The 144,179-nt window shown below is 43.4% G+C and overlaps 3 protein-coding genes, 1 long non-coding RNA gene and 1 pseudogene across 11 annotated transcripts; 1 reads left to right on the top strand and 4 right to left on the bottom strand.

Moving 5' to 3' along the window:
* Nucleotides 1-17,670: 17,670 nt before the first annotated feature.
* On the bottom strand, nt 17,671-21,772 carry LOC139559582 (putative nuclease HARBI1). 7 transcript variants are annotated; one of them, XM_071375749.1, is made up of 11 exons: nt 21,002-21,399; nt 20,634-20,704; nt 20,370-20,546; nt 20,218-20,279; nt 20,049-20,135; nt 19,920-19,961; nt 19,678-19,851; nt 19,563-19,598; nt 18,910-19,464; nt 18,517-18,628; nt 17,671-18,422 (listed from the first exon to the last, which is right to left on the bottom strand). In XM_071375749.1, exons 1-8 carry the CDS (start codon nt 21,157-21,159, stop codon nt 19,563-19,565), a joined length of 807 nt encoding a protein of 268 aa, XP_071231850.1. In that variant the 5' UTR covers nt 21,160-21,399; the 3' UTR covers nt 17,671-18,422; nt 18,517-18,628; nt 18,910-19,464. The 7 variants fall into 7 exon arrangements, with proteins under 7 accessions (XP_071231850.1, XP_071231822.1, XP_071231841.1 ...); XM_071375721.1 differs by adding an exon at nt 18,725-18,840 and having other exon boundaries at nt 18,910-19,851; nt 21,002-21,772; XM_071375740.1 differs by having other exon boundaries at nt 19,563-19,851; nt 21,002-21,401.
* A 1,565-nt stretch (nt 21,773-23,337) lies between these two features.
* LOC139559612 (AMP deaminase 2-like) lies at nt 23,338-88,177 on the top strand (annotated as a pseudogene).
* Nucleotides 88,178-90,062: 1,885 nt separating this feature from the next.
* On the bottom strand, nt 90,063-110,787 carry LOC139559618 (epidermal growth factor receptor kinase substrate 8-like protein 3). The gene is made up of 20 exons (XM_071375770.1): nt 110,673-110,787; nt 101,092-101,188; nt 100,891-100,961; nt 100,693-100,757; nt 100,389-100,547; nt 94,288-94,437; nt 94,110-94,186; nt 93,877-94,007; nt 93,454-93,620; nt 92,848-92,959; nt 92,323-92,396; nt 92,129-92,203; nt 91,734-91,879; nt 91,437-91,605; nt 91,309-91,340; nt 91,111-91,207; nt 90,887-90,994; nt 90,669-90,754; nt 90,339-90,471; nt 90,063-90,210 (listed from the first exon to the last, which is right to left on the bottom strand). Exons 2-20 carry the CDS (start codon nt 101,163-101,165, stop codon nt 90,178-90,180), a joined length of 1,959 nt encoding a protein of 652 aa, XP_071231871.1. The 5' UTR covers nt 101,166-101,188; nt 110,673-110,787; the 3' UTR covers nt 90,063-90,177.
* A 10,406-nt stretch (nt 110,788-121,193) lies between these two features.
* LOC139559628 (interferon regulatory factor 6-like) lies at nt 121,194-129,097 on the bottom strand. 2 transcript variants are annotated; one of them, XM_071375794.1, is made up of 8 exons: nt 128,847-129,097; nt 128,047-128,235; nt 127,661-127,856; nt 126,498-126,590; nt 126,001-126,237; nt 125,443-125,835; nt 124,591-124,709; nt 121,194-124,440 (listed from the first exon to the last, which is right to left on the bottom strand). In XM_071375794.1, exons 2-8 carry the CDS (start codon nt 128,218-128,220, stop codon nt 124,204-124,206), a joined length of 1,449 nt encoding a protein of 482 aa, XP_071231895.1. In that variant the 5' UTR covers nt 128,221-128,235; nt 128,847-129,097; the 3' UTR covers nt 121,194-124,203. The 2 variants fall into 2 exon arrangements, with proteins under 2 accessions (XP_071231895.1, XP_071231884.1); XM_071375783.1 differs by having other exon boundaries at nt 128,047-128,238; nt 128,847-129,096.
* A 1,152-nt stretch (nt 129,098-130,249) lies between these two features.
* LOC139559638 (uncharacterized) lies at nt 130,250-140,948 on the bottom strand. The gene is made up of 5 exons (XR_011671800.1): nt 140,060-140,948; nt 139,460-139,564; nt 136,342-136,425; nt 131,144-136,186; nt 130,250-131,022 (listed from the first exon to the last, which is right to left on the bottom strand). It is a non-coding gene; the product is annotated as an uncharacterized lncRNA (long non-coding RNA).
* Nucleotides 140,949-144,179: the final 3,231 nt, after the last annotated feature.

Below are 144,179 nucleotides of genomic sequence, written 5' to 3' on the forward strand. Positions count from 1 at the left end.
TCCCTGTACCTTTTGCAGAATATCAGTCTGTCCCTGATGTTTTTTTCTGGAGAGAAGTGGCTTCTTTGCTGCCCTTCTTGACACCAGGCCATCCTCCAAAAGTCTTCGCCTCACTGTGCGTGCAGATGCACTCACACTTGCCTGCTGCCATTCCTGAGCAAGCTCTGTACTGGTGGTGCCCCGATCCTGCAGCTGAATGAACTTTAGGAGACGGTCCTGGTGCTTGCTGGACTTTCTTGGGCGCCCTGAAGTCTTCTTCACAACAATTGAACCGCTCTCCTTGAAGTTCTTGATGATCCGATAAATGGTTGATTTAGGTGCAATCTTACTGGCAGCAATATCTTGCCTGTGAAGCCTTTTTTGTGCAAAGCAATGATGACGGCATGTGTTTCCTTGCAGGTAACCATGTTTGACAGAGGAAGAACAATGATTCCAAGCACGACCCTCCTTTTGAAGCTTCCAGTCTGTTATTCGAACTCATTCAGCATGACAGAGTTATCTCCAGCCTTGTCCTCGTCAACACTCACACCTGTGTTACCAAGAGAATCACTGACATGATGTCAGCTGGTTCTTTTGTGGCAGGGCTGAAATGCAGTGGAAATGTTTTGGGGGGATTCAGTTCATTTGCATGGCAAAGAGGGACTTTGCAATTAATTGCAATTCATTTGATCACTTTTCATAACATTCTGGAGTATATGCAAATTGCCATCATACAAACTGAGGCAGCAGACTTTGTAAAAATGAATGTTTGTGTCATTCTCAAAACCTTTGGCCACGACTGTAGATCACACTATCTACCAAGAGAGTTCTCATCTATATTATTCGTAGCCGTCTATTTACCAGGATTAAGATTGTATCCTACTACACCGGCTCTGACGCTCGTCGAATGTGGCAGGGCTTGAAAACTATTACGGACTACAAAGGGAAACCCAGCCGCGAGCTGCCCAGTGACGTGAGCCTACCAGACAAGCTAAATGCCTTTTATGCTCGCTTTGAGGCAATCAACACTGAAGCATGTATGAGAGCACCAGCTGTTCCAGACGACTGTGTGATAATGCTGTCGGTAGCCAATGTGAGCAAGATCTTTAAACAGGTCAACATTCACAAAGCCATGGGGCCAGACGGATTACCAGGAAGTGTACTCAAAGCATGCGTGGACCAACTGGCAAGTGTCATTCTCAAAACCTTTGGCTACGACTGTATATACAGTGTATGTGGATACCCCTTCAAATGAGTGGATTTGGCTATTTCAGCCACACCCGTTGCTGACAGGTGTATACAATTGAGCACACAGCCATGCAATCTCCATAGACAAACATTGGCAGTGGAATGGCCTTACTGAAGAGCTCAGTTACTTTCAATGTGGCACCGCCATAGGATGCCAACTTTACAACAAGTCAGTTTGTCAAATTTCTTCCCAAATTTCTGCAATTGAAAGTGCTGTTATTGTGAAGTGGAAATATTTAGGAGCAACAACGGCTCAGCTGCGAAGTGGTAGGCCACACAAGCTCACAGAACGGAATTGACGAGTGCTGAAGCCCGTAGTGCGTAAAAATCGTCTGTCCTCAGTTGCAACACTACCGAGTTCCAAACTGCCTCTGGAAGCAACATCAGCAGAAGTACTGTTCGTCTGCTGCACACAAGCCTAAGATCACCATACCCAATGCCAAGCGTAGGCTGGAGTAGTGTAAAACTCGCCACCGTTGGACTCTGGAGCAGTGGAAACGCATTCTCTGGAGTGATGAATCACGCTTCACTATCTGGCAGTTTGACGGACAAATAATGGTCTGGGGCTGTTTTTCATAGTTCGGGCTAGGCCCCTTAGTTCCAGTGAAGGGAAATCTTAACGCTACAGCATACAATGACATTCTAGACTATTCTGTGCTTCCAACGTTTTGGCAACAGTTTGAGGAAGACACTTCCCAGTTTCTGCAAGACAATGCCCCTGTGCACAAAGCGAGGTACATACAGAAATAGTTTGTCTAGATCGGTGTAGAAGAACTTGACTGGCCTGCACAGATTCCTGACCTCAACTCCATTGAACACCTTTGGCATGAAATGGAACACCGACAGCGAGTCAGGCCAATCGCCCAACAACAGCGCCGACCTCACTAATGCTCTTGTGGCTGAATGTAAGCATGTCCCCGCAGCAATGCACTGACATCTAGTGGAAAGCCTTCCCAGAGGAGTGGAGGCTGTTATAGCAGCAAAGGTGGGGACCAACCTCATATTAATGCCCATGATTTTCAAATGTTATGTTCGACGTGCAGGTGTCCATATACTTTTAGTCGAATACTGTATCTTAAATATGTGTGGGTTTTTGGTAACGGAATTACAAAGCACAAGGCAATATTTCTTAAACTTACAGAAGGAAAATAATTAGATATTATTGGCACCGATCTTATCTTCAACGTTATTGTTTTTTTAATGTATTTCTAATACCTTTTAAGATTTTTTCTGGTAGATGTTGTCTAAGATTCCTTTTCTATCTGTTTGACCAGAAATCAAAGCCGTTGTTTATTCCTCATTTTTAGGATATAAAATGGTTGAAAGATTTATATTCAGTACCAGTCAAAGGTTTGGACTCATCTACTCATTCCAGGGGTTTTCTTTATTTTTTACTATTTTCTACATTGTAGAATAATAGTGAAGACATCAAAACTATGAAATAACACATTAATCCTGTGTTAAACAAATCAAAATGTTATATTTGAGATTCTTCAAAGTAGCCACCCTTTGCCTTGACGACATATTTGCACACTCTTGGCATTCTCTCAACCTTCTTCACCTGGAATGCTTTTCCAACAGTCTTGAAGGAGTTCCCACATATACTGAGCTCTTGTTGGCTGCTTTTCCTTCACTCTGCGGTCCAACTCATCCCAAACCATCTCAATTGGGTTGAGGTCGGGTGATTGTGGAGGCAGGTCATCTGATGCAGTACTCCATCACTCTCAATCTAGCCTGGAGGTGTGTTGGGCAATTGTCCTGTTGAAAAACAAATGATAGTCCCACTAAGCGCAAGGGGAACAACTACTCCAAGTCTCAGAGCGAGTCACGTTTGAAACGCTATTAGCGCGCACCCTGCTAACTAGCTAGCCATTTCACATCGGTTACAGCAGCCTAATCTCGGGAGTTGATAGGCTTGAAGTCATAAACAGCGCAATAGCTGCTGGCAAACGCACGAAAGTGCTGTTTGAATGAATGCTTACGAGCCTGCTGCTGCCTACCATCGCTCAGTCAGACTGCTCTATCAAATCATAGACTTAACTATAACATAATAACACACAGAAATACGAGCCTTTGGTCATTAAAATGGTCGAATCCGGAAATGAGGCGCATCGATTATATGCAACGCAAGACACGCTAGATAAACTAGTAATATCATCAACCATGTGTAGTTAACTAGTGATTATGTTAAGATTGATTGTTTTTATAAGATACGTTTAATGCTAGCTGGCAACTTACCTTGGCTTCTTGCTGCCCTCGCGTAACAGATAGTCAGCCTGCCACGCAGGCTCCTCGTGGAGTGCAATGTAAGGCAGGTGGTTAGAGCGTTGGACTAGTAACCGGAAGATGGCAAAAACGAATCCCCGAGCTGACAAGGTAAAAATCTGTCATTCTGCCCCTGAACAAGGCAGTTAACCCACCGTTCCTAGGCCGTCATTAAAAATAAGAATGTGTTCTTAACTTCTTTGGGACAGGGGGGCAGTATTGAGTAGCTTTGATAAAAAGGTGCCCAGAGTAAACTGCCTGCTACTCAGTCCTAAAAGCTAGAATATGCATATAATTAGTAGATTTGGATAGCAAACACTCTGAAGTTTCTAAAACTGTTTGAATGATGTCTGTGAGTATAACAGAACTCATATGGCAGGCAAAAACCTGATAAAAAATCCAACCAGGAAGTGGGAAATCTGAGGTTTGTAGTTTTTCAACTCTTTGCCTATCCAAGATACAGTGGAAATGAGGTCATATTGCACTTCCTAAGGCTTCCACTAGATGTCAATAGTCTTTAGAACCTTGTTTGATGCGTCTGCTATAAAGGAGGAGGGAATGAGAGGGGATTGAGTCAGAGGTCTGGCAGAGTGCCACGAGCTGGTCATGCGCATTCACATGAGAGGTAGCTTGCGTTCCATTGCATTTCTGAAGACAAAGGAATTCTCGGTTGGAACATTATTGAAGATGTATGATAAAAACATCCTAAAGATTGATTCTATACTTAGTTTGACATGTTTCTACGAACTGTAATTTAACTTTTCGTCTGAACTTTCGCCTGGACCTGCCAGCGCGTCGTCAGTTTGGATTGTGTACTAAACGCGCGAACAAAAGGAGGTATTTGGACATAAATGATGGACTTTATCGAACAAATCAAACATTTATTGTGGAACTGGGATTCCTGGGAGTGCATTCTGATGAAGATCATCAAAGGTAAGTGAATATTTATAATGCTATTTCTGACCTTGTTGACTCCACAACATGGTGGATATCTTTTTGGCTTGTTTGGGCTCTGAGCGCTGTACTCAGACTATTGCATGGTGTGCTTTTTCGGTAAAGCTTTTTTGAAATCTGACACAGCGGTTGCATTAAGGAGAAGTTTATCTAAAGTTCCATGCATAACACATGTATTTTCATCAACATTTGATTTATGATGAGTGTTGCTGGTCACCATAGCAACACCCACCCGTGGCACATGCTCCAGCAGGTATATTTCACTGGTCATCCCAAAGCCAACTCCTACTTTGGCTGCCTTTCCTTCCAGTTCTCTGCTGCCAATGACTGGAACGAATTGCAAAAATCACTGAAGCTGGAGACTTATATCTCCCTCACTAACTTTAAGCATCAGCTGTCAGAGCAGCTTACCGATCATTGCACCTTGTCACGATCGTCTTGATAAGAGAGAGAGGACCAAGGCGCAGCGCGTGAAAAATACATCTCCTTTTATTAAAGAGACAAAAATGAACGAAACAAAACAACAAACTGACGAACGTGAAGCTATCTTAACAAATAAGTGCTGACACTAAACACTTAGACATAGACAATTACCCACAAATGCATGATGCCCATGGCTGCCTTAAATATGGCTCCCAATCAGAGACAAATGAAAGACATCTGTCTCTGATTGAGAACCACTCAGGCAACCATAGACATACCTAGAAACATTCACTCAACCATAGACATACCTAGAAACATTCACTCAACACAAACTCATACACTAAACCCAACACCCCCTTTACCATATAACCACCCAAAACGACAAAACACAAACATTCCCCATGTCACACCCTGACCTAACTAAAATAATAAAGAAAACAAAGAATACTAAGGCCAGGGCGTGACACACCTGTACACAGCCCATCTGTAAATAGCCCACCCAACTACCTCATCCCTGTAACGACCTGGGTGTCGGGGGGTGCGAAGTCGGACGCAGGAACAGCAGAGCTTCAATATGTTGAGTCTTTAATGCCCAACTGGCAAACAAAATGTCCAACACGGACGTACTGGGTGTCATACACAACGGTCCAACGACACGAGAAACAAACCCAGTCCACAATCACAATATACACTCCCGAAATCCAAAAGCTACAATATAACAATCCCGCACAAAGAAGCGTACGGGCTGGCTGACTAATAAAGCCACACTAATTAACAACTAACTGAACACAGGTGATACAAATAAACACATAAGGAGGGGGAGAAAAAAGAGTCAGTGGCAGCTAGTAGGCCGGTGACGACGACCGCCGAGCGCCACCCGAACGGGAAGGAGAGCCTGCCTCGGTTGAAGTCGTGACAGTACCCCCCCTCTGACGTGCGGCTCCCGCAGCGTGCCGACACCGGCCTCGAGGTCGACCCGGAGGACGAGGCGCAGGGCGATCCGGATGGAGGCGATGAAAATCCCTTAACATAGATGGATCCAAAATGTCCTCCACCGGTACCCAGCACCTCTCCTCCGGACCGTACCCCTCCCAGTCCACGAGGTACTGCAGGCCCCTCACCCGGCGTCTCGAGTCCAGAATGGCCCGTATCGTGTACGCCGGGGATCCCTCGATGTCCAGAGGGGGGGGAGGGACCTCCGGCACCTCACCGTCCTGCAGGGGACCAGCTACCACCGGCCTGAGGAGAGACACATGAAACGAGGGGTTAATACGATAATAGGAAGGGAGTTTTAATCGATAACACACCTCGTTTATTCTCCTCAGGACTTTGAAGGGCCCTACACACTGCGGCCTCAGCTTCCGGCAGGGCAAGCGGAGGGGTAGGTTTCGGGTCGAGAGCCAGACCCTTTCCCCCGGTACAAACACGGGAGCCTCACTGCGGTGGCGGTCAGCGCTCCTCTTCTGCCTACTAGTAGCTTGTTGGAGGGACTCCTGGACGGCCCTCCAGGTCTCTTTGGAGCGCTGTACCCACTCCTCCACCACAGGAGCCTCGGTCTGGCTCGGATGCCATGGTGTCAGGACCGGCTGGTACCCCAACACACACTGAAAGGGGGACACATTAGTAGAAGAGTGGCGTAGTGAGTTCTGGGCCATCTCGGCCCAGGGAATGTATCTCGCCCACTCCCCTGGCCGGTCCTGGCAATACGACCGCAGAAACCTACCCACCTCCTGGTTCACTCTCTCCACCTGCCCATTACTCTCGGGGTGAAAACCGGAAGTCAAGCTGACCGTGACCCCCAGACGCTCCATGAACGCCCTCCATACTCGGGACGTGAACTGGGGGCCCCGATCAGCACTACGGCACCCCGTAGTGCCGGAAGACGTGGGTGAATAAGGCCTCCGCAGTCTGTAGGGCAGTAGGGATACCGGGCAACGGGAGGAGACGGCAGGACTTAGAAAACCGATCCACAATTACCAGAACCGTAGTGTTTCCCTGAGAAGGGGGGAGATCGGTCAGGAAGTCCACGGACAGATGAGACCATGGCCGTTGTGGAACGGGGAGGGGTTGCAACTTCCCTCTAGGAAGGTGCCTAGGAGCCTTACTCTGAGCGCATACCGAACAGGAGGAGACATAAACCCTAACGTCCCGAGCTAAGGTAGGCCACCAATACATTCCCCGAAGGCTCCCCACTGTCCTCGTCACCCCAGGGTGACCCGAGGAGGGTAGGACATGAGCCCACCGAATCAGTCAGTCCCGAACACCAAGCGGTACGTACTTACGGCCCGCCGGACACTGAGGAGGCGCGGGTTCCGCCCGTAGCGCCCGCTCGATGTCCGAGTCCAACTCCCATACCACTGGCGCTATCAGCCTCGAGGCGGGGATGATGGGAGTGGGTTCGGTGGTACTATCCTCCGTGTCGTAAAGGCGGGACAGTGCGTCAGCGTTTACGTTTTGGGAGCCGGGTCTGTAGGACAACGTGAACCTAAACCGGGTGAAAAACATGGCCCACCTTGCCTGACGCGGGTTCAGTCTCCGAGCTGCCCGAATATACTCCAGATTCTGGTGGTCGGTCCAGATGAGAAAGGGGTGCTTAGCCCCCTCAAGCCAGTGTCTCCACACCTTCAGAGCCCTGACCACCGCTAACAACTCCCGATCCCCCACATCATAGTTACGCTCCGCTGCACTGAGCTTACTAGAGAAGAAAGCGCAGGGGCGGAGTTTTGGTGGCGTACCCGAGCGCTGTGATAGCACGGCACCCACCCCAGCCTCGGACGCGTCCACCTCCACTATGAATGCTAAAGAGGGATCCGGATGCGCCAACACGGGAGCATCCGTGAACAGAGCCTTCAACCTGTTGAAAGCTCCGTCCGCCGCCGCTGACCACCGCAACCGCACCGGGCCCCCCTTTAGCAGTGAGGTAATGGGAGCCGCTACCTGACCAAAACCCCGGATAAATCTCCGGTAGTAGTTGGCAAAACCCAAAAACCGCTGCACCTCTTTCACCGTGGTTGGAGTCGGCCAATTACGCACGGCCTTTATGCGGTCACTCTCCACCACCACCCCCGAGGTGGAAATGCGATAACCCAGGAAGGAGACGGCTTGTTCGGAGAACACACACTTCTCAGCCTTGACGTATAGGTCATGCTCCAGCAGTCTGCCAAGCACTTTGCGCACCAGAGATACATGCGCGGCGTGAGTAGTTGAGTAGATCAGAATGTCATCGATATACACAACTACCCCCTGCACGTGCAGGTCCCGGAGAATGTCGTCTACAAAGGATTGGAAAACGGCTGGAGCATTCTTTAACCCACACGGCATGACGCAGTACTCATAGTGGCCCGATGTGGTACTAAATGCGGTTTTCCACTCGTCTCCTTTCCGAATACGCACCAGACTGTACGCGCTCCTGAGGTCCAGTTTTGTAAAGAACTGCGCTCCGTGAAATGATTCCACCGCCGAAGCGATGAGAGGTAGTGGGTAACTAAACCCCACTGTGATGGCATTTAGACCTCTATAATCAATACACGGACGCAAACCTCCCTCCTTCTTCTTCACAAAAAAGAAACTCGAGGAGACGGGTGAGATGGAGGGCCGAATGTACCCCTGTCCCAGAGACTCCGCGACATATGTCTCCATAGCCAACGTCTCCTCTTGGGACAAAGGGTACACGTGACTCTTTGGAAGCGCAGCGTTAACCTGGAGATCTATCGCACAATCCCTACCCGGTCGATGTGGTGGTAATTTCGTCGCTTTCTTTTTACAGAAAGCGATTGCCAAATCGGCATACTCGGGGGGAATGCGCACCGTGGAACCCTGGTCTGGACTCTCCACCGACGTGGCACCAATGGAAACTCCCAGACACCTTCCAGAACACTCCTCTGACCACCCCTGGAGAACCCCCTGTCTCCACGAAATATTGGGATTGTGCCGGGCCAACCAGGGAATACCCAGCACCACTGGAAACGCAGGCGAATCAATAATAAAGAGACTGATACGTTCCCTATGATTCCCCTGCGTCACCATGTCCAGGGGAACTGTGGCCTCCCTGACCACCCCTGACCCTAATGGCCGGCTATCTAGGGAGTGCACGGGAAAGGGAGAATCTATCGGCACAAGCGGAACGCCCAACTTACGGGCGAGTCCGCGATCCATAAAGGTCCCATCTGCACCTGAATCGACTAGTGCCCTATGCTGGGAAGAGGGGAAAAAATAAAGGAAAAAAATTGAGACAAACATGTGACCAACAGGGGGTTCTGAGTGAGTTTGGTGCTGACTCACCTGGGGTGATCGAGAAGCGTTCCGCCTGACATCTCGACTCCCAGACAGACCCCCCCAGCACCGATCGGCCGTGTGTCCTCTCCGACCACAGCTGGTGCAGGGGAGGCCTCCTCCTCCGATACCCCTAGGCGCGGCCCCTCCCAACTCCATCGGGATGGGAGCTGGGGCGCTGGGTGGTGGAACGCACAGGACCCTCTCCGAACGCCCGCGGGCAGCCAGCAGATTGTCCAGTCGGATGGACATGTCAATAAGCTCATCCAGAGAAAGAGCGATGTCCCGACACGCTAGCTCCCTGCGGACGTCCTCCCGGAGACTACACCGGTAGTGGTCAATAAGGGCCCTGTCGTTCCACCCTGATCCCGCGGCCAAGGTCCGGAACTCCAGCGCGAAATCCTGTGCGCTCCTCTTCTCCTGCCTGAGATGAAATAGTCTCTCACCCGCCGCTCGGCCCTCTGGGGGGTGGTCAAACACGGCACGAAAACGACGGGTAAACTCCGGGTAGTGCTCCTTCGCTGAGTCCGGGCCATTCCAGACTGCGTTGGCCCACTCCAGAGCACGACCCGTTAGGCAGGAGACGAGGACACTCACCCTCTCCGCTCCCGAGGGAGTGTGGCGAACAGTGGCCAGGTATAGCTCCAGTTGGAGTAAGAGCCCCTGACACCCTGCCGCCGCTCCATCATAATCCCTCGGGAGCGTAAGACGGAGCGCGCTGGAGCCGGGGGATGGAGAGTCCTGAGGGAGAGGAGCCGAAGGTGGAGAGAGGAGCCCACTCCTCTCCCATCGCTCCATTCTCTCCATCATCTGGTCCATGGCTGATCCGATCCGATGGAGGACGGTGGTGTGGTGGAGAACCCGTTCCTCCATCGATGGGAGAGGGTTGGCTGCTGCTCCTGCTGACTCCATTTAAGTGGTGCGGGATTCTGTAACGACCTGGGTGTCGGGGGGTGCGAAGTCAGACGCAGGAACAGCAGAGCTTCAATATGTTGAGTCTTTAATGCCCAACTGGCAAACAAAATGTCCAACACGGACGTACTGGGTGTCATACACAACGGTCCAACGACACGAGAAACAAACCCAGTCCACAATCACAATATACACTCCCGAAATCCAAAAGCTACAATATAACAATCCCGCACAAAGAAGCGTACGGGCTGGCTGACTAATAAAGCCACACTAATTAACAACTAACTGAACACAGGTGATACAAATAAACACATAAGGAGGGGGAGGAAAAAGAGTCAGTGGCAGCTAGTAGGCCGGTGACGACGACCGCCGAGCGCCACCCGAACGGGAAGGAGAGCCTGCCTCGGTTGAAGTTGTGACAATCCCCATATTGATATTTCTTTTTTTGCTCCTTTGCACCCCAGTATCTCTACTTGCACATCTATCACTCCAGTGTTAATGCTAAATTGTAATTATTTTGCCACAATGGCCTATTTATTGCCTTACTGTACCTCCCTAATCTTACTACATTTGCACACACTGTATGTAGATTTTTCTATTGTGTTATTGACTGTACGTTTGTTTATCCCATGTGTAACTCTGTGTTGCACTGCTTTGCTTTATCTTGGCCAGGTCGCAGTTGTATATGAGAACATGTTCTCAACTGGCCTACCTGGTTAAATAAAGGTATAATAAAATAAATAAATAAATGAACAGCTTGTCTTTCTCAATCCATACAAGACAAGCAAAATAGCAAATCCTTAAAATAGAACGGTAGGTTATCAAGGCTGCACTGCGATTCAAGTGAAATACAGTATGCATGAGTACATTTGCACCTAAAAGGACCCATGACCACCAACATGTGAAATTAATAGGAGCACATCAAATTGGGTGACAAACTGAATATACAGTACCAGTTAAAAGTTTGGGCACACCTACTCATTCCAGGGTTTTTCTTATTTAGTTTTTTACAGTTTTCTACATTGTAAAATAACAGTGAAGACATCAAAACTATGAAATAACACATATGGAATCACGCAGAAACCAAAAAAGTGTTAAACAAATCGAAGTAGCCAACCTTTGCCTTAATGACAACTTTGCACACGCTTGGCATTCTCTCAACCAGCTTCATGAGGTAGTCACCTGGAATGAATTTCAATTAACAGGTGTGCCTTGTTAAAAGTTCATTTGTAGCATTTCTTTCCTTCTTAATGCGTTTGAGCCAATCAGTTGTGTTGTGACAAGGTAGGGGTGGTAAACAGAAGATAGCCCTATTTGTTAAAAGACCAAGTCCATATTATGGAAAGAACAGCTCAAATAAGCAAAGAGTAACGACAGTCCATCATTACTTTAAGACATCAAGGTCAGTCAATACGGAACATTTCAAGGACTTTGAAAGTTTCTTAACGTGCAGTCGCATCAAGCGCTATGATGAAACTGGCTCTCATGAGGACCGCCACAGGAAAGGAAGACCCAGAGTTACCTCTGCTGCAGAGGATAAGTTCATTGGAGTTACCAGTCTTTGAAATTGCAGCCCAAATAAATGCTTCACAGAGTTCAAGTCACAGACATATCTCAACATTAACTGTTCAGAAGAGACTGCGTGAGTGAGGACTTCATGGTCAAACTGATTAGAGGTCGACCGATTAATTAGGGCCGATTTCAAGTTTTCATAACAATCGGAAACCGGTATTTTTGGACACCGATTAGGCCGTTTTTTTTTTTTTTTTTTTACACCTTTATTTAATCTTTCTTTAACTAGGCAAGTCAGTTAAGAACACATTCTTATTTTCAATGACGGCCTAGGAACGGTGGGTTAACTGCCTCGTTCAGGGGCAGAACGACAGATTTTTACCTTGTCAGCTCGGGGGATTCAATCTTGCAACCTTACAGTTAACTCTAGTCCAACGCTCTAACCACCAGATTACATTGCACTCCACGAGGAGCCTGCCTGTTACGCGAATGCAGTAGAAGCCAAGGTAAGTTGCTAGCTAGCATTAAACTTATCTTATAAAAAACAATCAATCAATCATAATCACTAGTTAACTACACATGGTTGATGATATTACTAGTTTATCTAGCGTGTCCTGCATTGCATATAATCGATGCGATGCGTATCGTTGCTCCAATGTGTACCTAACCATAAACATCAATGCCTTTCTTAAAATCAATACACAGAAGTATATATTTTTAAACCTGCATAATTAGCTAAAAGAAATCCAGGTTAGCAGGCAATATTAACCAGGTGAAATTGTGTCACTTCTCTTGCGTTCATTGCACGCAGAGTCAGTGTATATGCAACAGTTTGGGCCGCCTAATTTGCCAGAATTCTACGTAATTATGACATAACATTGAAGGTTGTGCAATGTAACAGGAATATTTAGACTTATGGATGCCACCCGTTAGATAAAATACGGAACGGTTCCGTATTTCACTGAAAGAATAAACGTCTTGTTTTCGAGATGATAGTTTCCGGATTCGACCATATTAATGACCAAAGGCTCGTATTTCTGTGTGTTATTATGCTATAACTAAGTCTATGATTTGATAGAGCAGTCTGACTGAGCGGTGGTAGGCAGCAGCAGGCTCGTAAGCATTCATTCAAACAGCAATTTCCTGCGTTTTGCCAGAAGCTCTTCGCTGTGCTTCAAGCCTATCATCTCCCGAGATTAGGTTGGTGTAACCGATGTGAAATGGCTAGCTAGTTAGCGGGGTGCGCGCTAATAGCGTTTCAAACGTCACTCGCTCTGAGACTTGGAGTAGTTGTTCCCCTTGCTCTGCATGGGTAACGCTGCTTCGAGGGTGGCTGTTGTCGTTGTGTTCCTGGTTCGAGCCCAGGTAGGAGCGAGGAGAGGGATGGAAGCTATACTGTTACACTGGCAATACTAAAGTGCCTATAAGAACATCCAATAGTCAAAGGTTAATGAAATACAAATGGTATAGAGAGAAATAGTCCTATAATTCCTATAATAACTACAACCTAAAACTTCCTACCTGGGAATATTGAAGACTCATGTTAAAAGGAACCACCAGCTTTCATATGTTCTCATGTTCTGAGCAAGGAACTTAAACGTTAGCTTTTTTACATGGCACATATTGCACTTTTACTTTCTTCTCCAACACTTTGTTTTTGTATTATTTAAACCAAATTGAACATGTTTCATTATTTATTTGAGGCTAAATAGATTTTATTGATGTATTATTTTAAGTTAAAATAAAAGTGTATTGTTGTAACTGTCATTCAGTATTGTTGTAACTGTCATTATTACAAATTTTAAAAAATGGCCGATTAATCGGTATCGGCTTTTTTTGGTCCTCCAATAATCGGTATCGGCGTTGAAAAATCATAATCGGTCGACCTCTAGTGTGTAATGTAAATTTTTATAGTTTCATTTTGTGTTTCTTACATCTGCAAACAGCTAGTTTTTATTTTCTTAGCAAGTTGGGCGTAAATCTTGTTAGCCGCTAAGTGTTAGCCGCTGGTGCTAAGCACTAATGAGGCTGCAATGAAAACTAATGGGACTGTAGCGACATCAAAATCTGGGATTCTATTCAAGCGTTGATTGACATGGTAATGGCCCGATAGTATTGGAGAAAGTTGAAAGTCGGACCCCGTTAAATTGTGACGTGTCATGACGTAACGTACAGTACGCATAATGCAACTCATTCTGTGTCATACAGCCTCTCTCCACCAGGTGTGCACTTCTCTCGCAGATTAAAAACAAGAAAGGGACAGGGACAGGGTAAGGGGGGATATCTAGTCAATTGTACAACTGAATGCGTTCATCACTGCAAGCCATCATGACTCAAAAGCCATGACAGCCGCTGTTTACTTTTGAAGATAACTTTAGCTTCGCCCTAAAAACCTGATTTAAAATCAACACAAACCTTCAAATAGGTATGTAATGACACATTATATAGACTCTATATATAACATTTTATATGTGATAAGTTGGACAGGTCGGGTGAAAATATTAGTTTCCCACATGGTTTATCTCCTTCTTTCTCTATCACGCAGTAGGTTTTGCTTCCCCACCCGCCATTTTTAAAAAGCCCAGACGGAGCTCATTGCCTTCTTGAATCATGCAGAGACGGGCAGCATGAAGGGCTTGTCAATGATTTTGCTGGAAAGGGGAGAAATTGTGCTTTACAATGGTATTCGTATTACGTTTTTTGGCCGCTAAAATAAGGTCAATTGTATGTTACAGCGCAATGTACAAAAGTGCGTTAGCTAACTATAGCTAGCTAATAAATGTACTGAGTCAGAGCAAACGTAATTAGCTATACAGCCTGATAATACCAGTGATGTAGTAGACCTAAATCAGCATGTTGTTTGTGCAATAGTATCTTCTAAATCAGTTTGTGAAGCAAGAATATGTTTGCTACATGAAGTAGTTAAGAGAAAACATTCAATGTAGCCAAAGATTATAGGGTCACCTAGGAAACCGTTATCAACACTTTGGTTCCTACACTTCCACAACTCCTCCCTGGCATTTTCATTCGTTGTCATGTCAAACAACAATGTACTCAAAGTGCCCACTATTATATTCTAACTATAGAATTAGAATAATAATTATATTTCCATGATTCCAACAGTTCACCCAAGTGTTTTGCTCTAAATCGCAAGTCAAATCGCAATTGCAACAGTTGGTTAAAGATAAGGCCTAGATTATTTGCCCATATCGTGCAGCCCAATGTGGAAGTGTGGAAATTATCTGAAATGGGTGCAGGGAATACAGAAATGAATAAAAATACTGAAAATTATTTTGGGTTGAATTGAACAATATAAAAATTCAGAATGGAGAAAGACTAATTGAAATCACTTAGAATGTACAGTGCATTAGGAAAGCATTCAGAGTCCTTTCATTTTTCCAAGTGTTGTTACTTTACAGCCTTATTCAAAAATGTAATAATTTTTTTTTTTTCCTCATCAATCTACACTCAATACCCAATGGTGATTATATTATATTTACATATGTATGCAGACCCTTCACACAGTACTTTGTTGAAGCACCTTTGGCAGCGATTACTGCCTTGAATCTTCTTCGGTATGACTCTACAAGCTTGGCACACATGTATTTGGGGAGTGTCTCCGATTCTTTTCTGCGGATCCTCTCAAGCTCTGTCAGGTTTGATGGGGAGCGTTGCTGTACAGCTATTTTCGGGTCTCTCCAGAAATGTTTGATCTGGTTCAAGTTCAGGCTCTGGCTGGGCCACTCAAGGACATTCAGAGACTTGTCCCAAAGCCACTCCTGCGTTGTCTTGGCTGTGTGCTTAAGGTCGTTGTCCTGTTGGAAGGTGAACCTTCCCCCCCCAGTCTGAGGTCCTGAGTGCTCTGGAGCAGGTTTTCATCAAGGATCTATCTGTACTTTGCACTGTTCATCTTTCCCTTGATTCTAACTAGTCTCCCCGTCCCTGCCGCTGAAAAACATCCCCACAACATGATGCTGCCAACACCATGCTTCACCGTAGGGATGGTGCCAGGTTCTCTCTAGACGTGACGCTTGGCATTCAGGCCAAAAAGTCCTTTAGGTGCCTTTTTAGCAAACTCCAAGCGGGCTATCATGTACCTTTTACTGAGAAGTGGCTTGCGTCTGGCCACTCTACCATAAATGCCTGATTGGTGGAGTGCTGCAGAGATGGTTGTCCTTCTGGAAAGTTCTCCCATCTCCCCAGAGGAACTCTGGAGCTCTGTCAGAGTGACCATCGGGTCCTTGGTCACCTCCCTGACCAAGGCCCTTCTCCCCCGATTGCTCAGTTTGGGCTGGCGGCAAATTCTAGGAAGAGTTTTGGTGGTTCCAGACCTCTTCCATTTAAGAATGATGGAGGCCACTGTGTTCTTGGGGACCTTCAATGCTGCAGACATTTTTTGGTACCCTTCCCCAGATCTGTGCCTCGACACAATCCTGTCTCAGAGCTCTACGGACGATTTTTTCCACCTCATGGCTTGGTTTTTGCTCTGACGTGCACTGTCAACTGTGGGACCTTATATAAACAGGTGTGTGCCTTTCCAAATCATATCCAATCAATTGAATTTACCACAGGTGGACTCCGATCAAGTTGTAGAAACATCTCAAGGATAATCAATGGAAACAGGATGTATCTGTGCTCAATTTTGAGTCTCATAGCAAAGGGTCTAAATACTTGTAAATAAGGTATTTCTGTTTTAAATTTGTAATAAATGTGCAAAGATTTCTAAAAACTTATTTTCGCTTCGTCATTATGGGATATTGTGTGCAGATTGAGGAAAAACATTTATTTAATCAATTTTAGAATAAGGCTGTAATGTAACAACATGTGGAAAAAGGGGAGGGGTCTGAATACTTTCTGAAATCACTGTTTGTGTTGCCACCCTAGAGTCCCACACTACTCATAAAGCAAATGTATAACTTTTTTTATTATTCAAAAACATAAAATACCGTCATACCGTCCAATTGTTTTAAAATACCCTGATGTGATTTTTTTGGACATATTTCCCAGCCCTAATAGAGACCTGTTAAGGGTTCATACACATTTTCCATTACTTTTCTATGACTTTTAACCACATTTTCATTACTATTATTATAGCCTACATGACAAGGTAAGCATTATTGACACTGCAAGGCTGCTGTCTGGTCCTATTTAGGCTGCTGTCTGGACCTACCATCTGCTGTTGTGCCCTTGACCCTCCACAAAGTAGACCTGCACTGTTAGTCACATGTTGTCAACATGTGGTCTACCCTCAATCTGGAGAGCTCCTGGGTGTCCAAGCTTGGCTTTTGAAGCACCCAAGTCTGCTTATAAATGTCCTGATGAGCACATGATGTTTAGGCTACAATGTGGTTAGACCAGGGGCCTGTTGCACAAAACTAGGATAAGGGATTAAGCGAGGATATCTTGGTGATCCTGGCTCAATTGATCCGTAATCCGGTTGCACTAAAGATGGATAGGGGGCAGGAGGATATGTTATGGTATAAATTACCATGGAGATTTATTCTGTGGAGCTAGCCTGCTCCAGACCAGGCTAAATTCCAGGATCTATTTAATCTCATCCCTAATGTCAGTCAGCAGTCACCACAAATGGAAACCAATAGTTATTTCACTGCTCACTATACATTGTTATCACATATAACTAGACCCACTGTTATTATTTAAACGTTTGTGATCATTAATTTCAATGATTTTGGATAAAAAATGATTTTTAGATGATGTTGCTATCATTAGATAATTTACAGTTTCCCATAGACTATAAGGCTATATATAAAATGATAGAATATTAGGGCCACAGAGGGGAAAAAAACACAAGTCATAATATTGTAACCAGTTGTTTTAAAGGAGGACAGTTGTTAAAATGACAGATGTGGGGCATTTCGTGAAATTGTACTTCAGTATGGTTTCATAAACAAAGACATGCTGATGTGCCAGAATATTAAGTATCACATTGTCATAAGTATCAAAACTGTAAAAACAATATGTAGCTTTTCTGCAGAAAGAACCAGCCTCATAAATTTATGACTTTATCCTTTTTCTTCAGTGTGGCCCTAGTACTCTGTCATATAAACAAATACACATTCCATATGAATATAAAAACACAATGTGTAACATTATGTTCCTTTATTGAATAAGGACAAAACAAAGCAGGTAAACCATCAGCTCCTTTCGAAACTGAAGTCACAGTGACTCTACAAGATGGAAAGCACAGAATCCAAGCATATTATACAAAATGATACATACACATTCAAAGGTCTGTATATAACACACCCTGCATGTCTGCACACTAAAATAAATGCAGGACAAATCCATACACATCAACTGAACAGACAAATGAATGGATGCAGTAGCCTCCCTGCAGCCTTGTATTACACACAGTATACCGCACAAACATCATAAGAGGCCAAATTCGTCAAAAAACGAACCCAAAAAACCCCAAATTCCTCTGCCACCGCAGGACATATTTAACCAAAATTGAAAGCACACATACTAACTAAAATAATTCAACACATATTGGTCCCTCAGCAGCCGACCACTGTCGTCATCAGGGAAGATTGCCGGATTGTCCCAGTCCATGGCTGGTGGCACTCTGGGGGCCCTCTCCTTCCTCAGGCAGGCCACATTGTGGAGGACAGCACAAGCCACAGTAATATCACATGCCCTAACAGGGCTGACCCTTAATTTGTGAAGGCAGTGAAAGCGTGCCTTCAGGAGGCCAAAGGTCATTTCAACTCTGGCCCTGGTCCTGGCATGGGCATGGTTGTAGGCCTGCTGTGCTTCCTGGGGGTCTGTGAAAGGTGTCAGGAGAAAAGGCTGGCAGCCATACCCCCTGTCTCCCAGCAACACACCAGAGAATTCACCTGTCAACACAAAATCTCATCATTACTACCTCATAAACACAGTGATATTCTTGACACAGCCATGATGGTTATAAATAGGGGTTGTGTGGCTTACCTTGTGATAGGCACTGATAGATTTCAGAGGCCCGAAAGATTCTGGAGTCATGGACTGAGCCAGGCCATTTTGCCACAACATTGCTGATCACACAGTCAGCATTGCAGACCATCTGAAATCATAAGATGAGGAATATTACACCAATCAATGCACATCACTGGCAATGCAGAGTGTTCGTCAATGGACAATATCAAAAAGTTATGTTCACCTGAACATTAATGCTGTGAAAGGATTTCCTATTCACAAAATCGGCCTCATGGGCACCTGAGGGGGCTTTTATCCTTATGTGTGTGCAGTCCACTGCACCAATGACATTGGGGAAACCTGTCACACAAAGTAATGAGTATCCTACTATGTGTTAACAGTTGTCCTGTAATTTGTAGATCCTCTTACCTGCAATCCTATAGAACTCCTCTTTGATGTCACAGAGTCTTCTGTGGCCAGGGAAGGAGATGAAGACATCTGCTAATGCTTTGATAGCCAGACACACACTCCTTATTGTGCGGCAAATTGTGGCCTTGTTCAGCTGTTCTGCATCCCCCACTGAGTACAGGAAGGCTCCACTAGCAAAAAAGCGCAAGGCCACACAAACCATTTGCTCCACACTCAGTGCATGGCTCCGTGCAGTGCGGTGCTTAATCCTGGGACCCAGTAGTCTGCATAGATACCTGATGCCATCTGCAGAAAACCTGTATCTTTCATATAGATGGTCATCAGGGAAGGCCAGTGGGTCCAACCGGTCCCTGAAGACCCTTTCTCGCCTGAAGGCTCTCCTCAGCACAAGTGCTTCTTCATCCACCACATCTCGCACGAATGGGCATGCCATTGTCAGAGCAGAAAGGAACACACAATTTTGGGCCTTCATATAGGCTAGCGGCCACACCTGGTGCTGGGGGGGTGGGCAAAAGAGGGCGATGCCTTATAACGATGACTTGGTTGTACTGATTGCTGGGAAAATAAAAAAAACCTTAGAAAGATGCCACCGTCCTGTGTGCTCACAATAAGAGCTCATATGTCATGGCTCACTTGACTTTACGAGAATATACCTAATTTTTATTTTGAGCTGTGTCATCTTCTTGGAGCTGGGGGAGGAAAGAAAAATAATGATTAATACATTTGTGTTACAGTTAGCATACAGTGTACATTGAAGGCATATCTCACCTCCCTCTCAAGTTTTTTTATTTCAAGGTCCAGTTTCCTAATTGTCCTCTTTTTTATTTCGGACTCCAGTGCAAGATTTTCCATCTTTTTCTTCTTGTACTGAATGTCTATGTCTGCCAGTTCTATTTGGCGCCGGAGGTGGTTGCCATACAACTTTCTGATAGCTTGTGAGCTCTGTGAACACAATACAATTAGCGCAGCTGGAATTTGGCAGGATGTGGTGTCCTTTTATTAATACGCACTATGTTGCCAGGCTGGTTTTCCCACTGTATAGCATCTGGGTCCTGTAAAAGAAATTAGATTTTTTGATTTTGATGAGGACTCCTCACCATTGTAGAGTAAATAGTACTTTCACAGTCTTAACATGATACCTCATGCCTTCTGGAATCCAGAGAGATGGTCTCCTCCTCATCATCGTCTCCATCATGTGCTGTTGCTGCTGCACTGGGGCCTTCACCCTATCACATTTAATCGGATTCATATTGAAGCTAGTAGACAAGACATGCCAGGCCTACAGTATGCCTTTGATGGAGTACTCACTGGATCAGCATCGTCTGGTGCTTGTGCTGGTGGCTCTAACAGGAACACAGTGCTGCCAGACACTGCAAGGCAATAGGTAAACCAAAGTCAGACAGTCCAAATTGATTCAATATGAATGTGGTTGTATCCCATGTAGAGATGGAAGGACATACCTTGAATGAAGCGGGTGGCATCTTGGGAGGAACCTATGCTCGTCTCTTTCCCCCCAGGGATCCCCTCTAAGACGGGCCTGCCTTTATTTAGCTCCAAGGCCATGTCCTCTGCTGGGGTAAGGTCAGCCTTTGGTGACCCACCACCCGTGCCTTGTCTGTGGGTATTCTTTTTCACTGCTAAAACAGTACAGACAATGTGTGAGCAGGCACCTTCTGGGTACAATATATGCTTGTGCTTTGTTAAATATTAGTCAGGGACCATACCATTCTGCAGAATGTTCTTGTATTTGATTTTGACCTGCTGCCATGTCCGTTTTGGCCCGTTCATGTTTAATCTACACACACACACACACACACACACACACACACATTTAATGGAGTCACACTGCAAAAAATTACTTGGTATTTTTGTCTTGTTTTCAGTAAAAATATCAAAAAATGTATCATAGCTTTATACAGTGTGATGGAGTTACTTTACACAATTTCACTCATATCTGCAGTGCATTTCAATTAAAAATTTAACCGTTTCATAATTACAGTACAACTGCATTTTTGGAGATGTGAATTAAATATTTGAATTGTAATTGTGATGTTTCAGCGGAGCGGTGAGTGTGTAATTGTGCACTACTTACGCATTCAGGCGGTCTGCAATACTTTGCCACGCTTTTTCTCTTTGCTTTATCACTGTGGCGGTGTTGCCTTTCTTCTTAATTATATCTTTTACCTCCTCGTATGCCTCCATGAGGATTTGTGCTTCCGACGGGGAAAAGTACGCGGCTCTAGTTGCCATGGTAAATCAGTTAATCTGTGATCTGTGGCGGGGTCTATTTGAGTGAGCCGTGAGCGCGCACCTATCCAGGATTGGTTTCACCTGGCTTAATGAATCCGTGTCTGCTCATCCTGGCTTGGTCTTTGTGCAACCAATTAAGCCTGGACGCACATGTTTTGGCTTCATTGAGCTCAGCTGAGTCATTTATCCCGGATGTCTTAATTCTACTTTTGTGCAACAGGCCCCAGGGCTTGAACAAAAGCCTGCACACCCTGTAGCTATCTTGGAGGATGGTTGCCAGACTTGATATAAAATCTTGCACAATTACAACCAATTACTTTTGGTTTTATGAAATGATTCCCTCTTTCAATGAATCAGGGATCAAATGGATAAGGTAGATAGGTTACTTCAAAGCAAGGTATCTAACCAGACATGTTTATATATAAGGCTCAAATAATCATATTTCAGGGGAGATCTATGCACAGGAAGTTATTTGTCGATTAGGCTATTCTTAGAATATTTTTTTACGTTGTCTCAAATGCATGGCTGCTGTTTAATAGAGGGTAATCCCAGTTTTCCAACGATGCATATGTATTTAGGCTATCTACAGTGCCGGTGAAAAGGCGACAACAACATTAATGCTTAGTTAGATAGTTAACTTGTGTCAGTTATCTCGCAAGTAGTGGTGTAAAGTACTTCAGTAAAAATACTTGAAAGTACTACTTAAGTAGTTTTTTGGGGTGTCTGTAATTTACTTTATTATGGGGCCTCCCGACTGGCGCACTGGTCTAAGGCACTGCATTGCCGTGCTAGCTGTGCCACTAGAGATTCTGGGTTTGAGCCCAGGATCTGTCGCAGCCAGCCACGACCGGGAGACCCATGGGCCGGCACACAATTGGCCCAGCGTTGTCCGGGTTAGGGGAGGGTTTGGCCGGCAGGGATGTCCTTGGCCCATCGCGCTCTAGCAACTCCTGTGGTAGGCCGGGCACAGTGCACGCTGACACGGTCACCAGGTGTACGGTGTTTCCTCCGACACATTGATGCGGCTGTCTTCCTGGTTAAGTGGGCATTGTGTCAAGAAGCAGTGCGGCTTGGTTGGGTTGTGTTTTGGAGGACGCACGGCTCTCGACCTTCGCCTCTCCCGAGTCCATACGGGAGTTGCAGCAATGAGACAAGTTTGTAACTACCAATCGGATACCACGAAATTGGGGAGAAAAAGGGGGTAAAAAAATTATATAATAATTTACTATAAATATTTTTGTTGTTGAAAATGATCAGGTCTTGTTTGCTTAATATAAGTATTTTTTTTATTGTTTATACTTGTACTTTTACTTTTGAAACTTAAGTATATTTTAGCAATAACATTTACTTATGATACTTAAGTATATTTAAAACCAAATGCTTTTAGACTTTTACTCAAGTAGAATTTTACTGGGTGACTTTCACTTTTACTTTAGTCATTTTCTATTAAGGTATCTTTACTTTTGCTCAAGTATGACAGTTGGGTACTTTTTCCACCACCGCTCGCAAGTTTTATTTTGAATTGGTGATCTAGTTAGTCTGTCTGTCATTATCTTATACCTGCTGCTGAAATGTCACGCGCTCTCCTCAGGCAACGGCACACTCGCACTGCCACACACGCAGCACACACCGACGCACACTGAAGTGTCATTCCGATGATCGCTGATATGTAGATTTTTAAGTGATTGATAATATTTAAGTGTGCCTTCATGAATTACATTGACAAAAAAATATGAAACTAATTTCCATAACTTTTCATGACCTTTACAAACCCTCATTTGACAACTTGGAACAGCGCATCATGCTTATTCAGGCTGATGAATGCCCACTCTTTATTGCTATTCAATGCAGATCCCGCCTTCATTCCGCTTTGATCAAACTTTATTATCTCGGTGTGTGAAAACTAGGACAGCGATAGGCTACTTTGTTTTATAGATGAGCCAGTACACAATTCCCCAAAAATTAGAAGTGCCTGAACTCCGCTTCGGCCCAAGTCGAGCACTGCCGATCTAAGATATTTGTCATCAATTTCTATTTTTAGAAGACCTGAAAAACATTCTGTCGTGTGCTCTCGTTGGTGCTGCTGTCCTGTACCATGTTTGCTGTGGTGTAGTTGTGTGTCTCACTCAGGGCCTCCTGCCTATCACACTTTTACTGCGCTGAAAACGCTGAACTGCAATGCCCTCCTCCACCGTTGTCTTTCTCTGCATTGGCTCTCGGCAGCTCGTTCAACCGAGGAGGATGGGGCCCAGCGTGGCAGGGCGAAGCCTTGGGCTGCGTTGTGTCCGGGCCCCGTGTTGCCTGACTGCTGACCTGGGGCTGGGGCTATGCGGGGGGAGGAGCCAGCCCTGCAGATGGGTTTCCACAGGCCCTGCATGGGCCCTGCCATCCAGCTGCAAACAAAAGTCCCCCTAATGTTAAAGCTAGCGCTAGCGTCACAGCTGCGCCTCTCTGCCTCTGCCGGCTGTTCTGCAGCTCTGCCTCACTCTGCTTCGGCTGTCACAGGAGCACAGGCAGCAAGATGTCATCCTCCTCCAGCGAGGGCCAAGGAAAGTCTAAATCCCCACTGCGCAAGAGGGGGAGTCTGCAGAGCACCACCAGCCCTGGTGAGTGGAGGGGTGCGGGTGCAGTGGGGTCCCAGAGAGGGGAGTAAGGGAAAGCGGGGGTTAAACGGGAGGAGTGGGGGGTGTTGATTCGCATTTGGAGTCGAACGGACATATGCTAGTGCAGTAGTGTGAAGGCACTCAATGTTACTACAGTAGAATGGGAAAGATAAAGAAAAACTGGAAATATGAATTTTCTTTCTCTGGTAGTCCAGTTTTTGGGGGGATTCATTTGTTGATTAGGCCTATGTTCTAATGGGAGCTTTGCATGCACTTTCAATTGTCCTTTATTTCACTGACTGTGTGAAGAGGATGTTGGACTGTAAAAGGGATTTTTTTCTTTCTACATTTTTCTCCCATTTGAAAGCAACCATGCTTAGTAAATGCATGGTTAATCATGGAATATGGTTTGTTTGATTGTTTCTAATTGTCTAATCAAGGTTGTTAATTCACCAATAGCTAAACATTTTGATCTATAGCAGGAGGTCAACAACATTTTCCTTTATCAGAGCTTTAAAGCCAGAATCCTTCTTGGTGAAACTGCCATGCAATATTACAACAACAAAGAAGTTACTGCAAACGACAAACTCTGTTTTTTTCCCTCGGATATCATTGCTTGCGCTATCGAACAGCAGAAAATGTACTGCACAGTGGAGGCTGCTGAGGGGAGAATGGCTCATAATACTGGCTAGAACGGAGTGAATGGAATGGCATCAAACACATGTATTTGATACAATTCCACTAATTCCGTTCCAGCCATTACCACGAGCCTGTTCTCCCTAACTAAGGAGCCACCAACGTCCTGCGGTACTGCAATTTGTTTTACCATGAAGCTCCTCACCTCTGCTTCTTCAACAAAACAAAAACAATATATTTGAGATATTTGACAAGCATGTGTCCACATGCTTTTGATCGTATAGTGTATTTTCCCCATTTCAGTTTTGGCCTTTGGAACTGTGAAAGATAGTATCAGCTGAAAACGTTTGTTATGACCTTGTAAGTGAGGAGCACAGATAAGTAAGCAATAGTCAAGTTTTGCATCTGTCAAAACTCATGTCAAATTGAATCACTCACTCCTCTCTGTGTGGCCAGTACGGTTTATTAGAGGACAGCCTGGCTGGAAATGGGATAGCACAACTTCCAGCCCCTCCATATCTCCCCCAGTGGGCTTGGATAGGGCACAGCAATAGGGCTAATTTATTTCCTATATTTCATCACAGCCCTCACCATGACAATGGCCCCTTTGGCTGTTTGGCCAAGCCATGCTATGTCACACACACAGGGGCATTTTTATGTAGAAGAACTGAGAAGCTCAGACATTCTACTCCAAAATGAATGAAAAATATAGCTGCAAGCAGCCATTCTGAGATTCAAGCTTTGGCCCCATAGCGCCACCATCAGGACAAATTCCACACATTGCCCTAGGATGAGCTACTTCTGTACTACTTACCATGCTTGCCAAATATCAGAACTCCACATCGAACAGATCATGCAATATGCTTTTAATGTATTTTGGACCAATTTTGACAGCGTTTGGAACATGTGTACCAAGTAGGGTTGGGTGATATTACGATAGTATTGGATATCGAAGATGATTGGCAGCCATCGTCGATGGTGACATCGTGATATGACAGACAATGCATAGCCTATTTCAACGAGCTTGGCACATTGCAGTAAAGAGCTGACTGGGCATCCCACAGCAGGGCCATGCCAAGTGGCCTATTCCTTTGCTATAGCCTGCATAACCTATTTCAATACATATGTTATAAACAGTTTGCAGAATGTGTGACAATGTAGACAGAGCTAAGATTTTCACCAAAGAAGCGCAAAATATCCTGTGAGAAAATATGTTCGATTTTTTTTCCTCTCAATGTCAAAAGAATCTGGGCCATATAGCCAAAGCCCATTTAGGATTTTTTTAGACTGGACACGCCGGTGTCTAATTTTGTATTTTCTCTCCATTTTATATGAATACGACTTCAGTTTTTATGCTGGCTTTCTCCCACCGCGCTACTTCCTGATCAAACAATGAAGTTCTCAGAATGTTTTAAGTTGTTTGTGAATAACCTAAAAACATGATAGGCCTAAGGTAATAATGACAAAGGTAGAACAAATCATAGCAAGATATGAAAATATAACGAGTAGTGAGATGTGAGCTTTCAAAGTTTGCATTTTCAATCACTTGTTATTGCCACCATATGGCCAATTGGCATGGCATTTGCTTGAAAGGGTGTGGCCACAGAGTTTGTGTGGCCACAGAGGGGCAACATCACAAGACTTCCAGGAACACTTGCGAAACAGACCAAGCAGACCAGTTTGGGGTTTGAGAAGTCAATGAGAGAAGTGAAAATAATTCCTTAGTTGTTCATTTTCTCAGAATCTGAAGGCACTACCTAGATTAAATTCGCTGGTCACCCCCAAAGCCTATTCCTCCTTTGGCTGCCTTTCCTTCCTGTTCTCTGCTGCCAATGACTGGAACGAATTGCAAAAATCACTGAAGCTGGAGACTCATATCTCTCTCACTAACTTTAAGCATCAGCTGTCAGAGCAGCTCACAGATCACTGCACCTGTACTTAGCCCATCTTTAAATAGCCCATCCAACTACCTCATCTCCATATCTTATATTTTTTCTCCTTTCCCCCCCAGTATCTCTACTTGCACATTACTCTTCTGCGCATCTATCACTCCAGTGTTTAATTGCTAAATCGTAATTACTTCGCCACTACGGCATATTTATTGCCTTACCTCCCTAATCTTACCTCATTTGCACTCACTGTATATAGATTTTTTCTATTGTGTTATTGACTGTACGTTTGTTTATTCCATGTGTAACTCTGTGTTGTTGTGTGTGTCGCACTGCTTTGCTTTATCTAGGCCAGGTCGCAGTTGTAAATGAGAACTTGTTCTCAACTGGCCTACCTGGTTAAATAAAGGTGAAGCAGCTTTGCTGCTTGAACGTCTAATAACATTAAGCTGGCGCCGTCTAAAATATAATTTTCACCTCCAGAAATGAGCCCAATAACATATTGGTCAAATTATTTGTAAAATGTATTTTAACATTTTGGACCATGCATATAGCCTATGCATGGTCCATATTATCAGGTACACTATTATCAATAAGCATTATCACTTGTAGCCCAACTGATGCAGCATAGTTGCTATAAATAAATACACTGAAGCATGGGGTTGTCTATCTGCATGTAGCCTATTGGGCTAATCATTATCTAGATCCCAAATGTGATCTTTTAACTAGTGAGCATCCTATTGGTACATTTTATGTTCCCCAAAAATTGCATAAACACAGTGAATATAATGTTGGCCGGCCTACCTTGGTGTAAACCGCCACCTGGGTAACACGCCCCCTGCCTGTACTTCTCACAGTAACCACTTCATGTCATCATTTTTTCCCCCAACACTTTGGTTGGCATTACTCTTGCTCATCTAAAAATTTCCAAAAAATGTAAGTCACTACCACAAAAAGATTCTGAAGTATGGTCGTGTTTTAACATAAGTTACCCTACAATTGACGTGTTAGATTTAGCTCCACTCTCCGCTATGCACTCACAGCGAATTGCAAAGCGGTAAAGTGCTTATTAACCATGCCACTGCTAAAAACTCAGGGTTTGAAAATGGTGCAGTTTACGCATATTTAGGAGTTTAAAAATAAATAATGGAAAGCTGGGATCCCGCTCTTTTTAACAAAGACCATTAAAACTGCTGTTGTCCCCATGAATGCAATAACTTCTGTGCATTAACTGCTTGTCAGAATGCATGTTTCCCTCCCTATGGCACTCTTTACTTGAATGCGCTTCGAGAGGAATATTTTAGATAAAGTATTCTACTATGGGGTTGTCTGATTTTTCTAGTCATTACTTGTTTTGTTTGCAGAGGAAAAGTAAATGTGGACTGTTGTAGCATCTTGAAAATGTGCCTCGGTTGAAATATTTGATAGTGTTCCATATTGTGGGTGCGTGGCGGCAATGATTTTGCCATAGCGCAGCGCCACATCTTAAATGACTGCAGCAGACACACTGCTTCATGGGCTCCTGAGTGGTGCAGCGGTCTAAGGCACTGCATCTCAGTGCAAGAGGTGTCACTACAGTCCCTGGTTCGAATCCAGGCTGTATCACATCCGGCCGGGATTGGGAGTCCCATAGGGCGGCACACAATTGGCCCAGTGTCGACCGGGTTTGGCCGGGGTAGGCCGTCATTGTAAATAAGAATTTGTTCTTAACTGACTTGCCTAGTTAAATAACGGTTAAATATAAATACCTTTCCTGTACTATACCGGAGTATATAGTATTTCCGGCAGTGTACACAAGGGGTGCTATTTTTTCACAAATATTTTTTTTAAAGGATTAAAAAAGTCTAATAATTGACGCACAAAACTAATTTAGGTAGAAGGGTTCTTGATCCAGGAGGGGATTGATTGTCTGCTGTAACCAAGAAGCTTAATCTTAAAAGCTATCCACTTAGTTAGCAAGTAATCAAACCAAATGCATTGCTGGAGCCCTGAGCTGGAGATAATTTATTTGGCACATCATAGATAGTTAACTAATCTAAGATAAGTTAGCTTTAGGGCGCCCCAAACTAAAAATGTATTGTTTTATTTTTTGTTGTTGACAGTATTGAAAATCATACCGTCGGTATTTCAAAATTCCCCGGGATACTGTATATGGTATACCGCCTAAGCCTACAGTACATGACACCAACTTCATTGTTATTGAGGGAAATTTCATATGTTAAGTTTCAAATTGATCAGTACTTGGTAGGCATTTTAAAGCAGTGAAGCCTGTTTAACTTCGCACAACATAAAGAGTGAAGTCAGCACTAAGCTAGCACTTACAGTAGCCTACACAGAAACTCTGTGCCAAGAACCCTGCCCAGTTAAACAACTAACAACTCATACTGCTGTGTGTGTGCTGTTGTCACCAGAGCATCTATTTTCAGCAGCCTCTGAATGTACCATCCTATTAGCCAGCATGAATGTTGAATGGCTGGAGAGATGCAGCCAGGCTAGTGGATCACAGAGGCAGTAACTCACAAGGAAACTCAGGCTGTGGTGTGTGTGTGTGCACACTGTGCTGAGGTAGCCTGTCTCTGCTGCAGTAATAAATAACTTAGAGCTCTCTCCTCCAGTGCAGTCATTTAAGTCCCCTCGATTAGCCGCTTGGCTGAGCCCTTTCCCACCCTCTGCCATAGGAGGCACATCCACCCATTTTAGAGCTTCACACACCAAATAACTGTCATGGTGAAGGGAGGCACACACAGCATCTAGTTAGGGAGATCTTAACTGCCAAATTACTACAATAAAGGATGCACTCATGCAGTTGGACGTGAAACAGTTTTAGGTGCCAATTGATTGTTGTGGAAAACACACAGAATGCTACTTTATAGGCCACACTCTGGCCCCCCTATTATGCTTTGCAAGATGGCATTATTTAAGTGCTTTTTTGTTTGATACAAATATTCACAGGCGTACACATGCTTTTTTTGTAGTTAGGCCTATATTATTGGATAAGATTTGTTCTGATGGTAAAGCCCTTCTTCTGTTTACATTTCGTTTTTCTGTCTCATGAATCCCTAGCCTACATACTGCCTGAATGCAGCTGCCTTCCAATGGGGCCTCATCAGACCACTGCAGCATATGACGCCAGCAGATTTCTGCATTCAACCAATAAATATACTGTATGAAGTGATTTACAGTGCATTCGGAAAGTATTCAGACCCTTTGACTTTTTCCACATATTGTTACGTTATAGCCTTATTCTAAAATTGATTAAATTGCTTTTTTCCTTAGCAATCTACACACAGTACCCCATAATGACAATGCAAATACAGGTTTTTAGAAATTATTGCAAATGTATTAAATATAAAACTGATATCACATTGACACAAGTATTCAGACACTTCACTCAGTACTTTGTTGAAGCACCTTTGGCAGCGATTACCACCTTGAGTCTTCTTGGGTATACCACTACAAGCTTGGCACACTTGTATTTGGGGTGTTTCTCTCATTCTTCTCTGCAGATCCTCTCAATCTCTGTCAGGTTGGATGGGGGTCTCTCAAGAGATGTTCGATCAGGTTCAAGTCCGGGCTCTGGCTTGGCCACTCAGGGACATTCACAGACTTGTCCCGAAGCCACTCCTGCGTTGTCTTGTTGGAAGGTGAACCTTCGCCCCAGAGTGCTCTGGAGCAGGTTTTCATTAAGGATCTAGCTGCACTTTGCTCTGTTCATCTTTCCCTTGATCCTGACTAGTCTCCCAGTCCCTGCCACTGAAGAATATCCCCACAGCATGATGCTGCCAACACCATGCTTCACCGTAGGGATGGTGCCAGGTTTCCTCCAGACATGACGCTTGGCATTCAGGCCAAAAAGTTACATCTTGGTTTCATCAGACCAGATCATCTTGTTTCTCATGGTCAGAGTAATTTAGGTGCCTTTTGGCAAACTCCAAGCGGGCTGTCATGTACCTTTTACTGAGGAGTGGCTAGATTGGTGGAGTGCTGCAGAGTTTGTTGTTATTCTGGAACGTTCTCCCATCTCCATAGAGGAACTCTGGAGCTCTGTCAGAGTGACCTTTGGGTTCTTGGTCACCTCTCTGACCAAGACCCTTCTCCCCCAATTGCTCAGTTTTGCCATCTTTAGGAAGAGTCTTGGTGGTTCCAAACTTCTTCCATTTAAGAATGATGGAGGCCACTGTGTTCTTGGGGACCTTCAATGCTGCATTCCCCAGATCTGTGCCTTGACACAATCCTGTCTAGGAGTGCTACGGACAATTCCTTCGACCTAATGGCTTGGTTTTTGCTCTGACATGCACTGTCAACTGTGGGACCTTATAAAGACAGGTGTGTACCTTTCCAAATCATATCCAATGAATTTAATTTACCACAGGTGGACTCCAATCAAGTTGTAGAAACTTCTCAAGGATGATCAATGGAAACAGGATGTACCTGAGCTCAATTTTGAGTCTCATAGCAAAGGGTCTGACTACTTATGTAAATAAGGTAATACATTTGCAAGGATTTCTAAAAACCTATTTTCGCTTTGTCATTATGGGGTATTGTGTGCAGATTGATGAGGAATAAGGCTGTAACGTAACAAAATGTAGAAAAATGGAAGGGGTCTGAATACTTTCCGAATAAGGTCCTACAGTATTTCCCCAGGGGGCTGGGGGAAAAACACTCCATCCAGCATATCATTACTCTCCCCCTGTTGTCATACACTTCCAGCTTTTTAAAAGCAGCTGTGGGATCAAATTAGGATTTTTATTTGGATGGTTTTTGCTTTTGTCATCTCTTGTTCCATTGTTTTAATGTTCACATTAAAAACACGCTAGCCTAATTCTCATAATACTATGGTTTTAAATATTCAAATTTGTTGTTGTTACATAACGTCCCAACACCTCATTTTTGTTAGGCTTATAGTGATGACCAGTTTATGGTCGGTGAGAATGATTAGTGTTAGCCTAACTAACAATCACTAAGCAAACCCTTGGTTATCAGTAGAGCTGTTGGTGTCCCTTTCTCCTCGCCCTGGCCCTCTGGTTTCCATACTGTAGTGTACCGTACAGTATAACAGCTTGTTTATCACCCCATGGACTTTGACCTACTACAAGGATGTGCCCCTCTCTCCTATCTCAGTAAGAAAGGAAGGATAAAAACGTGATTGGAGAATCAGGGAGTGACTCCCACTTTTAACTCCTCTGCATATATGCCAGTTTGTGTAACTGCACGCGTGTGTTTTCCACTCCTGTTGAAAAGTGACATAATAAGTGACAGTTTCTTATTGCCACGGAGAGGCACTGTAGCTCAGTTTTCGTTGTGACTTAACAGTTTAGTTTGTGCAGTTTCTTACCCTAGCTATCTAGAACTTTCTGTCTCTCACTGTTGGAGCAGTGCTGTTGTGACAAAGGGTCTTCCACAAAGAGATAAGGTAGGACAAACATTATTATATTTTTTTCCTAACAAAGCAACACATAGGCTATCTATGATACGTTCTTTTATGATTGAATCTTGAAGTGTAATATAGTTGGCCCTGGCTTGACATCATCCATGTGTTTGTTGTCATGGGACTGATCCTTTGTGCATGTTCAAATCATCTATAAGTGGCTTTGTTAAACTTCACAATCAATTGTATATACTTATGGATGATTTGGACATGATGTGCGAAAAATGCTTATCGGTCCAATGACTTGAATGGTATTGTGGCACAAATATTCATGAACCCCTTGAGTGATTGGTTGAGCCTTCTTTAGTGTGTGACGTCGCTCTGAGCCCTTACCAAAACACAAAACATGGCAAACAATTTCTCTCGCCTAGTCGGATCTGAAACCCCCTTTTGCCCTCAGAACAGCCTCAATTCGTCAGGGCATGGACTCTACAAGGTGTCGAAAGCGCTCCACAGGGATGCTGGCCCATGTTAACTCCAATGCTTCCCACAGTTGTGTCAAGTTGGCTGGATGTCCTTTGGGTGGTGGACCATTCTTGATCACACAGGAAACTGTTGAGCGTGAAAAACCCACCAGCAATGCAGTTCTTGACACAAACCGGTGTGCCTGGCACCTACTACCATACCCCATTTAAAGGCACATAAGTATTTTGTCTTGCCCAGTCACCCTCTGAATGGGACACATATACAATCCATGTCTCAATTGTCTCAAGGCTTAAAATACTTCTTTAACCTGTCTCCTCCCTTTCATCTACACTGATTTGAAGTGGATTAAACAAGTGACATCAATAAGGGGACATAGCTTTAAACCTGGAATCACCTGGTCAGTCTATGTCATGGAAAGAGCAGGTGTCCATAATGTTTTGTAATCTTCAGAAATGACTTTGTCAAAACAACAAAATAACTAGACCTTTACAATTATGGTGAAACTTCGAGGATTTATTTGAATAAGTTGGTTGAAATCTTCCTAGAGTTGACACAGTGTTGACGAAATGCTGAATTTTGGCACTTTAGCAAGCCTTTATTTATATAAAAAATCGGATTTATTGAATTCTCGATGTGGTATAAATTAAAAGGCACTTCATTTCATAAAAATTCAATATTGGTGCATAATTTCTACTTAAAATATCAAAGGGACACAAAAGACACCCTTTTCATGGAATGACCCATTTACCCCCTCACAATAGGAGTTTACAATAGAATTGGGACATTTGTCAACTGACAATGTCCTGTACATCAACTCACTTACTCAATCACTTTTCCACCTATTCACTCACTCGTGCACACTGACTCACACAGGGGTGGGATATCAAGTTTACTGCTCCTCACTCAGCTCACTGAGTAAACTGAACATTCCTGCAAGCCAAGGGCAGTTGTGGTCAGGGTCATATCAGATACCAACTCTGTGTGGAGAGTCAGATTCTCTATAATACAGGTCAGGACTCTGTGAATGTGTATATTTACGGTACATGAGTGACAATTAAAAACATAGGTGTTGTTTCCTGTTTGTGTCACCTTCCAATGTGTGTTTGTGTCCCTATACTGCTGTACTATGCTATCTGCCAACAGCACAGCCTCTAAATCAGTGCCCAACCAGTGCTGCCAAGACTGAGCTGCCTCATAAATACCGTCCATCATTGGAGAGGCTCTGAAAGACCACAGAGGGACGGGTGGGTTGGGGGGTTAGATGGGGGTCAAGGGACACCTCTCTTAGCCCTCCTAGTCGAGATAAGGAGTTGTTTACAGCCCCTCTCTCTGATCTCAGACACACTCAGGAATGACCCTGCCACCAGCTCAAGGTGGCCGGCTGAGCTGAATGGTTTAATATCCTGAGGTAAGAGCTATAGCGCAAGGTATGTTATGTGTAATGTGACACTGGGCTGGGCTCTCTCTTTGCTATATTCAGATGCTGTGAGAGCTGGGCTGATTAGCAGAGCGGCTGGTGAGTGGTGGAGTGAGGGCTGGATCATAAGAGATTGGGAGGGAGAAGAGGAGCAGGGACTCTTGGGTAGCCTGGGACAGTAAGCGTGTGATTTTAGGGGAAGCGTAGACGGTAGGGGTGTAACGGTTCACCAAACCCATGGTTTGCTATGTATTGCGGTTTTGGGGTCACAGTTCGGTTTCGGTACAGCGGGAAAATTAAATGCCATTCCAATGTTCAGCATTCACAATGTTCAGCATTGTCTTTTGTAACCGGATTCTTATGTTGGGCCTCTCAAGTTTCCCCTCTAATGCTGCGTTTGTAACCATGTGGGAGGTGGGAATTTACCGGTTGTGAAGTCGTAAATACCAGTTCAAATGAAATTTTATTGGTCACTGTGTCGGTCATGAAATCACGGTAATTGACGTTAATTAACATAAACACATTTAACATCTCCTGGCTTCCACACATAGCCTACTGATGCAGACCTTTGGAACATCTACATTTTAAAAAGTCTATTAAATCCATGTAATATAGCCTACACCTTCACAAAAAAATCCATTATTTATTTTAGACAGGTATAAAGAATGTAGTCTATTTCAGAAGTACAGACTAGCATACTCTGAGTTGTCCTTATGTTAGGTCCTGATCTGGCTATGCCATATGGCTGTGGGCTACACTCATTTAGCAGACAAGATTTGCTTATAATTCCATGGCATTATTTTATAGTGTGAAGAATGCAATTGAACAAAGCTGAATAAAATAGAAAATATATTTTCTCCACAAAGTTTTTGAGGGAGTGCACACATGCGGCTATTCTGTGTTGAGTGGTTAACAAAGAAACAGGTACTCTGATATGCTTAATTTAGAGTTATTTATGTAATTTTAGTTGCCATACAAATGTTGGGCTATATGTTTTAATTTTAATAAATTCTAAGGCTGCGTATGCGACTCTAATGATGATTTGAAAAAAGTTGCATGAAAGGCATGAGCTCTGCTTAGTTTTTTGTGCAGGCTGTACACCGTTCATCAGTCTCTCAATCACAATTTGACAAGCACTTGATAATGGCTCGAATCTTCCAGCGGCATCCCCTTTGTGTGTCTGTAATGCCCCCTAAAAAAATCCATACCTTAGGCGGCCAGTGGCCGTTGTGCTCTTGGGCTGAATATAATACTTTTAATTCTTATTCTCCCTGCGTGTTGCGTGCTCCGAAGCACCTCTCACTCACATGGCTCTCCGTCACGTGATCGGGACTTTCTCACAGGCTACAAGTGAAGACAGACTCATCAGCCAACAAGATGAGTAGGACTAACAAACAGAAAAAGCACTAGCCTATGTCAATCTACTATCCCCCATTGTACAAATGTTGACCTATTCTGTGCGAGAAAGAAATGTTCCAAACATAGCCTGGACAGTTGTGGAATGCGATAGATCTCAAATGAATACAACCACTAGCATTAAAAAAAAAAAAAAAAACACAATGAGGCTAACGTGCACGATGAGACAAGGATATCCCTACCGGCCCTACCGGCCAACAGATCAGAACATTTAGCTTAAAATGTTGATAAACTGTTATGCTATTTATTCACATTATAAGCCAAGCAAATGCGCATCAGGCAGTAGGCTGGCTATAAGCGCAAATTATCCATTAGCGGGAAAACACCATTCTCAAAACTGGCCGCAAATGCGATTATGCATGTAATGCTTTTATTATAATTTATTATAATTATAATAACCAATTTCGTGGTATCCAATTATTAGTAGTTACTGTCTTGTCTCATCGCTACAACTCACCTACGGGCTTGGGAGAGACGAAGGTCAAGAGCCATGCGTCCTCCGAAACACAACCCAACCAAGCCGCACTGCTTCTTAACACAGTGCGCATCCAACCCGGAGGAGGAGGAAACACCGTACACCTAGCAACCTGGTCAGCGTGCACTGCGCCCGGCCCGCCACAGGAGTCACAAGTGCGCGATGAGACAAGGATATCCCTACCCGCCAAACCCTCTCTAACCCGGACGACACTAGGCCAATTGTGCGTCGCCCCATAGACCTCCCGGTCGCGGCCGGCTGCGACAGAGCCTGGGCTCGAACCCAGAGTCTCTGGTGGCACAGCTAGCACTGCGATGCAGTGCCTTAGACCACTGCGCCACCCGGGAGGCCCTAAAGGTGCATTTCTATAGTGAAAATGTTCTTCCCCAAAGTTGATACTCAAGTTAGGCTCTACATCCATTGTAAAGCAGATTAATGTACTTAATTTTAAGAAGTTATTTGGCCACTTTAGTTGTGATACAAACCTTATCAAAAGGTGGGCTAGGCTACACGAGGTGTGGGACTATGATTTGAAAAAGTCCCCAAAAAAAGGTAGGCATTGTTTCTTGCCTTATACTGGGTATCATTCACAAGTGACAATATATAATTCATAAGTGATAGGCTAATATTGTCACCCATCAGACTATTCTTAATTTAATCTTGTCTTTACATATACTAAATAATATGTGTTAAATTTGTTTTGATTTATAATATACCATTATCATGCACCTGTCTCGAAACGGGGGGGAAAATACATGTCATCTATGCACTTAAATAGCAAATGGAGGACGCTTTTCCTGTGGTTCATTTTCATGCCAGCCAGGTAGGCTATACTCCTGTTGTAATGCGAAGCAATGTGCTTAATATTAGGAAAGTTGAGATATAAATATAATAGGCCTAGCCTATAGAAAGCTGATAGGATCCTCCTCTTTTTAATAGAAGCCAACACTTTGATTTCTCACGCAATTGCATAGCCTATAGAAATGTTGCGCAACATGAGCTCATGGGCTCTCATTAAGTGTTTGATTCGATTTTCAATTACATTTGCTTTGATGTCAGAGTGATTAGAGGGACAATAGAGTGCGGAGTACCAGGCAGTTAGCAAATTTGGCCATCAGCAGCATCAGAGCTTGGAGAAGCCTAATTACCGTAACTAAACGGCCATGTGGAATTTGACTGCCTTCATGACTTGTGACCGCCGGTGTGGCGGTAATACAGTCACCGTAACAGCCCTATTCACAGACACATATTTAGCAGATGTTATTGTGGGTGAAGTGAAATGCTTGTGCTTAAAAGCTAGAAGCAGAGCTGCCATGTCTGTGGGCACCATCTTGCTCAAACCCAGGATGCATTGATGTGATTTGAAATCGTTTAGAAATGCTGATTGGCTAATGGTGAACAATCTGTAAACTAAAAGTACAGCTATCATGCTTGTAAACAAATTATAGAGCTAAAAAAAACACGTGAATAGATCATCTTTTGTTTTTGCATTTAACTGCCGAAAATGCTGTTGTACAAGCCATTTCCATAATAGGTGATGTCAGAGGTCACCGTGTGGGAGAGTGGGTGCTTAGGATGAGAGACGAGTTTCCCACTAGTAATTACAAGTTTGAGGTAGGGCTGGGTGATATGGCCTAAAAGTAATATATTTTTTAATATAAATGTTTTTCAGAGGTTTGAACAATTCACAATATATATTAAAGTTAGTGAGGGAGATTACATACATTTAGGTTGGAGTCATTAAAACTTGTTTTTCAACCACTCCACAAATTTCTTAACAAACTATAGTCTTGGCAAGTCGGTTAGAACATCTACTTCGTGCATGACACAAGTCATTTTTCCAACAATTGTTTACAGACAGATTATTTCACTTATAATTCACTGTATCAGGGCTGTTGACCGGGGTAGGGGTAGCCAGGTGGAAAGCATGGCCAGCCATAGAAAAATGCTAATTGAAATGGTCAATTATCGTGGATTTATTGGTGGTGACAGTGTTTCCTAGCCTCAGTGCGTGGGCAGCTGGGAGGAGGTGCTCTTATTCTCCATGGACTTTACAGTGTCCCAGAACTTTTTGGAGTTTGTGCTACAGGATGCACATTTCTGTTTGAAAAAGCTAGCCTTAGGTTTCCTAACTGCCTGTGTATATTGGTTCCTAACTTCCCTGAAAAGTTTCATATCACGGGGGCTATTCTATGATAATGCAGTACGCCACAGGATGTTTTTGTGCTGGTCAAGGGCAGTCAGGTCTGGAGTGAACCAAGGGCTATATCTGTTCCTGGTTAAATTTTTTTTGAATGGGTCATGCTTATTTAAGATGGTGAGCAAAGCACTTTTAAAGAATAACCAGGCATCCTCTCCTGACAGAATGATAAGGCTGTATCGTAACGAAATGTGATGAATACTTTCCAAATGCACTGTATGCAAGAATCAGAATGCCTGATTTGTCATCAGTACTTGAAAACCTGTGAATAAAACAGTAAATACATTATGCTCCGTACATGCATACGAAATGCTACAATAGAAACGACAACACGATATACAGAAAATAAGGCACTTAATAGGAATGCACAAGTTAATATTTGTAAAGAGAACAACAATGAAGGCAATGCGAGCGCCAGCCAGAAAATGTGCCAGGGAGAAAAAGTTTGTGCAAGAGTGTGCAACTGTCTATATACTTGATCTGGGGAAACACTGGGGAAGTGCTTGGGCTCTCGTCGGAGAGAGAAGTTTTGTCCTGCTCAGTAAAGCCTTGAACATAAATTGTCCGCAACAGTGAAATGGGCTACTTCTATGTGAATTAATAAGGAGGCGGAACACACCTCAATTCAAACTGTTGTTAGAAAATACAACTTGTTAGAAAATAATTTGAATATTGACAAGTTGAAACATAGCCTATAGATAATCAGCAGGCAATGTACTGTACACAGGCGCCATTTTTGATTCCACTAAATTATGCTAAATTATCTTATAGACCGATAAGCATGACCAGTCAAATGTATTTACATCCACTGGTGTTTCCATCAATGAATAGGCTAAAAAGCATTATTTCGCAATGGGAGTTTTTTGTCTTCTCCCGGACAATTGGATCACGTCAATTTTATTTATCGGCTTTTCTATTTATTTATTTTCGGACAAAGGCCAGCTATTACCGGCTAACGGAAACCCTCGGCCAAATATACACTGGAGTTGCTTACCAAGACGACATTAAATGTTCCTCAGGAACATTTAGGCCCCCCTCAGGGGGCCCATTTAGGCCCCCCTGTCTAGCAATGATCAGCAACCAACTTGAATTGTATATATTATACAATACATGTGTGCAAAACTTTTAGACTTACCCAGAAAGACTCACAGCTGTAATCGCTGCCAATGGTGATTCTAACATGTATTGACTCAGGCGGTTGATACTTATCTAATCAAGATATATTAGTGTTTTATTTTTTATGAATTTTGTACAAAATGTTCTTCCACTTGGACATTAGAGTATTTTGTGTAGATTGTTGACAAAAAATACAATTAAATCAATTTTAAATGACACTTTGTAACACAACAAAATGTAGGGGAAAATCAAGGGGTGTGACTACTTTCTGAAGGCAATGTATGTACACTACATGATCAAAAGTATGTGGACACCTGCTAGTTGAACATCTCATTCCAAAGTCATGGGCATGAATATGGAGTTGGTCCCCCCCCCTTTGCTGCTATAACAGCCTCCAATCTTCTAGGAAGGCTTTCCACTAGATGTTGGAACATTGCTGCGGGGACTTGCTTCCATTCAGCCACAAGAGTATTAGTGAGGTCAGGCACAAATGTTGGGCGATTAGGCCTGACTTGCAGTCAGCGTTCCAATTCATCCCAAAGGTGTTCAATGAGGTTGAGGTCAGGGCTCTGCAGACTAGTCAAGTTCTTCCACACCGATCCCGACAAACCATTTTCCTTGCTTCCTCGCTTTGTGCACGAGGGAATTGTCATGCTGAAACAGCGAAGGGCCTTTCCCAAACTGTTGCCACAAAGTTGGAAGGATAGAATAGTCTAGAATGTCATTGTATGCTGTAGCATTTAGATTTCCCAAACTGGAATTAAGGGGCCTAGCCCAAACCATGAAAAACAGCCCCAGACCATTAATTCCTCCACCAAAATTTACTCTTGGCACTATGCATTTGGGTAGGTAGCGTTCTCCTGGTATCCGCCAAACCCAGATTCGTCCATTGGCCTGCCAGATGGTGAAGCGCGATTCATCATTCCAGAGAACGCGTTTCCACTGCTCCATAGTCCAATGGCGGCGAGCTTTACACCACTCCAGCCGACGCTTTGCATTGCGCATTGTGATCTTAGGCTTGTGTGCGGCTGCTCGGCCATGGAAACCCATTTCATGAAGCTCCCAATGAACAGTTCCTGTGCTGACGTTGCTTCCAGAGGTAGTTTGGAGTGTTGCAACCGAGGACAGACCATTTTTTTGCGCTACGCTCTTCAGCATTCGGCGATCCCGTTCTGTGAGCTTGTGTGGCCTACCACTACGCGGCTGAGCCGTTGTTGCTCCTAGAAGTTTCCACTTCACAATAACAGCACTTACAGTTGACCCAGCTCTAGCAGGGCAGAAATTTGACGAACGGACTTGTTTGAAAGGTGGCATCCTATGACGGTGCCACGTAAAAAGTCACTGAGCTCTTCCGTGAGGCCATTCTACTGTCAGTGTTTGTCTATAGAGATTGCATGAATGTGTGCTCGATTCTATACACCTGTCAGCAACGGGTGTGGCTTAAGCCAAATCCACTCATTTGAAGGGGTGTCCACATACTTTTTGTGTGTATATACAGTATCAGTCAAAAGTTTGGACACACCTACTCATTCAAGGGTTTTTCTTTATTTTTACTATTTTCAACATTGTAGAATAATAGTGACGACATCAAAACTATGAAATAACACATATGGAATCATGTAGTAAGCTAAAATATGTTAAACAAATCAATATATATAGTTGAAGTCGGAAGTTTACATACACTTTTGCCAAATACAGTTAAACTCAGTTTTTCACAATTCCGTACATTTAATCCTAGTAAAAATTCCCTGTCTTAGGTCAGTTAGGAATGGAATCATGTAGTCACCAAAAAAGTGTTAAACATATTTTAGATTCTTCAAAGTAGCCACCCTTTGCCTTGATGACAGCTTTGCACACGCTTGGTATTCTCTCAATCAGCTTCATGAGGAATGCTTTTCCAACAGTCTTGAAGGTGTTCCCACATATGCTGAGCACTTGTTGGCTGTCTTTCCTTCACTCTGGGGTCCAGGTCATCTGATGCAGCACTCCATCACTCTCCTTGGTCAAATAGCCCTTACACAGCCTCAAGGTGTGTGTTGGGTCATTATCCTGTTGAATAATAAATTATAGTCTCACTAAGCACAAACCAGATGGGATGGCGTATCGCTGCAGAATGCTGTGATAGCCATGCTGGTTAAGTGTGCCTTGATTTCTAAATAAATCCCAGACAGTGTCACCAGCAAAGCACCATCACTTCTCCTCCTCAATTCTTCACTGTGGGAACCACACATGCGGAGATCATCCGTTCACCTACTCTGCGTCTCACAAAGACAGGGCGGTTGGAACCAAAAATCTCAAATTTGAACTCATCAGACCAAAGGACAGATTTCCACAGGTCTAATGTCCATTGTTCGTGTTTCTTGGCCCAAGCAAGTCTCTTCTTATTTTTGGTGTCCTTTAGTAGTGGTTTCTTTGCAGCAATTCAACCATGAAGGCCTGATTCACGCAGTCTTCTCTGAACAGTTGATGGTGAGATGTATCTGTGACGCCACCTGGATTTGGACTTATGTAGCAAAATTTGAAATGGTGTTTTTTTATATTGGATAGATGTAGAGACTTAGATCTACAAAATTGTATATTATACACTGCATTTTTGAGGAACAATGGGAAAGTAAATTCTGATTTGGAAGTTGATAAACTTGTAAACTAATATTTTGAGAAAATAGCCTTTGAATATTTTGCTATCTAGTGAAGAGCTCCTCTTTATCTACACCCATTCAGCATCATTCACAACCTCTTAACTTTATCCCCACCCATCTCGTTTTGCTCTCGGAGTGTTCAGAGCGCACACTTGACGCTCTGGCCGATGATTTGCTTACCTCTTGATAACATGAAAACAGCCTTACCAGCTCTGCTGGCAACAATTTCATTGCGCTTTTTTGCCGATGTTTACTGACACCAGCTATATTCAACGGGTGTTGTACACTAGCTTAAGACATGTAGCTAGCTAGCTAGATAAACAATTAACCTAGCTAGGTAAACAACGTGTAAGGTCACACACGTCAGGTAACGTTAGTTATTAATGAGCCAGCCAGCTAACGTTAACTAGTTTAACAACATTGAACATAGTGCCAAATCATGTCGTTACTACCCTGCATGAATCTGCTGGGAGCTAACCAACCAGGTTCAATGTTAGCTAGCTAACATTAGGCTCTAACTAGCAAAGCAAACGGCTCTGGGATACGAATAATAACGTCATACACGTAACATTACCTAGGGAGCCAGCTAAAGTTAGCTAGCTAGCTAACAGTAAACTTTAGCTTGAAATGAAACCACTTTCTGTCAAAATTAGAAATGTGTAATATCTGAAAATGTAGCTAGCTAGACTATCTTACGTTTATACGTCATCATGCTTGATAGATGTGTCTCCCTGTCACAGATGCCATGCCACGGTTGTTCTTAGTTTGAAGATGTAATCCAGAGACAGGTGTTTTCTCTATCTCTTTAGCTATCATACTCTAATTCCACTGATTTCAAAACTCGATCCTCCAGAAAGTGGAGAGTAACACTTATGTAGCTCCACTACACAATACATAAAAAAAGCTGCATTCGACAGGATTACCAACACAGACTGACCAGCTCAAATAGACAGAAGCCCTCTATATGGCAGACCAATACAAACTCCTCTCTCGGCATGTCCAGCCCATCCATTATGTCAGCCAACCATGTCTAGTGGAAACGTTGCTGTCTTTTTCTGTGGCTAAACCAACTAGGCTTGTAATTTAACAATTTTTGTTGTATTTACAGACAGCATACACGTTTGTTATTAAGGCACATGAAAGTTGACATGTTCCAGAAGTCATTTCTGCCAAAAAAATAATTTTGATGCAAAACGTTTTTTATGTACAAATGCCTCTCCTGTGAAGTAGTGACGCACGACATATGCCTAGTTTCCTGAAACGAGTCACAAATATGATCACATGAACAGCATGTGGGGCGGCAGGTAGCCTAGTGGTTAGAGCGTTGGGCCAGTAACCGAAAGGTTGCTGGATCGTAATCCCCGAGCTGACAAGGTAAAAAAATCTGTCGTTCTGCCCCTGAACAAGGCAGTTAACTCTACAGGATTGGTAGGTCCCCCACGGGACGGTTGAGCTAATGTAGGCTAATGCGATTAGCATGAGGTTGTAAGTAACAGAACATTTCCTAGGACATAGACATATCTGATATTGGCAGAAAGCTTCAATTCTTGTTAATCTAACTGCACTGTCCAATTTACAGTAGCTATTACAGTAAAATAATACAATGCTATTGTTTGAGGAGATAGCACAGTTATGAACTTGACAAGTTATTAATAAACCAATTAGGGACATTTGGGTAGTCTTGATACAAAATGTTGAACATAAATGCAATGGTTCATTGGGTCAGTCCAACACTTTGCACATACACTTCTGCCATCTAGACCTGCCTAAAATAAATAATGGATTTATTGTGATGTTGTATATTCAATTAATTTATTATACTTTTTAAAAATGTAGATGTTTCAAAGGCACGCATCAGCGGCGTGTATATGTGGAGGCCTGGAGATGCTAAACGTGTTTATGTAAATTGCGGTCAATTACTGTGAGACTGACAATCTTTTGCATGACAATAACTGGCTGTCAAAATGTCATGATCGCCACAGCCCTACTCACGACTTACTTTAATATCAGGTTTGATCATAGAAGCATTGGGAGTAACATAAGACAATAGTAGCCTATACAGTGTTATATATTTTATTTACCCTTTATTTAACTAGGCAAGTCAGTTAAGAACAAATTCTTATTTACAATGACGGCCTACCCCGGCCAAACGGCCGGATGTGATGCAACCTGGATTCGATCCAGCTACTGCAGCGATGCCTCTTGCACTGAAATGCAGTGTCATAGACCACTCCTGCCACTCGGGAGCCCACAGTTGGATACTACTGTTAAATGTTTTGAAATCCTGTCTTCAAAAAAGCTGAAGGCTCTTGACAAGCACACCGTGGCAAGGAGTCATTTCAATATTTCATGTGTAGAACAGAAGTGAAGAGTTTCTGTCAGGCAAGCCCTCCGTCGTTTCTCTGTTGCGCAAGCCCCCATCCCCCCTGTCCATACTGATTGGCTTATCAATAAGTGAACAAGACCCAGAGCAGGAGGTTTTCTCCTCTGTTTCTCACTCTTCCTTTCTTTCATTTCACTCACTCTCTTTCCATTTTTCTTAATGATATTGCCTTTGCTATCCTCCTCACTGTTATTTTTGCTTTTTCTCTCTTTGTACTCTGTTCCTTGTCTCTGCCTCTCTCTTTTGAGTTATTACTCTCAGAAATGTGACATTATGTAGGCCTAATGTCAACAGTGACACTAAAACTAACAACTAACATGCCCTGTGTATACTATCTTCATGAAATCCAGCCACTAAAGGCCTGCCCTATCACTCAACCATCATGAAGTTACTCTCTTTGAGCATGTTTATTTTCAGTGGGATGAGATGGGATGCTTTGCTTGCTAGTGCTTACTCTCTTTTTGGGAATTTAGCCTAAACGTAAATACTGTTTCCTTCTGCTATGGCGCATTTTCTGGATTTATGGAGATGTGGTTTTGTTGGCCCAGCTCTATTGCATCACAAGCTACGCCCCCTAACCACACAGCGAGAGGGGCGTATTGTATCCCTGTATCCTGTGGGCTCCCAATGTCACGTGCCGAGGATGTGCGTCATGGGAAAGTTTGGAAGACCAGTATAGTGTGTGTGTGTGTGTGTGTGTGTGTGTGTGTGTGTGTGTGTGTGTGTGTGTGTGTGTGTGTGTGTGTGTGTGTGTGTGTGTGTGTGTGTGTGTGTGTGTGTGTGTGTGTCTGAAAGTTTGAGGAAAGGCATATCTAGGTCAACTTTCTTTTTCAGTTAACATCTGGTGCATTCTGGAGTAGGGATTTCAGTGGAGGGTTGTGAAGGGGTTGGGTGAAGTATCATGTTTTAGTTTAGAAAAAGGACAATTTCTAGTACTGTCAACTTTGTCAGATCTTCACACAGATGATAATCATCAAGCCCTCAATGTCCTATCTCGTAGTGTGTTATAGCTCATAAAATGTTTTTCTCAGACAATGTTTTTCTCTTGTATCAAGAGTAATTCAATAAAATTGAGTAATCGGTTGACTTAGCAACCAGTGTGAAACCAATCTCCCAGTAATCAGATTTATATTTCATTACATAACACAAGCCAGATTTGGGTCACCCTACCTGTGTTACCCCCAGAAGAACTGAAAAAACAGTACCTTGTAATGCTATGATTTCACTTGGAAAGGCCAGTCACTGCCTTTTAGGGATGTCGTTTTACGACGACATGATTCAGTGCTTCAGTGTGTGTCAGTGTGACATAGACCTGGAGGAAACAGTAAGTGTTTGGGTTCTGGCAGGACAGAACATGACTCAAGCCAGTTATTGTAGGTTAGCTCAACTCTTGTGCAATTATATGTATTTATACTTGCAGGTTTTGCACAAAAAACAGGAACTGTCCGGAACCCCAGAACCTAGTCTAGACGTGTTGGGTGTCTGGTCTGTGCCTGTGTCTATCTGCTTAGGTCTATATGCTTATCTGGGGATTGTGTGTGTGTGTAGGGCAGGGGTGTCAAACTCATTCCCTGGAGGGCATAGTGTCTGCAGGTTTTTTTTTTTTATATTCAATTAAGCCCTAGACAACCAGGTGTGGGGAGTTCCTTACTAATTAGTGACCTTAATTCATCAATCAAGTACAAGGGAGGAGCAAAAACCTGCAGACACTCGGCCCTCCATGGAATGAGCTTGACACACGTGCATTAGGGGGCCCACCCACGGTGCTCAGAATGACAGGAATCACATTTAGATTATGGTAATGCATCTTAACAGTACATGCAACTCATGTAATGAAGCAGCCAATAAAACTTCATTTTCAAACATTTGCCAAAATGCAATACCTGGTAAAACACCATTCAAAACAGCGCACCTGATAGTGGTTCCATATGTGGCAGAGATGAAAATCTCTGGTAGAAACTTAGAAAGAAGGGAATCTAAAGATGCAACAACTAGGATCGGTTTCAAAATGGATGTTTTCAGAATGGATACTGCCTCCAGCTCACATTGTAAAGTGGTGGGTGACACAATGATAGCCTGTTGCCTGCACTTGAATAGGGAATAGGAAGTGCGCTTCAATTACCAGTTGAGAAAAAAAATAGCAGCTCTTTTCAATCGTGCACCAAAACAGTTTTTAACATGCGATTGCATTTACAATTCTTACGCAATGAATGGGCTTATAAAAGCATGTTTTCCTCCAGCAGCAACCAGCTGAGGAGCTGCAGGAGAAATCCTGATCAAAATCGTCTCTGTATGCTGTGCGCGTGTGATAGTTGTGTTGGATAAATAAGCTACATGATGACTAATGAAAATACACACAGGCCATTTTAATTCCACTAAATTCAGCAAATTAACCTATAGACCGATAAGCATGACGGTCAATTATATTTACATCGACTGGTATTTCCATCAATGAATAAAAAGCATTCTTTTGCGATCAGATTTTGGCCTGCTACAGTTTTATTTATCGGCTTTTCATTTTTTTTATCGGCCAAAAGCTGTTAAATAGAGACCCTGGTGTGTGTGTGACCTTGTCTTCCTTCTCTGCTATGAGTGGAATTTCCCTCTGTTGTCATTTTCACTCCCGTCACTTAGTCCTTAGCTTCTCATTCTAACAAGATTCACTACATGCTTCTACTCTTAGCCTTGCCTAAAGACAGGTCAAAGAATAAAGGGGTGAGAATAGAAAGACTCTTACAGAGTTCCAGCAGTGTTCTAGGGAGGGATGACCCAGCCTGAAACAGTCTTCCCTTTAACAGCAGTCATGTGAGGAAGGAAGCAAGAAATACCCTCTTCCCCCTGCCTTCCTGCCTGTTTCCTTACAGGCTGCATTAGAGCAGAGTGCTGTCTGCTGTCATGGAAGACAGGTTACATACTGTATGGTACTAATTCATAAATGCTAATCTAGTGTACTCACTCCTATCCCATCACATATACAGTAGCCCACTGTTTAGAGTAAGCTACAGTACCAGTCAAAGGTTTGGACACACCTACTCATTCAAGGTTTTTTCTTTATTTTTACTATTTTCAACCTTGTAGAATAATAGTGACGACATCAAAACTATGAAATAACACATATGGAATCATGTAGTAACCAGAAATATGTTAAACAAATCAATATATATATTAGATTTTAGATTCTTCAAAGTAGCCACCCTTTGCCTTGATGACAGCTTTGCACATCTTTGCATTCTCTCAGCCAGCTACATGAGGAATGCTTTTCCAACCGTCTTGAAGGAGTTCCCACATATGCTGAGCACTTGTTGGCTGCTTTTCCTTCACTCTGCGGTCCAACTCATCCCAAACCATCTCATTTGGGTTGAGGTCAGGGGATTGTAGAGGCCAGGTCATCTGATGCATAACTCTCCTTGGTCAAATAGCCCTTACACACCCTGGAGTTGTGTTTTGGGTCATAGTCTTGATTAAAATAAATGATAGTCCCACTAAACACAAACCAGATGGGATGGCGTATTGCTGCAGAATGCTTTGGTAGCCATGCTGGTTAAGTGTGCCTTGAATTCTAAATACATCATCGACAGTGTCACCAGCAAAGCACTCCCACACAATCACACCTCCTCCTCCTCCATGCTTCACGGTGGGAACCACATATGCAGAGATAATCTGTTCACTTACTCTGCGTCTCATAAAGACACGGCGGACTCATCAGACATTTGGACTCATCAGACCAAAGGATAGATTTCCACCGCTCGTGTTTCATGGCCCAAGCAAGCAAGGCTCTTCATCTTATTGGTGTCCTTTAGTAGTGGTTTCTTTTCAGCAATTCGACCATGAAGTCCTGATTCACGCAGTCTCCTCTGAACAGTTGATGTTGAGATGTGTCTGTTACTTGAACTCTGTGAAGCATTTATTCGGGCTGCAATCTGAGGTGCAGTTAACTCTAATGAACTTATCCTCTGCAGCAGAGGTAACTCTGGGTCTTCCTTTCCTGTGGTGGTCCTCGTGAGAGCCAGTTTCATCATAGCGCTTGATGGTTTTTGCGACTGTACTTGAAGAAACTTTCAAAGTTCTTCAAAGGTTCCATATTGACTGACCTTCATGTCTTAAAGTAATGATGGTCTGTCATTTCTCTTTGCTTATTTGAGCTGTTCTTGCCATAATATGGACTTTTACCAAATAGGGCTATCTTCTGTATACCGCCCCTACCTTGTCACAGCACATCTAATTGGCTCAAACGCATTCAGAAGGAGAAAAAGCTGTCATGAAGGCAAAGGGTAGCTACTTTGAAGAATCTCAAATATAAAACATATTTTGATTTGTTTAACACTTTTTTGGTTACTACATGATTCCATGTGTGCTATTTCATAGTGTTGATATCTTTCCTCTTATTCTGCAATGTAGAAAATAGTAAAAAAATAAAGAAAACCCTTGAATGAGTAGGTGTGTCCAAACTTTTGACTGGTACTGTATATAGAAATTCTAAAAGGTGTTCACTGTTCACATTTGCAGAATCTTAAATATAAGCTATGTGCACATTCAGGCACTATAGGCTACTTTCTATTCATGCAGACTAAACCAAATACTCATGAATGTAAAGAACACAAAGAAACAAACTACTTTCATATAATTTAGGCTACATATGAACACACAGCATGCTGTGATGAGAATGGGGAGGGAGATGAAAACTGAAGAGGAGGAGAGAGGGAGTGGTGCGAGAAACCCATCCTTCTCCATTTTACAGCACAATGAAGTGGTGCAGCCCGCCTTCCACCCCTTTACGCCACGTGGAACGATCCAGACCAGTGTCGGAGGTATTTAAATCCTGGAGCCTGAAGCTTGTGCTGTTCGTGTACAGAAAACCGGCCTAATCCAGGAAGCAGCACAGACACCAGAGACAGAGAGGAGGGGGGAAGCAGAGGAAAAACATACTCAGTGCAAAACGTGACCGAGTGGGAAAAAGAGACCGTGATAAGAGGATCAGAGAGCTAGAGAAGACACAGTGAATCTCGCTGCTGCTGCATATGTGAGGGTGAGAGCACTCTGTCGCTCTCTCTGTCATCACTCTCTCTCCACGTCTTCTGTGTCGGTGGGGGAGGGAGCAGCAGCCGTCCTGTCCCGGGCCTGGTGGCATGTCCCAGCATCCCACAGCAGCTCACGCAAGCCCACCGCACCTCCACCACGACCGTGAGGTACTGTAACTGCAACCACACCAAGAGAGATGAGTCTTGTGTTTATGTTCCCTCAGAGTGATGATCTAGCCTGTTATCCTTAGTGGATAACATGGCCATGTTGTTAGTGTGCTAGTTGTGTGGTGGAGTCAGTTTCTATATTGTACCTTGCTCCACTACTTCTGAGACAGGAGCGGGATGTACACACATACACATCGAAAACACAACACACATGGAGGCACCATCAGTCGATAGAGCAGGAAACTGCCGGGCCGGTCTGTCGCTAGTATTGCCGATCTCACAGTCTCTTGGCTGGGGTGACGCTGTGTGTGACTCCACAGGGCTGTATGTGTTTTGGTGAGGGGGTAGATCTCCTAAGAGAGAATTTTGCCTGTGTGTGATGACAGCTGATATTCGTGACTTGAGTAAAGTTGCAATGACCTTTCAAAAGTCCTCCATTCAGCACAGTTTAAAACGTTCACTTTTACAGGCAGTTCAAACTGTCAGTGTGTGTGATGTCACAGCCTATGGCTAGCGATGTAGCCCCAAACTTGAATAGCAAGAAATGTAAATGACAAAACATTTGATGTTTGTTTACCACAATCCTCCTAGTTATGATTGTCTACCTAGCACGGGTTTGAATCCAGCCCATTGGTCTTTCAGCACACTTTTCTACCTTTCGTCTCTATACCTCTCTCTATCCGATCCAATGAAGAAAAAATACGTAAAGAGAGGACATGTTGGTGGCATGTGCAGAAATGTGAGAGGTCCAATGGTGGCTAACTCAGCCATTCATCACTGGTCCTTTTTACCTGAACAGCCTTCAGGGTCTTTCCTAACGCTATAGAAAATAGTCCATATTGTAGCAGGAAAGCTTGAGGAATTCAGGCTCTTTTTGGTGACTTTGGTACAAATCAGATTGCCATGTTTTGTTTTCCAGCTGAGATAATATACACTATATATACAAAAGTATGTGGACACCCCTTCAAATGAGTGGATTTGGCTATTTCGGCCACACCCTTTGCTGACAGGTGTATAAAATTGAGCACACAGCCAAGCAATATCCATAGACAAACATTGCCAGTAGAATGGCCTTACGGAAGAGCTCAGTGACTTTCAATGTGGCAGCGAAATAACAGCGCAATGTCAAATACAGGTAGCCTAGTCAAATAATTAACATCCAATCACATTAACCGTTACTCTCTCGCGGGAATTCCACTAACGATCTGTATGTTACCAAACGTAGCTGCTGCTCATTCCATTTGCTCGAAAATTGATAAATGGTTAAAAAAGTAAGGCCCGCGTCCATAGAGACACATACCAGCTCTACTGGTAATACTGCTACTTCCAGCAGTACTATACCTGCACCTGTCAACGACACAAGTTGTTCTGCTTCCACGAGCACATCCAATTCTAGCATCAGTAATTCTACATTTGTTGTTAGCCCAGCTAGCATGGACACTGACCGTTGTGAATCTGATGCAGCCGAAGAGCTACTGCCCTCTTACCCGTGAAAGCACCGAACAACAGACAGGGACTTTGGACCATCAAAGAGGCGCAAATATGATGAGAACTACATTTATTTGGGGTTCACTTATATTGGGAGTTGTGCCTTTCCTCAGCCACAGTGTGTTACATGTGCAAAAGTACTATCTCACAACTCGATGAAACCTTCACTCTTGCACATACATTTAGAAACTAAACATGCCAATTTGAAAAATAAGCCACAGGAGTTTTTTGAGCGAGAATTAAGATGACTTTCAAGTAGTAAGACATGTATAAAAGCAACAGATACCATTAATAAGAAGGGGCTAGAAGAGTCTTATATGGTGAGCTACCGAGTGGCTAGGACAAGGTAGCACGTCCGGTGAACTGGTCAGGGTTCCATAGCTGCAGGCAGAACAGTTGAAACTGGAGCAGCAGCACGGCCAGGTGGACTGGGGACAGCAAGGAGTCATCAGGCCAGGTAGTCCTGAGGCATGGTCCTAGGGCTCAGGTCCACCGAGAGAAGAGAAAGAGAGAGAGAGAGAATTAGATGGAGCATACTTAAATTCACACAGGACACCAGATAAGACAGGAGAAATACTCCAGATATAACAGACTGACCCTAGCCCCCCGACACATAAACTATTGCAGCATAATTACTGGAGGCTGAGACAGGAGTGGTCGGGAGACACTGTGGCCCTGTCCAACTATTTCCCCGGACAGGGCCAACCAGGCAGGATATAACCCCACCCACTTTGTCAAAGCACAGCCCCCACACCACTAGAGGGATATCTTCAACCACCAACTTACTACCCTGAGACAGGCCGAGTATAGCCCACAAAGATTTCCCCCACGGCACGAACCCGAGGGGGGCGCCAAGCCGAAAAGGAAGATTATGTCAGAGACTCAACTAGACGTCGACCGATTATGATTTTTCAACGCCGATACCCATACCGATTATTGGAGGACCAAAAAGGCTGATAACGATTTTTATATACAGTATATATTTGTAATAATGACAATTACAACAATACTTTTATTTTAACTTAATATAATACATAAATAAAATCAATTTAGTCTCAAATAAATAATGAAACATGTTCAATTTGGTTTAAATAATGCAAAAACACAGTGTTGGAGAAGAAAGTAAAAGTGCAATATGTGCCATGTAAAAAAGCTTACATTTAAGTTCCTTGCTCAGAACATGAGAACATATGAAAGCTGGTGGTTCCTTTTAACACGAGTCTTCAATATTCCCAGTTAACTTCTCTGCGCTACGGATCCCTTTTACGGGATCACTTTCCTAAACCACCGCTAGAATTGCAGGGCGCCAAATGCAAAATTATTACAAAAAATATTTATAATCATGCAATCACAAGTGAAATATACCAAAACACAGTTTAGCTGTTGTTAATCCACCTATCGTGTCAGATTTTGAAAATATATTTTACAGCGAAAGAAATCCAAGCTTTTGTGAGTGTAGCTTTCAATGCTACAACAGCTAGCCCCAAATTAGCATGGTCACGAAAGTCAGAAAAGCAATAAAATGAATCGCTTACCTTAGATAATCTTCGGATGTTTGCACTCACGAGACTCCCAGTTACACAATAAATGTTATTTTTGTTCGATAAATATTACGGTTAAGAAGGTTAAGGTTAAGAAGTTTTAGGTTGTAGTTATTATAGGAATTATAGGACTATTTCTCTCTATACCATTTGTATTTCATATACAGTGGGGAGAACAAGTATTTGATACACTGCCGATTTTGCAGTTTTTCCTACTTACAAAGCATGTAGAGGTCTGTAATTTTTATCATAGGTACACTTCAACTATGAGAGACGGAATCTAAAACAAAAATCCAGAAAATCACATTGTATGATTTTTAAGTAATTAATTTGCATTTTATTGCATGACATAAGTATTTGATACATCAGAAAAGCAGAACTTAATATTTGGTACAGAAACCTTTGTTTGCAATTACAGAGATCATACGTTTCCTGTAGTTCTTGACTAGGTTTGCACACACTGCAGCAGGGATTTTGGCCCACTCCTCCCTACAGATCTTCTCCAGATCCTTCAGGTTTCGGGGCTGTCACTGGGCAATACGGACTTTCAGCTCCCTCCAAAGATTTTCTATTGGGTTCAGGTCTGGAGACTGGCTAGGCCACTCCAGGACCTTGAGATGCTTCTTACGGAGCCACTCCTTAGTTGCCATGGCTGTGTGCTTCGTGTCGTTGTCATGCTGGAAGACCCAGCCACGACCCATCTTCAATGCTCTTACTGAGGGAAGGAGGTTGTTGGCCAAGATCTCGCGATACATGGCCCCATCCATCCTCCCCTCAATACGGTGCAGTCGTCCTGTCCCCTTTGCAGAAAAGCATCCCCAAAGAATGATGTTTCCACCTCCATGCTTCACGGTTGGGATGGTGTTCTTGGGGTTGTACTCATACTTCTTCTTCCTCCAAACACGGCGAGTGGAGTTAGACCAAAAAGCTCTATTTTTGTCTCATCAGACCACATGACCTTCTCCCATTCCTCCTCTGGATCATCCAGATGGTCATTGGCCATCTAGAATGGCCAATGTAGAATCCAAGATGGCGTAGCAGTCGGACGTGTGTTTGTATTGTCCTGTATTGTCCTGTCGCGTGTAAATAGTAAATATTAAATAGTCTTCGTATTTTTCGTATACATTTCGTATATATTTTAATTTCACTTTCCATCTAGGAACTGAATATACATTCCTACATTCCGCCTCACCCAATGTGGTACGGACCTGCTATTTTTTTTATACTTTAGAACCGTAACCCCAAGCAGAAGCTAGCCAGATAACTAGCTAGTAGTCAGTTAGCCACTGCTGCGGTCTTCACCCTCAACTCGGACACAGCCAGCTTCAATACCGGGCCAATACCTGCCAGTCTGCAAGCGCGATATCAACCCAGAGCATATAGGACTGCTTTTTCTCTACCACATCACCGGATTCCTGACGCAAGCTCTGGACAATTACACCGTATCATCACAGCTAGCTAGCTGCAACCGAGTGGCTACTACTGGCTAACACCTCTGTCCCGAAGCAAGCACCAGTTAGCCTTGAGCTAGCCTCGAGCTAGGCCCATCTGCCGGCTAGCTGAAGAGGTCTACCAGCGAATTCTTGGGCTACAATACCAGCTACAAGCTAATTTAGCCATTTTCTTTTGCCGCTGCTAGTAGCTTTTACCTTCTGCACAGACACCAGCCCTGTTATTAGCCTGGATATTACTCACCAATTTACCAGCATCGGACTGTCTCTCGACAACAACGCCGGATTCCTGCCGTAATCCCTGAGCCACTGCTTCTGATCCTCACAGCTAGCTTGCGGCTAGCGCAGCTAGCGCCACTGCCACGAAGCTAGCACCAGTTAGCAAATACAATTCTACAATTCACAACCTCTCTTTCGTCATCGCCATCTGGCTTGGATTCTCTGTCGACACAACCACGTCTGAGCAGACCCCCTCCGTCTGAGCAGACCACCCCCCGGGCTACTAACTTTAAACGCCGCGTGCTAGCTTAGTGGAGGCCTCCTCTGCTCCATCTACGGCTGCCCCCTGGACACTATGATCACTTGGCTACATAGCTGATGCATGCTTGACTGTCCATTAATTCACGGTACTCCATTCTGTTTATTTGTGTTTTATCTGTCGGCTCTGTGCTTTAACTCAGGATCTGTGTGTAGTTAATCCGACCCTCTCTGCCTAGTCGTCGCCATTTTTACCTGTTGTTGCTGTGTTAGACTAGCACCCTGTTATTGCTGCTGTTATCTTACCTGTTGTTTTAGCTAGCTCTCCCAATCAAGACCTGCAATCACTTTATGCCTTATTGTATGTCTCTCTCAAATATCAATATGCCTTGCATACTGTTGTTCAGGCTAGTTTTCATTATCATTGTTTTGGTTTGCAATGGACCCTGTAGTTCCACTCTCCGTACCTCTGATACCCCCTTTGTCCCACCCCCCACACATGCAGTGACCTCACCCATTGAGACCAGCATGTCCAGAGATACAACCTCTCTTATCATCACCCAGTGCCTGGGCTTGCCTCCGCTGTACCCGCGCCCCTCCATACCCCTGTCTGCACATTATGCCCAGAATCTATTCTACCACGCCCATAAATCTGCTCCTTTTATTCTTTGTCCCCAACGCTCTAGGCGACCAGTTTTGATAGCCTTTAGCCGCACCCTCATCCTACTACTCCTCTGTTCCTCGGGTGATGTGGAGGTAAACCCAGGCCCTGCATGTCCCCAGTCACCCTCATTTGTTGACTTCTGCGATCGAAAAAGCCTTGGCCTCATGCATGTCAACATCAGAAGCCTCCTCCCTAAGTTTGCCTTACTCACCGCTTTAGCACACTCTGCCAATCCTGATGTCCTTGCCGTGTCCGAATCCTGGCTTAGGAAGGCCACCAAAAATTCTGAGATTTCCATACCCAACTATAACACTTTCCGTCAAGATAGAACTGCCAAAGGGGGAGGAGTTGCAATCTACTGCAGAGATAGCCTGCAAAGTTCTGTCATACTTTCCAGGTCTATGCCCAAACAGTTCGAACTTCTAATTTTAAAAATTAATCTCTCCAGAAATAAGTCTCTCACTGTTGCCGCCTGCTACCGACCCCCCTCAGCTCCCAGCTGTGCCCTGGACACCATCTGTGAATTGATCGCTCCCCATCTAGCTTCAGAGTTTGTTCTGTTAGGTGACCTAAACTGGGATATGCTTAACACCCCGGCAGTCCTACAATCCAAGCTTGATGCCCTCAATCTCACACAAATCATCAAGGAACCCACCAGGTACAACCCTAAATCCGTAAACATGGGCACCCTAATAGACATTATCCTGACCAACCTGCCCTCCAAATACACCTCTGCTGTCTTCAATCAAGATCTCAGCGATCACTGCCTCATTGCCTGTATCCGCCACGGGTCCGCGGTCAAACGACCACCCCTCATCACTGTCAAACGCTCCCTAAAACACTTCTGCGAGCAGGCCTTTCTAATCGACCTGGCCCGGGTACCCTGGAAGGATATTGACCTCATCCCGTCAGTTGAGGATGCCTGGTCATTCTTTAAATGTTACTTCCTCACCATATTAGACAAGCATGCTCCGTTCAAAAAATGCAGAACCAAGAACAGATATAGCCCTTGGTTCACTCCAGACCTGACTGCCCTCGACCAGCACAAAAACATCCTGTGGCGAACTGCAATAGCATCGAAGAGCCCCCGCGATATGCAACTGTTCAGGGAAGTCAGGAACCAATACACGCAGTCAGTCAGGAAAGCAAAGGCCAGCTTTTTCAAGCAGAAATTCGCATCCTGTAGCTCTAACTCCAAAAAGTTCTGGGATACTGTAAAGTCCATGGAGAACAAGAGCACCTCCTCCCAGCTGCCCACTGCACTGAGGCTAGGTAACACGGTCACCACCGATAAATCCGTGATAATCGAAGACTTCAACAAGCATTTCTCAATGGCTGGCCATGCCTTCCTCCTGGCGACTCCAACCTTGGCCAACAGCCCCGCCCCCTCCGCTGCTACTCGCCCAAGCCTCCCCAGCTTCTCCTTTACCCAAATCCAGATAGCAGATGTTCTGAAAGAGCTGGAAAACCTGGACCCATACAAATCAGCTGGGCTTGACAATCTGGACCCCCTATTTCTGAAACTGTCCGCCGCCATTGTCGCACCCCCTATTACCAGCCTGTTCAACCTCTCCTTCGTATCATCTGAGATCCCCAAGGATTGGAAAGCTGCCGCGGTCATCCCCCTCTTCAAAGGGGGAGACACCCTGGACCCAAACTGTTACAGACCTATATCCATCCTGCCCTGCCTATCTAAGGTCTTCGAAAGCCAAGTCAACAAACAGATCACTGACCATCTCGAATCCCACCGTACCTTCTCCGCTGTGCAATCCGGTTTCCGAGCCGGTCACGGGTGCACCTCAGCCACGCTCAAGGTACTAAACGACATCATAACCGCCATCGATAAAAGACATTACTGTGCAGCCGTCTTCATCGACCTGGCCAAGGCTTTCGACTCTGTCAATCACCATATTCTTATCGGCAGACTCAGTAGCCTCGGTTTTTCTAATGACTGCCTTGCCTGGTTCACCAACTACTTTGCAGACAGAGTTCAGTGTGTCAAATCGGAGGGCATGTTGTCCGGTCCTCTGGCAGTCTCTATGGGGGTACCACAGGGTTCAATTCTCGGGCCGACTCTTTTCTCTGTATACATCAATGATGTTGCTCTTGCTGCGGGCGATTCCCTGATCCACCTCTACGCAGACGACACCATTCTATATACTTCCGGCCCTTCCTTGGACACTGTGCTATCTAACCTCCAAACGAGCTTCAATGCCATACAACACTCCTTCCGTGGCCTCCAACTGCTCTTAAACGCTAGTAAAACCAAATGCATGCTTTTCAACCGTTCGCTGCCTGCACCCGCACGCCCAACTAGCATCACCACCCTGGACGGTTCCGACCTAGAATATGTGGACATCTATAAGTACCTAGGTGTCTGGCTAGACTGCAAACTCTCCTTCCAGACTCATATCAAACATCTCCAATCCAAAATCAAATCAAGAATCGGCTTTCTATTCCGCAACAAAGCATCCTTCACTCACGCCGCCAAACTTACCCTAGTAAAACTGACTATCCTACCGATCCTCGACTTCGGCGATGTCATCTACAAAATAGCTTCCAACACTCTACTCAGCAAACTGGATGCAGTTTATCACAGTGCCATTCGTTTTGTTACTAAAGCACCTTATACGACCCACCACTGCGACCTGTATGCCCTAGTCGGCTGGCCCTCGCTACATGTTCGTCGTCAGACCCACTGGCTCCAGGTCATCTACAAGGCTATGCTAGGTAAAGTGCCGCCTTATCTCAGTTCACTGGTCACGATGGCTACACCCACCCGCAGCACGCGCTCCAGCAGGTGTATCTCACTGATCATCCCTAAAGCTAAAACCTCATTTGGACGCCTTTCCTTCCAGTTCTCTGCTGCCTGCGACTGGAACGAATTGCAAAAATCTCTGAAGTTGGAGACTTTTATCTCCCTCAACAACTTTAAAAATCTGCTATCCGAGCAGCTAACCGATCGCTGCAGCTGTACATAGTCCATCTGTAAACTACCCACCCAATTTACCTACCTCACCCCCCATACTGCTTTTATTTATTTACTTTTCTGCTCTTTTGCACACCAGTATCTCTTCTTGCACATGATCATCTGATGATTTATCACTCCAGTGTTAATCTGCTAAATTGTAATTATTCGATTTATTGCCTACCTCATGCCTTTTGCACACATTGTATATAGATTCTCTTTTTTTCTACCATGTTATTGACTTGTTTATTGTTTACTCCATGTGTAACTCTGTGTTGTCTGTTCACACTGCTATGCTTTATCTTGGCCAGGTCGCAGTTGCAAATGAGAACTTGTTCTCAACTAGCCTACCTGGTTAAATAAAGGTGAAATAAAAAAATTGGCAAACTTCAGACAGGCCTGGACATGCACTGGCTTAAGCAGGGGGACCTTGCGTGCGCTGCAGGATTTTAATCCATGACGGCGTAGTGTGTTACTAATGGTTTTCTTTGAGACTGTGGTCCCAGCTCTCTTCAGGTCATTGACCAGGTCCTGCCGTGTAGTTCTGGGCTGATCCCTCACCTTCCTCATGATCATTGATGCCCCACGAGGTGAAATCTTGCATGGAGCCCCAGACCGAGGGTGATTGACCGTCATCTTGAACTTCTTCCATTTTCTAATAATTGCGCCAACAGTTGTTTCCTTCTCACCAAGCTGCTTGCCTATTGTCCTGTAGCCCATCCCAGCCTTGTGCAGGTCTACAATTTTATCCCTGATGTCCTTACACAGCTCTCTGGTCTTGGCCATTGTGGAGAGGTTGGAATCTGTTTGATTGTGTGTGGACAGGTGTCTTTTATACAGGTAACGAGTTCAAACAGGTGCAGTTAATACAGGTAATGAGTGGAGAACAGGAGGGCTTCTTAAAGAAAAACTAACAGGTCTGTGAGAGCCGGAATTCTTACTGGTTGGTAGGTGATCAAATACTTATGTCATGCAATAAAATGCAAATTAATAATTTAAAAATCATACAATGTGATTTTCTGGATTTTTGTTTTAGATTCCGTCTCTCACAGTTGAAGTGTACCTATGATAAAAATTACAGACCTCTACATGCTTTGTAAGTAGGAAAACCTGCAAAATCGGCAGTGTATCAAATACTTGTTCTCCCCACTGTACCTTTGACTATTGGATGTTCTTATTGGCACTATAGTATTGGTAGTCTAGTCTCGGGAGTTGATAGGCTTGAAATCATAAACAGCGCTGTGCTTCAAGCATTGCGAAGAGCTGCTGGCAAACGCAGGAAAGTACTGTTTGAATGAATGCTTACGAGCCTGCTGCTGCCTACCACCGCTCAGTCAGACTGCTCTATCAAATATCAAATCATAGACTTAATTATAATATAATAACACACAGAAATGCGAGCCTTAGGTCAATAATATGGTCAAATCCGGAAACTATCATTTCGAAAACAAAACGTTTATTCTTTCAGTGAAATACGGAACCGTTCCGTATTTTATCGAATGGGTGGCATCCATAAGTCTAAATATTGCTGTTATGTTGCACTACCGTCAATGTTATGTCATAATTACGTAAAATTCTGGCAAATTAATTGTGGTCTTTGTTAGGAAGAAATGGTCTTCACACAGTTCGCAACGAGCCAGGCGGCCCAAACTGCTGCATATACCCTGACTCTGCTTGCACAGAATGCAGAGAAGTGACACAATTTCCCTAGTTAATATAGCATGCTAACATTAATTTATTTTAACTAAATATGCAGGTTTAAAAAAATATACTTGTGTATTGATTTTAAGAAAGGCATTGATGTTTATGTTTAGGTACATTGGTGCAACGAAGTGCTTTTTTCGTGAATGCGCTTGTTACATTATCACCCGTTTGGCGAAGTAGGCTGTGATTCGATGATAAATTAACAGGCACCGCATTGATTATTTGCAACGCAGGACAAGCTAGTTAAACTAGTAATATCATCAACCATGTGTAGTTAACTAGTGATTATGTTAAGATTGATTGTTTTTTATAAGATAAGTTTAATGCTAGCTAGCATCTTACCTTGCCTCCTTGCTGCACTCACGTAACAGGTGATCAGCCTGCCACACATTCTCCTCGTGAAGTGCAATGTAATTGGCCATAATCGGCGTCCAAAAATGCTGAATACCGATTGTTATGAACACTTGAAATCGGCCCTAATTTATCGGCCTTGCCGATTAATCGGCCGACCTCTAGACTCAACCCACTCAAGTGACGCACCCCTCCTAGGGACAGCATGGAAGAGCACCAGTAATCCTGTTACTCAGCCCCCGTAATAGGGTTAGAGGCAAAGAATCCCAGTGGAAAGAAGGGAACCGGCCAGGCAGAGGCAGCAAGGGTGGTTCGTCGCTCCAGTGCCTTTCCATTCACCTTCACACCCCTGGGCCAGAATACACTCATAGCAGGAGATGTTTTGAAACATACAAGCTAGTGATGCGTGTGTTTAATAAATGTATCGTATAGTGTGTGTGTGTGTGGCAGGCTTACAATGATGGCAAAAACAACATTTGAGAGTGTGCTGACCCTGGTGCTAGAGGGGGTACGCAGCTGGAGGTTGAATGTTTGAAGGGGTACGGGACTATAAAAACCACTGCTCTAGAGTAACTCCTTGGCTATTTTAATCCACTGTTCAAATCTGAGTTTGTGTGTTGTAGTGTATTATGACAACTTCAACTATAACTAATACATGCTCTATTGATATTCAATTGACAAGGAAAGAGCTGCATATAGCTCAGGTTAATGTATGTAGCCTTCCTAGCAAAATACATTAGGTTTTTAACTTGGTCAACACAAATAATATTCATATTTTAGCTTTAACCAAAACGTATTTGGATGCATCTGTTAATGATGGGCAAATTAACATTCATGGATATAGTCTACTGTGAAGGGACATGAATAGGAATGGTGGTGTAGCATTGTACATTCAGACTCATATACCTTTTAAGAGGAGAGATGACCTTAATGTACAGTTGAAGTCGGAAGTTTACATATACTTCAGCCAAAAACATTTAACTTCTTATGGCTGAAGGGGCAGTATTGAGTAGCTTGGATGAAAGGTGCCCATATCAAACGGCCTGCTCCTCAGTCATAGTTGCTAATATTTGCATATTATTATTAGTATTGGATAGAAAACACTCTAAAGTTTCTAAAACTGTTTGAATTATGTCTGTGAGATTAACAGAACTCATATTGGCAGGCAAAATCCTGAGTTGAAATCAAAACAGGAAGTCAGAAATCTGAGCTTGTATGTATTCACCAGAGTCCCTAAAGAAATCCCCTTGAGCTATTAATGATGTTGCACTGCCTAGGGGTTCCACTAGATGTCAACCATCAATAGAAATTATAATGAGACTTCTATGATGTTGTGGAAGAGAATGATAGCAGAATCAGTCAGGTGTCCATCAAGCAGCCATTTTCTGATCATGCTTTTTCCACGTGGAAGTCACTTACGTTCCATTGCTCACGAAGACAAGAAGGAATACTCCGGTTGGAACTTTATTGAAGCTATATGTTAAAAACATCCTAATGATTGATTGTGTACTTAGTTTGAAATATTTCTTCGACCGGTAATATCACTTTTTGAAGTTTTTGTCCGATATAACGCTGACCAGAATTAGCATTTGGATATGTAAACCAGACGCGCTAACAAAAGAAGGTATTTGGACATAAATAACGGATTTTTTCGAACAAAACAAACATTTATTGTGGACCTGGGATTCCTGGTGTGCTTTCTGGTGTAGATCATCAAAGGTAAGGGAATATTTATCATATATTTTCTTGTTTATGTTGACGCCATCTTTGCGGCTGTGGTGTTTTTCTTTTGAGAGCCGTCTCAGATTATAGCGTGGGTTTCTTTTTCCGTAAAGTTTTTTTGTAATCTGACACAGCGGTTGCATTAAGGAGAGGTATATCTATAATTCCATGTGTATAACTTGTATTATCATCTATATTTATGAGTATTTCTGTTGAAACGATGTGGCTATGCAAAGTCACTTGATGTTTTTGCCACTAGTGAATCTAGTCGCCTCAATGTAAACTCAGATCTTTTCATATAAATATGAATTTAATCAAATAAAACATGCATGTATTGTGTAACATGAAGTCCTATGAGTGTCATCTGATGAAAATAATCGAAGGTTAGTGATTAATTTTATCTCTATACTGGTTTTTGTGAAGCTATCTTTAGCTGGGAAAAATGGCTGTGATTATTGTGGTTTTGTGGTGACCTAACATAATCGTTTGTAGTGCTTTCGCTGAAAAGCCTATTTGAAATCGGACACTTTGGTGGGATTAACAACAAGATTACCTTTAAAATGATATAAGACACATGAATGTCTGAGGAATTTTAATTTTGAGATTTCTGTTTTTTGAATTTGGCGCTCTGCACTTCGACTGGCTGTTGTCATATCGATCCAGTTAATGGGACTGCAGCCATAAGAAGTTAAACTCAGTTTTTCACAGTTTCTGATGTTTAATCGTAGTAAAAATTCCCAGTGGGTCAGAAGTTTACATACACTCAATTAGTATTTGGTAGCATTGCCTTTGGGTCAAATGTTTTGGGTAGCCTTCCACAAGCTTCCCACAATAAGCTGGGTGAATTTTGGCCCATTCCTCCTGACAGTGCTGGTGTAACTGAGTTAGGTTTGTAGGCCTCATGGCTCGCACATGCTTTTTCAGTTCTGCCCACAAATTTTCTATGGGATTGAGGTCAGGGCTTTGTAATGGCCACTCCAATACCTTGACTTTGTTGTCCTTAGGCCATTTTGTCACAACTTTGGAAGTATGCTTGGGGTCATTGTCCATTTGGAAGACCCATTTGCGACCAAGCTTTAACTTCCTGACTGATGTCTTGAGATGTTGCTTCAATATATCCACATAATTTTACTTCCTCATGATACCATCTATTTTGTGAAGTGCACCAGTCCCTCCTGCAGCAAAGCACCCCCACAACATGATGCTGCCACCACGTGCTTCACGGTTGGGATGGTGTTCTTCGGCTTGCAAGCGTCCCCCTTTTTTCTCCAAACATAATGATGGTCATTATGGCCTAACAGTTCTATTTCTGTTTCATCAGACCAGAGGACATCTCTCCAAAAAGTATGATCTTTGTCCCCATGTGCAGTTGCAAACTAGTCTGGCTTTTTTATGGTGGTTTGGAGCAGTGGCTTCTTCCTTGCTGAGTAGCTTTCAGGTTATGTCGATATAGGACACGTTTTACTGTGGATATAGATACCTTTGTACTGGATTATTCCAGCATCTTCACAAGGTCCTTTGCTGTTGTTCTGGGATTGATTTGCACTTTTTGCACAAAAGTACGTTCATCTCTAGGAGACAGAATGCGTCTCCTTCCTGAGCGGTATGACGGCTGCGTGGTCCCATGGTGTGTATACTTGCGTACTATTGTTTGTACAGATGAACGTGGTACCTTCAGGCATTTGGAAATTTGTATTTCAGGGTAGGCCTTGAAATACATCCACAGGTACACCTCCAATTGTCTCAAATGATGTCAATTAGCCTATCAGAAGCTTCTAAAGCCATGACGTCATTTTCTGGAATTTTCCAAGCTGTGCAAAGGCACAGTCAACTTAGTGTATGTAAACTTCTGACCCACTGGAATTGATACAGTGAATTATAAGTGAAATAATCTGTCTGTAAACAATTGTTGGAAAAATGACTTGTGTCATGCACAAAGTAGATATCCTAACCGACTTTCCAAAACTATAGTTTGTTAACAAGAAATTTGTGGAGTGGTTGAAAAACAAGTTTTAACGACTCCAACTTAACTGTATTTAAACTTCCGACTTCAACTGTATGTCAAGTAGAGGCACTATGGGCTCAAGTACATCTGCCTCTCCAGGCACCCATATTGGTAGGATGTGTGTATAGAACTCCTAGTTCTAAGGTGTCCTATCTGGATGACTTATGCACGGGGTTTGACCAGGCCACAGATAGTAACAGAGATCTATTTATCTTGGGTGATTTTTAATATAAATTGGAAGGATCATAATAATTCAAGTAGAACTAAATTAATGAGATTTGCCGAGAGCTGTGGTTTGAAACAAATGGTTAAGGACACTACTAGATCATCAACTAGGTTCGGTCACCGTTCTGATACAGTGGTTTGCGAAAGTATTCACCCCCCTTGACATTTTTCCTATTTTGTTACCTTACAACCTGGAATTAAAATGTATTTTTGGGGGGGTTTGTATCATTTGATTTACACAACATGCCTACCACTTTGAAGATGCAAAATATTGTTTTATTGTGAAACAAACTCGAAATAAGACACAAAAAAACAGAAAACTTGAGCTTGCATAACTATTCACCCACTCAAAATCAATACTTTGTAGAGCCACCTTTTGCAGCAATTACAGCTGCAAGTCTCTTTGGGAAAATCTCTATAAGCTGGGCACATCTAGCCACTGGGATTTTTGCCCATTCTTCAAGGCAAAACTTCTCCAGCTCCTTCAAGTTGGATGGGTTCTGCTGGTGTACAGCAATCTTTAAGTCATACCACAGATTCTCAATTGGATTGAGGTCTGGGCTTTGACTAGGCCATTCAATGACATTTAAATGTTTCCTCTTAAACCACTCGAGTGTTGCTTTAGCAGTATGCTTAGGGTCATTGCCCTGCTGAACCTCCGTCCCAGTCTCAAATCTCTGGAAGACTGAAACAGGTTAACCTCAAGAATTTCCCTGTATTTAGCGCCATCCATCATTCCTTCAATTCTGACCAGTGTCCCAGTCCCTGCCGATGGAAAAACATCTCCACAGGATGATGCTGCCACCACCATGCTTCACTGTGGGGATGTTATACTTGGGGTGATGAGAGGTGTTGGGTTTGCGCCAGACATAGCGTTTTCCTTGATGGCCATAAAGCTCAATTTTAGTCTCATTTGACCAGAGTACCTTCTTCCATATGTTTGGGGAGTCTCCCGTTTGCCTTTTGGCGAACACCAAACATGTTTGCTTATTTTTTTCTGGACACTCTTCTATAAAGCCCAGTTCTGTGGAGTGTACGGCTTCAAGTGGTCCTATGGACAGATACTCCAATAGCCGCTGTGGAGCTTTGCAGCTCCTTCAGGGTTATCTTTGGTCTCTTTGTTGCCTCTCTGATTAATGCCCTCTTTGCCTGGTCCGTGAGTTTTGGTGGTCGGCCCTCTCTTGGCAGGTTTGTTGTGGTGCCATATTCTTTCCATTTTTTAATAATGGATTTAGTGGTGCTCCGGGGGATGTTCAAAGTTTCAGATTTTATAACCCAACCCTGATCTGTACTTCTCACAACGTTGTCCCTGACCTGTTTGGAGAGCTCCTTGGCTTTTATAGTGCCGCTTGCTTGGTGGTGCCCCTTGCTTAGTGGTGTTGCAGACTCTGGGGCCTTTCAGAAGAGGTGTATATATATATATACTGAGATCATGTGACAGATCATGTGACACTTAGATTGCACACAGGTGGATTTAATTAACTAATTATGTGACTTCTGAAGGTAATTGGTTGCCCCATATCTTATTTAGGGGCTTCATAGCAGAAGGGGTGAATACATTTGCACGCACCACTTTTCCGTTTTTTTATTTAGTATAATTTTCTGAAACAAGTATTTTTTTTTATTTCACTTCACCAATTTTGACTATTTTGTGTATGTCCATTACATGAAATCCAAATGCAAATCCATTTAAATGGCAGGTTGTAATGCAACAAAATAGGAAAAACGCCAAGGGGGGTGAATACTTTTGCAAGGCACTGTACGTGCATTGATCTGATCTCCTGTAATATACCATTGTAATGCTTAAAAGCCAGATCAATGCTAGTGGGCTGGACAGACCATAGTATTGTGACCATAACCATGAACACTAAGGTTCCAAAGAAACCCCCAAGGATTGTGGTCAAGAGACATTTTAAAACATTTAATCATAAGCAATTTCAAAATGATTTGGCTGCTGTACCCTGGGAGCTGATTTGTCTAGAGGATGATTTAAATCACGCTACAGAATGTTTTATTGATTTGCTCACTGGGGTAATGGACCATCATGCCCCAGCAATAAAGAGTACAGTTGGGGCTTGTCCATCACCATGGTTGAAGATGAACTGGGTGAGGCATTTTCTCAAAGAAATATGGCAAAAGTCTTAGCAGCCAAATATAAACAAAAAATGGATTAACAGAATTATAGAACACTATGTAATTATGCAGTTAAATCAAATCGTAAGAAAAAAACTATTTTACAAAAATGCTTTTATTGATTGTAAAAATGATTCAATACATTTATGGAATACTGTACATCTATCTTGGTACATCTATCTCATAATGCCCATCGAGTGTGGAGGTTGATGGGAGAACAATAACAAAACCAGCTGATATTGCCTTTTTTTTTTTTTTACAGAGAAAAGTAATTTACTTAGAGATAATGTAAACACCAATTCTTCCAAACAAGCTATTGTCCAATGGATTGGTGATCATATTATGAGCAAAATAAACTGGTGTTAGTAGAGGTGTTAAACCTATTGAAGTCATTACACAATGGCAAATCTAAATGTTATGAGCTAATGGACAATTTTTTACTTCGCTATTGTCACGCCCTGGCCTTAGTATTCTTTGTTTCCGGTAATATTTTGGTTAGGTCAGGGTGTGACAGGGGGGATGTTTGTGTGTATTTGTTTCGTCTGGGGTGCTTGTATTGTATAGGGGGTTTTGTAGAGGTTATGGGGTTGTGTTTAGTGTAGGTGTCTAGGTAAGTCTATGGTTGCCTGAATGGTTCTCAATCAGAGACAGCTGTCTTTCATTGTCTCTGATTGGGAGCCATATTTAAGGCAGCCATAGGCATTAGGCTATTGTGGGTAATTGTCTATGTCTAACGTTAGTAGCGTGTGTATGCACTTTCGTTTGTAGCTTCACGGTCGTTTGTTGTTTAGTATTTGTAAAAGTGTTCGTTTCGTCTTCTCTAATAAAAGAAGATGTATTTGTATCATGCTGCGCCTTGGTCCACTCTTCCTCATCAAGACGATCGTGACAGCTATGCTGCTCCCCAGATTGCAGCTCCTCTGAAATACATATTTAATTGATCACTGGAAAAGGGGAAATTTCCAAATGTATGGAAGCATGCTGAACTTTGTTCAATCCCGAAAGACAAAAGAACTCATTACTCCTGCCAATAGTCAACCAATCAGTCTACTCCCTAGACTCAGTAAGATATTTGAGGGTATTGTGAGTAGATAAATATGAGAGTATATGGACAATAATGATCTGATCACAGCCAATCAGCATGCTTATCTCAAAAAACAGTCCATTAACACTGCATTGGTTGACATGACATGACTGCACTATTTTTAGATTTCAGTGCCCCATTTGATTTAGTGGATCATCAAATAATTTTGACAAAATTATTGCATTATGGATGTAAGGAGGTAACATTTCATATCTAACTGACAGGAAACAGTCCACCTACAGTTGAAGTCGAAAGTTTACATACACTTAGGTTGGAGTCATAAAAACTTGTTTTTCAACCACTCCACAAATTTCTTGTTAACAAACTGTAGTTTTGGCAAGTCGGTTAGGACATCTACTTTGGGCATGACACAAGTAATTTTTCCAACAATTGTTTACAGACAGATTATTTCACTTATAATTCACTGTATCACAATTCTAGTGGGTCAGAAGTTTACATACACTAAGTTGACTGTGCCTTTTAAACCGCTCGGAAAATTCCAGAAAATTATGTCATGGCTTTAGAAGCTTCTGATAGGCTAATTGACATAATTTGAGTCAATTGGAGGTGTACCTGTGGATGTATTTCAAGACCTACCTTCAAACTCAGTGCCTCTTTGCTTCAAATTATGGGAAAATCTAAAGAAATCAGCCAAGACCTCAGAAAATAATTTGTAGACCTCCACAAGTCTGGTTCATCATTGGGAGCAATTTCCAAACGACTGAAGGTACCACGTTCATCTGTACAAACAATAGTACGCAAGTATAAACACCATGGGACCACGCAGCCGTCATACCACTCAGGAAGAAGACGGTCTCCTAGAGATGAATGTACTTTGGTGCGAAAGGGCAAATAAATCCCAGAACAACAGCAAAGGACCTTGTGAAGATGCTGGAATAAACTAGTACAAAGGTATCTATATCCACAGTAAAACGTGTCCTATATCGACATAACCTGAAAGGCCACTCAGCAAGGAAGAAGCCACTGCTCCAAACCACCATAAAAAAGCCGGAAGTCGGAAGTTTACATACACCCTAGCCAAATACATTTAAACTCAGTTTTTCACAATTCCTGACATTTAATCCGAGTAAAAAATCCCTGTCTTAGGTCAGATAGGATCACCAATTTATTTTAAGAATGTGAAATGTCAGAATAATAGTAGAGAGAATGATTTATTTCACATTTTCTTTCTTTCATCACATTCCCAGTGGGTCAGAAGTTTACATACACTCAATTAGTATTTGGTAGCATTGCCTTTAAATTGTTTAACTTGGGTCAAACATTTTGAGTAGCCTTCCACAAGCTTCCCACAAAAAGTTGGGGCTCGGAGCGATGCCGGGGGGGGGGGCGTGTGACCCCGGGGAACATGCTTTTTTTTGCCGCGTGGAGTAGGTTTTTTTTGCACCGAACAAGAGCACACAGCACAGAGCAGGAGATATGAAGTGCAGATAACAAACCCTTAAGAGACACCATGGAAAAATATTTAACAGGGATGAAAAGAAAGACGGAGATAATGAGACAAACGTAAGTCTCCCGAAAGCTAAGACGAGGAAATATGACGAAGCGTATGTAGCGCTTGGCTTCACTGTGACTACGGTGGGAGACGAGGAAAGACCGGTATGTTTACTGTGTCTAAAAATGTTGGCAGCGGACAGCATGAAGCCAAATAAATTAAGGCGTCACTTAAAGACATTACACCCCAATCACGCTGATAAGCCGCTTGAGTTTTTTCAGCGAAAACGTGCCGAATATTGCTAACAATCGTCCCGCTTTGTGAATGCTACTTCAGTAAACCAGCGAGCACTGTTAGCATCATATAAGGTGGCGTACCAAATTGCTCAGTGCAACAACAAAAAAACACTCCATAGCAGAGGAGCTGATACTGCCTGCAGTATCATGGTCATGGTCTCTGTCATGCTGGATGACGCAAGTGCTGCAAAAATAAAAACTATCCCTCTGTCCAATGACACCGTCGCCAGACGTATAAATGACATTGCTAACGATCTTAAAGAACTGCTGGTAGATAAACTCAAAGACAAACGTTTTGCCTTACAGTTCGATGAAGCAACTGACAGCAACAAAGACTGTTTGTTTATCGCTTATGTTTTGACATGACAAACTCCCAGTGTGAGGATCTACTTTTTTGTAAATATGTCAGAGACAGAGCCACAGCTGAAGAGCTATTCAAAATGCTGGACTGCTTCCTGACTGAGAATGGGCTAAAGTGGGAGAACTGCATTGGTGTTTGCAGTGATGGTGCACAGACCATGGCAGGGATGAGAAAAGGACTTCGGGCACTCATCAAGAAGGCCTCACCTAATGCTGAGCTGACACACTGTGTTATACACAGAGAAGCACTGGCATCAAGGCACCTTTCCTCTGAATTAAGTGAGGTTATGACTGACATTGTAGGTGTAGTCAATTTTATAAAGGCCAGACCACTAAAAACAAGAGTCTTCTCTGCTATCTGTGAGGAGATGGGAGCTGAACATCAAGCTGTGCTGTTTCTCAGTGAAGCAAGGTGGCTGTCACGAGGAAAAGTCTTGTCCCGAGTTTTTGAGCTCAGAGAGCAGATAAGAATGTTTTCGGAGCAGGAGCACAAGTATGACCTCGCAGAAAAATTTTGTGATGAGAACTTCCTGGCAAAACTGGCCTACCTGAGTGACATACTTGGAAAGCTAAATGAACTAAATCTACAGCTTCAAGGGAAAGATAAACACCTCCCTCAAGGTCACAGACAAGATCAGCTCTTTCACTCGAAAGCTTGTAATGTGGGGCAGGCGACTTGATGAAGGAAATACTGATTCATTCGAGAACCTGCATGAATTTGTTGACACTACTGACTATGATGCCACCTCAGTGATTCCATATATTAAGGAGCATATTTCATCACTGATGGGATTCTTTAAAAAGTACTTCCCTGAAAACAGTTCCCAATATGACTGGATGAGAGATCCTTTCAATGCACCAGCTCCAACTGGTTTCAGCTCTGCAGAGGAGGACCAGTTCATTGATATTCACACTGAGTGAATTGTGGCAGTATCCACTCTTAGGGCAGAGGGCCATGGACATTCTTCTTCCTTTTGCAACATCTTATCTTTGTGAGACTGGCTTCTCTGCTGTTGCTGCACTGAAGACCAAGTACAGGTCCCAGCTAAACATTGAGGAGGAGCTGAGAGTTGCAGTATCATGCTTCAAACCCCGCTTCGAAAAGCTGTGCTCTGCAAAACGTGCTCATTGTAGCATTTAATCCTGACTTCCTCATTTTGATTTTTAAAAATCAGCACAAATTGTTTTATTCATTTTTGTTTTATAGGTCAAAGTGTTTCATATATTGTGCTCCTGAGTTAATGTTGCTGATCAATTTGAACGTATTATTATTTATTGATTATATTTCATTTTATTTTTCAGTATCAAATGGTCAACAACAAAAAAAAACAGTTTAAATAAGGTTTGAATTTTTAAATTAAATTTCAGGCAAATTAATGCACTTTAAGTCATTTCTGTTACAGACTAAAAAACTATGTTAATAAAGTTATTCTTTGTTGTAAGTTGATCTATATTTCTTTCTTTTTTCTTTTTTTATTTTCTTTAATGTTAATAAGGATACAATGTTATGCAGAGGTGTACTTATAACAATTTTATAGACAAATGATACTATTTACAGTCGCGGCGGAGAGTTGGGGGGCGCGAAATGTTTACTTCTTCCTTCTTCCTGCGTAACAGAAAATAATTGAGAAGCACTGCTTTAATGGAAGAAGTTTGGAACCATCAAGACTCTTCCTAGAGCTGGCCGACTGGCCAAACTCAGAAATCGGGGGAGAAGGGCCTTGGTCACGGAGGTGACCGACAATCCGATGGTCACTGACAGCGCTCCAGAGTTCCTCTGTGGAGATGGAAGAACCTTCCAGAAGGTCATCCATCTCTGCAGCACTCCACCGATCAGGCTTTTATGGTAGAGTGGCCTGATGGAAGCCACTCCTCAGTTAAAGGCACATGACAGCCCGCTCGGAGTTTGCCAAAAGGCACCTAAAGGACTCTGACCATGAGAGACAAGATTATCTGGTCTGATGAAACCAATATTTAATTATTTGGCCTGAATGCCAAGCATCATGTCTGGAGGAAACATGGCACTATCCCTACAGTGAAGCATGGTGGTGGCAGCATCATGTTTTTCAGCGGCATGGACTGGGAGACTAATCAGGATCGAGGGAAAGATTAACAGAGCAAAGTACAGAGAGATTCTTGATGATAACCTGGGCCAGAGCGCTCCGGACAACGGCCAAGACAAAGTAGGAATAGCTTCGAGACAAGTCTCAATGTCCTTGAGTGGCCCAGCCAGAGCCCGGACTTGAACCGATCAAGCATCACTGGAGAGACCTGAAAATAGCTGTGCAGCAACGCTCCCCATCCAATTTGACAGAGCTTGAGAGGATCTGCAGGGAAGAATACTTATGTAAATTTAATATTTACGTTTTTTATATTTAATACATGTATTAAATGTATTAAAAATTGTTTTTACTTTGTCAGTATGGGGTACTGTGTAGATTGATGAGGGCATTTTTTTTTTTTTTTTTTTTTTTTTTTTATACATCTGTTTTATAATAAGGCTATAACGTAGCAAAATGTGGAAAAAGTAAAGGGGTCTGAATACTTTCCGAATGCACTGCCGACCTAGTGTTGTTCGTATGAGAGAGCCTGCAGTAAACACTGACAATGGGCCTGTCTGCCTGTGGTGTTGTGAAGTGTTGCGTTTCCCCTCTTGAGGTCACTGAAGCTAAATGGGTTTGGGGGTGCTGGATTAAGAAGTGTCTGTGGTGGAGGGAAGGACAGGATCCGGGGGGGGGTGGGATTACATGGAGGCTACGCAATGGATAATGGAGTGTATGAGAGTGTGTCTTTGTTTCTGTGTCCTCCTCTGTGCTTTGATTGCCAATGCAGCACTGTGACAAAGGTCAAGGTGGGCCTATAAACTGATGTTGAAAAAAATATACAAAATAAAGTCCCAGAAATTACAAATATAATAGCAAATCTCGTTTAGGGGAGGTAGTACAATCAAGTGTGCTGAGGTGGTAGTACCATCAACCACTGCAGTCCTGTCTAAATCTGCCTACTTAGACATGTTGCTTTCCCCCAGAAGTCTAGCAGCATAGTTGAAGCCTTTCAGTTTCTGTAGATGTCAGTGGGTTGCTTTGCTTTAGTCTCCCAGTAGGCCTAGTTCTGTGATGAGATGCATGTGATGACATGTATTATCTGAAATAGTCCCATAGAATAATACCTACGGAGGAGCAGCTTCTATGGATAAACTTTGAATGTCTTTGAACTTCAGAGTTGGCTTAACGTTGGACCAGGGAAGCTAGCTAGCTGACAAGCTTGTGTGTGCAGAACGGCACCAGAATTAACAACACGTCTTACCTTTTTGTATTTAATAAATCCAAATGTGAAATGTGATAACTATAGTATGCCTAACTAGCATTGAAAAAGTGAATCCATTCTTCTCAAATAAAAAATCTCACTCCCTATCTTCTGAATCATGCTTGTAACGTCAGTAGGCTACAGCTATGCTTCACTGTGGGAAATCCATTGGAGAGAACATCATGATGACACTAGTATTTTTGATAGAATATAGTTTATTATCATTGAATAAATGTAATGTGCATAGGGTGAATCTGACTGTGCCGATGATGACATAGTGGCCATGCTTAGCACTACTGAATGAGCCTGTTGTATTAATGATACATGGAGCGATGGTACTGTTTGTGTTTTGCCTTATTCAATGAGTACTGTGTTTTACGGAGCACATATGACTGTAGTGTGGTGGTGATGATACTGACATGAATGGACAGTCATTGTAATGGAGGCCGGAGTCTGTATGTCTGTGTTTGTGATGAGTCCAGTTCCTCTGGCATCTTTCATGGGGTGATTAGGCATAGCAGAGCATGCTGTGGGACACACTAATTTACAGGGCTTGTCTGTCTTAAAATGTAACCCTCTGCATCTCAGAGGTCCCCTCCAGTGTAAAGGCCTTATGGGATCATCATGCCAAAGCAGCATTCTCTGAAAACACACACACACACACACAGTTTAGCAAACTATCACGTGGCTCTTGAGCGCATCGCTCATCTTTTGATTACTAATCCCCCATCTCTCTCTCGCTCTCTCTTTGTTTTCAATGGGACATACACAGTGGGGTCTTTGTTCTCTGCCTGCCTGCCTGCCAGTGTAGTGTGTACTCTCTCACCCAGCAGCGTCCGTCTCAGGGGACGGTTCTGTTACTGTGCTCCTCCCCCAACCTCTCCTCCCCCCTCTCCAGACCAGGTCTTCATGGCAACGGGTGTCTGGCGTCTGACAACATTTATCTTGTTATTGAGCATCCATCTGAATGACCCTTAGGGTGTGCTATATACCACAGAGACTAGTGCCACACACACACACACACACACACACACACACACACACACACACACACACACACACACACACACACACACACACACACACACACACACAGACACACCACTCCTCCTGCTGCTGCTGCCTGACACACAATGCAGTGGGCAGCCAACAGAGACACAGCTCAAAGGGCCAGCAGTGCTGTGGAGAGAATAACACACCACTGAAGTTGTCATACTGTAGGGAAGCTCCTCTGTGCTGTATGCAGAGCACAAAACTGCTGCTGAGAGACGAGGCTGTAGTTGAGAGAGAAGAGGGCCGGAGTGGAGTATACTGGTGTAGTCCCATGTTGGAGGTGATGGCGCAAGAGTTGTGGCTGTGAAATATCAGACCGTGTTTAAATGTTCGCTCTGAATGTTGCAAATCCACCCAATAACAACTCACTCTGTCTCTCCCTCCCTGTTGTTTAACTTAGTTTTTTAATGTTTTGGAACGTTTATTATTTGTTGTATAACACTGCCTCTCTCTTTCTATCTTCCTCTCCATCGCTCTCCCTCCATCTAGATCTGCGTGGTGTAGCAGGGCAGGCCAAGCCCCTGAATCCTCAGCGCTCCCTCCCTGGGACGCCCATCACTCACACACTCAAACACTTCCCCATCAACCTGCGTACATCCATGGACGGAAAGTACAAGGAGATCGCCGAGGTGAGAGCACAGGGACACAGTGTTGTCAACAGTGGTGTAAAGTACTTCAGTAAAAATACTTTGAAGTACTACTTAAGTCGTTTTTTGGGGTATCTGTACTTTACTTTAGTATTTATATTTTTAACAACGTTTACTAAACTACATTCCTAAAGAAAATTATGTATTTTTTACTCCATAAAGTTTCCCTGACACCCAAAAGTATTCATTACATTTTGAATGCTTAGCAGGACAGGAAAATGGTGCAATTCACACACTTATCAAGAGGACATCCCTGGTCATCCCTGCTGGCTCTGATTTGACGGACTCACTAAACACATGCTTCGTTCGTAAATTGTGTTGGAGTGTGCCGCTGGCTATCCGTGATTTAAAAAAATAAAAAAATATGGTGCTGTCTGGTTAGAATTTGAAGTTATTTATACTTTTACTATTACATTTCCTTTTGATACTTAAGTATATTTAAAACCGAATACTTTTAGAATCTTACTCAAGTAGGGTTTTACTGGGTGACATTTACTTTTACTTGAGTCATGTTCTATTAAGGTATCTTCACTTTTACTAAAGTATGACAATTGGGTACTTTTTCCACCACTGTCAAGCACTTTCCAAATACACGTGTGTGTGTGTGTGTGTGTGTGTGTGTGTGTGTGTGTGTGTGTGTGTGTGTGTGTGTGTGTGTGTGTGTGTGTGTGTGTGTGTGTGTGTGTGTGTGTGTGTGTGTGTGTGTGTGTGTGTGTGTGTGTGCGACTGCATGTGTTGGATGTTTGTGGGTGTTAAATGTTCATGTTGTTTATGTAAGTTTGTGTATTGTAATGTTAAGTAAACTCTGCCTATGTGTGTGTGTGTTCTAATGTTTATTTGACTCTCTGTGTATCTCTCAGGAGCTGTTCACTCGTAGCCTGACGGAGAGTGAGATGCGCACCGCTCCTTATGAGTTCCCTGAGGACAGCCCAATCGAGCAGCTGGAGGAGAGACGCCAACGCCTGGAGAGGCAGATCAGCCAGGACATCAAGTAGGGACACACACACACACACAGCAGCAGACATGCACTCTCACATACACACCAACACAACTCCCCCGTATACGCCCAAACACCCTCCATATACCCACAGGCACACAAGCACCCTCAACAGCTTCCATCATGTCGCTTTTAAGCAGGCCAGCTAACTAACATAAGCAAACAGCTAATGGAGTCAGTCAGTAGCATTCACATCCTGGTGTTCCAGCCTGTTCCACCCACAGGAGAGGGGGGGGGAGGGGTTCTGTCTGGGTTGATGGGGTGTGATGGCCTGTTCCACTGAGCCAATCTCAGGGGGGATCTGACACCCTAAGGAATCCTTGCTCCACTCACTGCAGCAGGGTCATGTGACCAATCAAGGTATACTGTCTGTACCACTGCTAACTGATCATGTTTCTCTGTTTGTCCCATTTCATCTGATCACCCTTCACACCCTGATCCCCTTTGTGTGTGTCATGTGCGTTACTGTTGTTCTCTTTGTTTGTGTAACTGTATTTGCATCCTCTCTGTCTGTTCTTCTGTGCTTATGTGTTTAAATGTGTGTATGTGTGCCCCCCCCTTTCCTTGTGCTTTATCTCACCTGTACCCCTCTGACCTCGCCTTGCCGCCATGCGCTCCGCACCACGCCAGGCTTGAGCCAGAGATCCTGCTCCGCATCAAACAGGAGTTCATGAAAATTGACAGTGCTGCCGACCTAGAGTGAGTGAGCTGTACTTTCAGTCTCTCTCTCTATCTTTTGCCTTTTCCTAACAATCTTGTGAATGCATAAGGTCAAGTTTTTACCTGTACGTATGTACAGTCCTTGGCGCTCATTTGCAGAAGAGTTTAATTTTAAATGTATCATTTTATTATATATTGAGAATGTTCCACTCCAACTCCATGAGCAAAATTTGAGTTCCCTGTGTGCTGCCCCCTACTGGTGATGTGAGGTATAGTCATCACAGGTGATGTTGAGTCATTTTATTTATTTATTTATTTAACCTTTATTTGACTAGGCAAGTCAGTTTAGAACAAATTCTTATTTACAATGGTGGCCTACCCCGGACGAGGCTGTGCCAATTGTTCGCCGCCCTATGGGACTCCCAATCAGGGCTGGATGTGATGCAGCCTGGATTTGAACCAGGTACTGTAGCGACACCTCTTGCACTGAGATGCAGTGTCTTAGACCACTGCGCCACTCGGGAACCCCTCTGAGGTGCAGGGCTGTTATTCAGTCCTGCACCTCAAACAACTTATTTCTTCAATAATATCTCAGTGGTCTATTACACTTTAATAAAGTACTGCGATTGACTTTATAAGGTAATCTTTCAAAATTCTATTGAGTGATGCCGCGGAAAACAATTGGTGAATTAGCCGCCTCCTGTAAGTCTATATCTGTATAGCAGACGTAGCCTATCTGACAAGGATGTCGGTGTTGTAGCATGCCGCCAGCATATCTCCTTCTCTCTCTCTCTGGTGCTAGGGCAAAGGTTATCTTCCTGCCCCATGCTCTCTCCTTTCCTAATCTTTACCCCTTCTCTCTCCCTGTAGGTTTATGAATGAGCTGGGTGGTGTGGACAGGACGGATGATGGCTGGATGAAGGAGAGAGTATTACCGATGGAGCGAGAGTACCAGCGTGTCTCAATATCAGGGGAGGAGAAGTGTGGGGTGAGAGCCGCTGACTAAACAACTTGATAGAATAAATCCAGTCACAGTCCATCCTGATCAGTGTTTTATGATGCAGTGGTTTTTCATTCCAAGTACTAGTTGGTTGGTCTCTCAGTTTGCCACATGCTTACTATGGAAGGTTAACCAATTCAGTCAAGTCTATTGGTAGTGCTTGGATGTATTTATTTAGACAGTTGGAAATACAGAGGATGCAGTTCAGAAATGAGAGCCTGGACCGGGTAGTGAACCCCGGTCTCCAGTGGGGACAGCATGCAGTCTAGAGTTGTGAAATTGTTACCCACTCAGCCACACTCTTGACAGTGCCTGTGGATGCCTAATCACTGTAGACTATGCCTGACTTGTACCGTTCTGCCCTGATCAGGTGCCCTTCACAGACCTGGTTGATGCAGCTAAATGTGTGGTGAAGGCCCTGTTCATCAGGGAGAAGTACATCGCCCTGTCCATTCAGAACTTCTGTAAGACCACTGCCCGAGAGCTGGGAGAGCTGGGAGAGAAACCCCTGGACCTACGCATCTATGAGGAGATCCCTGAGACCCCTGTTGATGCAGGTATGACATACTCACACACCTGACACGTTGGGTATGACACAAACTGAGACACACAGGGCATAGCTGTAGGGTTTCTGCCCCCATCTTCTTTAGCAATTGAGTTACTTTGTGAACTTGTGAATGAAAATGACCTAGTGATGTATAATAGTATGGTGAACTTTTCTCCCTTCCCCGCTGTCTCCCACAGATGCTCCAGTCCACCCCCCTGTCTCAGAGACTCACCCCTATGAAAACCAGGACACCAAGAACATGCCTGCAGACACAGGGTACAGCTGTAAGATGGTGGATGGGGTCATGCATGTCTACACCAAGAAGAGCCCCATGGAGAAGTGGGTTTGTGTTTTGAGTCTGCTTGTTTTCAGTTTTTGGTGTGAAGTGTGTGATGGGCTAGTCTGCTTCTACGTGTGTGTAAGAGAGAGTGTGTAACGGAAATTCTCCATCATTTCCAGGAGTACAGAGTTGGACCTGCCTTACCCAGACCTGAAGGAGTACATCGCTGACATGAATGTCATGATGGCTCTCATTATTAACGGACCAGTGTGAGTGTTACTGGTTACTGGCCTTACAGTTAACATTCATCACATCTGTTGTCTCATTAGTACTCTGTGTGTGTGTGTGTGTGTGTGTGTGTGTGTGTGTGTGTGTGTGTGTGTGTGTGTGTGTGTGTGTGTGTGTGTGTGTGTGTGTGTGTGTGTGTGTGTGTGTGTGTGTGTGTGTGTGTGTGTGTGCAGAAAGTCGTTCTGCTACCGCCGGCTGCAATACCTGAGCTCTAAGTTCCAGATGCACATCCTGCTGAACGAGATGAAGGAGCTGGCAGCCCAGAAGAAGGTTCCTCACCGCGACTTCTACAACATCCGCAAGGTGACACACAACAACACTGACACAACAACCGTTCACAACACTACAGCATCCAACAGCTTCTTGATCTACAACATCTCTATAAAACCTGCAAAGTGTTCAATATCAGTTAGTCACTCCACATTGTTGGAGTGAAATATATCTGGAAGTAGTCTTCCACTTTTTCCTTGGTGTAGTGACCAATGAAGATACACCACTGCTAAGTGCTAACTAACTCAGGTGTTTTGTTTTGTCTTTCTGGCATCCATCCTCAACATCTCATTGTTGTTGACCCTGTCTCTCCCTCTGCCCCCAGGTGGACACCCACATCCATGCCTCATCTTGTATGAACCAGAAGCACCTGCTGCGCTTTATCAAGCGGGCCATGAAGAAGTACCCTGGGGAGATAGTCCACATGGAGCACGGGCGGGGACAGACCCTCATGGAGGTGTTTGAGAGCATGAACCTGACCGCCTTTGACCTGAGTGTGGACACACTGGACATGCACGCGGTGAGGAGCAGGGGGAGAGGGGAGGGGTAGGAGAATTGTTTAAAGAGGGAGGGGTAGGAGAATTGGGGGAAGAAGAGAGGTGACACTTACGGTACCAATCTGTTCTCAGGACCGCAACACGTTCCATCGCTTCGACAAGTTCAATGCCAAATACAACCCCATCGGAGAATCCATCCTGAGAGAGATCTTCATCAAGACAGACAACCACATCGAGGGCAAATACTTTGGCCACATGATCAAGGTCTGAAACCATCCCATGCTACCTTAAACAACCATACAAACAGTGGTGCTTATGTGTTAGTTCACCCCACATAGTTATGCACATTGATATTAAGAGAAAATGTGGCCTTGAGTCTTAATTCACAGACATGAATACAATGATATTGATGTTTCTAATGCGTTGTTGTTGTTGATGCTCCATCAGGAGGTGATGGCTGACCTAGAGGAGAGTAAGTACCAGAATGTGGAGCTGCGTCTGTCCATCTACGGCCGCTCCCGGGACGAGTGGGACAAGCTGGCCCAGTGGGCCGTCAAACACCAAGTCTACTCTGACAACGTGCGCTGGCTCATCCAAGTGCCCCGCCTTTTGTGAGTAGTACCTCTACCTACTACAGCATCAACAAAGCAGTTATACACATCTACCTTTTATCTGCTTGTCTTGGACGTAAACCTCTCCTTCTATTTGTGACAAGTATTATCTTTGAATGAATACTATGAATGAATGTGAATGATAATAATCTTCCATATGATTAACCCTCCTCTGACTGCAGTGATGTGTACCGCACCAAGAAGCAGCTGGCTAACTTCCAGGAGATGATGGAGAACATCTTCATGCCTCTGTTTGAGGTCACCATTAACCCCCGCAGCCACCCTGAGCTGCACCTCTTCCTCCAGCATGTGAGTCACTCACATAGCACTACAGTCCACACAGTAGGATTCTCCCTTTCTCTACACCTAACATATCCACTTATGTGACACTTAAGATGCATTTTCTTCCGGTCAGAAAGAACTTAGGGCCCCACCTCATTCATACTCTACAGGCACTGTTTTACCATAACTTATTGTTGTATCACTGTATGTTGTCAGGTGGTGGGCTTTGACAGTGTGGATGACGAGTCCAAGCCGGAGCACCACATCTTCAACATAGACAGCCCCCTACCAGCCAACTGGACAGAGGAGGACAACCCTCCCTACTCCTACTACCTCTACTACACCTACGCCAACATGGCTGTGCTCAACCACCTACGCAGGTACCAGGCTGCGTAACGAACCTCAGCACAAAGACGACTATAAAAATAAATTAAGGCCCAGTGCAGTCAAAAACTAGATTTTCACGTGTTTTATATATACACTACCGTTCAAAAGTTTGGGATCACTTAGAAATGTCCTTGTTTTTGAAAGACAAGCACATTTTTTGTCCACTAAAATAACATCAAATTGATCAAAAATACATTGTAGACATTGTTAATGTTGTAAATGACTATTGTAGCTGGAAAAAATATTTTTTTTATGGAATATCTACATAGACGTACAGAGAGGCCCATTATCAGCAACCATCACTCCTGTGTTCCAATGGCAAGGATGCTGGCCTTGTAGGCATAGTTGCAAAGAAAAATCTCAGACTGGCCACTAAAAATAAAAGATTCAGATGGGCAAAAGAACACAGGAACTCTGCCTAGAAGGCCAGCATCCCGGAGTTTCCGCTTCACTGTTGACGTTCAGACTGGTGTTTTGCGGGTACTATTTAATGAAGCTGCCAGTTGAGGACTTGTGAGGCATCTGTTTCTCAAACTAGACACTCTAATGTACTTGTCCTCTTGCTCAGTTGTTTACCGGGTCCTCCCACTCCTCTTTCTATTCTGGTTGGAGCCAGTTTGCGCTGTTCTGTGAAGGGAGTAGTACACAGCGTTGTACCAGATCTGCAGTTTCTTGGCATTTCTTGCATGGAATAGCCTTCATTTCTCAGAACAAGAATAGACTGACGAGTTTCAGAATACAGGTCTTTGTTTCTGGCCATTTTGAGCCTTTAATCAAACCCACAAATGCTTATGCTCCAGATACTCAACTAGTCTAAAGAAGGCCAGTTTTATTGCTTCTTTAATGAGGACAACAGTTTTCAGCTGTGCTAACATAATTGCAAAAGGGTTTTCTAATGATCAATTTGCCTTTTAAAATGATAAACTTGGATTAGCTAACTCAACGTGCCATTGGAACACAGAGTGATGGTTGCTGATAATGGGCCTCTGTACGCCTATGTAGATATTCCTTTAAAAATCTGCCGTTTCCAGCTACAATAGTCATTTACAGCATTAACAATGTCAACACTGTTTCTGATCAATTTGATGTTATTTTAATGGACAAAAAAAAAAAAAATCTTTCAAAAACAAGGACATTTCTAAGTGACCCCAAACTTTGAACGGTAGTGTATACTGAACAAAAAATTTAACACAACATGTGAAGTGTTGGTCCCATGTTTCATGACACAAAATAAAAGAACCCAGAAATTTTCCATATGCACAAAAAGCTTATTTCTCTCAAATTCTGTGCACAAATTTGTTTACATCCCTGTTAGTGAGCTTTTCTCCTTTGCCAAGATAATCCATCCACCTGACAGGTGTGGCATATCAAGAAGCTGAACAAACAGCGTAATCATTACACAGGTGCACATTGTGCTGGGGACAATAAAAGGCCACTCTAAAATGTGCAGTTTTGTCACACAACACAATGCCACAGATATCTAAAGTTTTTGGGGAGCGTGCAATTGGCATGCTGACTGCAGGAATGTCCACCAGAGCTTTAGCCAGAGAATTGAATGTTAATTCCCCTACCATAAGCCGCCTCCAACGTTGTTTTAAAGAATTTGGCAGTATGCCCAACCGGCCTCACAACCGCAGACCACGTGTAACCACGTCAGCCCAGGACCTCTACATCTAGCTTCTTCACCAGCGGGATCGTCTGAGACCAGCCACCCAGACAGCTGATGAAACTGAGGAGTATTTCTGTCTGTAATAAAGCCTTTTTGTGGGGAAAAACTCATTCTGAATGGCTGGGCCTGGCTCCCAAGTGGGTGGGCTTATGCCCTCCCAGGCCCACCCATGGATGCGCCCCTGCCCAGTCATGTGAAATCCATAGATTAGGGTCTAATTAATTCATTTCAATTGACTGATTTCCTTATATGAACTGTAACTCAGTAAAATCATAAAAATTGTTACATGTTGCGTTTATATTTTTGTTCAGTATATATACACGCTATGAGGTTGGAATAATACTGTACAATTGTGGAAATTATGATAATGCCTTTTTATTGTAAGAACTGCTTGAAAAGGCCGCCTGAAATTTCAGCTTGTTTGGTGTGATGGAGTTTTGTGACATCACCAGGCGGTAAATTAATTAATAGACCAATAAGAAACAGAGTTCCAAACCTCTCTGCCAATAACAATAACAGCTAGCTTTCAGTTTTCTCCTCCCCACTCTGACAGCCCTAGCAAAATTCTTGCTTGAGAAATTGCTCTTTGCTAAAAAGCTATTTTGGTTTCTTTTTTACCATGAAAATAATCACAGTGAGGTTCTTAATTGTTACCCAGAAATTATTTGATATTGAAATAAAAACGGCTGCATTGGACCTTTAATATCATAAATGATGAATGAATCGCATGAAAACATTAAGGATTGTTTATGAATATGCTTTATGAAGCTAATATGTGTTTGCTTGTGACATGCAGGAGGCGTGGCTTCCACACGTTTGTGCTGCGCCCTCACTGCGGGGAGGCGGGGCCTGTCCACCACCTGGTGTCGGGTTTCATGCTTTCAGAGAACATCTCTCACGGGCTGCTGCTCAGGAAGGTCAGTCAGCACACACGTCGTCTCCCATGGCGACGCCACACTACCATGGCAACAAAACTACTGTCAGATAGTAGAGTTCAGTTCATAGGTGACCTCTGAAGGTTTGATTGGTTGATTTATTAAATGATGTCTTGGTTTTGGGACTTTGCTCACCAGGTTACTTCAGTTGCAAATTTAAGAGAATTCAGGAGAACAATGAGACACTTTCCCCTTGAATACTGCAGTTGTGCATTTAACAAGATAGACTATATCATATGGCATCTCTTTCCTCCTCATGTCCCCAGGCACCAGTGCTGCAGTACCTGTACTACCTGGCTCAGATTGGCATTGCCATGTCCCCCCTGAGCAACAACAGCCTGTTCCTCAGCTACCACCGCAACCCCCTGCCTGAGTATCTGTCCAGAGGCCTCATGGTCTCTCTGTCCACTGACGACCCCCTACAGTTCCACTTCACCAAGGTCAGTGCACAGTGGAGCGCTGTCAAGACACACACACACACAGAGGCAAAACCATTTGCACTACAACTGCAATGGTGAGTCAGTACAGTCAATCAGTACAATTCATTGAATGTTTCTTTGTCTTTTGTGTGTGTTTGTCCTCAGGAGCCCCTGATGGAGGAGTACAGCATCGCCACACAGGTGTGGAAGCTCAGCTCCTGTGACATGTGTGAGCTGGCCAGGAACAGCGTCCTTATGAGCGGCTTCTCCCACAAGGTATCTGCTTCCTCTCCTCTCATCCGCAGCCATTTTGTGCTAAGTGCTCTGCTCTGACGTTCTTTCTTGTCTCCAGGCAAAGAGTTACTGGCTGGGGCCCAAATATAGCAAAGAGGGCCCAGAGAGCAACGATATCCGTCGCACCAACGTCCCGGACATCCGCGTGGCATACCGCAGTGAGACCCTGCTGGAGGAGCTCAACCTCATCACCCACGCTGTGCGCACCAAGGAGCTGGACAACATCGACGAGGAGGACACCCTCTCCATGGCTCCCGTCGGGGCAGAAGGACGCTAAATCAACAACTCCTCTATTGCTCCCTGGATAGGTTTTATTTCATATTGGAGGAGATTTTCTGATCTTCGATCTGTTCCTGTCACTTCCTCTGTCACTTTTATCTCCTGACCCTCCATTCACACCCCAAATGATTTCCTTTGCTTTGTCATGTCACCCTGCATGGGATGGAAGATCCCACAGTTAAGCCTGTGATTTGATGACGTGTTTGTACCCATCACTGATATAACACACACAGACACACACTTATTGCACAGTTTTCCTGTCCTAAAAGCTGCTTATCCTCCATCACACAGTCATGCTGCTTTAACCTTAACATCTAGTGTAACATTAACATCTAGTGTAATGTGAACATCTAGTGTAACATTAACATCTAATGTAATGTGAACATCTAGTGTAACATTAACATCTAGTGTAATGTGAACATCTAGTGTAACATTAACATCTAATGTAATGTGAACATCTAGTGTAATGTGAACATCTAGTGTAATGTGAACATCTAATGTAATGTGAACATCTAGTGTAATGTGAACATCTAGTGTAATGTGAACATCTAGTGTAACATTAACATCTAATGTAATGTGAACATCTAGTGTAACATTAACATCTAGTGTAACATTAACATCTAGTGTAACATTAACATCTAGTGTAATGTGAACATCTAGTGTAATATTTTCATAATGGTTATAACTTTTGAAGTAGGAAAGCAGATACAACTTAGCAGCAATATTATGAGTGTATTATCCATGGGTCGTCTTACCTCACGACACAATGCATAGGTTCCACACTACATTGTTCCAACAACACCTGTTCCGCACTGATAGGAACAGTCGCATGTAACTTAGAGATGCATGGAAACCACGGTAACACTTTTCTAAAGTACGGACGTACTGAGTTTAAAAAACAAACAAAGGACCAAATCTGCGTGGTCTAGAAGCAGAAGTTGTGCACAATTCCAGTTTGTGTGTGCTGCTGGGTATCTGCTGGCTTTCATCTGTCTCTGGCTTCAGGAAGTTTCTAGTGCTTTAATAGCTAAAGGAGTCCTCTCAGCTAGTCTCCGTGATCTAAATCAGCTCTGAACTAAAAAGCAGGACATCCAGCAGAGACACTGCAGCAGCCCTCAGGACATGGAGCTGTGCGCCTGACTGTGGTCTACTGCAAACATTCCATTCAATTAACATTAAGATAGATGTTATTTTTAGCTGCAGAAAAAAAAGAATCACATTAGTTATAGAATATGCAGCCAAAAAGAGTAGATGTATACTATTCCAGTACAGATGCATGATGTGTACAGGGTATATATATATATATATCTAAAGGATATATCTGTCTGTGGTAGAGTGGATGCTGAGAGATGTGAATGATGGAGCCAATCAACCACAACATGTTTTCCAAGCACAAGTCAAGAAGAATGAATACAGCATCGTCCAAGCCAGGGGGGCTCCCATGCCCCCCTACCATTACCTCAACAGTCACCATGTTCTTGGATATGGACCCTCCAAACCCCCCATTGCGTGTGTATGTCCCACTCCCACCCCTCACACACCCCTTGGTCCTCTAAAGAGACCAGGACAGACCCCAGGGACTGGCCTCTGGACCCACTATGTTGGTTATTAGTTCATTGTATGCAGTGCCCTGTATGCTCCATACCAGACTTACCAGTGCCTTTTGATTTGAACTTTAGGCACTAGCTAGCCTGTCACAGTCTAAGCTGTTCTCATGCTCTGCTGCAACGCCTCAGTCCTCATCACCAACAACAACAACCGTAGCATCTGTTCTCTTCATGCATTAGCATTTTTGCTGAACTAACATCAAGATGATGCCATTGGGACTGAAACCATGCTGCATGTTAAAGTACCTTCTCCCTTACCTACCCAGACCTTCCAGTGAAGTGGAAGAAGCCGTTTTACCAATGCTCTGCTTTGGCTGCATTTCCACCGTGTATCTTATGTTGTGAATGCCTGCATGGAGCCATGCAACAGGAGTGGCTGAAAAGCTGTTTAAAGTGAGATGTAATGTGAAAAAGCAACACATGAGAAGCCAAGTAAGCTGAACGACTGTCATGTATGAAGTATGTGTGCAGTCAATGATTGCTGTTAGTTTGAGTTCTGCAAAACAAACTCATTCAGCTTGTCATCCCTATGGCAATGCTCAAACCGTGCAGGGACACGTTTGCATGGTTGTCATCGGGAACAAATGAGCTCACCCCCACCACCATGGTTGTCATGGTCACCAAAACAAGTACACACCTATCCCCATTATCTTGCCCAAAGACAAAGAGCCTCTTCTATGCCCGATTCAAACTGTGGGCATTCATCTTGGATATTGTTATAACTGTTCTAATTGTACACTCCTATTAGATGCCAAGACTGTTCCAGTGGAATAAGTGGGCCCTAGTTGTAAATGTTCACCATGCATTGCATACCATATCTACCAGGCCATTTTAAAAACGTAAGATCGAAGCGTGATATATACAGTAAGGCCTAGATTCAAGCAGATCAAGTGTTAACCGGCGATAGCCGACACCCGCATAGCTGATGTTTTGGCGTCGGAGGTGGAACTGCGTTGGAGCTGTCAAATCGGTGAGCAGCTGCTCTTTATCATTGTCAAGAAGCCACACTCGTCCCACTCACGTTAAGAAGTTCAGAACGAGAAAGTGTAGTATATATAGAAATAATGACGCACAAATAGAAAATCATTGATTGAAATAATGAGGATTTCTATCAGCCTAATCAAGGTGTAGATTACATCTCACATTCCAGTGTTCTAACTTATAAATAAGGCTGCATGGGATTTCTCTTCATGCGACTCCGTGCAGCCAATGGCAATGTCCGCTTTAGCAATAATGCCAAGAGCTGCTTGTGGATTTGACAGCTCTAACGCAGTTCCGACACCGGTCAAACAACAGCCATGCGGATGTCGGCTAAAGCGGATCTGATTGAATAGACACTAAATGTTTGAGAAACCAGATAATTTAGGAGAAATTGTATGCATTAATCTCAATCCTGGGAGGCTGATCTGTAGCTCCTCAACAGTGAGGTGTTTCACTGTGAAGGGGTGGCATTTGTTTGACATAGGGTGAGCCTCAGAGTTGAATTTAATATATAAAGTGTATTTTTTTAAAGGCTATAGAGATAAACAGTTTATATAAAGAGTATATCAATATTTAGATTGCAAACTTTGTTTCGTTGCTGTAGATCATTATAAACTGTGGTTATTAAAGCTGAAAGATTTAATTTGTTATCATAATTATTGGCCTTGACTTTCACAGAATTTTACAATTGGACTTTTATCCAAAGTGACTTAAGGTCAGTCATGTGTGCTTACATTTGACATATGGGTGGTCACAGGAATCAGACCCGCTACCCTGGCCTTACAAGCGCCATTCTCTACCAACTGAGCTACAAAGAACCATGTATATTCTTTTCTTATTTGATATTTTCATTGTTTGTTTTTCTGGTTGATTGTTGTGTTAGGACTGTTGAACTCGGTTTAATTTAGCATGTAGCTCTCTCAATAGAGTATCGAGGGAAGGTGATCAAGTTAACCAGGGTAATTTGGAAGAGTCTTCAGAAATGGTAGTACCAAGAGCCATATTGGGTATCCATCCCTGCCATTTATCTCAACCAGAGCTGCCTATGTAATCTGGCTATACATTCCCACCAAAACACCCACTCAGACATTGTAATCCTTCCCACAAACATACAGCCATAGACTGGACATAGACTGATACAAACAAGGCTTTTAAAACAACAACAACCATTTTCTACAGCTTTTGATTTGATTCTTTAAAATAGTATTTTGCAGGGAATTCGAGGATACATGTATAATTTAAGGGTTTATGTCTCCGTATGTGGAGTAGGATGTGTGTAATTGTTGATAAAGGATCAGACATCCATTTTCAGGTCCAGGTATGGCTCACTAAGGGACTCAACGACACAGTTTCCAGTTCAGTTGACCTTACCTTTTCATTTCCATCCATCCATTAAAGATTGTCCATCAGAGTTCACATATCTGTTCTTTCAAACCTCACCAACTCCTGTCGTTGGTCTCAATCTGTACAATCAGTTTAGTTCCTTTGTTTGTTTATAAAATACAATGCTAGGGAACCTATTGGTTCTACTGTAGCATACCATAACTCAGAGACCATACGTTGTATTCTCAAACTTCACTAAAGACAGACATATGTAATTCTGTCCCAATCGAAAGAACACACAAAAGTTCAATGCCGTTTTGAGTCCAAAATGCTGTTCTCTTGCAACGGGTTTCAGTAGTGCAAAGAGTCTTGGGTAATAGTAATAGACACTGTGTTGTCATCACAGAACACAAAAACCAGTTAATCAGTCAATCATCACACTGCGAGTTTAGTTCTTTGTTCAATCGATTTTCTCCTTGAAGAAATAGTATTTTCACTTCATAATGTTGAATTCAAACAATTAGATTCTCACTTGTGATTATTTTGTGCTCAATTCATGTTTTCTTTATTAGATATTTTCATGTTTTTACATGAAAGGTTATCTGCACGTTTTTTATATTATTGACGTGGTTTTCATTGTCTTTTTAATTTGTTGGAGTTAGGGCTCTGTTCAATCTGTATTGCTGAAGTGGTACAGATTGCACGATAGCAATGTAAAGGTCATCTCTGATTGAGCTGACATGCAGTGTTTACTGTGAATGCAGTCTCCACTTACACAGGAACATTACCTTTACATTTCAATCACGCTGTAACGCTGAACTTCTGCGACCTGGATTGAATAGAGCCCTTAGTGTACTGTAGTCACTATCATGGCTTTAAATTAATGCCAATGTTTTACAGACTCTGGTATAATGTCTGATGATTGAAATAAAGCATGTTTATTCATCTAATGTGTTGTCTGGTGTCATACATTTTTTTCTTTAAGGAGTAAGCTTATTGACTCATTTAGTCAACTAATATAGTTGATTTACAGTACCGGTCAAAAATTTGGACACGCCTACTCATTCAAGGGTTTTTCTTTATTTTTACTATGTTCTACATTGTAGAATAATAGTGAAGACATCAAAACGATGAAATAACACATATGGAATCATGTAGCAACCTAAAAAAGTGTTAAACAAATCAAAATATATTTTAGATTCTTCAAAGTAGCTACCCTTTGCCTTGATGACAGCTTTGCATACTTTTGGCATTGTCTCAACCAGCTTCATGAGGAATGCTTTTCCAACAGTCTTGAAGGAGTTCCAACATATGCTGAGCACTTGTTGGCTGCTTATCCTTCACTCTGCGGTCCAACTCATCCCAAACCATCTCAATTGGGTTGAGGTCGGGTGATTGTGGAGGCCAAGTTATCTAATGCAGCACTCCATCACTATCCTTGGTCAAATAGCCCTTTTACAGCCTGGAGGTGTGTTGGGTCATTGTCCTGTTGAAAAACAAATGATAATCCCACTAAGCGCAAACCAGATGGGATGGCGTATCACTGCAGAATGCTGTGGTAGCCATGCTGGCTAAGTGTGCCTTGAATTCTAAATAAATCAGAGACAGTCACTAGCAAAGCACTCCCACACCATCACACCTCCTCCATGCTTCATGGTGGGAACCACACATTCAGAAATCATCTGTTCACCTACTCTGCGTCTCGTAAAGACACGGTGGTTGGAACCAAAAATCTCAAATTTGGACTCATCAGACAAAAGGACAGATTTCCACCGGTCATTGCTCATGTTTCTTGGCCCAAGCAAGTCTCTTCTTATTATTGGTGTGCTTTAGTCGTGTTTTTTTGTGCTGCAATTCGACCATGAAGGCCTGATTCACGCAGTCTCCTCTCAACAGCTGATGTTGAGATGTGTCTGTTACTTGAACTCTGTGAAGCATTTATTTGGGCTGCAATCTGAGGTGCAGTTAATTCTAATGAACGTATCCTCTGCAGCAGAGGTAACTCTGGGTCTTCCTTTCCTGTGGCGGTCCTCTTGATAGCCAGTTTCATCATATCGCTTGATGGTTTTTGCTACTGCCCTTTATGTCTTAAAGTAATGATGGACTGTCATTTCTCTTTGCTTATTTGAGCTGTTCTTGCCATAATATGGACTTGGTCTTTTACCAAATAGGGTTATCTTCTGTATATAACACCTACCTTGCTCAAACGCATGAAGAAGGAAAGAAATTCCACAAATTCACTTTTGAATATATTTTGATTTGTTTAACACTTTTTTGGTTACTACATGATTCCATATGTGTTATTTAATAGTTTTGATGTCTTCACTGTTATTCTACAATGTAGAGAATGGTAAAAATAAAGAAAAACCCTGGAATGAGTAGGTGTGTCCAAACTTTTGACTGGTATACTGTATGTGGATAGACAGTTCCAACATTGAGATACATGCTTAGATTATAGAGACAGACTTGATTTGATATAATGTGATTTACTCATTGAAGTGTCCATACATAGCACTACCGAAGTAAAATATATGTCAATTGATTACATTACATCAACAACACGATACTATACAGAAAAAGTATTGTAACACTTAACATTAATTTATGCATGTAGAAATGGTGACTTTAATAAAATCCTCAAGATCAATCATAGAATCAAGTAGCATCAACACTGGTTTTATAGAATACATATGGTTAAATATAGTATTGAAGTTAACAGCTGTCACAGAATATATATATATAGAGACTCTTTCTTTAAATATTGGATATTTAAATGGAACAAAAAAATATAGAGCTTTGATACTTCCACGCTACATACTTTTAAATAAACTCAGCTTACTCTGTGTTTTCAGTAGTTATAATCAGAATTTTTCTATTGCACAGCGAAAAGGGATAAAACTTAAAGTCCCGACACATTTGTGACTCTCTGGTCCTCCCGTCTCCTCCCCTCCTAAGGCTCTATGGGCCTTACCTCACTGGCAAGCTAGAGTGGAAAGAAAAAAACAAAGGTCAGGAATAGGACTGGGATTTAGAAATCAGCTTGTTACCCATCATGTACAAGAATATAAATCAACAGTTGTACAGTTAAAGCCAGGGTGGTGTGGGACTTACAGCCATGGCAGACTTGATGTTCTGGAGCTGGAAGAAGACCCGCCCCCCCTCCTCAGGACATACTATCTTCAGCTCTTCTCTCGTCATCCCCAGGAGCATAGAGCCACTCAGCACATCCAGACAGCGCACCGTGCTGATAGACAGAGAGAGGGAGGGAAGGAGAGAAAGTGAAGGAGACATTTTTACAAATCTGGGAAAAGAGAATACTTATCCTGTCATTTCTCATACTCACTTGTGATTGACTACAGTAGTTGTAAATTACATGTATGCCTACAGTGATCACTAAGCTATAGCTATTGTGATTGGGAGTTTGAGTTTGAGTGCTCTTACATTTTATTGAAGCCCTTATACTCCAGCCAGGCCTTCACTTGGTCAGGCTTGGACCTCTTGGTTAGGGAGGGAGGACCACTGGTTTCCTGACAGGGGGGATAAGGTCTTTATAATGACATACTCATACAGTAAACACCATACACATGGAGCATCCACAGCATAATAACACCCAGCAGGCTTTACAGTATGAAGTTTTGCTGAGTGTTGGGGTATCTTGCCTGCATTTCCTGCTCCTTGTCCTGTGACTCAAGTACATTGTTGGGTATGAAGCCCTCCTCTCCTCTGTCGCTCCTTACTCGCCACCATTTCTTTGACGTGTCCAGTAGCTGTGGATGCACAGAGCACATACTGTACACACTCTTCTGTCAAAACCTCCTGTTGGGCGGGCGGGCAGACAGACTTCAAAGTGCTGTTAACATGTAGTAGTGTTGAGTAGACTCACCTGAACCACCTCTCCCTTGGAGATGCTCAGCTCTCTGTTGTTCCTTGCAGTGAAGTCATACATCACACGCATGTAACTGGGGTTTGGCTCATCTGGACTGAAAACACATACATAGATCTATAGACGCACACAGACCAGCATGTATACATAATCATTACATGGCTTTTAAATTGTATATAATACTTTGATAATGCATACCGTGATGGTGGAGGCTTGAATGGGGCCGATCTCTACAGTGGAAAAGTTTGGAAGAACTTATTGAAAAAACCTTATTGAAATGACCCAGCCGGTACAGAACTATAAGATGCAGCTCACTGGACAAATACCTTTTCAGGGGTGGAGCGTGGACTCTGACTCTGAATCTGTTTCTGACTCTGCTGCCTTCTCTCAGGCTCTCTCCCTGGGAGAGAGTGGGTCAACTCCAGGGGCTGCCAACCATCATAGAACTCCAGAGTGTAGGTAGGGATGTCCTCATCATCCTCTGGCCATTTTGTACTGTTAAGACATCAGGGATACAGGGAGCCCTTGTCAAAATGTATGGAAGTACACAGAGCACCACTGACTGACAGTAACTCCCCATTCCCAGATACCCATTGATGAGTGGTGTGATGCATGTGTCCCACCTGGGGACGTTCCAGGCGTCTCCCAGCGACTGCCACAGCTGGTCCTCCTCAGGAGTGGCCTCCTCACTCAGCAGACGGATACACTCAGGCTTCAGCAGGGGCGCCACGATGGTGGGGGGCAGCTCCTCAGGGCTGTGGGACACCACCTGGAGGAGAAGGGAGGGGGTAGCGGTAGGTGGTCAGGTAACTGAGTTTGAACTGTTTTAGCAGTTGATTCTACAGCAGCACTTGCCACTACGGGTGGGAAACAAGCCTTCTGAACTCATTGATAGGAAGATGTATCATGTACTGTCAATTATTTTAGGCTGGTTCAAAACACAACGTTGAAAAGGTTCATGGGTGGGTCAAGAGCTGCGTAGAAAACAAAGATGGAGTAAGCAGTAGGAGTAACTTACAAATGCCAGGGTGGAAAAGAGGCAGTGGACGAATTCCGGGGCACTGGGATTACTAATCTTTCCATTGAGCTCCCCCTGTCACAGTGAACAGACCAAAGGTACTTGATTAAGCTCTCAGATTAAATGACTAGCATGTATTACATCATGAGTGTACAACACAACAAGCAAAATAGCTGAGATATTTTGATACATACCAGAAGGTTGAACCCGCATTTGATTTTCTGGAGACAGGTTTCAAATTCCTCTGCTGGTGGCATGCCTTTAATGCCTTGGAAATTAAACAAAAAAACAAATGGCATCAAAATACAAAAACCTCAGATCAGTTTCCCCACTGCCACTGCCATCTTGCACCTGAATATGGGATATCCCCAGGGGTTCAGGTGGGGGAGGCAAGATAAATGTTAAGGTTATTCCAAATGAAAGGCTCTGCATGGTCAATCCGGTGTCTGCAGAAATCAGTGTATTCATACTTCTTGTGCTTCACAGAGCAGAGCAGTTGAGTTTGTGTTTATACAGGACCTCCCGCCCCCAACATACCGCCCCCACCTACAGTCAACCAATCATGTCATTGCGGAGCTATACGGAGCCCTCTGCTTTGTTACAAAATGTGGGAGTTCCTTACTTTGGTTTATCATACCTTTAACTTTATACCCATACGGTAGCTCTGGCTCAATTGAACCACTGGTGTAGCCTTCTTTGGAATAAGGAGAAACACACACCTTTATCCTTGTTCTTCTTCATTTTCTTTTTTTTCTTCTCGGCTTTGGCTGCTGCAGCAGCGACTTGGCCCATAAAGATCTCAATGTCATTGAAAACATGATTCACGATGTCCTGTAGAAAAACAGAGAACATGATAAACAATATCCATATGCAAACCACTACATTCACCTTAAAGGGCAAATCTGCAGTTGCTACATCAATTTCTGGACTTATAAATTCATGATATATATATCCATTGATTCTTGAAGAATATCATTTATAAATGCCTCATGAGCTTAGTTCAACTGCCACACCCCTTCAGGACCCATAATATAAGCTTGTTACACCAATGTTTTTAAACAAAATAGATGTAAACAAACACTGTATAGCCTCAAAACATGCTTAAAACTATTATTTTGATATCACGGATGGACAGTCCTTGCATCCATAGCTCTGTCTATGAATTTGAGAGTGGTTACATTTCTCCTGCCCCATCCATCAGCTTTTTACAGGAACAGTGGCAGGACAAATGCATTGTTATTGTTTCAACTGCTGATTGCCCCTTTAAGCTATCATCCACAGTACTGCTAACATTAATAATATAATGATAGAGGCAGAGCACTGACCACATTCCTATCAGTCTCTGTGTATGGGCGTGGAGGAGAGACAGGGGCTGGCTCAGGCTCAGGCTCCTCCATGAAGAGGTGCTGAACTGGTGTTTCCTTCCTGGGAGGCAGGGGCTCTTCTCTGGGCATGGGCGGTGTAGGCGTAGGTACAGGTGTAGGATCTTCATCTATTGAACACATAGGGGTGAAACAGGTTGGTTTCCCACTTCCCACAGATTTATAAATACAGTATTTATTGTTTTCAATATATTTGACCAAACCTTGACTAAAGCTATTTATCTGTCATTAACACAGGAAACAAACCCTTGAGTTTTTTTTACAGTGATCTAGGCAAGCCCTTCTGACCTCACAAGTTACAATCTTAGTCCTCTTGATCAATGGTTTCCTATAACTACTTTGGGTTGGAGTATGCCATTGGTTTACCATAGTCCGGAGCGCTCCATTGAGCTGAGGGATCTTTGGGAGGAGTCCATTCTCTCTGCTCAGGTGGTGGGACAGCATTCTGAAGATTCCTAACAATTTGATGGCCAGCCATAACTTCCAGATTGCTCCTGCTAGAGATAAAAAGAGGTTTACCCAAAGAAAATGAGCACATACTAAGGTAAGCTACACCGTTTTAAATGCACTGTTGTTGTTTTGGACTGTTTTGTTGTTACCTGTTGTTGCTGTGATTGCTAACGTCATCTCTCTGGTGAGGGAGCACTCTCTCTAGGTCCCGTTTTATGAAATCGGCCTGAAATAAATCACTAACATCCATTTGCACAGCCATTTTGAAACATAATGGTCCTAATACAGTCTGGAGACAGGTTCAGGGATGCATGACAGTCTCCTCACCCTGAGGTCCTCACACTGGAACATGAAGACACTGGTGGTCCTCTTGCTGCGGTCCTTGACGGTCGCGGTCAGCAGGGAGTTGTAGACACAGCTGTCCATCACAGCCTTCAGCTCCATGATGCTGCTCAGAGCCAGGGACTCCAGCTCCTCCTGAACCCCACACAGGAAGAGGGGAGAGGGGGAGAGGGAGAGAAAATAGTAGGTCAGGAATCAAAACCCCCTTGGATTTCTTCACATTTTGTTGCGTTATAAAGTGGGATTGAAATAGATTTGTGATTTTTTTTGTCATTGATCTACGCAAAATACTCCATAATGTCAAAGTGAAAAGAAAGTTACACATACGTGTACACATTTACAATAACTAAATAACTCAAATATAGTAGTTGCATAAGCATTCCCCCCTTTGTTTAGGCAAGACTAAATTAGGGCTCTATTCAATACACAACGCGGAAGTTCAGCGTTACAGCGTGATTAAAATTTAAAGGCAACGCTTCCGCTTAAGAGTAGACTACATTTACAGTAAAAGCTGCATGTCGGCTCAATCATAAAATTACCTTTTCATATCTATTGCGGAATCTGTAATGGTTCAGCATTACAGATTAAATACTACAGCCCTTAGTTCAGGAGTAAAATGTTCCTAAACAAATCACATAATAAGTTACATGGAGTCACTGTGTGAAATAATAGGGGTTGACATGATTTTTGAATGACTACCCCTTCCTCTGTCCCCCATACATACAGCATCTGTAAACTCCCTCATTCAAGTATTGAATTTAAAGCACAGATTCAACTACAAAGACCAGGGTGATTTACAAAGCCTCATAAAGAAGGGCAGTGATTGGTAGATGGGTAACAATAAATATATCAGACATTGAATATCACTTTAAGCATGGTCAAGTTAATAATTATGCTGTGGAGGATGTATTAAACCCCCTCAGACACATCAAAGATACAGTCGACCTTCTGAACTGAGCTGCAGGACAAGAAGGAAACAGTTCAGGGATGTCACCATGAGGCCATTGGTGATTTTAAAACAGCTACGGACTTCATTGGCTGTAATGGGAGGAAAGTATGACCTAAATGGCAGAGTGGAAAGATTCAAGAATAATGCAAATATACAGAATAAAACTATTCCAAAATATGCTACCAAGGCACTTGTACTGCAAAAATAAAACGTTTTGACCTAAATGCAAAATGTTATGCTTGGTGCAAATCCAACACAACAAACACATCACTGAGTAACTGCCTCAGTGATGGTGGCTTAATATGGTTGTATTCCAGCCACTAGGGGGTACTCGGATGAAGCCCATGGGAAATAAAGAAGAAAATATTATAATCTCATAGAAAGGGAATACATTTGGAGGCACTGCTGAGATTTATTTTCATGTTAGCACCGGCCCATATTCTTTGAACGGACAACGAGTGAGAGACGTTGGGAGAGTAGCTAGCCAGCTAACGTTAGCGGGCTAACCACCAAACGGATTTGAGCTATCTTGCCATTGCCTGCATTGTTGTTGTTGCCACGTGAGTAGGACAATATGAGTTGAGAGGGAAACGTTGTTGGATGAAATCGAACAGAGTTTATGGGCTTTAACTGAAGACAATTGTTGTTCTGGAATAGGAGGTGTAGATGACTCTGAAGTAAAAGGAAAGAGCCATTGCACATCACTGCGCAAACTGATTGAGGATTACTGTGAGAATGAGGATTTAATGGAATCAGAGGATGAGGGAATGTCTTGGTAGCTTCAACCGAAAGAAGAAATCAAAGGAATATCGGACTCGGAGGATGCTGCGAAAGGTCTGCCTACAAGTTCCAGCCAGTCAGTGCCAACGACGCAAATGGACAGTGAACCCAGCGGAGAGAAAGGAGCTGCGGCAGGACGAAAAGAGGTGGGAGGTCCTCCTCAGCTCAGCTTCAACAGCCTAGAACATCAGATTGAAAACGGACTGAGAAAAGGATACAGTGAATTAGAAATGATAGAAGCAGTAATCAAAGCTGTGAGCCCAGGGCTTAAGATTAGGAGTTATCTGGAGGGAAAAACAGACATGACACTCTACACTCTAGGGCACATCTTGAGGACACATTATGCAGAGAAGGATGCTACTGAAATGTATCAGAAGTTGACTAAAGCAACACAAGAGCCGGGAGAGTCTGCCTTGGACTTCCTAGTCCGAGTCTTCGACATGAGACAGAAAGTGTTATTAGCCTTAGCTCGTGCCCAGTCAGGACTGAAATATGGCACAGTTAGTCAAGAGCCAATGCCTGCAGGCCATTGTTATTTGATTAACAAATGGTAACATCAGGGCAGAGATGAGCATGCATCTCCAGAATATTAACACCAGTGATGAACTGTTGCTTGAGAAAATGCTAATTGCCAAGGGCAATGAAAAAGGCATGCAAAGGCCAGGATTTCACGTAAGTTCACACCCAACAGAGTTAATGCAGTACAAAGTGAGGATAACGGGGAGGAATGTGCACAGGCAGAGCCATCACAGACCACAGTCCGAAAACAAAATAAATACAATCCCCTCCTGAGTAAAATTGATGTGAGCAATGAAGCAATCAAAGAACTGTCCTGTCAGGTAGCATCATTAGCACAGTCAGTACAGGGCCAGGGTGACAGTTCAACAGAAATCGCTCCAACAGAAAATCAAATACAACCAACAGAGAGAAAAGAAAATGCAAAAGTTGTTATGGACTGGTCAACAGACTTGCCAGCATTGCTACAAATGTGGCAGTGATAGGCATTGGGCAGTAGGGTGTAGAATCAGGGGCAACGCACAGCCATCGGGAAACGTCTGGGGGTCACAACCATGGAACGGGGAGTGACCTCAGATACATCTAGTTCCATCCAGTGTTGCAGAGGCTGCAGTGCAAAGGGAGAGAGAACCTCAGAGAATACAATACAGAGAAACCGGATTTGAGAGTAGCCAATGGTACTGAAATTCCCTTTCTGAGTTGGAGGACTTTTTTTTTTTTTGCTTGATCCCAAAGCTGATGTCATTGCAGGAAAATATTTGAGGGTTCCCATATTGAAGACATAGTAAGAACAAAAAGTAACAATGAGCCCTCTGAGCTGATGTATACAGTAAAGATGCTAAGAAATGCACTTAAGCTAGGACAGGGCAAGGAAAAGACTCTACTCAATCTGCATCAGCACTCAGAGGAATGTACACAGAGAAATGCTTGCTTACAGCATGCAGACGTGACATTGTCATTCCAGGTGGACAAACAAAATGGATTCGTCCCTGTATCCCAAGAGAGGCCCCCTTCAATGATGAAATTGTGTTATTTGAACCGGACGTGAGAGTGACCTGGGGCCTGGACCTACAAAGTCAAGTCGTGAAAACATCAAAATGCCCATCTTGAAAAGTTGACATTGCAGTAGTGAATACTACCAAACATGACAAACAGTGATAGGAACATTACAGAGAGTGGTAGCGTGTCACCCAGTTCCTGTGCCCAGTGGAGAAAAGGTTACTGTAGCACAGACTCATGACAGATCCCCACTGGAGCCTGGCCCTGACACCAGTCATATAGAGTGGTGGGACCCACCTGTAAATGTACAGCACTTGAGCCAAGAACAACAAGAATTAGTCAGACAGATGCTCAGATAGGAATAAGCCATTTTTGCCTAAGGTGACATGGACATAGGGTGCATTGAACATCTCCAAATGCCGATAACCTTGACTGATAACATACCAGTGGCAAAGAGGTTCAATGGTGTGCCACGCCCCTTGTCAACTTCATCATTACCATCACCTCTGGTCTGTGTACGGAAAAGGATGGGTGTTTAAGACTTTGTGTTGATTACAGGGGATTGAACAAGAAGACTGTTCTAGACAGGCATTCCATACCCCGTATACAGGAAATACTTGATGGTTTAGGAGGAAACGGTTTAGGAGGAAACTTATGGTTTACAGTTTTAAAGGATAGGCATACCACCAAGGCCTTGTGGGAGAGGAGTCCAGAAAATACACTGCTCCTTGGGCCTTATGTCAATGGAACAGAATTCCCTTTGGCTTATCAAACAGTCCCTCTGTCTTCCAACGAAGCATGGAGGAAAGTTTAGAGGGTATAAGAGATATGTATTCCATATTTGGATGATGTGCTTATTTTCTGTTATTTTCTTCAACATGTGGAAGATGTCCTTTACGTACTCAGGCAGCAAAATCAATGGGGTATTAAACTCAGGGCTGATAAGTGTGACCTATTCAAGAATGAAGTCCATTATTTAGGAAAAATAATTTATACTAAAAGTTACAGAATGGATACTAAATAAATTGTAGCAGTGCAATAACTGGGAAACATGTGAGAGAGCTGGGGAAACTACTGGGGTTTCTAGGGTACTACATGGGCTAAAAGTAAGAACTTCTCACAACATGCAAAATGTCTCTATGACTTACTAGCAGTGAAGTCGGAGACCCCAGCATCCGGGAAGCGAATGACCTAGATAGCTATGCAGTCGGGACAGGCTCTGCCCCACCAGAAAGTTATATGGGAGGATGCCCACCAGAGAGCATTAGAACACTTGGTGAGTGTGTTGACTAATCCACCTGTGCTTGCTTACCCAGATTTCAAGGACCCTTTTATCCTGCACGTTGATGCCTCTGAAGAGGGATTGGGAGGTGTGTTATACCAACGACAAAGTGGCAACCTGATTCATTGGATATGGCTCCTGCACTATCACACAAGCAGAGAGAAACTATCCCCTTCACTGGAATTCTTGGCCCTAAAATGGGCAGCGACTGAGCGGTTCCGAGATGACCTATTTTATGCTCGCTCTGTGACAGTGTACAGGGATAATAGCCCCTTGACAGATGTACTAACTACAGCGAGACTGAATGCCACCGGTCATCGCTGGGTGGCGGAGCTGTCAGACTTCAATCTCACACTGAAGTATCGTCCTGGAAAGGTAAACATTGACACAGACTTTCTGTCACGCTCTCCTTTGCATGCTGAGCATTACATGGAAGAATGCACCGAGAAACACTCACCTGAGATGGTAAAAGCAACACTCAGTAATGTTCAGGCACAACAGCATGACTGTTTAACTTGGATGTCCGCGGTCACACTAAGGCCATTAGTGCAAGAGGAGCTGTCAAGGTGTGGGGGAACAGTTACAGACCGGCAGTCTCCACACGATCTCATGCAGGCTCAGTTAAAGGATGCAGCTGTATCTGGAATCTTGGAACGATAAAGGCAAAGGACTAAGCCAAAACCAACAGACTGACAACAAGAGTGATGCGAAATCAAACAGTTACTGCAAGAGTGGAACAGACTCCATATCTCACCAGAGGGATTATTACAAAGGAAAACAACAAAAAGGACACAAATTGTTGTACCAAGTCAATACATAACACTAATTTAACAGGTACTTTCACACTAAAATGGCCCATCTAGGAACAGAAAGCGTGTTGAACTTAGCACGAGAACGCTTTTATTGGCCATGTGTTCAACATGACATTGAACACTTTATCACAAGTGTGTAAGTGTATCAAACACAAGAAACCCAGTGTAATAACTAGGGCCCCAATGTAACATGTACAGTTTACAGCTCCTTTCCAGATGATTTCAATTGACCATGAGCATTAGGAGAAAAGTAGAGGGGGCTATGAGTACATTTTAGTTATTTCCTAAATGTGCACAAGCCAACCCCACCAGAAATAAGTAATGGAAAACTGTACCAAAAAGCTTTGAGAACTTTTCCCCACAGTTTGGCTTCAGAATTTTGAAAAGAATAATGGCCAAATGTTGCACAATCCATGTGTGTAAAGCTCTTAGAGACTTACCCAAGAAGACTCACAGCTGTTATTGCTGCCAAAGGTGATTCTAACATGTATTGACTCGGGGGTGAATCCTTAATTCATTTTCTTTTTTTATATATAGAATATTTCTTCCACTTTGACATTACAGAGTGTCTTGGGTAAAAAATGACAATTAAATCCATTTTAATCCCACTTCGTAACACAATCAAATGTAATGACACCTCCTGTATGATCTTTCTCTAATCTACAACACTCAATGTATGTTAGTAAACTGTGGGTATAGCTATGCTCACCCAATGTTTTATTGTCAAGTATAAAGTGTGTGCACCAACCTTAGTCTCGATGTCTGTTAGCAGCAGGTTCCCATCCCGCACCTCCAGGACCATGTCCTGCCCCCACACCCGGCCCATCCCATCCAGCAGCTTTAGCCTCGCAACACAGTCATTCACATCACGCACCTCTCTACCATCCAGGTCACAGGTGAACAGATGCTGGAGAACAGACATACACAGGGGTTATACATGCATTTGGAATCACAGAAATAGCTGCATAGCTATTGTGATCAAACGCAGACCATTATCAATGCTAAATGATTAGCATAGTACAATCATTATATTGGATTAACCAAAACATTACCTCTACTCTGTACTGGAATTTGTTCATCATCTTGGTGATAGAGTCCGCATACTCCTTCCTCTGCACTGATGGGGCACATGGGATGATTAACATCGTATGCATAGTTGCGTTTCACAAAACATTCCCCTATAACAACAATGCTTTAGGTAATCAGTTTCAACTGCTCAAGGTCAATATTATGTTTTTCTCTTTACTTACTGTATATTGACTTGGCACTTGGTCTGGACAAATTTGATATCTGTGATAACCGATCTTCCACTGAATAGCCACTGCCACAAGAAAATTGAGAAAATAGCATAATATAGATTTGATTTCAGAGACTAAATATTCAAGAGTAAACAAGAAAGAAACACATAAAAATAGGTTATAGCGACAGTGCAAGCTCTAGAGAACACCTACTTGGACTGGACGGACTGGACAGATCCTGCGTAACTGCTAGAGTCCAAGCCATAGGGACTGTCACTCCTGTACATCCTGGAACCCCTGGGTCACACACCTGTAACATAAGGAGACAGAGATACAGAAAACACACAAGAACATTTTGGCACAAACATCAACGACAAGAGCATAATACAGTGATAACTGTCAGGACCCGGTGCGAGAAACAGTCACTAAATCGGCAGAACCCAGAAGATGAGGCAGACACAGCAGTACTAGAGATGGTGGTTTAATAAAAAATAGATATCTTCCAAAATACAAAGAAAATCCACAAAGTGGTAAAAACAGCAAGGGAAAAACAAACCTCAAAAGACTAATCCAAAATACAAAAGAACAAAACCAGAGAACCTCTGGAAAATCCAACAAGAGAAAAATATATGTTCACAACAAGGCTTGGGCTGGGGCTGGGTGCTAACATACAAACACTGAGCAAGGAACTGAGGAACACACAGGGATTAAATACTAACAAGGGAACGACATACAGGTGCAAACAATAATTAGAGCAAGGGCAAAAACAAAAGGTACAAAAAAGGTGCAATGGGGACATCTAGTGACAAAAAAACAGAACAGTCCTGGCCAAAACCTGACAGAATCCCCTTCCTAGGAACGGCTCCTGACGTTCCTACCAGCCTTCTCAGGGTGGAGGGCCCTGAACTGACGAATGAGGTCAGGGTCCAGTATGTCCTTGGCAGGAACCCAGGAGCGCTCCTCGGGACCGTAGCCTTCCCAGTCCACCAGATACTGCCAGGACCGCTGCACCCGGCGGGAGTCCAGTATCCGGTGGACGGTATAAGCCGACTGGCCTCCGATGACACGGGGCGGAGGGGGAGGTCTGCCTGCCGGAATAAGGGGAGAAAAAACAACAGGTTTTAATAAAGAAATGTGAAATGTGGGATTGATTTTAAGGGATCTGGGTAAGTGCAGGCGAAAAGTAACGGGATTGACTCTCCTGGCAATCTTAAAGGGTCCGATGAATCTCTGGGACAGCTTGCGAGACTCCACCCGTAGCGGTAAGTTTTTTGTTGAGAGCCATACTCTCTGGCCGGGGTACAGGGTAGGACCGGGACGGCGACGTCTGTTGGCTTGTCGTTGGTACTGCTGTGAGGAACGCAGAAGATTAAGACGGGCCTTCTTCCACGTAAGCCGACAGCGTCTGATGAACCTCGAGGCTGAAGGCACTCTGACTTCTGCCTCCTGGTCCGGGAACAATAGAGGAGCATAGCCAAACTGACACTCGTGCGGGGATATACCAGTGGAGGAGGAGCACAAGGTGTTGTGCGCGTACTCAGCCCAAACAATGAAGGATGACCATGTGGATGGGTTGTTGGAAACCATACATCTGAGGGTGGTTTCCAGCTCCTGATTCATCCTCTCAGTTTGGCCGTTGGACTCCGGATGGTACCCTGAAGATAAACTGGCCGTGGCCCCTATGAGTTGGCAGAAGGCCTTCCAAAACCTTGAGGCGAACTGGGGACCTCTGTCGGAAACCATATCTTGCGGGATGCCAAAGACTCGGAACACATGGTTAATCACCAACTCAGCTGTTTCCTTGGCAGAAGGTAATTTGGTCAAGGGAACAAACCTGGCCGCCTTAGAAAACCTGTCGATGATGACTAGGATCGTAGTATTACCATGGGACGGAGGAAGGCCAGTAATAAAGTCCAGCGAGATATGGGACCAGGGTCGGTGGGGAATAGATAAAGGGTGAAGGAGTCCTTGAGGGCGGAGGTGAGAAGATTTGCCCTGGCAGCACACGGAACAGGCCTTGACGAAAGTGGCAACGTCTTCTTTTATGGTGGGCCACCAGAACTTACGCTGGATGAACTCCAAGGTGCGACCTACGCCCGGGTGACAGGTGAGGCGAGAGGAGTGCCCCCACAGAAGGACTTGGGACCTTGCTGCCTTGGGAACAAACAACCGATTAGCAGGACCTCCTCCAGGGCCCGGTTCGATGGCTTGAGCTTGTTTCACGGTATCCTCCACTTGCCACGAGATCGGAGCCACGATCTTAGCGGCAGGAAGAACAGCCATGTCAGTATCTTCTCGAATGGCAGGAGAGTAGACTCGTGACAATGCATCCGGTTTGAGATTCTTCGACCCGGGTCTATAGGTGAGAATAAACTGGAATCGGCTGAAGAAAAGAGACCATCGAGCTTGTCTGGAGTTCAACCGCTTCGCCTGCTGGATATACTCCAGATTTTTGTGGTCCGTAAGCACTTGAAACGGTTGAGAAGCCCCCTCGAGCCAGTGTCTCCATTCCTTCAATGCCATCTTAACCGCTAGGAGTTCACGATCCCCCACATCGTAATTCCTCTCGGCCGGGGTAAGCCGGTGAGAGAAGAAGGCGCAAGGATGAAGCCTCTTGTCTTCACCCCTCTGAGACAGGACAGCTCCAACACCAACCTCTGATGCGTCTACCTCCACCACAAAAGGTTCATCCGCCGTCGGTAGTGTCAGGATGGGAGCAGAGAGGATGCGCCGCTTGAGTCCTTGGAAGGCCGTCTCAGCTTCTCTTCCCCACAGAAACCTTGTGTTGCCACCCTTGGTTAAAGCTGAGAGAGGGGCTGCCACCGAGCTGAAGTTCTTGATGAACTTGCGGTAGAAGTTAGTGAAGCCCAGGAAATGCTGAACTTCCTTAACGGACTTGGGGGTGGGCCAATCTGCTACCGCCCCTACCTTCTTGGGGTCCATCTGGACTCGACCGGGTTCCACTACAAATCCCAGGAACTGTACTCGAGAGGAATGGAATTCACACTTTTCCGGCTTAACGTACAAATGGCTGTCTAGGAGGCGTTTGAGCACTTGTCTGACATGCTTAGTGTGTTCTTGAAGGGAGCTCGAAAAGATGAGGATGTCATCCAAGTAAACAAACACGAAAATGTTAAGCATATCCCTAAGCACATCGTTTATGAGCGCTTGGAACACAGCCGGGGCGTTGGTCAGGCCGAAGGGCATCACCAAGTATTCGTAGTGACCAGTAGGCGTGTTGAAAGCGGTCTTCCACTCGTCACCGGGTTTGATCCGCACAAGATGGTATGCGTTCCGCAGGTCAAGCTTAGTGAAGACCACTGCTTCCTGGAGCAGCTCAAAGGCTGTGGCCATAAGGGGTAGCGGGTAGCGGTTACGGACGGTTATGGCATTAAGTCCCCGGTAGTCGATGCAAGGACGTAATCCCCCGTCTTTTTTGGCCACAAAGAAAAACCCTGCTCCCGCCGGCGAGGTGGATGGACGCATGAGGCCTGCTGCCAGAGCGTCCTTGATGTAGGTATCCATAGCAGCTCGTTCGGGAGGAGATAGGGAAAAGATCCGACCCCTGGGGGGGGCAGGTGCCCGGAAACAGGTCGATGGGGCAATCGTAAGGTCTATGGGGTGGTAGTTTGGTGGCCCTTTGTTTGCTAAATACCGGTTTGAGGTCATGGTAACACTCGGGAACTCGGGACAGGTCGATGGATTCTAGAGACTCGGGAGGGGAACTCGGGGAACTTGGGAAGATACAAGTGGCTTGGCACGTAGGACCCCACTGCTTGATAGTGCCCACAGACCAGTCGATGTGAGGGTTATGGCTGTGAAGCCAGGGGTATCCAAGGACGAGAGGGAACTCGGAACACGAGGTCAGATGAAAGTTCATCACTTCCTGGTGTTGGGAAACTGAAAGACGCAAGGGGGTAGTGACACGAGTGACAAGTCCAGATCCCAAAGGGCTTCCATCCAACGTAGTAACCCTTATGGGGTCACTTAGAGGTTCAGAGGGAACGCCATTCTCCTTCGCCCAGACACCATCCATGAAGTTACCTGCGGCTCCAGAGTCTACCAAGGCTTGAAGGGGAAGCTCGTGGTTGTCCCAGGAAAGGGTAACTGGAATGAGCAGGCGGGAGTTGGATGGATGAGAGGAGGTTATGTTTCCCGTTACCGTCCTCCCAGGCCTGCACGGGAGAGTGCGTTTTCCCTGGAGCCCGGGACACGTGGAGAGGAAATGGCCCGGTTTGCCGCAATATAGACAGCATCGCTCCCTCATCCGGCGGTCTCTCTCAGCCTGGGAGATGCGTCCAACCTGCATGGGTTCCGGTGGAGTCAGCGGGGATAAAGGTGGAGACTCGGAGCTGGGACCGATAGGAGCTAGGGTGAGAGATCTACGGTTGAGCTCTCTCTCTCTCAGACGCTGGTCTATGCGTGAAGCCAACTTGATCAGGGACTCGAGGTTGTCCGGTGGTTCCCGAGTGACCAGTTCATCTTGGATGGTGTCGGAAAGACCCTTCAAAAAGCACACTGTGAGCGCCTCGTCATTCCAGCCACTCGCTGCTGCCACCGTGCGGAACTGGATGGCATAGTCCGTCACGCTGCGCCGACCTTGGCGGAGAGTCAGGAGCTGTTTGGCTGAGTCAGGACCGCCGGTAGGACCTTGAAACACTCGCTTGAATTCTTCAGCAAAGGTAGAGTAGCTGGCACAGCAGGGACTTTGGGCATCCCACACAGCAGTAGCCCAGGCTAGGGCTTTTTCCGACAGCAGGGTGATGATATATGCTATCTTGGACCGGTCGGTGGGAAATGACGAGGGTTGCAGCTCGAAGGAGAGAGAACATTGGGTGAAAAACCCCTTACAACCACTCGGATCACCTGAGAACCGTTGGGGAGGCGGCAGACGAGGTTCAGCCAGGGGGTTAACTGCCACGGGCACTTGAATCTGATGAACTGGAGCAGAAGCGGTTGCAGGAGAAAGTTGATCAGAAATCTGCTTTATGGAAGTCATCATCTCCGACAGAAGTTGAGAATGTCCAGCCATTAAGGCCTCTTGCTGAACCAGAGCAGCTTCGTGACGTTGGACAGTCCCCTCGTGGTGGGACAGCATGGGGAAAAAGTCCTGGGTACTGGCTGCCTCTGGGTTCATTTTAATGGCTCAGTGTTTCTGTCAGGACCCGGTGCGAGAAACAGTCACTAAATCGGCAGAACCCAGAAGATGAGGCAGACACAGCAGTACTAGAGATGGTGGTTTAATAAAAAATAGATATCTTCCAAAATACAAAGAAAATCCACAAAGTGGTAAAAACAGCAAGGGAAAAACAAACCTCAAAAGACTAATCCAAAATACAAAAGAACAAAACCAGAGAACCTCTGGAAAATCCAACAAGAGAAAAATATATGTTCACAACAAGGCTTGGGCTGGGGCTGGGGCTGGGTGCTAACATACAAACACTGAGCAAGGAACTGAGGAACACACAGGGATTAAATACTAACAAGGGAACGACATACAGGTGCAAACAATAATTAGAGCAAGGGCAAAAACAAAAGGTACAAAAAAGGTGCAATGGGGACATCTAGTGACAAAAAACCAGAACAGTCCTGGCCAAAACCTGACAGATAACTACTGCTGCCAACGCAACTGGTACTTCACCTACCTTATTGGCCAGTGATACAGTAACATAACAACAATCACCTGCCATTGTTGTTAATATTATGATTCTATTCAGTAGTTATTATACAGGATGTGTTATGAATAGGGTTGCAAAGCTACTGTTTAATTGACTAAAGTTACAGGAATCATCAGTTATTTTAGCATTAATGAAAAAAGCATCTAATCAACAATGGCATTTTTTACTCTCCAATGATTTACTTTTTTCACAACTACCATCACTTTGGCACTAAAAGATTTACAACAAAGACATACTAACGTAGCAACAACAAAAAAAAGTGTGGAAAAAATATACATAATGGATATTTCATGCTGAAACCCTCATATTAAACACCAATAGTATTCACTAATTTGATGGTTTATATTTTGGATGTTTGACAGCTTTGTCATTCTATTATTATACCTTTTTTCTATCATATTATTTTATATATTTTACATGTGATGAGACCACACCGAGGGCCAGAGATAATTGCAGACACCTGTAATAATCTGAAGTACCCAAAAAGGCCACTAGATGTCATCTGATCAAATAAAAACCTTGAAAGTTACCCAAGTTTGGTAACAAAGGTTTCCAGTAATATTCCCTCCCTTTGCAACCCTAGCTATGAATGAGTAACATTAGTGTCCAGAGCTGAGCTGAACCATGACGACAAACCTCTTAGTCATCACACCTCAGAAACCCTGTGCTTAATCAGTCATTATGTTATAAAAGGCTGTATAGTGGACTGTAGTCAAACACAATGCAAATAGTCCGGGTAGTGTTGGGGTTCGTTCCTTGTTCCTTGTCAATCATTGGCTCATGGTGAAATTAGCATTCAGACAATATCTTTAAATCAATCAATCAAAAACCTTTATTAATGCAATTGCAAACAGAAGTTGACAACAGGAACATAGCACGCATGTTTCCGAGTAAGTTCTGCACAATAGTCAAAGGTCCAAGTTATTTTATTAAGCCCGAAGTCCAGCCTAAGTTATGTCACGGCCTACGTCATTACCTTCTACTCATGAGACCAAGCCCATGCATACACAGCAATATAAACAAGAGTTTCAGTGTTATCTAAAGGCTCAGCATTAAATGTCCATTCTCCAAGTTGATTTATAGTGGAATGTCTGACTAGTCTTTTATCTCTTTCACTCCCCTGCACGATTCTTTCTCAGTCACACATCTCTCAGACCGTTCCTTTATAAGAGGCAGAGACTAGAAAAGACTGTGGAACAATATTAAACCTTATAATGAATATATATATTGTTCATCTGTAGTCTATGACCCTATAAATGTAAGGAGGGAGGGGTCTTATAACCCTTCCCCTTCTATTAATACAACATAAGCATAATCAATTATTATAATAAATCAAACATTTGGTACAGCCCCTATTATGACCCCAAGGTGAACCCGACAGTAGCCATTTGACTACCTGTTCAGGAGTCTTATGGCTTGAGGGTAAAAGCTGTTGCGGTAGCAGAGAGGACAGTCTGTGACTGGGGTGGCTGGGGTCTTTGACAATTTTTAGAGCCCTCCTCTGACACCGCCTGGTATAGAGGTTCTGAATGGCAGGCAGCTTAGCCCCAGTGATGTACTGGGCCATACGCACAACCTCTGTAGCGCCTTGCGGTCGGAGACCGAGCAGTTGCCGTACCAGGCAGTGATGCAACCAGTCAGGATGCTTTCGATGTTGCAGCTGTAGAACCTTCTGAGGATCTGAGGACCCATGACAAATATTTTCAATCTCCTGATAGGTTTTGACGTGTGATGAGAATGGGGGTGAGAATGGGGGCGTGCTCGGTCCTCCTTTTCCTGTAGTCCACAATCATCTCCTTTGTCTTGATTACGTTGAGGGATAATGATGGTGTTGGAGTCGTCGCTGGCCATGCAGTCGTGGGTGAACAGGGAGTACAGGAGGGGACAGAGCATGCACCCCTGAGGGGCTCCAGTGTTGAGGATCAGAGTGGCAGATGTGTTGTTACCTACCCTCATCACCTGGGGGCAGCCCGTCAGGAAGTCCAGGATCCAGTTGCAGAGTCCCAGGATCCTTAGATAAGTGATGAGCTTTTAGGGCACTATGGTGTTGAACACTGAGCTGTAGTCAATGAATAGCATTCTCACATAGCTGTTCCTTTTGTCCAGGTGGGAAAGGGCAGTGTACAGTGCAATAGAGATTGCATCATCTGTGAATCTGTTTGAGCGGTATACAAATTGGAGTGAGTCTAGGGTTTCTGGGATAATGGTGTTGAAGTGAGCAATGACCAGCCTTTCAAAGCACTTCATGGCTACGACCGTGAGTGCTACGGGTCTGTAGTCATTTAGGCAGGTTACCTTAGTGTTCTTGGGTACAGGGACTATGGTGGTCTGCTTAAAACATGTTGGTATTACAGACTCAATCAGGGACATGTTGAAAATGTCAGTGAAAACACCTGCCAGTTGGTCAGCACATGCCTGGAGCACACGTCCTGGTAATCAGTCTGGCCCAGCGGCCTTGTGAATGTTGACTTGTTTAAAGGTCTTAGTCACGTCGGCTACAGAAAGCGTGATCACACAGTCGTCCGGATCAGCTGATGCTCTCATGTATGCCTCAGTGTTGCTTGCCTTGAAGTGAGCATAGAAGTGATTTAGCTCATCTGGTAGGCTCGTGTCACTGGGCAGCTCGTGGCTGTGCTTCCCTTTGTAGTATGTAATAGTTTGCAGGCCCTTCCATATCCGACGAGTGTCGGAGCCGGTGTAGTACGATTCAATCTTAGTCCTGTATTGGTTCTTTGCCTGTTTGATGGTTCGTCGGAGGGCATAGCAGGATTTGTTATCAGCTTCCGGGTTAGAGTCCCGCACCTTAAAGGCGGCAGCTCTACCCTTTAGCTCGGTGCGAATGTTGCTTGTAATCCATGGCTTCTGGTTGGGGTATGTACGTACAGTCACTGTGGGGACAACGTCCTCGATGCACTTATTGACGAAGCCAGTGACTGATGTGGTGTACTCCTCAATGCCATCGGAAGAATCCCGGAACATTTTCCAGTCTGTGCTAGCAAAACAGTCCTGTAGTTCAGCATCTGCTTCATCTGATCACTTTTTAATAGACTGAGTCACTGGTGCTTCCTGATTTAATGTTTTCTTGTAAGCAGGAATCAGGAGAATAGAATTATGGTCAGATTTGCCAAATGGAGGGCGAGGGAGAGCTTTGTACGCGTCTCTGTGTGTGGAGTAAAGGTGATCTAGAGTTGTTTTCCCTCTGGTTGCACATTTAACATGCAGCTAGAAATGAGGTAAAACTGATTTAAGTTTCCCTGCATTAAAGTCTCCGGCAACTAGGAGCGCCGCCTCTGGGTGAGCGGTTTCCTGTTTGCTTATTTCCTTAGTCATAGCCTAAATCATGTTTGGTCATTTACAGTATATTAGTTCTGCCCTATTGCAATTTTTCCCAAAGGACAACAACTTGAAACCAGAAACCTCAAGGCTCTTTGAACTTCTGTGATACCTTCATTTATATGATTGAGATGTGCAAACACACATGAACAATGTAAACAACAAAACTCCATTACATTTCCCATCTGCCCCACCGGTTGAAACAAGAGCAACACAAGCAGCTGAAAATGTTGCTATTGTATTAAGTAAAGTCAATGATTGAACAATGAATCAGTGCCAAATGTCAGAGGATGGTTTATCATGGTTAAACTATGGATTGACAGCAAGCAACACATCATATTTTTCTGTCATCAATTTCAATCTTTATTAGGACTAGCTACATAGTTTAGAAATAATTAAACTTACAGCAGGGGAAAGGACCCTATACGCTGTAGAAATAAGTATTTGAGATACTCATACCCAAGTTCAGTTATATTAAAACAAAATGTTTCAATCAGCACCATATATTTAATAAAAATGTACAGCTCTGTTTCCTATTTGTCGGGTTAACCAGTGTCTCCCTCTAATTAATAACACACAGTAATAACAAAAGTCAGTCTTGTAATAAAGTCAGTAATAGAATTCTAAATTCAGCTCAAAGACTTTACTTTTCAGACTACTAGCTTTTATATAACACTGGAAAACACTCATTGCCATTTTCATCATGTAAACATTAGCCGATCAACCTCTCAGCAGGAAGTACACTGAAAAAACATAGACCTACCTATGTTCAAGGTACCTTACCTGTTGTGTCCGGCAATGTCTTTTTTGTGTTATTTATGGATAAATCTATTTCTCTCTTCTCCAGATACCATTCATATTCCAGGCCTGGGGTTTCTATTGCGGAACTCTGAACAAATACTACCAAGACTTCCTCATAAAAGACAGGGGCAAAGTCCAGATTCAAAAGTGCATTGATCCATAGCATTGAAAGCATCCAATAAGGGTGTTACTGTTCAACTGAGTGTCAAATTCCTTATGGGAGAAGATGCCAAAATCGTAGTCATTTATACTCAGGTCCAGGGCAAGGGTTGTGGGTGTGCCTGGTACTCAGGACGGCATCCCCACAGAGCAAAGGTCTCTGTCAAGGAGGGATCCTGGACCCTCCCATACAAAGTCCTGTAAATCACTCCTGTTGTCAATCTGTTGTCAGTATGATAGCTACAATACCTTCGGAAAGTATTCAGACTCATTCACTTTTTCCACATTTTGTTACGTTACAGCCTTATTCTAAAATATATTAAATAAAAATGTTGCCTCGTCAATCTATGCACAATACCCCATAATGACAAAGCAAAAACAGGGTTGTATAACTGTTTACATATTTATTACAAATAAAAAACTGAAATACCTTATTTACATAAGTATTCAGACCCTTTGCTATGAGACTCAAAATTGAGCTCAGGTGAATCCTGTTTCCATTGATCATCCTTGAGATGTTTCTACAACTTGATTGGAGTCCACCTGCGGTAAATTCAATTGATTGGACATGATTTGGAAAGGCACACATCTGTCTATATAAGGTCCCACGGTTGACAGGACATGTCAGGACATGTCAGAGCAAAAACCAAGCCATGAGGTAAAGGGAATTGTTCGTAGAGCTCTGAGAAAGGATTGTGTCAAGCAACAGATCTGGGGTAGGGTACCAAAATATTTCTGCAGCATTGAAGGTCCCCAAGAACACAGTGTCCTCCAACATTCTTAAATGGAAGAAGTTTGGAACCATCAAAACTCTTCCTGGAGCAGGCCGCCCGTCCAAACTGAGCAATCGGGACAGAGCTCCAGAGTTCCTCTGTGGAGAAGGGAGAACCTTTCAGAAGGACAACCATCTCTGCAGCACTCCACCAATCAGGCCTTTATGGTAGAGTGGCCAGACGGAAGTCACTCCTAGTAAAAGGCACATGACATCCCACTTGGAGTATGACAAAAGGCACCTAAAGAACTCTCAGACCATGAAAAACAAGATGAAACCAAGATTGAACGCCTGAATGCCAAGTGTCACGTCTGGAGGAAACCTGGCACCATCCCTACGGTGAAGTATGGTGTTGGCAGCATCATGCTGTGGGGATGTTTTTCAGCGGCAGGGACCGGGAGACTAGTCAGGATCGAGGGAAAGATGAACGGAGCAAAGTACAGAGAGATCCTTGATGAAAACCTGCTCCAGAGCGCTCAGGACCTCAGACTGGGACCTCAGACCGAGGGGAAGGTTCACCTTCCAACAGGACAATAACCATAAGCACACAGCCAAGACAACACAGGAGTGGCTTCGGGACAGATTTCAGTTTTCAATTTTTTATCCATTTGCAAAAATTTCTCAAAAGCTATTTTTGCTTTGCCATTATGGGGTATTGTGTGTAGATTAATGATGATTATTTTGTTTTTTATCAATTTTACAATAAATGTGGAAAAGGTCAAGGGATATGAATACTTTCCAAATGCACTGTACATCAGAGTCAGTTGAGAACAACCTGGAAATGTGAAATGTGGCTCAAAGTTTGTACATATTCTAAACAAATACCTTGTGGCACACTATAAGCTTGGGTTTATCACTAGCCACAGTACCACTACATTCTGCAGACCTACAACTCTCCCACACCACATCTCAAAATGTGAGTTTCCTACCACTGTTACTTCTCTTATGCTTTTCCCATGTGTGATGTCAGTGTGAGGATGCAATGTGAGGGGTCATTATAGAGGAGCAGCAGTGTGGTTTCTCTAATTTCCTGTTATGAAAGAGAGTCAGAAGTAACAGTTAGTGAATTCAAAGAAGACAGACGTTGAGACGCGATAGAGAGACAATAGGCTGCTAGCTTCATTGAATGTTTTCAGGTTTGTATTTGCTACTCCTATGATCACACTCACAAGGCTTCATCTGTGGAGGAAATGTTTTGTGATTTTGGTCATGTGTAACGCTCGTCTAAGGGAGGAGACCAAAGCGCAGCGTGGTAAGTGTTCATTTTAAATTTAATAAATAAACTGAACACTGAAACAACAAAAAAACAACAAAGAGAGTGAACGAAACAAACAGTCCGGTCTGGTGCAGACACAAAACAGAAAACAACTACCCACAAACACAGGTGGGAAAAGGCTACCTAAGTATGGTTCTCAATCAGAGACAACGATAGACAGCTGCCTCTGATTGAGAACCACACCCGGCCAAACACATAGAACTAGACAACAAAGAACACAACATAGAATGCCCACCCCAACTCACGCCCTGACCAACCAAAATAGAGACATAAAAAGGATCTCTAAGGTCAGGGCGTGACAGTACCCCCCCCCCCCCCCCCCCCCCCAAAGGTGCGGACTCCGGCCGCAAAACCTAAACCTATAGGGGAGGGTCTGGGTGGGCATCTATCTGCGGTGGCGGCTCTGGTGCGGGACGTGGACCCCGCTCCACCTTAGTCTTGCCGCTGACCCCGGACTGGGGACCCTCGCAGCGGGCCCCGGACAGGAGGGCGACTCTGGCAGCTCCGGACAGGAGGGCGACTCTGGCAGCTCCGGACAGGAGGGCGACTCTGGCAGCTCCGGACAGGAGGGCGACTCGGCAGCTCCGGACAGGAGGGCGACTCTGGCTGCTCCGGACAGGAGGGAGACTCTGGCAGCTCCGGACAGGAGGGAGACTCTGGCAGCTCCGGACTGAAGACCGTCGCTGGGGGCTCCGGACTAGAGGGCGTCGCTGGAGGCTCCGGACTAGAGGGCGTCGCTGGAGGCTCCGGACTAGAGGGCGTCGCTGGAGGCTCCGGACTAGAGGGCGTCGCTGGAGGCTCCGGACTGAAGGGCGTCGCTGGAGGCTCCGGACTAGAGGGTGTCGCTGGAGGCTCTGGACTGAAGGGCGTCGCTGGAGGCTCCGGACTGACGACCTTCGTTGGAGGCCTCGTGCCATAACTCCTCACTGGAGGCTTCGTGCCATGGATCATCACTGGAGGCTTCGTGCCATGGATCATCACTGGAGGCTTCGTGCCATGGACCCTCACTGGAGGCTTCTTACCATGGATCATCACTGGAGGCTTCGTGCCATGGATCATCACTGGAGGCTTCGTGCCATGGATCACCACTTGAGTGGAGAGACACACAGGAGGCCTGGCTCTGGGAGAAGGCAGGAGGGTTAGGGCTTAGCACAGGCACAGGACTCACCAGGCTGGGGAGACATGCAGGAGGCCTTGTCCTTAGCCGAGGCACCGGATACACTGGGCCGTGGAGGCGCACTGGAGATCTCGAGCAAAGAGCCTGCACAACCCGTCCTGGCTGGATGGTGACTTTGGCCCTGCACGTGCGGGGCGCAGGCACAGGACGCACTGGGCTGTGCAGACGCACTGGAGACACAGTGCGCAGAGCCGGCGCAGGATATCCTGGGCCGTAGAGATGTACTAGAGGTCTGGAGAGCAAGGCTGGCACACTCCATCCTGGCTCGTTGCCCACTCTAGCCCGGCCGATGCGAGGAGCTGGGATATAGCGCACCGGGCTAAGAACACGTACTGGAGACACCGTGCGCTCCACCGCATAACACGGTGCCTGGCCAGTACGACGCTCGCCACGGTAAGCACGGGGAGTTGGCTCAGGTCTCCTACCTGACTCCGCCAATCTCCCCGTGTGCCCCCCCCAAAAAAAAAAAATTCTGGGGCTGCCTCTCGTACACATTTCCTCGAGCCAACTCCTCGTAGCGTCGCCGCTCCGCTTTAGCTGCCTCCAGCTCCTCTTTAGGACGGCGATACTCTCCCGGCTGTGCACAACTACCCACAACACACAGGTGGAAAAAGGCTACCTAAGTATGGTTCTCAATCAGAGACAACTATAGACAGCTGCCTCTGATTGAGAACCACACCCAGCCAAACACATAGAACTAGACAACATAGAACACAACATAGAATGCCCACCCCAATCATGATACATCATGTATCTGCCTCCTGGTGTTTCCTTATGTTGTTAGTGATCCGTCTCTCAGCTTTGAGTCAGCAGGCTTCTCAGCAGGCTTCTCGTACACTACAGCTAGTTTCTGATTATGGCGAAGCTTCACATACATAAAGTAGGACTTCATACCGCAGGTGTTTGAATGTCAGGCTTCATTTATTTAATTTAATTAATGCCGAAAGTCATGCTTGCTTTCTTAACTTATCTCAGCTCAAAGCTGAATGCACTGCATCCTATTTTGACACACCCATAACCAATCATGCTATCTTTGAAGAACCTGATGGACTGATACTAATGTCTTATTCTGAATCCTGCAGTTAAAGTTCAGCTACCAAAATGGATATACAAAAAGACCTCAGGAGGAGACGACCTCAGGTGGAGAGTTATGACCAAAAGCTGGAACAACGGGCAGCAAAACATGAGTTCTTGAGCGATCGCAACAATGTGACGACATGTCGCAGCCCAGGACACAAGCTGGATGCCGTCTGGAAGAGTGAAATGCAGCATAGAAGACAGATGGAGTTCCAGAGAAGGAGACAGTTTGTCCAGGCTGCCACTCCTCAGGCAGATGAAAAGGAGTCAAATAAGGAGACCAAAGTCACAATGAGGACCAACAGGCAGAGAGTGCCTCTTATCCACAGACAGTCCCTTATATCAGCAGAGGAACTGGGGATCACCTGGCCAGACGTACACTCCATCAGGAAGGTAAACACATGACCTGTATGACATAATAATACACATTGCCCGTGTGACATAATGATACACATTACCCGTGTGACAAAATAATACACATGACCTGTATGACATAATAATACATATTGCCCGTGTGACATAATGATACACATTACCTGTGTGACAAAATAATACACATGACCTTTATGACACAATAATACACATTACCTGTGTGACATAATAATACACATTACCCGTGTGACATAATAATACACATTACCTGTATGACATAATAATATACATTACCCGTGTGACATAATAATACACATTACCCATGTGATATAATAATACACATTACCTGTATGACATAATAATACACATTACCTTTATGACATAATAATACACATTACCCATATGACATATTACACATTACCTGTATGACATAATAATACACATTACCTGTATGACAAAGTAATACACATTAACCTGTATGACATAATAATACACATTACCTGTATGACATAATAATACACATTACCCGTATGACATAATAATACACATTACCTGTATGACATAATAATACACATGACCTGTATGACAAAGTAATACACATGACCTGTATGACATAATAATATGCATTACCTGTATGACATAATAATACACATTACCTGTATGACATAATAATACACATTACCTGTATGACAAAGTAATACACATGACCTGTATGACATAATAATACACATTACCTGTATGACATAATAATACACATTACCCGTATGACTGTGTTATTATATGTCTGTTATACACAAATACTGGAATATTTGGTTTTGTCAAACACAAAAAAGGTGTGTCACAGTTGGAAAACTGTTTCATCAGGCATCGTGGATCACCTCACCACCACAAGGGAGAGGAGGGCAAAACAAAACAGGGCAGCATCACTCTGGCTTCTCACAGACATTCTCTCACACTTCACAGAAACCTACACTAAGGAAGTGTATGGATATCAGAGATAGAGGTCAAATATAGAACTCTTATTTTGGTATTTCAATTTCAACATATTTTTTGGCTTTGAGTTTGTTGGTGAACTTCATTATCTTCCTCTCTCCCTGTCAGTAGTTCAACAGGAGAAGAGTGGCCTAGTAAGCAATCAGCTCCACCAGAGGACTGCTTTCTGTCAGACAGAGTAAGTACAGTAAGCGACTGACCTTTACATGAAGCCACTGATCTGTTGAACTGCTTATCTGTCATGTATAACACTTTGACCTCTGACCCCCACTCCCTATCATTCACAGGCATGGCTATATCACCGTGAATGAGGCAGTAAGTAACTCTGATGTACTAGATCTCTGTACTAGATTTCAATGTATTTTTCTCATTCAATTATGAGCCACAGCAATGAGTCACAGTTTCCATCTACATTATCATTCTGACAAAAGACATCACTATCAGTTGTGTTGCATAGCAACGTACAGTTGATGTTATGATATTTTAACTCTTGTGGGTGTGTGAGACATACATGGTTCACCACCCATAATAACAATATACTGTATATGATGTCCCTCCTTGCTCCACGTTGGGAATATACTTTATGCTTATTGTGAAAACGCCCTCACTCTCTCTCTGTCTCGCTCTCCGTCCTCTATCTAGGACCTCCTTCAACTTGCAGAGTATCTACAGGTGTGGAATCCTGCGCTGCTGACTCCTTAGACTAATGCAAAGAAGCTAACATATTTGAATCTAGAATGATAATCCATATAATTGAGACATGCCTTTTAGTCCGAACCTCAACCTCACTTGTATTATGGTGTATCTCTTTCCATAGGAGGCTCTGTGTCGAGAAGATTCTCTGAAACAGAAGCTGTCTCTACTACAGCACACCACCTCTACTATACTGCTCTCACAGGACAATGTCTGGAAGTTTAGGACCTGGATCTCTTATACACTGATGTGATGTCCACAAATGTCCCTCTACCTTTGCAGATCTCTCAATCATACTCATGTATGCACATTGAATTACTGTATTTCTGTACCATACTCTGTTTCATGAAGGGACTGCCATAAAGTTTGGACAGTAGGTTAATGTTCTGGGAAACTGTTGTGTTGTGACATAGGGTCCTTAAGGTGTCTGGTCCATCACTTCTCTAAATTAGGTAATACTGTGTTTGGTTCAGTGATCTAGTTTAAGACAGGCTGTGGTTTCAGAGACGAGTTCACAGCGTTTCCAACATTATTCTACTGGAGGAGCTAGTGGTCTACCCTGCATCGTGTCACTGAGAAGCTGAGAGAGAAACACGAGAAATGTACAGAGAGAAATGAAATGGCACAGGAGGCGTTTGCCACCGTCTACTAGTTGCTATCTGCTTTTCGGTCTTTCTACCTGACTGTCACTATGTTTCCTCTCTCTCACACGTCTCATCTTTCTCTACCCTCACAGATCTGTTGTAAAGAGGACAAGATGAAGGGAAAGACTGGGGCACTAGAGTCACAGCTGAAGATCTGTGGACAGGTGTGTTCAGGAACATCGTCTGTACCTATGACTTACAGTATATATGGATGCTCATACAAAATCACCACCAGGCTGAAATCACATAGAGCAATCATAATTTTGCTGACTCGTTCTCTGTTTCTCTCAGAGGCTGTCTAGGGATGGAACCAAGATGCTGCTGCTATAGTCAGAGCAGCAGAGGCAGGAGGTGGAGGAGATGGCTGTAGCCGCACTCCAGAGGGTCACTGACCAGACGAACAAGGCCCAGGACAGGGCTCACAGCCTGGAGGTAAGGGGTCAGACAGGGCTGCATTCTGGATCACGCAAAATAGCACTGTGTTCTATTACAGTCAATGATTAATTACATTTCTGTGACTCAATTTGAGAAATAAGAGATTCTTAGAGTTTCGAATGAATAAGAAGGGACATCTTAGGAGTTTCACAGCATGTGTATTTTGTGTGTCCCCAGATGGCACTGCAGACAGCACAGGTTCAGTCATCACAGTGGAGAGAACGCTATGAGGAGGAGAGGATCAAATGCACCCAGATGAGGAAGTCTCTGGTGCAGAACATAGACAATATAAACCTATTACAGAGCCAGCTCGAGGTACACACACTCACACATATATATACATATATATTTACATGTATTTCTGGATTGAATGAGCAAATGACATAACACAATAATATATGCCTATAAAGTATCTAAATATGTCAGATAAGAACCAAAAGCTGTCTTCGGATATCAAACACCATTACAGGTAAGTGTGAAAACAGGTACACATGTCAAAATGGGCGATATCCTCCTTTAAGTGGCGAGGTTGCTCTTTGCTGAAACAAACTCCAAATTATGGCTTTAAGTAAATTAAATGGGATTTACTATTTCTTGACAAATCCTGCTTAATCAAATAACTGATGTTTAAAAAGTTATAGATTACTTATCCTAGTAAATAAATTCCCAGCATAGCATACCCATTGACTATACATTAGAATGAGCTTATTATCATTACCGATATTATGGTTCTCATTACCGAAATGGACCTGAAAATAACATGGTATTGAGAAATGTGTGTTTTAGTAATGAGAGGCCCTTAGTTTAATCTGCAAATAATATGAGACAGACATTATGAGTCAGCAAAAAATTGACCCCATCACTGAAGCCTATTCATGCTACCATGGTTGTAAGGTTATGGTCCTCTGACTTTTTTCCAATTTGGGCTTTTTAGCCATTTCGGTAATGAGAAGGTCAAATGGGGTAACGGGGGTGTTTGAGTATAAGAACCTCATTCTGAAGGCATATAAGGGAAGATATTAAATGATCTTGTGCTCATCTAATAACTACTCCTCTAGATCAGTGGTACCCAAACTGTGGGATGCGCCAAGAGGGGTCGGGAGGGGGCGGCGCACCCCCACCCCCACAAAAAAACGATGTTGTAATAGCAGAATGCACAAGGTGCAATTTTGAAATTTGGTAGTGCATCATCAGTTTTCCTCTTGTCATTTTATAACCCATGTCAGCTAATGTTTTTTAGCCCACAGATTATGTTACAATGTTTGAGTCACTCAAATATCACATAAATACACATTAGACATGGCAAAATGTATAGAATTGCAAGAGAATTAGCTTTGAAATTGCTAAATGTTCTCTGCACCTCATAACAAAATATGTAGAATTGCAGGAAATACGCTTTAAAACCTGGAAAAACATTAATTGTGCCCATGGAAATAGACGTGGGGGGCGCGGGATATTCCCATTGCCTGATTGAAAATGTTTGGGAACCCCTGCTCTAGATGATTCATCATGGGTGAATTTATAAACTATTTGGAGTTTTTACAGGAACTTGAAAAAGTGTTATGGTGATGACAAATGTTCACAAACACTGTGTTTTTACGTAATAAATATTACAGTTTAATGTTACTATAGTTAAAACTACTATATAATAGTTTAATATTAAAGTTAAATTAGTATAGCCTTTTTATGATTTATGGACACACTTTTTGTGTTTTATTCAAATAAGCTGGGTTTCTCTAAAGTAAAATTGTATAAAATTACACGAGAATTGAATCCGGACACATTTCGGTAATGATAATTTGGAGTGAAAATTTACGAAATTTAGGCGAAAATGTACCATATATTTAAAATAAGACACTGCGCCATAAACTAGGCATCTTAGTCTTTAGAATGTTAGTTGATTTTTGCAGATGCATCATTGTTTTGTAACTCAATTTGCTACTGACATGGTTAAAACTGGTTTCATGAGAATCCCCCACGCACACACACAGCACTGACCTGTTGTTAGAGTGACATAAGATATCTACATACAGTACCATCATGTATTTCCCTGTGCATCCATCCAGGGAGTGATAGGACAGGAGGCCACTCTGAAGAGCCAGCTGCTGCAGCACCAACACACTGAGGCTGAGCTCCACCTCAACATCAGCCTTCTAGAGCACAACCTGCACACCTGCAGGACACAAGACACATGGAGACAGCAGCAGGAAGACACCAAGAAACAGCAGGAGATTGTCAAAGGACGGCAACAGGACTCCATAGGTCTAGTATATTACACACCCACTCGCAGAAAAAAACAGTTGGATTGTGTTACTGTAGTAGTAGGTAAAGGAGTTTCAACTTCTATTTTAACCATGATATTTATTGGTCTATAAATGTGTTAAACTCCTCACTAGAGCATCCCTTAGATGAGCAGTTTCATCCAGCTATGTCACACAACAGCAACATGAAGCAAAGCATGATGGAAACCAACATCCATAGGAGAGGTCCGAATATGTCTACAATTCACTTTCTCATCTTAGTCATGTCAAACCCAGAGCACCATCGTAGCATTTATGTAAATGTTTGTCCCCACTGTCTTCATGCTGTATGTCTCCAACATGTTTATTGGCTCTGCTTGATTTTAGTCCTATATTATCTTGATACTGATGGAATCTTTCTTTTTTTCCAACAAGAGACGCTGTTGTCCCTGGTTTATCCTGCTGTCTCTATTCCTGGTAGTCACGGTGGCAGCCATTTTGACGTTGTTATTGGACAATATCCCCACAAGAAGGAAACAGCTGTGAGACCTTTACCAAGTACTACAAGAACGCACAGAAAAGTATCTCTATGACATTAGCTCAGCATTGCTATAGGCCCATATGACAAGACCTGGGAACTGGACAACACTCTGAAGAACTTGCTCTGAGGGTTTTGGGAAATGTTTATTGCATTTTACTTTAATGTTTTCTGTATAGCTCAGTCAACATTATAGCGAAGGATATTTATCATCCATTGAAAATGTAATCTTGAAGTAAATTTGTATTTCTAATGCATTTTATGGTTACTGCATCATGTTCATGCATGCAGTGAGGGAAAAAAGTATTTGATCCCCTGCTGATTTTGTACGTTTGCCCACTGACAAAGAAATGATCAGTCTATAATTTTTATGGTAGGTTTATTTGAACAGTGAGAGACAGAATAACAACAAAAATCCAGCAAAACGCATGTCAAAAATTTTATAAATTGATTTGCATTTTAAATGAGGGAAAAAAGTATTTGACCACCTCTCAATTAGAAAGATTTCTGGCTCCCAGGTGTCTTTTATACAGGTAACGAGCTGAGATTAGGAGCACACTCTTAAAGGGAGTGCTCCTAATCTCAGTTTGTTACCTGTATAAAAGACACCTGTCCACAGAAGCAATCAATCAATCAGATTCCAAACTCTCCACCATGGCCAAGACCAAAGAGCTGTCCAAGGATGTCAGGGACAAGATTGTAGACCTACACAAGGCTGGAATGGGCTACAAGACCATCGCCAAGCAGCTTGGTGAGAAGGTGACAACAGTTGGTGCGATTATTCGCAAATGGAAGAAACACAAAAGAACTGTCAATCTCCCTCGGCCTGGGGCTCCATGCAAGATCTCACCTCGTGGAGTTGCAATGATCATGAGAACGGTGAGGAATCAGCCCAGAACTACACGGGAGGATCTTGTCAATGATCTCAAGGCAGCTGGGACCATAGTCACCAAGAAAACAATTGGTAACACACTACGCCGTGAAGGACTGAAATCCTGCAGCGCCCGCAAGGTCCCCCTGCTCAAGAAAGCACATATACATGCCCGTCTGAAGTTTGCCAATGAACATCTGAATGATTCAGAGGACAACTGGGTGAAAGTGTTGTGGTCAGATGAGACCAAAATGGAGCTCTTTGGCAACTCGCCGTGTTTGGAGGAGGAGGAATGCTGCCTATGACCCCAAGAACTCCATCCCCACCGTCAAACATGGAGATGGAAACATTATGCTTTGGGGGTGTTTTTCTGCTAAGGGGACAGGACAACTTCACCACATCAAAGGGATGATGGACAGGGCCATGTACTGTCAAATCTTGGGTGAGAACCTCCTTCCCTCAGCCAGGGCATCGAAAATGGGTCATGGATGGGTATTCCAGCATGACAATGACCCAAAACACACGGCAAAGGCAACAAAGGAGTGGCTCAAGAAGAAGCACATTAATAAGGTCCTGGAGTGGCCTAGCCAGTCTCCAGACCTTAATCCCATAGAAAATCTGTGGAGGGAGCTGAAGGTTCGAGTTGCCAAACGTCAGCCTCGAAACCTCAATGACTTGGAGAAGATCTGCAAAAAGGAGTGGGACAAAATCCCTCCTGAGAAGTGTGCAAACGTGGTGGCCAACTGACCTCTGTGATTTCCAACAAGGGTTTTGCCACCAAGTACTAAGTCATGTTTTGTAAAGGGGTCAAATACTTATTTCCCTCATTAAAATGCAAATCAATTTATAACATTTTTGACATGCGTTTTTCTGGATTTTTGTTGTTGTTATTCTGTCTCTCACTGTTCAAATAAACCTACCATTAAAATTATAGACTGATTATTTCTTTGTCAGTGGGCAAACGTACAAAATCAGCAGGGGATCAAATACTTTTTTCCCTCACTGTACGTGTTTCATCCTTTCATAATAATCAAATACATATGGCCTCAGTATAGTTGACACACAACCACATTTATAACTAGACAGTAAAACTGACATAAAATACCAGTGAATAAAACACTTGCAGGTATAACTTTTTGTCAATTTGAATTAAACCCTTTTTCATTACTGAATATATTTCATTGCTGATTCACTTCATAATTTTTTAAAAATAAAATAAAAAGATCACTTGCCTAGTTATGGGCATTTTTCAAAAAATAAAAGATAAAATACAAATCATTAGAACAATAAAAGTTATTGAAAAATGAAATTCTATCTAAGCATTAAGCTCCATTTACTCCCAAAAGTGCAGCGACACCACTTATACTAATTTCATGGACCAAAACAAATGGTTTAAATGCCATAAAATTATAAATGGAGGCTATATATGGTGATAAGGTCTATCAGAAAATAAACAATCCATTTGGTTCACCGAATCATCTAGCTTTACCTGATCTTAGTATTAGCATAAACAAACAAGTAAAGGGTATAGGATACTGTTCACATATCTTGCAGGAACAGTTAGAATGGATCTCAGCAGTCATGATGAGATATAAATGTATAATAACCAATAAAAAGGAAAGATAACTATTAAAGTGTGTATCATAAAAGTTCACATAATGGATTAACCACTTGCATGTTGTTTCTCCAAAAGAAAAAAATATATATAAATATCTAGCTTTAGCACTCAAACATATTCTTCATGGGTTAAAAAAAGGTAGTAGACAAAATGACATGAACAACAAGGACCAGGACACAGCTTGATCACTGACTGGTATTGTGTAACATGGGGTCAAGGGTTATGCCTGTAACTCATTGACTATGTTCAATGTTGCCTTGCAGCTGACAGGACTTTTGCTCATAATGCCATCCAATGCTCCTCTAGTTCTGTTCATATTGAGACCACAGGGATTTACAACTGCAGACAGACACTATCACACCATGTTTTACTGACTGCCACAGTAGTAGTTAGCAGCATTTACCACAATATATACATGGCTCCTCTCAGAGAACATAATAGCAAAAGAACAGAAAAAGGCTCAATTGAAGCAATCCCTCTCCCTTTTCCTATTCGGATTAACACGCCTCTATAAAACATAAGTACTAGCTTGCTGACTACAGGTCCCCACATGACCCAGCAGTAGAGGCAGCAGTAAAGAGACAGTGTCCAGACAGAGCTGTGTATGAGACTGACTGGCCTGGTAGGGCCATGGTGGACTGGGTAGCTTCACTGGGCGTGCAGGGCCTGGGGCAGGCTCGTGCCAGCCCCCAGGGGCAGAGCCTGAGGCCAGCCCTCCTGGCCCTGGTGGGTCTGCAGCAGGCGGTACAGCTGCTTCAGGTGGGTAACGATGTTGTCCTTGATGTCCGGGATGGAGATCTGCAGGCGCACGCTGCCGCTGTCGAAGGAGCGCATGCAGTCACCTGAGAACATCTCAGTGATCATACGTGCTACCACAGGGATGATCTGGAGGGGAGCAGAGGGCCAAAGACGAGTCAGTTACAGTGAAGGGACTCAACAGCAAAACACACATTTTAAAATAATGAAAAACAAATGTTTCATTAATTTTCTATGAATCATTGCATGAAACATCTTGATACAAAGAAGGTCTCATACCTGCACCATGATAAGCTTCCTCTCCCTGGGTCTGCTGTCAGGCCACTCCTCTCCAAAGCACAGGTTGATGTCGAACTGAGGAAGGCTGGCCGACTGGCCCCTCTGATGGGCTATTACACCTGCACACATCAAACACAAACAATCACAATCATATCAGTCTCACAGCATAGACCGAGGGTATAAAACATTAAGAACACCTTCCTAATATTGAGTTGCATCCCCTTTTGCCCTCAGAACAGCCTCAATTCGTCAGGGCATGGACTCTACAAGGTGTTGAAAGTGTTCCACAGGGATGCTGGCCCATGTTGACTCCAATGCTTCCCACAGTTGTGTCAAGTTGGCTGGATGTCCTTTGGGTGGTGGACCATTCTTGATACACACAGGAAACTGTTGAGCATGAAAAAGCCAGCAGCGTTGCAGTTCTTGACACACTCCAACCAGTGTGCCTGGCACCTAATACCATACCCTGTTCAAAGGCACTTAAATATTTTGTCCTGCCCATTTACCCTCTAAATGACACACATACACAATCATTGTCTCAATTGTCTCAAGGCTTAAAAATACTTATTTAATCTGTCTCCTCCCCTTCATCTACACTGATTGACGTGGTTCAATAAGGCTTCATAGCTTTCACCTGGTAAGTCTGTCAGGGAAAGAACAGGTGTTCCTAATGTTTTGTACACTCAGTGCATGCCCTATTATCACACTACCTCCTAAGGGCCCAGCCTAATAGAATATATAAATATCGATAAGCAAGAAGCTTTGAGAAGAGTGGTATAAAACATTGTTGCTGTAGGAAGGTTAGAGTCTATCTATGCTAAAATGGTCAGTAGGATCGGAGTCAGTACTTACCGCTGAGAAACGACTCCAGACAGAACAGCTTGATCTTCCTCTGCCTCTCTATGAGGTTGGGTGCATTGGGGTTGGGTGCACAGGGGCCTGACCAGTACACCTTGCACTGGCAGAGGCGGACGGCATAGATGTCATGGCCACTGACCTCCAGGATGAGGCCTCGGTCCATGACGTCCAGCAGGCGGTTGGTGAAGACCCTCTGCTTGTCGTTGGCGATGTGCTCGGTAGAGGGGAACCTCAGCTGCTCCAGGCTGATAGGGCCAAACAGCTCCTCCTGGTTGACCATGGGGCCCAGGTCCCCGTAAAACACCCTGCAGCCCTGGGGATTACTGACGGTCATGGCTGGACACACCTCCTTACCCCGGTACTGGAACTGCACCTCCAGGTCTGTCACTGAGGTAGAAAGAGAGAGAGACAAAGAAACACAAGAAGATTCAATAAGAGAGGTACTCTCATTAGTTAGTCTGTATTGGTAAACTCCTGTAATACTATATACAATCAATGTATGCAGTCCTATATTTATCTAATGGAGGAGTTTGTGTGTAGTAGTGTACTCACTGGGCAAGGAGCTGATCCACATCTCTGGGGAGGCGAACATCATGTCAGGCATGTGAGCGGAAGGCATGTCAAGTGGAGGAGGGGGCGCCATCTCCTCAGGGGAGGGCTGCATCTCCACATCCAAAGGCTCCTCTTTTGGCCACAGCTTAACCTCCTCTTTGGGCCACACTTTAACTGATGGGGGGTGGAGGGGCGATACTGACCCCGGAGGAGACCACATTAGAGTGGGGCTGGTGCCTGGTCGTTACAGGGGAAAACAAAGCATGATTAGATGACATGCCAAAAACAATACAGGGATATTGATATCAAAACAGGGGGTAAGTCAGACAAAAGGGCACTAGGCAGTTGTTTTTGGACCAGGCAAACTGGAAAACATTATCTGGATGCTAGATCTGAACTGTTGTGTGGTTTAGGACAAATGACATGGTAAACATCACAGAAAAACAGTATTAGTGAGGGACAAATGAGAGAGATAAGCGATAATTGACATGACTAACCATTGGATGTTGGATAAGGAGGAAGGGGCTCTGGAGTATCTGGTTCATCTTCATCACAGTCATTCGGCGTCCAGGACCCAGAGTCTGAGGATCCTGATGTGAGAGAGATGAAGAGAAAATGAAAAGAGAGCAAGGGATTCCAAATCCCAAACTAAGCTTATTGCTGCTACCATTGGCCCTCATTGTAAATAATAATTTGCTCTTAACTGACTTGCCTAGTTAAATAACATGTTTTTAAAAAATGCATAAAATTGACTAACATCATTGTTGTTAAACTGTACTTTCAAAAAAAAGTAAAGTCAATTAAAGTCAAAATTTTGGACACACCTACTCATTCAAAGGTTTTTCTTTATTATTTTCTACATTGTAGAATAATAGTGAAGACATTAAAAGTATGAAATAACACATATGGAAGGAATCATGTAGTAACCAAAAAAAGTGTTAAACAAATCAAAATCTATTTTATATTTGAGATTCTTCAAAGTAGCCACCCTTTGCATTCTATCAAGGAGCTTCATGAGGTAGCAGAGGTAACTCTGCGACTTCCTTTCTTGTGGCGGTCCTCATGAGAGCCAGTTTCATCATAGGGCTTGATGGTTTTTGCTACTGCACTTGAAGAAACTTTCAAAAGTTCTTGACATTTTCCGGATTGTTACCTTCATGTCTTAAAGTAATGATGGACTGTCGTTTTTCTTTGCTTATTTGAGCTGTTCTAGCCATAATATGGACTTGGTCTTTTACCAAATAGGGCTATCTTCTGTATAACAACCATACCTTGTCACAACACAACTGATTGGCTCAAACGCATTAAGAAGGAAATAAATTCCAGAAACAAACTTTTAAGAAGGCACACCTGTCAATTGAAATGCATTCCAGGTGACTACCCCATGAAGCTGGTTGAGAGAATGCCAAGAGTGTGCAAAGCTGTCATCAAGGCAAAAGGGTGGCTACTTTGAAGAATATCAAATCTAAAATATATTTTGATTTGTTTAACACTTTTTAGGTTACTACATGATTCCATATGTGTTATTTCATAGTTTTGATGTCTTCACTATTATTCTACAATGTATAAAATAGTATAAATAAAGAAAAACCCTGGAATGAGTAGGTGTGTCCAAACTTTTGACTGGTACTGTATTTGTATGTCATCCATGGACATTTACCTGGGTTACTGAGGGGCTGTGGGATGTCACAGACATCGTAGATCTTCAGGGGGTTCATGGGGACTTCTTTGGTGCCATCGTAGACAAGGTTGAACTCTCTGCTCTTGTTGAGGGCACAGCGGAGCTGGGCTTTCCACTTGGCAGGGTCAGGGTCATCAATACCCTCCTGGAACTTTCCCGTCTCCACTGCCCAGGCCTGATACAAGGAGAGAAGGGACAGATGAAGAATACATTTTTAAGTCATATTTTACTTTTTTATTTTAATCTGAGCAGTAGATCTCAGCCTGCATTTTGACTCAGAAAGTGATCTCAGCTCAGAAAAGGTTGGTGACCACTGACCTACATGTATTGTTTCACAAGCTGTAACAGATATCTGCTTTACTAACCTTAAAGATGGTGTTCTCTTCCTCATGCTGGGGGGTGTGACGCGTAGCGTGTTTCCAGGGAACCCTGAAGCGCTTGTTGTCCCGATCGATCCACACCAGACCTGGGTAGAGCCCACTGTCCACCTGGGCCACTAGCCAGGGCTTGAGCCGAACACGCCGCGGGGTCACCGCCATGCTTACAGTCTGGGGCTACTATGGGAGGGTTAGATATCTACTATACATATGGTATACTTCTATGGATATCCTGACCAAGATATTTCAAAGCGTAAACAGTTCTAATAAAAGCACTGCACTAAGAAAACAGTGAGCTGTATGGGCATGATGTAGCTGGCACATCTTGATTGAGGCAGGCACGCACATGATGACCAAGATTACATGGCTGTCAAGATTCCAAACAGACTTGGGCCACTAAGTACATAATTATGGTTGGTTTTATGATACACCTGGTGTATCTGCAGGACATGTTTCACAGGTCTGTTGAGTATGGAAATAAAGCCATGTCCAATGTTGCTACATTAATTTACCCCAAAATCATAACCATAAAATGACATTTTCCCCACCAAGCAATGACTTTACTGACTTTTGTTGTGATAAACCTTTGACTTTTGTTGATGCTTAGTTGCAACCAACCCCTCGCTCGCTCTTACTGTAAATTTGAGCAACATATGAAAGACCAGTAAATAGGCTACTTTTCACGGATAAATTGTTAGTAATGATTTCTAATAACCACCTAGTTACGAATTTTAAACTATTTCAAGGTTGCAAAATAAATAAATGTAGGTGACCGCTGCGAAACGTACCTGCAGTTGAATGTGACCAGGAAGTAGGCTAATTTCTATCCGGGAGAAAGTAGAACCTCAATCAATTTCAGGGAAATATTATTCTCCAAAACGTTGGAATTTGTATGTCCTTAGCAATCCAGGTAAAAGTAGACTGTATGACTCACGTATACTTCTTATCATGTGAGAACAATTCTGATAATCTTGTCCCCATCAGTTCAGGCCACCCCTTTTCGACTCCCTTCCCGAAACTCAGGTAGAGCTGTGACGTCACAGACGTTTCATTCTTGGCACCCGGCACACCTTTCCAGCTTGTGAAAAACCCCCAGCTTACTTTCGGTGAAGCCTTCTTGTGACCATGATGACCAAATGACTCACAATATTTGTTAGAATAATAAATAAATAAATAATAATAAATTAGCCATATAAAAACCATGAAGACTATTATGCTGTAAAATTATGTAATTATGTTTGTTTTCATAAGCAGTTTGGAGCGCAGTCAGTCATTTTATTATAGCCTAATTAAAATATGTTAATTTAGCACACGCTGTGCGTCTTTTACGCATTTACACTGTCATTGTAACAAGTACATTATGATAATTTCTACTATACATACTTGTTAATGGTGCAGTCACACCCAGAAACTGCCCACGGGCCTTTTCCCAATGTGTGCGTGCGAGAAGTCTTCACCGCACGAGGCGCTCTTGTCTTGAGGACTTCCCTGAAGTTTCCCAGCTTCCTTACATGTGCATTTATTTATAGGCCAGTGAGATCAGATAGCCCAAGTGTGTGTGTGTGAGAGAGAGAGAGTTTTCAAGATTAAGGATTTAAGACTGATTGTCAATTGAAAATACAACTGAAAAGGCATTATTAGCAAAGAACACATTTTGCCATTCAATTGAAAATAAGTGTTATTTACTTTATTCAAATATGTGAAGTCTATACAATACACTTTTTTGGTATTTTGCAATTTAGCTTTAGATGTCATTACAGTGGTCTCAACCAATGACTGATAGGCTACATTTCTTCATATTTCAGGGTAGGTGGCAGGTGAGGGACATCCCATGTTTTTGATGTTGCTCTGCACAGTCTCAAAGCTCCTGTCTCTCTGTAACGCATTGAAATGTCCAAAACAAGGAACAGATTGTTCAGGGCCAAAACATTTCACTGACATCATAGGCAATTGAGGTGGGCCGCCAAACCACGTCTATTGTGTACTTTAGAATTTGAGATGGTGATACAGAAAGGGGAAAGAAATACAAGTGTAATCTCACCGAAAAACAGGGGCAAAGTGAAGCACAGGAACCAAATATTGGATTGTGTTTCTATTAAGAAATAGGCTACTTAAAAACATGAAAACCATCTACAGACTATGCAAACACATTTTATCTAGATTAATGATGAAGTCAAGTCACTGAAGCCACTCACACAGTATGTCTGTTTAATTTCAGAGGTAGAATCAGAGAATACCTCATGAATGCAATCACTCCAGACAACAGAATTGTACAAACAGATGTATCATACACACATATGATATGCTTGTTCATAGACAAAATGTAATATTAGTTATTTACTTCTGATTGGTAAAGCAGTGCTACACATACTAACCATCTATACAAGCAAGTGCATTTCAATTGGACATGGATGACTACCCCACTTTTACAAAAGTTGTGGTGACAACTGAGGAAGTCATTACTGTATGCAACATTTGGATACGCCCATGTAGGATAACGGGTTCAGCTCACGAAACAGACAAAAATGTTCAAATATACTAATATGATTGGTATACATTTTGGTTATCCCTCGCTCTCTCTGGGCCAAGTTTTCAACATTGCAAGAAGGCCTACAGAAAGAGCCAGACCCCTAATGCGTTGCTTTACTTGCTGTAGGTGATCTTTGTCTAATCAATGGATCCTCTCTCTCAATTCAATTAAAGAGCTTTATTGGCATGGGAAACATATGTCTACATTGCCAAAGCAAGTGAAATAAACAATAAAAAATGTACAGTAAACATTACACTTACAAAAGTTCCAAAAGAATAAAGACATTTAAAATGTCATAGTATGTCTATATACAGTGTTGTAATGATATGCAAATAGTTAAAGTACAAAAGGGAAAATAAATAAAGATCTCTCTCTCTCGTTAATACTTGACATAAGTCTGGATGCCTCCATGAACTCCTCCAGGGACAGCTCACCTGACAGACACACACACCTTATTGATATGCACATAGACCATATCTACATGAAAGTCATGAAAAGTAAACACTGTGGCACTAATACAATGTGGAACCTGTACATTGAGGCGAGGAATCTTACCATCTCCATTGATGTCGATCTTGTCAAACACCATGTTGGTAAAGTCCTCGGCTGACTTCTCATACTTTACTTCATTGATGGCACGGATGGACTAGTATGGAAGCAGGATACTCACAAAAAAATGAAACACCTTTTTACAAAAAGGCTCCAAAACATTTATCAATGGCTAACAGGTTCATATGTACTGTATATGGCAACATGTATGTCTTTAACATTATATAATATACTCTAGTCTAGTTAAAATAGTTGTGCTAAAGACGGAGGCTTGCTCGGCTGGTGCTAGCACATGTGCAGATCAAATGCACCGCTAGAACGCCGATTAAGGTGTTTACATGTTCTAATAATTCTGAAGATTGCTCAGAAAACCAGCTGTTTTAATCGGCCTATGCTTACTTCAATTTTTATCTTACGCCGATTAAGATCAGCAGAGTAAGGTGTTGACATGACTATTGCAAAATCTGCCTATTGCCATAATCAGTTTAATATCAAATTATTTGTGTGCATGTCAACATACTCAATGTGTCAGTTGAGTGTGGCTCCTTACATCCATACATTTTTGGGGATTGTGAATGGATTTTCCCTAATATATTCTGATATCCATAGAACACAGGTATTGTCACCTGTATGTGTCCAAGGAATGTACTCAAGCATTGGCAAGATGGTGATCCCTGGATTTCCTTTCAGGTGGGATATACCTGGGCAGAGTCCATCGGAGGGAACTGGTTCAAACAGACGCCTCCTTGACAGGCTGGGGAGCAGTATTGGGGGGGAGGGCAGCCAGTGGGACATGGAGCCCCAGCTGCTCCAAACTCCACATTAACATGCTGGAGTTGAGATCAGTTCAACTAACTCTGTTCAACTTTCTCCCACAGCTGGGGGACAAACATTGTGCTGGATCAGACAGACAGCACCACAGTGGTAGAGTACATAAACCACCAAGGGGTTCTGGGTTCCATCCACCTCCACCAGATGGCACATACCCTTCTGTTGTGTCTACAGAATCTGGCCTCACTAAGAGTTGTACACCTCCCAGGGATTCTGAACACATTACGGTGGACATACTGTCCAAGGAAGGCCCTCCGGAAGGGGAGTGGCGACTACATCCCAGAATAGTGAGTTGCATGTGGGGAATCTTTGGGGATGCGGAGGTGGATCTGTTTGGCTCAGAGAGGAACCCACAGTGCCCCCTCTGGTTCTTGATATCCAACCCCCCCCGGACCACTCAGTCTAGAAGCCTTTGCCCACGAGTGGCTGAGAAAGAGGCTATATGCCTTCCCCCCTGATTCCAGCAACTTTGGACAGAATCAGGGAAGCGAGCCACATGGTCCTTCTGATTGCCCCGAGATGGCCGAGAGGCCACAAGATCAGCACAATACTGTCACTCCTAGCGGGAACAGCATTGGAACTACCTCGGAGGCCGGGCCTATTGTCACAGGCGGAGGGCACATTGTGGCATCCGAATCCCTCCGCCTGCAGCTGTGGGCCTGGCTGCTGAACAGCGAAAATGGTCTAGTTTAGATCTTAAGCCCTCTGTTGTTAACATCTTACAGAGTGCCAGGGCCCCCTCCACCACGTCAACCTATGACACGAGGTGACGTGTTCTGCCAGCGGTGTGCGGAGCAGGGGGTTGCACCAGAATCTTGCGGCATAAGATCTTTGTTCCAGTTCTTTAGGTCTTTGTTCGATACTGGCAGGGCTGCATATACATAAGGTATATGTAGCAGCCATTTCAGCATGTCATGATGAAGAGCAGGATGGGCCGCTTGGCAGCCACCCACTCATGGCCGGGTTTCTTAAGGGAGTCCGTTGATTACACCCCTCAAGAGCACCCTCAGTTCCCAAATGTGATTTGAATCTGGTTCTTGGGAGTACTATCCAGACCTCCCTTCCAACCAATAGACTTGAAACATCTCTCTCTTAAGACAGCGTTTCTGGTGGCCATCGCCTCTACCAAGAGGGTTGGCGAGCTCCATGCTTTGCCTGTTAGTAATGAATGTTATCATTTAGGGCCGGGTAAGGCGAGCATTACCCTGCGGCCTAATCCCGCCTTCCTACCAAAGGTCCTGCGAACAGGGAAATGGTGCCAACAGCCTTATCCACCTCCATGCCTTCTGGGGCTCATGTTGATGTACTGTGTCCTGTGAGATCCCTAAACGAGTACGTGGAGCAGACTCAGGTGACCCATTACTCTGATCAGCTGTTTGTGTGCTTTGGAGATACAGGGAAAGCCTCTCTCAAAGTGGATTGTAGACAATATCCTTCAAGTTGTAGTTTTGCAAACCGTTGCTATAGTTCAGGTATTGCATTACCTGTAATCAGCTTTTGAAATAACAATAACAAAACTATTAACTCGCTAGCCAGCTTGCATGCTCTCTGTTTTCCCACTCTGCTCTCCAACTTAAGCCACCCTCCCGTTAGTTCCTTGAACCAACATTTCTTAGCACTACCATAACATACTTGATTGATTACATATGTCCTGAGACCTAAACTAAGTAAGAGATTGTTTACTGTGTCATGATACTGAGAATCAAACTGAATAATAGCACAATTTTGCCACATAAATTACCCCTTTCTTTTCTATAGGTGTGTTGGATGCTGCACTGGACTGAATCAAGGAGCTAGAGCCCCAAGTCCAACAGCTCTCTGTTCACCATCACCAGCTCCAAAGATTCTGTGCACCCAATGAGGACGTCAGGTTCTATACCCGGTTCCACTCAGAGGTCTTGATGGTGTTCTGGGAGTCCATTGCCCCCTCTGCCTCCAGGTTAATCTAGGCCCAGAAGGCTGGAATGGGAAGTGCAACACCAAGCCCCAACAGAAAGCTCCCACTCATTGACAAGTTTTTTCTTTACTGCTGTCGAGTAGCAGCTGGGCTGAAGGAGAAGGTGTTGGCGTACATCTTTGGTGTGTGTCCCTACAGTGAGCTACGTTAAAATAACCTGGACCAACTACCTATATCTTGTCTTGGGCTCTGTGTCCAGGAAGCAGGTGCAGGCTACCATGCCTGACAAGTTCAAGGTGTTCTGTTCAGAGGTCAGAGTTATCATGGACTGCACAGAGCTGAGATGTGCCAACCTCTCCTCTCTGACATTACAGTCGGAGACTTTTTCATCTTACAAAAACCACACCACCTTCATTAAGGGCCTGATTTGGATTGCACCAAGCTTTTCACTGGATCCATCTCTGATCAGGAGATCACGTGTCTCTCTGGAATCCTCAAGCTGTTTGAGCCTGGTGATGGATGCACGGCAGACAAGGGGTACATCATAGATAGGATGCTGTCAGATGTGGGGGCAACACTCATCCTTCCCTCAATCAAAAGAGCAACTGCTAACATGGAAGGACACCGAGTGAACGCAAGCCATTTCACGTCTGGGAGTGCTAGTGGAAAGAGCCATTAGGAGGGTGAAGAGGTACCATATCTGGGACATGATTCTCCCAATCATTCTGGCAGGCTCTGTCAATCAACTGTGGACGAACGGCTGCTTAATGAACTACCAGGGCCCTCTGGATCTCAAGGGTGATAAGCAAGTGTGAAAACATGATCAAGCAAGGCAAGGCACAATACAAATCAATGATTGATTTAAGTTCAATTAATTAGGTCATTATAAATAACGCCTTTATACCTACGTGTACATATGTTTTTTTGTGTGATTATTATAAATTGATCTATTAGACAAGATATGAATTTGGGATAATTTGTATATTGGATATGTATTGATAAATCTTTTTTATGAATAAGATGGGTGTTTTGGGATTTATTGTTTGCATAATGCATTAATCTATTAGAGAACATCCTTTTTTAAATTTGAAGATTTTAATTTATTCTATTGCAATGTTGCTTACATTTACATTTGAGTCATTTAGCAGATGCTCTTATCCAGAGTGACTTCCAGTAGTGAGTGCATACATTTCCGTACTTTCACGTCGTACTGGTCCCCTGTGGGAATCAAACCCACAATCCTAGCATTGCAAATGTCATGTTCAACCAACTGAGCCACACGGGATAGACAAACAACATCACACAATTAATTCATTAAAACAATTTACTCTACATACAATTTTGATTAGTTAAATACATTACATGTACATTGCCTTGGGCAACAATGTTACAGTGGCATGCCAAGTGGGATTGGCTCACCTGCTACACTACATCTTAAAGTACACATCCATGTAGGTGTAGAAGTAGTAAAGTTTCTCTCATCTCTGCTATCAAAGCATCATCTCTCAACTCTCTCTACTGTAATATCACTTCTAGTGCTTGTAACAAAGTCGCATCAATCTAAACTGGTTACAGCCAGTTGGCCCTGGACTTGCCAGTGATATTTGTGGCTGTGATTGAGCTTGGCCGGGCCATTGACAAAGTTAATGTGCTTCGCATCAGTTACACTCAACATCAGGGCACTTGATCTCGGCAAGCCCGAAGGGTGGAGCTGCAGAAGGGTCATAAACTTTCCCATCAGGGCATGCCCCAAGATGGGGTGCATCTGGGTTCACAACGAAACCACGAGGTTTGACCGAGACATTAAACAATTCAGAGTAGTTCTATAGAACCTCTGGCTCAAGCCCCTTTCTCATAGTTTCGTTTTGCCGCTCACCTTTAAGCATTCTCATGGCTAGGCCATGGCGAGATGACAGCCCACGCACGTGGCATGCCTCACTAAACCGGGTAGCAGTCACACGTGGTTTCATAATTTCTTCCATAGTGGACGGGCACACTGCTCGACTGTGCCATTCTCAATAGCAGATGACAATGATGGTGACACCTTTAAGCTCTCCATGTGGTAAAACTGAGTGCAAGTAGGGACAAAGTTTAAATTACCGTTTCTTTTACTGGGAGTTGGGGGAAAGCAGGAGCAATTGAATGCTTTAGAATCTCTGGTGACAGTAAGGGGACACTGACATGACAGCACTGGACCAAATTTAGAGAGTCAACCAGAGTCATTTCTTCCAATCCATGCAACACCTTGGCAATGGCAGGCTGTGGTCTCATGCTCCTCAAACTTGGTCCAGCAAACAGCACTGTCATGTCAGGAAGGGTCCCTGAAACACAAAAAAAGAAGCATAGACAAGAAATGAATGTTAGCCAAGATTGTAAAACTTTAGCTCAATAAATTTAAACACGAGTGAAGGCAACGTTTGAGCGTAATGGGGACAGCCTGGGGATGCCAACTTGTTTAAAGACAATTGTAACTCACCAGGGATTGCTTGGTAAAGAGTGGATTTTATGCCACTCCTGTCTGCTGTCCTTGGCTTCCTCACAAGCATTTCATCAGTGGGCTCTGGTCAAAAAAATTATAAAGAAAGATTCAGGATGAATGTAGAATGACGTGCAGTAATATGAGTTTACAAAAATGCTAAATGTGTCTTCTCTATGACAATATGAAAAATGATCTCAATTTCAAAACTTGGCCTGTGCCACGACTGCAGTACCCCTGTGCAAGGCAATGGTGGCGGCACGGTCTTCAACCCCATTGTGGTGTATTGTGCAGTCTGGAAGAGTAGAGGCACCAGATTGCACAAAGCTCTCCCAGCTGCACATGAACAGAAGTGGTTTACGATGACGGGTTCCTTGGGTGCTTGCAATGTAGTGAAAAAAATGTATCACATAGTTGTTCAAGAACAGTGTATGACATCTGCAGCAGCAAGGTCATGGTTCCTTCTCTTCAATTCTCACATTAAAACGGAACTGACCAACTGTAATAAAAGTTTACTATACTACATTTTAATGTTATCCAGCTTCAGATCAGTAATAACAAAGTAACTAGGCCTACTGCATGTCCAGGGACATGAGAACTGACACGAGTTTGATTATTTTGAACATATGAACAAAATACAGGTAAACTGCATCCGCAGCAACACTAAGCACTACTGTTTATAATGGGGCTCCTCATTCTTCCTCATTGACCTGTGACACCTTGCCCTTACTACCACTGCCTCCTGGTCTACTATGTTTGACACTGCACATTCACAAGAACCGAGCAAGAAAGAAGAATGTTGACAACAATCAATTGATGTATACTAGTAAGTTACCATTGCTACTCTTAACGTTACTGAGATTTGTCTAGCTAGAAACAAATAATAGATTACAGTGGCTGGACAAATAGTTAACGTTAATCAGTTAGCTAGCTAATAAGTGTGACAAATATAGAGGCCTTGCAGTTGACGTATGACGCCTCCTGGTGGCCATGTTGCATTAATTCTTCTGACAAATACAGCCGTGTGGATACCCCAAAACTACACGATAACAGCAAAATTGTTTTAATTCTATCTATCGGTCATTTTCCGTGGAGTATTTGGCTGCTCTAACAAGGCAGGAAAGACAACGGGGTAAAAATATGTTTACAGATTCCCCGGAATCATGAAACACCATAGGTGATATGAGAAGACTCAAGAACTGTCAGAAAAGAAGAAGAAACAAGTTTGCCAGTCAAGACCTGAACCCAGACAGCTGTCAGTACAGGGTCTGCTACGATCATTTCATCACTGGTAAGTCAAGTCTGATCGAGTTCGAGTTTAGCTGTTATGCTAACCAGGTGTTGACAACAACAGTAAATTAACCAACATTTGCATGTGTCACGAGATTATATATATTTTTTACCATAGAAATGGATTGCATGCCTATCATCGCATGTGCAGACAAATGTAAGGCTACTATTCCTAATGTGATGAGTACATTGGATAGTGATAGTTTAGGCTATTAATAAGCACGTAATGGCATAAGCTATATCAGGGATGTTTCTTTGCTTTGCACAGGAAAAATGTGGCCTTTGATAAACATTTAATGCAAATCTACTACACTTTATATGACCGGAGACATTAACAGATGCTTTCTTTTAATACGATAGTAGCCTAGGCCTACTCTACTGACACTGACAACAGATCAATAAAAACAACCTTCCCTTGAACGCAACCAATCTATGCTGAAAAGTGGACCTGGCTAGAAGGGATCCAGTTTGTGTTAAATTAAGATCAAAAGTCTTTCTGGGGGTGCATTTTAGCTAACCCTAACCCTTTTCCGAACCTAATTCTCCTAACCAGCAAAGTTAATTCTCCTAACCTGCTGTGTAAATTCTACTGCTACGAAATGTCAAATATTACTTAATTTGACAAAAGCTGGATCCCTTCTAGCCATGACCATGAAAATGGGAGACGCAAATTGTACAATATGACATCCATACAGCCTGGAGGACATTATTGTCCAAAAAACTCCAGTGGTTATCATATATTCACATAATAACCAAATGAGAATTTGTTGAACATTTTATTCATAAGAGGGAAAATATATGGACATAGGACAAAGGCCTCAATGGGATAGGACAACCTGCTGTGTTGACTATTGGTTGTTCCAGCCCAACAATAGATTTCATCTTTATATGACACTAAAACACCTGAATGAATTAAACACAACCAAACACTTAAGTGCCCTGATGGTACAGGTGACCTGAAGAAGTGATATTTAACATCAGGAGTGCTTTTCATTTGTTTATGTACTACTGTAGGTTCACCAGCTGACCTATCAAGACACCCATGTCGACTGGAATCCCACTGTGAAAATGAGCAATGCTACAGAAGCATCAGCTTCTACTTCTACTACTTCATCCTTTTCCAGAAATGAAAAGGAGGCATCCCTCAGTTTTACAAGATGGTTGTCATATGCTGTGCTTTGGACTATCTGAATGATTATGTTGTGCCATTTGAGTGCAGCACCTTGTCGTCATGACAAAGGTGCCCCCTTAAACCGTATATATAAAATGTAATTTGGAACGTGTGAACAACTATTGTTTATGATATGGTAAACATACTGTACTGTACTGTAAATTGGCTATATTGTTGTATGGGTGAAATTAAAAGTATTTTGTAATCTCTGCTTTGCCTATCCTCATTGAATAAAAAGTAGTTTTTATAGCCCAACTATTTTATTTATTTTACAATTTAAACACATTTAGCATAGACAATGTAATTGTTGTGGTAGTCTTAGGCAAACCATCTTCATTATCACCGCCAAGTGCCACTCAGACCTGGTAGAAATGTATCTGACATTGAACTTGGTGGTAGTAGTTGCGTTTATGTTTTAAGATAATGATCCCATAATTTCCTGCTTCCAGATTTTTCACCACCTAGATTACAAGGGTTGGATTTGCACTGAACTATTTCATGTCAGCACAAGGCATGTACAAAATCCAGTATATTAATTTGCCCCAAATACATTGTCTACTGGTATTGTTTTTACAGGGTTGGCCTGCTCCAGTTGTAATAGGTTTATACATTGTGTGTGACTTTTAAACTGTATTTTTGTTCACAAAATATGCTTACATAGGTACACTTATAATCCATGGTATACAAGGATGTACCCTTATTCTCTCGGGACAGTCATTGGGACCTCTTCATCTGCAGACAGGGTTTAACATCTCTCTGTATCTGAGGACATAAAACATCACAAAAAAACATGCTACATTATACTCTACTTAGAAAACACGGAATATTATGTTGCTATATATCTCTGTCGTTATAGTTTTTCTCGCTAGTGGAGAATATTTTCAAAATGTCCTCCCACAAAGGTACCTGCCCTATCCAGAGTAGCCTACTCTCCCTTTTCCGACACCTGGAACTGCTAGCGAATCCTTTCACCCTCTTCCATTGGCTGTTACTGTTAGCTAGGTATCTAGCCACAAATGCATTTAGAGTTACAACGATAAATACTCAAGATAGCTGGCTAACTAGATAATATGAAGTTAGCAAGCTGGTGATATTTAATTAACTATACAGTGTGTAAAGTTAGCTAACTAGACGAACATTACATAGCAGCTCATTTTAGTTAGCCTGAGGCAGCACACTAAGTTTCTATATAGCTAGCAAGCTAGCTAGTTAATAATACATATATTTTTTAATAATTTTCAAAATATATTTACTTACTAGAATAGGTTCTCCCACTGCCTCCGTTTTCTGGGTCCTTATAAAAATGAATTACTTATAATGGTAAATGTTTCCACATTTTCCAGTGTTAGCAAAACCCTGCCAGCCATGTGAACAGTTGAAGGGCTTCCAACAGACTGACTTTGGTCTTCCAACATGGCGTCTGATGCCGTTGCTAGGTGATTTGTGATGCAAAAGCAAGCCCTCTAATAAGTAACGTTAGCTCTAACCAATTTGGTAATGTCTTAGCTACTGTTAGCTTGCTAGCTAAGTTGGCTAGTTAGCTCAACTGGTCGCTTCAAGTACTAACTTACATTGATAGTTGAATATATATTGTTTGTGGAAGAACTTGTATCCTTATCAAGTTTAGATCTCTTCATCTGGGAATGTTCGTAAACGATATTAGCCACATCACTCATGGCAAATTGAGCAGTGACTGGGTAAACTCGATGTTCGAATTTCGAGACTACAGACGACAACCGGATATCGTCATACACCCCTTGGCGTGGGAGGACGTTTTCTATTGGGGGCGTGAAAAAAAGCCTCTGCATGTTGGCGGGAACTGAAACGCGCTGTCGTACACGTCAATCCAGAGCATCCCAAACATGCTCAATGGGTGACATGTCTGGTGAGTATGGACATTTTCAGCTTACAGGAATTGTGTACAGATTCTTGCGGGATTCATCAGTGAAGAGAACACTTCTTCAGTGTGCCAGTGGCCACTGGCCATCGAAGGTGAGCAGATCCTGGTGATGACAACGAGCATGCAGATGAGCTTCTCTGATACGGTTTCTGACAGTTTGTGCAGAAATTCTTTAGTTGTGAAAATCCACATTTTCATCAGTTGTCCGATGGCTGGACTCAGACGATCCCGCTGTTGCCAGATCCGGAGGTCCGGGCTAGCGTGGTTACATGTGGTCTGCGGTTGTGAGGCCGGTTTGGACGTATTGCAAAATTCTCAAAAACTACTTTGGAGGCGGCTTATGGTACAGAAATTAACATGAAATTCTCTGGCAACAGCTCTAGTGGACATTGCTGCAGTCCGCATGCCAATTGCATGCTCCCTCAAAACTTGAGACATTCGTGGCATTGTGTTGTGTGACAAAACAAATGCCTGTGTGAAAAGAGGATAAGCTACCCCAGGGCCAGTCTTAGCCTGGGGCTAAGATAGCCTGGTGATAAGAACAATGCAGTGTGAAAAGGCCTTTTGGGAATGGGAATGTGGGAACTGCCAAATGAGATCTGTTTCGACCAACCTGGTCTCAGAGGATTTCGTATTATTCTGTAAGTAAATCTGAGACACACCATAAAATGTTACGTTCCATATAGTATGCATACATTTTTAGATTTACAGATGTACATCACCAATTTCGTATGATATGTTACGAATAACAATTCGTAATATATATTACGAATTTGCAAAACGTACAATATGTTACGAATTTTAGCCAGGTAGGTAACGTTAGCTAGATGGCTAACGTTAGCTAGGCTAGGAGTTAGGGTTAACGTTAGGGGAAGAAGCTAAAAAGTACTAAATTCTAAAGTTGTCCAAACTCACAACCTTTGGGTTGCTAGACATTCGTGTTATATGCCCACTCATCCACCCCGACCAACAACCCTACTTGAATTTTTGAATTAAAATTAAGTAACCATCTGTTTAATGTAACCATACCAAATGTAACATAATGGTTTTATGTTTACTAGTCTAGGAGACCAGGCTATTTAAACACACTGCCCAAATGTCACAATGACAGAGCATCAAGGGGTTGTATAAGGTCTTGTATGCCACATTTTAATATCAGTTATAACAATTAATATTCTTATCACTCATGATATAAACGTTTAACTTTGTTAGTCTATACAGGGCAGCTTTAGGCTATACTGCATGATTATTGTGAGGCCAATGCATAGCAGCTCCTCCACATGACTGGGTTGCTGGCAGGGATGCCGATGTGCCGGTGCTTGTGGTCCGTCTCCCTGGAGAAGCGGTAGCCGCAGGTGGGCTTCGCCACTGTGTAAAAGGGTATCAGGGAGTTCGAGCCCACGTTGAGCTGAGGCAGGGGCTCCGGGCTGCAGCGGGGACCACTGAATGGTTTGGTGGCATGGCCTGGGTGGGTCATGGGGGGCAGCAGAGCCCTCCCATGCTGTCGTTGCCGCCAGGAGAAGACCAGGAGCTTCATCTGCTTAACCACCACTCTGCTCCTGCTGGCGTTGACAGGCACCAGGGTCTTCAGTGGGTTCCTCAGAACCTGAGAGGATCAAAGGCACAACTATTTTTTTTAAATAGCTACATATCCAGTATGGATTTATATTGATTATAATGATCAGAATGTGGGGAGGGTATGGCTATCCTAAAATATTTCAGGATATGATCCATTATTGCTGTGAAATGCTGATAAGAATGTAGTTAAGATACAGTACATTTGACATTTTAGATATGGGTGTCCAACTGTTGACAGACAACATTAGTCTTCTACATAATACAGAATACGTCAGTGAGACGACTGACCAGCCCAGTATTTCAGTAAGCCTTAAAGTGTTTGTGTTATTGGTCTGTCTCCCCCACAAATCCCCCTCTCAAGATCCTCTCATTCAGCCCTAAGTGAACCATTCAGCTGTAAGTCTACAACAGTTGTTGAGTTACCTGAGACCTCTTTAAGGCTCCTCCATCTGGTGTCAGCTCCATCACGGTGGGAGAAAGTGGCTGAACGGTGACTGGACTGAGCAGAGACCGTGATGGGCGTCTAGCCTCAACTTCCCATTCTTTTCCCCCCCACAAACAGAGACTGCCTCCTGGTGGCCCTGCATATAGCTAATGAGGCCTCAGAGTCAACCTCCAAAGGACTTGTTGATAATCAGTAAGAATGCAGAAGTCATCATGCCATATCACAAACTCCCTTCCGTCATCACAGATAGGGATGTATTGTGTTATGACCAATATAAACAGGCTTTATAGGTGCAGGAAATTTCAACCATAACACAGAGATTTTAATAATGTCTGGTGTTCATATAATTGATTATTTCAATGAATTCCCCTTAACTGTATCCAGAAGATTCTATAAGATCTGACGTCCACAAAGACCATTACTCACAATTGTCAAACTATACTGTACTGCAATCTGTCAGAATCTGATTTATAGAATATGACTTTATTATAGGCATAAATCTGTCATATTGTTTGGCTTTGTTTTGTTTCTGGGAACATGTCCTTTGCATTGAGCAGTGGAGGAAAAAGTGCTAAATTAACAGTAAAGTAAAGTACAGAAAAAAACTACTTCAGTAGTACTTCAAAGTAATTTTAATTAGTTACTTTACACCACTAGGATTAAGTAATTCAAAGTATGTCCAGAAACATTCAAGGCACTCTTGACATGCACTGCTGCTGGCGCTGCAGCTGATCCAGTGTTTCATGTCTTCCTGGATAGACTACACATAGCTGTGCTCTCAGAGCTGGGGGAGCATGGGTAGAGCCTTCCAGCACATTCTAAAAAATGTCTCAGCATCGGTCGACATGGTGACTTCCCATTGCGGACATAGAAACAGGACTTACCAGTCCAGTACTTGTCTCCAAGACAACCATAAGAAGGTGCTGCAGACAGTCCCTACTAATTGACTGCACTGTCTCTCTCACAAGAGAGATAAAGTTTACCTAGAGGGCCAAAAATATATATAATGTGTTTCTGCACATTCCTGAGATTCTCAGGAGTCTTGCAAGTAGGGTTGCAAATGGGGGGGTATTTTACAGGAAACATTCCAAGTTTACTAGTAAACTACCAGAACTTTGGTAACGCTCAAGGTTTTTGGGGAATTTTATCAGATGACATCTAGAGGCCTATTTGGGTACTTCAGATTATCACAGGTGTCTGTAATTTTCTCTGGCGCTCTGTGTGGCCTCATCATATGTCATATATATACACAATAATCAAATAAGATGGTTTTAAAATAAACAATATAATGATAAAGCTGTAAAACATTATCCTAAATATAAACCATTAACTTAATAAATACCATTGGTGTTTAATAGAAGGGTTTCAGCATGAATGCCATTATTGGGCTCCTGAGTGGCGCAGCGGTCTAAGGCACTGCATCTCAGTGCTAGAGACGTCACTATAGACCGTGG

The sequence above is a fragment of the Salvelinus alpinus genome, chromosome 2 (assembly GCF_045679555.1).
Source record: "Salvelinus alpinus chromosome 2, SLU_Salpinus.1, whole genome shotgun sequence".
NCBI lineage: Eukaryota > Metazoa > Chordata > Actinopteri > Salmoniformes > Salmonidae > Salvelinus > Salvelinus alpinus.

Coding starts and splice junctions, on each gene's coding strand:
- LOC139559628 (XM_071375794.1), bottom strand. CDS start 128,220: ATGGCGGTGACCCCGCGGCGTGTTCGGCTCAAGCCCTGGCTAGTGGCC. Junction 127,857..128,046: donor AAGAGAACACCATCTTTAAG/GTTAGTAAAGCA, acceptor TCCTTGTATCAG/GCCTGGGCAGTGGAGACGGG. Junction 124,710..125,442: donor TCTGGAGTCGTTTCTCAGCG/GTAAGTACTGAC, acceptor TGATGTGTGCAG/GTGTAATAGCCCATCAGAGG.
- LOC139559618 (XM_071375770.1), bottom strand. CDS start 101,165: ATGTACAGGAGTGACAGTCCCTATGGCTTGGACTCTAGCAGTTACGCA. Junction 94,438..100,388: donor TAACAGACATCGAGACTAAG/GTTGGTGCACAC, acceptor TGTGGGGTTCAG/GAGGAGCTGGAGTCCCTGGC. Junction 92,397..92,847: donor GAAGAAGAACAAGGATAAAG/GTGTGTGTTTCT, acceptor TTAATTTCCAAG/GCATTAAAGGCATGCCACCA.
- LOC139559582 (XM_071375721.1), bottom strand. CDS start 19,381: ATGAAGGCCCAAAATTGTGTGTTCCTTTCTGCTCTGACAATGGCATGC. Junction 18,841..18,909: donor GGAGTTCTATAGGATTGCAG/GTAAGAGGATCT, acceptor TTTGTGTGACAG/GTTTCCCCAATGTCATTGGT. Junction 18,423..18,516: donor CTATCAGTGCCTATCACAAG/GTAAGCCACACA, acceptor TTGTGTTGACAG/GTGAATTCTCTGGTGTGTTG.